We start from the raw sequence: 144179 nt of genomic DNA, 5'->3' as shown, positions 1-144179 counted from the left end.
GTCTCTTTTCTCTGTCTCTGTCTCTCTGCCACTCACGCTGGGGAAAGCCAATTGCCATAGAATGGGACATTGCTACATAGGAGCCCATGTGACCAAGAACTAAAGTTCTGGTCAACAACCAATGAGGATGGGAATCCAAGAATCGCAGAAGTGACTTTGGAAGCAGATTCTCCAGCCTCAGGACTGCCTGGCAATGACTATAGCCCTAGCCAACAGCTTACTGACCTGTCAGAACTGTGCAGCTTACCCAGACTCCTGACCCTCAGAAACTGTGTGAAATAATACGTATTTGATATTTTAGCTTTATGTTTAATGGATTAAGTTAGCTTTATTTTGAAGCAATTTATGACACAGCAATAGATCACAAATATATTTCCCCATTAGATTATGGCAAAAAGTCATTTTCAATAGGTGACTTTCAATTTCAAACTCAACGTTATGATTTTCATCAGTCATGCCCACTGTTAAGTGTGATGCAGCCCTGAGTGGAGGCATTATGAAGAGAAAGGAATGAAGTTGCTTGCTGCATGTTGGCCTCTGTGCAGGAGTCTAGGGTGGAAATGATGGCAGTGATGTCAGAGTTGGTGGGTGGGAGCCTGTGGAACAAAAATACTATAAAAAACTTCTGAAAGATCTCCTCAGAGTAATCTCTGCATTCACAGGATGTTCTAGACCCAGTGATTCTCAAAAATGGGAGCAGTCTTTCCCCCAAGGGATATTTGGCAACATCCAGTGACATATTACCAAAGGTTAATAGAGTTTTGCTAAGAGAATCACTGGTCATAATGAACATCCTCTTCCAACAGCACAAGAGAAGACTCTACACGTGGACATCACCAGATAGTCAACACCGAAATCAGATTGATTATATTTCTTGCAGCCAAAGATGGAAAAGCTCTATACAGTCAGAAAAAACAAGCCAGGGTACTGATTGTTGCTCAGATCATGAATTCCTTATTGCCAAATTCAGACTTAAATTGAAGAAAGTACAGGAAACCACTAGACCATTCAGGTATGACCTAAATCAAATCCCTTCTGGTTATACAGTAGAAGTGAGAAATCGATTCAGTGGATTAGATCTGATAAACAGACTGCCTGAACGACTATGGACAGAGGTTTCTGACATTGTACAGAAGGCAGGGATCAAGACCATCTGCAAGAAAAAGAAATGCAAAAAGGCAAAATGGTTGTCTGAGGAGGCCTTACAGATAGCTGTGAAAAGAAGAGAAATGAAAGGCAAAGGAGAAAAGGAAAGATATATCCACTTGAATGCAGAGTTCCAAAGAATAGCAAGGAGAGATAAGAAAGCCTTCCTCAGTGATCAATGAAAAGAAATAGAGGAAAACAATAGAATGGGAAAGACTAGAGATCTCTTCAAGAAAATTAGAGATACCAAGGGAAGATTTCATGCAAAGATGGGCACAATAAAGGATAGAAATGGCATGGACCTAACAGAAGCAGAAGTTAAAAGAAGAGGTGGCAAGAATACACAGAAGAACTATACAAAAACGATCTTCATGACCCAGATAATCACGATGGTATGATTGCTCACCTAGAGCCACACATCCTTGAATGGAAAGTCAAGTGGCCATTAGGAAGCATCACTATGAACAAAGCTAGTGGAGGTGATGGAATTCTAGTGGAGCTATTTCAGATCCTAAAAGATGATGCTATGAAAGTGCTGCACTCAATATACCAACAAATTTGGAAAACTTAGCAGTGGCCACAGGACTGGAAAATGTCAGTTTTCATTCCAGTCCCAAAGAAAGGCAATATCAAAGAATGGTCAAACTACTGCACAATTGCACTCATCTCACACGAGCAAAGTAATGCTCAAAATTTTTCAAGCCAGGCTTCAACAGTGAACCCTGAACTTTCAGATGTTCATGCTGGATTTAGAAAAGGCAGAGGAGCCAGAGATCAAATTGCCACCATCCACTGGATCATTGAAAAATCAAAAGAGTTCCAGAAAAAACATCTACTTCTGTTTTATTGACTATTCCAAAGCCTTTGACTGTGTGGATCACAACAAACTGTGTAAAATTCTGAAAAAGACGAGAATACCAGAGCACCTGACCTGCCTCTTGAGAAATCTGTATGCAGGTCAGGAAGCAACAGTTAGATCCGGACATGGAACAACAGACTGGTTCCAAATAGGAAAATGAGTACATCAAGGCTGTATATTGTCGCCCTGCTTATTTAACTTATATGCAGAGTACATCATGAGAAATGCTGGACTGGATGAAGCGCAAGCTGGAATCAAGATTGCCGGGAGAAATATCAATAACCTCAGCTATGCAGATGACACCACCCTTATGGGAGAAAGTGAAGAGGAACTAAAAAACCTCTTGATGAAAGTGAAAGAGGAGAGTGGAAAAATTAGCTTAAAATTCAACATTCAGAAAACTAAGATCATGTCATATGGTCCCATCACTTCATGGCAAATAGATGGGGAAACAGTGGAAACAGTGGCTGACTTCATTTTTCTGGGCTCCAAAATCACTGCAAATGGTGATTGCAGCCATGAAATTAAAAGACAGTTACTCCTTGGAAGGAAATTTATGAACAACCTAGATAGCATATTCAAAAGCAGAGACATTACTTTGCCAACAAAGGTCCATCTAGTCAAGTCTATGGTTTTTCCTGTGGTCATGTATGGATGAGAGAGTTGGACTACAAAGAAAGCTGAGCACCGAAGAATTGATGCTTTTGAACTGTGGTGTTGGAGAAGACTCTTGAGAGTCCCTTGGACTGCAAGGAGATCCAACCAGTCCATCCTAAAGGAGATCAGTCCTGGCTGTTCATTGGAAGGACTGATGTTGAAGCTGAAACTCCAGTTCTTTGGACCCCTGATGCAAAGAATTGACTCTTTGGAAAAGACCCTGATGCTGGGAAAGAAAGATTGAGGGCAGGAGGAGAAGGGGATGACAGAGGATGAGATGGTTGGATGGCATCACTGACTCAATGGACATGAGTTTGGGTGGACTCTGGGAGTTCATGATGGACAGGGAGGCCTGGTATGCTGCAGTTCATGGGATTGCAAACAGTCAGACACAACTGAGCAACTGAACTGAACTGAGACAGCATATTAAAAAGCAGAGACATTACTTGCAGAACAAAGGTCCATCTAGTCAAAGCTATGGTTTTTCCAGTAGTCACGTATGGATGTGAGAGTTGGACTCTAAAGAAAGCTGAGCACCGAAGAATTTATGATTTTGAACTGTGGTGCTGGAGAAGACTCTTGAGAGTCCCTTGGACTGCAAGGAGATCCAGCCAGTCCATCCTCAAGGAAATAAGTCCTGAATATTCATTGGAAGGACTGATACTGAAGCTGAACTCCAATACTTTGGCCACCTGATGCAAATAACTGACTCATTTAAAAAGACCCTGATCCTGGGAAAGATTGAGGGCAGGAGGAGAAGGGGATGACAGAGGATGAGATGATTTGATGGTATCACCAACTCAATGAACAAGAGTTTGAGTAAATTCTGGGAGTTGGTGATGGACAGGGAGGCCTGGCATGCTGCAGAACATGGGGTCGCAAAGAGCTGGACACTACTCAGTGACTGAACTGAACTGAACTGAACTGAACTGAACAGGGGCAGCAAGGGGGACCATGTGCTTCTGGTGAGGGAATGAGTAGAGGCCAGGGTGGTGATAAACATGAGCACAGGACAGCTCCCAACAAAGAACAGTTCTCCTAGAATACCAATAGCAATGCTGTTGAGAAAAGTTCTAGAGGAAGCTGATCCTTGACAGATGAGCAGGTACCTGACTCATCACCTCTGTGTCCTTTTAAAAAGGTTTTTTTTTTTTTTTTTTTTTTTTTTTTTACATTATGTAAGTTTTAGGGAGGAGGGAAGTGGGTTTACCGAGCTATAATATGATCTGCAGGTAAAACCTACACGTGTAGTCTTTATCTTTTTTTTTTTTTAACAGAAATGTGAAATCCTTATTTTGACTTCTTGCACTAAGTGTGTTTCTAAAGTAGAGGGAGCTGGAAGTTTCCTAACAGCCCAGTGGTTAAGAATCTACCTTCCAAAGCAGGGTACACGGGTTTGATCCATGGTCGGGGAACAAAGATCCCACATGCCACAGGGCAACTAAGCCTGCTCACCACGACTAGAGAAAGCCTGTATGCCACAACGAGGACTCAGTGAAGCCAAAAGTGAAAATAAAGTGGAGGGATACAAAACATTTTCATTAATGGAGAGAGCTCAGTTGTTCTTTACAATAGCAGTTACATTAAGGACACAAATCAAATTGCAGGGAAAAAAAACTCTTAGTTCTTAATAGTATCAGAGAACTATAATACATTCAGATAGCAATTGCCAGGCCACATTCCCCTCCTGGGCCATAGTTAACTCTGAAGAGTATGAGGCTTTGATGAAATGATTTGTGAGATCCTTATGAGATTTCAGATTCTTTCATTCAATGATTCTTTTATTTAGGGTCATACTATGGATGCTCAGAGAATGGCATATATATAGACAAAACTAATGGACAGGTTTGAACAATAATGCTTAAAGAAGAAAAGACACTTTAAATGAGGAATTAAGAGTAGCCCCTTTGGGTATCTGGTGATCCAGAACTGTACAGAAGTAGAAAGTTAGCAAAGTTAACACATAAAAAGTGGGATAATCCACACATCACTTGGCACATCTTCCTAACTCTTTGCTGGATGGACCCAGTAGATGGTTTACCCTGGGAAGAGTTGAGGTGTGATTGAGGCTGAAGTGTCCAGCATGGGAAGGGTCTAAGGTCAAAGCTAGGAGATTGGATCTCAATTGCAGCCTCAGCAGAACTCAGCTGACCTCTTGATCAACACACACCTCATGATATTCCCCCCAGTATCCCTGAAAACCTACAGATATGGATGTCATAGAATCTTTGCTATAATGTGGAGTTTTTGAAGGGGATCTGAGGACATGAAAACCAGGGTAAGTGCTTGTTTAAAACATTAATCTACATTTGCAATTCTGCCCAATTGTCCTGACAAGGTAAAAATGAGGGCCAAAAAACTCACCAATGAGCTTCCCACTGGAAAAAAGTTACCTCACCCAAGGAAATAATATTTCAAAGAATTAAATGGAAGAAGCACATTTAAAGGTCATAAGATAGAATTTAAGTCTAGATGATGACTTTTCCTTGGCCCTAATTTTCAACTCCATGGACCTAAACAAGTTACACCTAGAAGATATGTAAAGGGAAGGGCATTTGGCTGCCAGATTTCCATACCAATCTGTTGATTTTATTCAACTATCAGAACATGGTCAGGTTCCAGATCCACCCATTACTTCTCATGTCTACCATCTTCATTTTAACCCACACCTTTCTTGCTGGCCCTTCTGCCTTTCCTGTACTTTCCTCCAAACCCAGTTTAAAAAGTCACCGCCTAGTAAGCCTTTTTAAAATTCATTCTAGTCCATTCTGATTGTATCTGATTCCTCCTTTGCTCCATAGTCAATGACTGGCTTTATTTTTCCATCAACTGCATTGCTGAAGATCATTTTAGAGGTGTTTGTTAAGTTTTAGACAGATAGAATTGGAATAAGGTGCTCAACATCCAGGAACTGGAAATCAAGATGGGAAGACAAGGGACTTCCCACGTGGTCCAGTGGTTAAGACTTCACCTTCCAATGCAGGGGGTGCAGGTTCAATCCCCAGTCAGGGAGCTAAGAACCGACATGCCTCATGGCCAAGAAACAAAACATAAAACAGAAACAATATAGTAACAAATTCAATAAAGATGCTAAGAAAATGATGGGGAGGCAAGACCTTTATATAAAATTTATGCAGAATGACTCACTGCTACGTAAGAAATGCCAGTGGTATTGGAGTTCAGGGGAGGGAACGATCTCTGTAATCTGGTATGTTTAGGAAAGTAATTATGTAGGAAACACACATTTCTCTTCAAAGAAGAATGAGATTTAAATAAGCAGAGGCAGGGAGAGTATTACAGGCACAGGTGAGCAAGCGGGGGCGGCAGGACAGCCATGACCCATTTGGAAACAGAGCTCTTGAGTAAACAGATTTAGTGAAAGAGGGCTGCTCTATTGGAAACATGGGAATACTAGAGAGGGACAGATTTTAGAGGGAACTTGAAGGTAAAGAGGGCAATTTTTTGGTGGGCACTGGGTGCCACGTAAATATTCCAGCAAGGAAGTGACTGACTTCCTGCTGTACTTTGGAAAGATGGCCTTGGTGGATGCAGTAGAGCACGTGGAATTATGGATGGAGTGGTCCCAGTGCAGCTGTGAGTCCATAGGGGCTGGACCAGAGACGGGCGTCTTACATGTTGCTCCATACATATTGCGCCATATGTCTAAGTCCTATCAGCTTTACTAGACTATGAACTCCTTGTAAACCAGAAATGCATTTCCCTCATTTTAGAGCATGTCCCTTCTTGTCTATCTAGTGCTCAGAATTCATTGTCTGTTGATGTGTCAATGTCGGGGCTTCCCAGGTGGTGCTAGTGGTAAAGAACGCACCTGTCAATGCAGGAGACATAAGAGTCGTGGGTTTGATCCCTGGGTCAAGAAGATCCCCTGGAGGAGAGCATGGCAACCCACTCCAGTATTCTTGCCTGGAGAATCCCATGGACAGAAGAGCCTGACAGGTTACAGTCCATAGGGCTGCACAAGAGTTAGACACGACTGAAGAGACTTAGGGTGTATGCACGAGTCAATGTTATTGTTATAATTATTCTGTATTTTTATCAGATTTACCTGCTCCAAATAGGCTATAAACACAAAGCTTTGGAATGGGCAATTGTAAGAATTTGGAATCTCCAATATATTCTCTAGGGCCAAGGGTACAGAGCAATTAAATTAGATCAATCATATTCAAGCTGTCAATCCTGAGGGCTTGTTGAGCGATGGAGCCTTGAAAAACCACAGCCACACTTTCAGAGCTCTAGAAACTTACTACCTCCTCAAGCTTCAAGATCCAGCCTTCTCTGGAAGAAGATGTATTTATACAAAGTCATGGTTGTGGTTACAGTTAGTACATGGGAGACATGGACACAAAGTTTGAAAAACTCTGAGGCCATCTGTCTGCCTGCTCCGTGGAAAGTACCAGTCCCTATTACAGACTGAGGCCGAGCCCGTATGCCAATTTGCAAAATGGCACTGCAGTTAATTATGGAACTCTCCTTGGTCAGTTTAGTCATGGCCAATTAAAATGGCTCTAGCAGTCTCCTTGGACCCTAAATTCCAGGCTGCCTTCTTTTACTGTTTAACACTTGACTGTCCACACGCTTTCTTTCCCAAGAGAGACTAGACGTTTCTTAAGGACAGAGTTTGTGTCTTGTACCTCTTTTGGATTCTGGCGCAAAATAGCAAGATGAATTAGTGTTCAGTTTAAGCAGTAGTTGAACTGGTCTGTAGAGAAAGCTCACGCTCTCAGAAATCTGAAAGGCCAGCTATTCTGTCAAACTCACTCTTCAGTGGTAAAGATGCACTCCTGGTTTTAGTCTTAAAGGCTTGAAAACATAGTTCTATGTGTTCTAAAGGCTAAAAAGTGGCACAGAGGAAGAGTGCAAATGGACATGCCCAGCTGTTCAGTTCTACCCTTGGCATTGATGAAGCCATAGCTTGCACCCTTGGCTGATTCCTATATCTGACTCTTTTACTTCCCTTCCCTGGCATAGGTGAAGCCCCAGAATTTTTCTTAAGCACTACTTTAGACAACTACTGGAAATAAACCTGAAGTGACATAAAAAATAAAATCCATTTGCCACTTCAAGACCACTGAAGTAACAAACAGTTGCATCTTTGGAAAAATTTCCTATGGGGCAACATAATATGGACAATAATGCTAGCAGGAGGTAAACTTTACTGGGTATTTAAATGATCTTTCCCTACATCCATTTCTCCTCCAAAGATAACTATTCCAGTCATGGTGACCCTATTCTACTTACAAGGATAATTTTAGGATGGACTTGTGATGCAGTTCTCACTAATGGAATGAGAGAAATCTACTGGAAGCTCCTGGAAGGTTAACCTCATCCTTATCCTTTCTTACTGAATATGAACAAGAAATAATGTAGTCCTGGTTGCCATAGGAAGCCAAAATGTGACCAGGAGAGGAAGCAGCTTTGGGATGAACCAATGCCAAGAATAGCATACGGCAGAGGGAAAGAACCTAGGTTTTTGACAATCCATCAAGTTGTCAATCATTCTGTGCTGGAAGCCTGCTCTTCTGGATTCCAGCCTATATGAAACACACATTTAGTTATTGTTTTAGCCAGTTTGAGTTACTATTTCCGTTGTTTGCAGCCATAATACCTCTGGGCAGGGGAATTTTTAAACTTGATGAAGTTTTTCTCAATTAATCCTCATAGTAATTCTTTAAGGTTGGTACGACCTTCATCCCCATTTCTCGGGGGAGGAAACTGAGAATTAGATCCCTGAAGCAAATTTCCAAAAGTCATGGAGCATTTTTGCATTGGAGCTGTCATTTGTACTCAGGAACCCACTCTCTTAAACATTATGCTAGAGTCAAGCTGTCTGTCAATTTATTCCACAGGGGAAAAAGAAAAAAAAAATGAAAAATGTAAAGACTGGGCATGTTTGAATTTCTAGGAAGTCTTTTTTAACACATTAAAGGGAAAGAGATCATGTGTCTGTACCAAGTTGAAGACATAACGAAGCACCCAATGCCACCTGTGACTTAGAAGTCTGCATACAGAAAGTGTTTTATTTGGCTTCTTTCCTCCCAGCAGCCTGGAGCTCTATTTGAGAAGGAAGGAAAGCTTCACCACCATAAATCAGAGGTTCCTCTGCAAACTCCACATAGCGTGTCTCAGGCCTGTGGAAGGTGGAGTTTGTTTCCTGGGATAGTCAAAGTCCTTTGGGTTGGGTTATCGAATCATTGGGAGGGATGAATTTGTGAGCATGCGTCCCTCCCAGGGCTGCCACTCTTGACAAATGCTCACTCAGCACTCAGGTCCCCACTGTAAATAGACACTGTCTGTGCCACTCCTGGAGGGGCCTGTGCAGCCTGGAGCTGTTCCAATATTCCACATCATCAGCCTTCTAACTTCCCCGGGGTCAGCCATTCCTTTTTGGACAGTACCCTTTCCCAGAATTCATACATACAAAACCTTTCTCTTCTTCAATATATTACATGTTCTTCCCCCCTCCCTGCCCCACCCACTCCTTTTAATTAGACCCTGGATGGAGTTATAAAACATTTAAAATCAAGGGTTACTTGTGATATTTTTTTCAAGGAATATCTTTCTTTTATGTTATCAATCACTTTAGCCAGCTTGAAGCCTCTTCTGGCCAGAGGATGGTCTCAGATGAACAAAGTTTCTCTTGTGTTATGGCTTGTCATCAAAACTTGAAAGAGCCTTTAGATAAAATGGAATAAACAATTAAACAAAACTTCCGGACAATATCTTTTGTGTCATATCCATGTGTGCATATGTTGACTGGAAATCAGGTGCAGTCTCAAGGTTCATTATTGGGTGTTATCTCTCCAAACATTACCCAAAAGGCTCTAACACTTTGATAAGCATTTTTAGACAAAGCCTGTGTGGAAGCAATTTTGACATGTTCTGTGGATTTTCGATAACATACTGCAGGCACGAAGGTGTACTCCATGGTGGGGGGGGGGGGTTGTGAGTAAAGTTTTCCTCAATATATAACCTTTTTCTTTTTACAAAAATTTCAAGCATAACTCTCATCTAAAAATGGCAAACTTTAAAAACTAAGATCATAGAAATTTTTCTAGGGAATTGCCTTCACTGTAAGAGAATTTTAGTTGTTGTTTTTTTGTTGTTTTTTTTTTTTGCAACTTAACCTTTCTATACCAAGTGCTGACAATTAACACAGAGGCTAGACTTTGAGATTTTGGGGTCTGGAAATAAAAGCCTGGCTGAGTTATTAGATAGTCGAGGATTCACTTTTTATGATACTGACTTTTGTTTGATTTAACATTTCTACAATATGCTCATCATGTTAAATTGTTTCTACACATGTGTATGCCATATATTCTGAAAATGCATGGTGACAAACCAGATGTGATGAAAACGCTGAAGATCTAAACAAAGCTCTGGTGTCCTTTGTTCCTCCAGATAAATGGCTATTCCACCCTTCTCTGTTTGTTTAGTTTTATTCCTCTTTTTCTGTGTGCCCCTGTACTCCTTCACCTTCCCAGTGATGGAGAGTATCCTATTTCTCTCTCTCTCTCTCTCTCTTTTTTTTTTTTTCCTGGTAAAGCCTGCATTGTCTTCCTTTATCTTTTCTTCTTTGCTTGGATTGGACAGAGTGAGGGTTAGAATAGAATTTTAGTTTCTAACTACTTTCTTTGTCTCTGATTTTCCCTTTTTCATTGAAACCTCTTCTTGCTTTCTGGATGTCATTTTGTTTCAAATCTCTGAGACTGTTCACAAAAAGTTTTTCCTTCATTTGAAATAATTGTCTTCTGTTTCCTAATTTAGGTGCCTACTTCCTGTCACACTACCTCTGAAGCCACAATACAGTTGATAACCACTTGTACTAAGGGTAAATTTCACCAATGGCTCAGTTGGTGTCAGCCTGATCCTTCTGTTGAAAAGTTCCCCATCAGCATTCCCTCTTACGTTTTCAGCATCCATTTCCAATTATTGCCAAATCCATTGTTTCATTGGTGACTGTAAAATGGTGATTTTTTTCCCCTAATTAAATCCATTGTTATTAGGTAAGAATTTGTAGAAAGTTATGATCAAGTTTTTATTTTGAATTATAGCTTCTATATTTATTTTATATTTCCAAGTGTAAGTAAAATTTCATTTGAAAAAAATTTTTTTCTACTAAAAGCAATTTAGAAATCATTGAGCCAGGATCTCTAGGGCACCTTCTAGCTCCAAAGGCTTATGATTCACCAACCTGTGCTGAACCAATGTATCACGACAAGACAAAGAAGCCCAGCTGATAGAGGTTGTGTTGTGATGGCACAAAGGTAGCTGGCTAGATTCTCCTTCTGCTCTGGAGGAGACTGGATTTTGATGAGGCCATGGACAGTCCCTTTGGGCAACAGCCACGTGTTGACTCAAAGGAGAATGACCTTCAAGCCTTCAGTTCTTAGAAGTCATGCAGAATGATTTTTATGTCAAGTTGTACAAGTATGTAAGATATAAAATGGATTAAAAAGCATAACAAATATAACTTATACCTTTTTCTTCCCCTCATCATTCACTATGGGATCTTTAGTTTCTTCTAAAGTGTCCTGCGTCACTGACTCGATGGACATGAGTGAACTCCAGGAAGTTGAGTGAACTCCGGAAGTTGGTGATGGACAGGGAGGCCTGGCATGCTCCGATTCATGGGGTGGCAAAGAGTCGGACACGACTGAGCGACTGAACTGAACTGAACTGAACTGAAAGTGTCCTGCAACTACTCCCATGGTTTATGGGATAACAGGCTCTCCAGTGTTCTTAGAAACATGGCAGCATCCATCACTAACCTCTTCTCATGACCTATCGCCCAACGCCTTGGCTGCTCTGAAACCATAACCTGCAAGAATCACTCCTGAAGAATACAGTTCTGCTATATTCTCGGAACTCCCTGATGGGCTGCTCTGATCTCCTTCAAAGTGGGAAGAATTCCTTTCCTCCACACTGATGCTCCATTTCATTACCTGAATAGAAAGGCTATTCTCTTGTGCACACAATGATTTACGGAGAGTTGAGTGAACAGCCCTCTCCAGCTGAAGCCACTGCCTCCTATCTGGTGACTCAGGCACCTGTTTATGGTGCTTAGGAGACTGGGTCATCTGAATGACAGCTGACTTTATTGCCTGTCAAATGCTCCTTCTCTTGCTTTAGCTTGGACATGCAGGTGGCCCTGTGTCCTAACATGAAAGAGGATATTGTTGGACCCTTTTTCAACATGAGAGTTGCCATGACTCCAGTCATGCCAAGTAAAGCAACAGACTGGAAGATAACCTCAGACGTCTTTTCCAGACATCCTTTTCCATGTGGAAGTTGACACTGGCTTCTCCCACATAGGGTGGTCCTGGAGAGAACTGAGATGAAACCTTGTTAAAAAGATTGTGTTTATTCTGAAGTCCTTGCTCTCACTTCAGGGAAAACTGACTGCAGGAGGAACAGCAGGAAAAACTGAATTGGGAGGCCTTGGGAAGTGTCATAATCTAAGACAACATTTAAGAGCTAACATAGAAAAAAGTACATGCAAAGCCAACGAAGAAAGTGAGTCATTGGCTTGCCAAGTAAACCAACGTTGGCTCTTAATTATTGTCTAAATCCCCGAGAAAAGTTATTTTTCTCACACCTTTGCTTGATTCCAAGTTTTCTTTTAGACAACATCTTGGAGCTATGAAACATCCCTGTAGAGATTAAAGCAACTGACTAGACCTGCCCACCAATAGGAAGTTCTCCTGTTACTCTCCAGGCATCAGGGGATGATCCATCAGGTTGAAATTGTGGGGAAGTAGAACTCATTAATTTACGAAGATTATGAAATTGCAAACACTAAACTTTAAGTTCTTAAAGTCTGGTTAATAGAAACAATTTTACATAAAATTCTATTTACTCTTAATCCAAAGTAGTCAAAAAGACCCACTTATTCTGTGGAGTAGGGGACCCTGTATCTTTCATCAGTGGATGGGATTTCTTTATGGTTGTGTTATAGAGAGGATCGTCTTAACTCCTAAGCCACTTCCTCCAGTTCAAACTGCTCCTCTTTTTCCCTATGGAAGGCAATACCCAGTGATCAATGTAGAATGTCTACTATTTGTAGCACACATCAAGGATGTGTGTGTGTGTGTGTGTGTGTGTGTTGTGTGTGTGAGCTCTCAAGATCTCCAGGGCCATTAACAGAAGAAGAACATAGATGTGCTCAGTATTAGAACAAGCAATAACGCTCTTAGAGGGATGGTCACACCAAAATCTGCTTCCTGATGAATTTGGGTTAACATTAATTTAAAGATAATAAAGATGTTACAAGGGAACATTGACCTTTTTGAAAGTTGTATCCAGTTAGCTGCATAAACAGAACAATAAAATCACTGATTTCTTGGTCTAATTTTAACGAAGAGAAAAAGGAGTTATCAGAATTAGTATTTTAGCAAGTAAAACCAGTTTCATCTTATTTCATTTATCCTAGAAGCACTCATTTGCCCTCGTCTATTTCTTAGAAAGATTCCCCACCATTTAGGGCTGCGTGTCCCTGGCTGTTTTCCACTCTCCTAGGTTATGTGGATCATTTGATTTTCTCTTGCTTTGCAGAGATTTTTTACTGCCTAGCCCTTAGCTCTGACAACAGAGTGCCCGTTGAAAATTATCTTCACGGTTCACTCTCCAAGTCTCCTCCTCATGGCTCAGCTGTCCTGTCTAACTGCAAGCAAGAGATTACACCAAGGCAATCAGAACTTGGCGTCCCCAACTGGAGTTTGTGTGGTCAGTTCACTACCCTTTGTATGTTTGCTCGTTAATAGCACAGGCTTGTTAATTAGGTGTCCATCCAGCTCGTGAGATGCAAGAGGTGAAGACCTTTCCCATGTGTATTTGGAATCAAAGCAGTGTGCCTTGGTGGTTTGGGACTTTGGGCCCAATCACTCAGCTGCTTTTTATTCCTCGAATCAACCTCATGTGTGACTTGAGGACCTTGAGGATATGGGAGCAGCCATTCCACTGAATCAGTTTCTTTTATTTGATCCATAGGTAACATTGTTGTTTAGTCGTTTGTTCACGTCTGACTCTTTGCGACCCCATGGACTGTAGCCCACCAGGCTCCTCTGCCCATGGGATTTTCCAGGTAAGAATACTGGAGTGGGTAGCCGTTTCCTTTTCCAGCGGATCTTTCCAACACAAGGACTAAACCTGTGTCCCCTGCTTTGGCAGACAGATTCTTTACCACTGAGCTACCTAGGAAGCCCGTAGGTAACATTCACATGGAAGTTAATCATGTAAGCCCTGAAGTCCTGCTGCCTTAAGGGCACATCTTTGTTCTGACATATATTCTGTGTGATCTTAGAAAAGTTTCTTAACAGCTCTGTGTCAGTTTTGTCTATAAAAGAGAAATAATATGTCTGTTTACCTCATAGGATTGTCATGAGGTTTAAGTGAGATAATGGTGTAAATGCTTAGGACAGAGTAAGGTATTCTTAAAAATTAATTACAATAATTATTATAAATAGTCTAAGATTGACCTTCTAGAAGTTAAGGATGGGGCTTCCCCGATGTACTTTACTTGTTTCAGTACTTCAAAATGCTTGAAAAGTGAAAGTGTTAGTTACATAGTTGTATCCAACTGTGAGACCCCATGGACTGTAGCCTGCCAGGCTCCTCTGTCCATGGGATTCTCCAGGCAAGAATACTGGAGTGGGTAGCCATTCCCTTCTCCAGAGGATCTTCCTGACCCAGTGATTGAACCTAGGTCTCCTGTATTGCGGGCAGATGCTTTACCATCTGAGCCACCAGGGGATCGTAACACAAAGTACGACTTAATTTCCTGTATGTTTTCCTATAAAGCAGTTGATATATCAATAGCTCATCCTCAGACCTGAAGGTATGGACAAACCTTGCTTGCCTACTCCAGGGAGGGTCCTACTGACCCGGCACCCTACTGGGGCAGCAGGACACACATGCAACCACAGACATGGTCTCCAATCTGTTCAGTTTCCAGGAGCTTCAGTCACAGAAAAGTTCTGTGTTCCAGAAAGAGGAATACTATGATTATGGCTCATCAAATCAGACTGGGTTTTCTTTCACTTCATCTCTCTTGTAACTCTAGTGAAAAAAAAAAAAAAAAACCAGGTGACACACAGCCAACCTGTGGGGTAGTAAGTCAGAAAGGCAAGTGGAGAGACATGATGTTTGTCCAAATCACACTAGGAAATCAAACTGAGTGTCCAGCAGCCAAAGCATTCAGTGGCATTATAGGGTAGCTGGGCTTCCCTGGTGGCTCAGTGGTAAAGAATCCTCCTGCAATGTAGGAGACTCGGGTTCAATCCCTGGGTCAGGAAGATCTCCTAGAGGAGGGCTTGGCAACCCTCCTAGAAAATCCCATAGACAGAGGAGCCTGGTGGACTATAGTCCACGGGATCACAAAGAGTCAGACACAACTGAAGGGACTGAATCCACAGCACACAACAACATAGGGTAGCTAGTGGTAGTGATGGTGGTACTGGTGGTGTTGGAGGTGGTGGTGGTGATGGTGATAGTGGAAGAAGAGGCAGTAATGTAAGCTCTAGATTTTTCACCACATGATTCAATGGTGCCTCAAGGGTGCCGTAGCAGATATACTGGCTTGGAGAAGAACCAAAGTTTGCTGGACTCACTCCTCTACAGTCTTCTCCAAAGTATGCTTTTCCACCACTTCTGTCTCCTTTTTTTCATGGAACCATACCTACACATGGCAAAAAAATAAGGATCAATATTCCCACACCTGTCTCACCTGAGCTCCTTGGAGACGGCAGTGAAGGTTTCCTAAGAACCCTGTCTAAACACTTGTCTTTGAGTCTTCCTCTCTGGGGATTCCTATTTCCCTTCCTGGATCCCCAGCCAGACAAGGCCAGGTGGTTTTCCATGCCATCACACTGAGGTCAGATTCAACCTCAGTCCTCCAAGGGAAAGGTACCATTTCCTTTCTTCAATCCCCTGGAGCCAGCCTTCCTCCTGTGATGATTGGCCTTCTCCCAGGGTGACTCATCAGCCCAGAGCCTGGCCTGGTGCTGACCCCTGACGTCTTCCTGAGACAGGGTGAGAGCTTCTGGGAGGGAAGGCAATCATTATATCATTCCCGCGACGAGGCTACATAAACACTTCCCTTCTCTAATGAATGGGCTCCAAAGGGCAGGCTGACTAGTCTTGGTGTGGCGCACCTCAGCCAAGGGTGTGGATGAGAACTTAAACTAATGTCGGCGTTGGGAACATTTAGATATCAATTTCCCAACTTTTTCTCATTACCACAAAATGTTAATACTGGTGTGGAAGGACCATCACCTTTTCTTTTTTTTCCTTTTAAAAGACTTTATGGAAGCACAATAAGAAACCACCCTATTAACAGTGCACTGTCCAAAAAGTGTCAGTGTTATGCCTTGGAACCTAGATATGTGAAGATGAGTCTCAAAGGACATGGGAGAGACAGGCATGCTTGTAAATGAGGCAAAATAATGCAACAGCTAAGACAGTATGTGATAGCTTTGAGCAGAGGTAGGCTTGAATTGTGACCTTGAGGTAGGGAAAAGGACCACGGGAGATCAGGCATAATCAAGTGGTGGGAAGAGTGGTTTAGGGGTGAAGTTCAAGGGCAAGGAAAAGTTTGGATGCTATCGAGTATCACGAGTCCTGGAGAGTAATTTGAAATGAATTCCATGCAAAATGAGGAAGTGATCAGGGGACTGAACGACATGATCTGAGTTTTGCGTTGGAAAGACCCCATGTATTTGGAAGATGACTGGGGTGGAAACAGAACCAGAAGCTAGAAACCTGCTGGGAAGGTACTGTGATGGTTGGAACTAGAGGTGGTGATCAGCTCAATTGCTGTGAGGGGTGTTGGGGTGGGGTGATAGGGGCAGGATGTGGAGTCTAGATTCAAATTTATTTTAGGTATAGAACCACAGAGTTCAGTAATGGATTAGAAGAGTAGTGAAAACAGTGAGTTAAGACAATCTGTTAAGTTCCCAGCTGTAGCCATCAGGCTGTGAGGATTATAACTGACTGAAGTGGAGTATACAGGCCTGAGGATCTGCTTTGGCAGGAGAATCATGAGTTCTGTTTTTGAGACATTCCAACAGAGTTTCAAGGCGGCATTTGTTTATCCACGACCTTTTGGTGTCTCGTGAGCCTGTGGGCTGGAGACGCAAAAGTAGGAAGGCTGAGCTTCCACAGGGAGAGAAAAGTGACAGGACTAACTCCAAGGACCTCCAATATTTTTGTGTTTCAGAGGAGGAGGCAAAGGACACTGAAAAGAAGGAGGCAGAGAGTTTTGATGAGAAGCAGCAGAGTGTGGTACCCAGAAGTGGGAGGGGCCACATGATAGGTCAGCTCCCTGGGCCAGCTGCCCTAAAGGCTCACTGTGGCAAGCATGGCACTAAGCATTTGGTGCCAAACATCTTATTTGATCCCTGACGTGGCAGAGCTGGACTTGAACCTGGGGCTTCCCCTCTCCTAAACCCATGTTAACTGGCCCATAGCAGCCATCCTCCCCTACTCTGCCCCCAGTATGGACTGAGAAACTCCAGGAGGAGACGGACATGGCTTTCCATGAAGACTGAACTGCAAAGCAGAGAGAGGCCCAATGCGAGGGTTGCAGCAGTGTTTTTGGACGATCCAGAAAAGCTTGATTTTCATAGGAAGCAATAATGAATGACATTCTCAGCCTTGTGCTTTAAAGCAGGGACAGGTTTTTTGAAAAGCCGATCACAGAATGTTGAAGGCCAGGTCCCCTTTGAGGATGGCAGCCAGAGACATCCAAGCAGGGACCCGATGGATGGATGGATGGATGGGGTGACCTGTGCATTCTCAGACCTCGGAGGGGAGAAGGTACAGCCAGCACCACCGGGCCTGCTCGCTGCCGGGGTCGGGGAGGTTGAGGTCAGGGGAGGTACCTGGAGGAAGCTGGAGCAGAGCCTGGGTAGACAGCCTGTGTGTGTGTCCAGCTGGGGCAGGGTGGTGGCCCTCTGCTCCTAGACCCTGAGCCTCAGTGTTGCTCTGAGGGACGCTCTGCTGCTTTCCTCCCAGAGCTGTCAGAGTCAGTTAGGCTGAGACAAACAGCCTGTGGCCTGATGCTGCATGATTGTGTTTTATTTGACTGATTTTATTTTGGCACAAAGGCTCCAGGAAAACGCAGACGCGCTGGAGCTTGACTGTGGAGCCGGGGGGAGGTAGGGGGGGACGGGGGGGCGGGAATCGGGAGTTAAGCTGTGCCCTGAGGCAGGTCCACAGGCCTGGCTGCCAGTACAGAGCCTCGCGGGCGAGGATGTGGGCCCTGCCTGACCTATAGGTGGGTTGACTGCCAGCCATGTCTGCCAGGGGGACTTCTGGAAAGCAGGGGACAGCGACCTGTGGCTTCTGGCTGGGCTTGGTGGTCTGGAAGCACATGGTCTACAGGGCTCCCTGGGAGGACGGCTAGTTTCAGACTTGAAGTCTGTGTCTTCTGTGGGGCCACTGAGGGGAGTGGGCTGGTAAACGGGCCGTGGAGTGTTCATGCCTCATGTCTCATCTCTAAACACCCTCATCCCAACAAAGGGGTCCCCCAGGGGTCCTCACACTGTCTGACTATGAGCCTTCACTGTCCGCAGAAGCAGAAACAGAGTGATGGCCAGGCCTCACGTCCCCCTCCTCACACTCCCTGGGGGTGGGGAGTGAACTCTGTGCTCATAGATTCAGACCCCTCGCTGTGGAAGCCCACATGTCACATGGTAAATCCCACCATCACCAACATCTCCTGCAACCATGAAATAAGTGAATGGACCTCCTTTGACTCTGTGTTTGCCTGCTGGCCATCATCTTAGTTCACTGGGCCTTTTCTCAGCAAAACTTCAGAGAAGGTCTGTCTTCTCATTCTTATTTCCCATTCATTTCTGAGCCCAACCTCCTCTCATCCGAAATCACCAGTGGGCAGAGGTAGGAAGAAAGGTGGGCTCTGCAGGACCTTCCCATGTCACCTCCTGGGAGATGGCAGGTCCTTCCCCTGGGCACACAGACCTGGAACTGGGACTAGAAAGCCCCTCCCCCATCCTCCTCCATCACCGCAATCCACACTGCATCTTGGTGCGGGGAGGAGGGTATCTCTAAAAAATGACAATTAGGTCATACTCTCCACTTGTTTCCAAACCTCTCATCGTTGTTCAGTCACTAAGTTGTGTCTGACTTTTTGCCACCCCATGGCCTGCGGCATGCCAGGCTTCCCTGTCCTTCACTATCTCCCAGTTTGCTCAAATTAATGTTCATTAAGTCGATGATGCCATCCAACCATCTCATCCTCTGCTGCCCCCTTCTCCTCTTGCCCTTACTCTTGCCCAGCATCAGGGTCTTTTCCAATGAGTCAGCTCTCTGCATCAGATGGCCAAAGTATTGGAGCTCCAGCTTCAGCATCAGTCCTTCCAATGAATATTCAGGGTTGATTTCCTTTAGGATTGACTGGGTTGATCTCCTTGCTGTCCAAGGGATTCTCAAGCATCTTCTCCAGCACCACAGTTCGAACGCAAAATCTCCCATAGTTTCCTTTTACAGTCAGACAAAATCCTAACTGTCATCCTGGCTCTGACCCTGCCTACCTCTCTGGCTTCATCTCCTGCTTCTGGGCCCCCAGAACACCACCTCCTCAGACCCTGTCCTAGCTGCTCACCTGTCAGGTCTCTGCTCCCAGGTTACCTGCCCAGAGTCCTATTCTCACAACCTGTGCAAAGTGGCCCCACTTTTCTCCCTGAGCTTGCCTTCTGTGAAATACCTGCCAACCATATAATTTGTGTGGTTGCATTTCTACCCTTTCTCTCCTGTGGAAGCCCAGTTCCATGAGGGCAGGCATTTTTGCATTTCTCATTAAGCATAGACGGCATGCTTGGCATGTCAGGAGAATTGCTCAGTACATACTTATCAATCACTGAGTCAATAAAGGTTGCCATATGAGGGGTGATGGGGAGGCAGGAGAGTTACCGGAGAGGTGAGCAACTCAGAGAGTGCAGACCCTTGGGTCTGTGTTGAATCTGATTGGTCTTGACCTTCTAGGAAGTGAGTGAGCCACAGAAATGCTTTACCCAGTTTAGATCAAAGTTAGGTTGTCCAATGATCACTCCAGTCACTGGTGAGAGTGCCTGTGTGTCCTAGAAACAGAAATCCCATGTGCAACATTGCAGTGGGTCACCAAGAGTCTTCAGTAAGGGACAAAGCCTGGAGGAGTTCAAGTATGGGAAGGGCCAGAGAGCAAACTTGGCCCTAAGAGACCCCAAGATGGTTCATGTGTTATGAGAGGAGAGTTCCCATAGGTTAGGGACAAACTTTTTAGGTAAATGAAGAAGACACATGTGTACTGCCATGCTGCCATGTGTAAAATAGATAGCTAACAGAAAGCTGCTATATAGCGCAAGGAGCTCAGCTTGGTGCTCTGTGATGACTTAGATGGGTGGGATGGGAGGGAGAAACAAGAGGGAGGAGACATATGTATACATATGGCTGATCCACATTGTTGCACAGCAGAAGCTAAAACAACATTGTAAAGCTACTATACCCCAATTTAAAAGAAAAAAAAGAGCTTTCTTCAAACTCATATTCAGAACTCCCACAAAGAATCAGTAAAAGTGGAGTGGCTTTGCTGGGCCCTGCCCCTCCACTTGGTTTCCCTCTGCTCTTCCCCAGCAGTGACGTCCCAGTTACTCTGACACCACCCCAGGCCCCAAGGGGCTGGGCAGGAGAACCGGATGTTGTACCCCATTGTCCTTCCCTCTGCAGACAGACTGGTACCCTCCCAGCCTGATGGACAGGATAGGGGTTCTGTGTGGGGCCCCTCCCTACCAGTCCTGGAGGCAGGCCCTCCAGCCCCTCCACCCCTGTTTTGGCACCTTGGCTGCTATAAATACACCGTGTGAAGGTAATGACGTGATGGAACAGAAGTGGCTCCAAAGCCTGCTGGCTCGGGGCTATTGTGTCACAGCACACCTCGGAGAAGCACATAAAAAGACAAGCGACTCGGGAGGTAACTCACGCACAGACCGAAAAGGAGAGAAATAAATGAAGGCAAAAAATGCAACAACAAACAACTCTTTAAGACTCCATTCTGAGTGTTCCCGAGAGAATGAGCAGGCTCCAAAGAGGTAACCTCAGTCCCTGGAGCACAGAACATGGTTTTTATAAACTTCCACAATTCCCTGCTCCTTTTTTTTTTTTAACATTTCACCCCCACAATACACTTTTTTCTTAAGGAAATTAAACACAAAACACCTACTGTACATTTAATTTAAAGAGGGAGGGGGGAAAAAAACCCAAAACAGAAACCCTCTCAATGTTGAAATGTCATTAAACAGGGTGACGCAAAGTGGAGAAGCCAGGAAATTGAGTCTTTAACCTGCCACCCCGTCCCTGAGCCTGGCTGTGTGCACCTTCATTAAACATTGCTCTGCCCCAAAGCAGAAATGAAGCTTGATTCTGAAGACAAAGAGCAGAGAGTCAAGGAGGAACTTCCATCACAGCAGGGCAGGGCCTGTAGCTGCCCTCCAGGGCTGGGGATACAGGTAGCCTGAGGACCACAGCCTCTGTCACGTGGGAGCCACTGCTCGGCTTCCACAAGGAGGAAAGAGCCCACACAGGACAGTCTGTGCTTTCTAGGTCTGCAAACTTGGCTTTTGCATCTCCTTAAATCTCTTGCACTTTTTCTGCTCATCTCAAATCTTTCTGTTCTACAAGGCCCGGGGCATGCACCATGGTCTCTGTGAAGCCATCTCCAAGATGATCCCAGCCTTTTTCTTTTTTTCAGGCCCCTCTCTGCCCATGTGCAAACCAGTAGTTTACACCTTGAATTCTGAGTTCACGGCCACGAACCACCAGGTTGGACAAATCACTAGGCTTCTTTATGTGTCCTTGTCTATGTAGACTTAAAAAATATTCACAATGAAAAAGTTGAGAGTTATGTAATTTTTAGGACTTTGAGCCCAGGGGGCAATATCTCAAGTAACACTGAGAGAACTGCTCTAAGGAGACGAGGGGAGTAGGAGGTTATTTAGAAATTTAGTAGGGGATGTAGTCTGAACTTCGAAAGATTATTGTTAATTAAAGAAAAGTATCCCAAGTAAAGTATCCCAAGTAAAAGAATTTAGCACTTTTCTGTGTATGGGAAGATAACAAGAGTCTGGGCTCACTGAAATCATTCCTTTGATATGTATTTTGGTTAGCTGCGGCTAGCATCCTGTGTTCTCACATCCTGAGTTTCCTCAGGGCTCACCACGGGGAGTGGCTGCAGTCTGATGGCTGCTAGACAGCAGGTATTTTTTCCCTCCTGAGTGCCCTCAGGGCTCACCAGCTCAGTGGCTACAATTGCTGATGATTGTGATAGCCTTGTTTACTGATATGGCAGGACATATTTCACTTCTCATCTGTTGAGGTGAGCTAGTTGTGTGATGAGTGAGATTGTACCCATGAAACACTGAGCCTGGGGTGTGGCCCATGAGAGGCTCTAAGCCAGTGTCATCTGCCTGAGTGCCCTCCTTGCCAGGCATCCGTTCAAGCACCTGAGGACAGAAACACACACAATAGTCAGGGGCCCGGATTTCACAGGCCCCCAGCCTATGCATTTCTTTCCTGGTACCCATCACCTCTCTTTCTTATACTGGGATTGTATCTCCTGTCTCCTGCCAAGAGAATTCCCTTTATTTTTCCCACGTGGCAGGTGAGAAAATCAAGGCTCCTGAGAGGTGGACTTGTCAAGATTCCTGCAGTAAGGACAAGGGTAGTCTCTGTTCACCCCATATCCATCAGTTGCCAAAGCTTAGCCTCTGCTACCCACTCTTAGTGATTTGCAGACGGAATTTGGATCCTGCAAACATCAGGTGTACAGGGCTATTGAGCGTGCATTTGGTTAGCATCTTATCTGAAATTAGAGCAAGTAATGCTAGTTTGTATTTTCATCTTTCCCAGGTGTCAGTAGTGTGTTTTCACAGTAAAGGAGAGATTGGGGGTTTTATGAAGAAATCATTTAGTAAGTTGTTCTCCATGTCTGGTTATATGTGTGCCCTGCTGGGGATGAGTGTGGACAGCTGTTTTGTTCATCTAAAAACTGTGAAGAGGAAGTGAGGCACCCAAGCTCATCTGGGCATTGGTCATGGAGTTGGTTAGAGCGCCTGCCTCCTACTCAGCTCTGAGGGCATCGGGCATGGGGTGGAGATGTCATCTTCCTGGGAGGGTAGGATGGTCCAGGCTTCTCTTTATCTTTCACCAGTGTTGCTGGGAAAACCTGGCTTAGAATCAGGCAGGTGGCTTGCAAACCCTGCAGACTGCTGAACCCAGCAAGGGCCTTCTGCATCAGGCCCTGAGAGAAGCTGTGAATTCCCATACTTAATGAGTCCCTTGGTGGCCAAGGACCTTGCAAAGAACACTGTTTTCTCTGGGGGGAAGGTGGCCTTTGTGAAGCAGGCTGCCTAAACTGGTGCAGTGTCTGTCACTCATCACCACCTTCTTCAAAGATACTCACTTAGTCTCTCAATGACTATTACTTCCACCATGACCATGAGCCTAGTAGATGTGAGAAAAATCTAATCTTTGCTGCTATTGATCTCCAGAGGTCAGTCTACAAAGCTAGGTGGCTAAAACAACAGCCCTTGTTTGGTATGAAAGAAATATTCCTGGCCCAGGCCTGGGCTGGATGTGTGCCAATGGACACTGAGAAAAATGGAATAAAAACATACAAAGAGTTTCACCCAGGAAAAGCAGAAGTCCTCTCAGGAAACTACCTGTGTGCTTGAAACAATGGGCAACAGAGAAGCTGTGCTTCTAGAGGGAGCTGAAAGAACTCAGAACAAGGTGAGAAACACTGAGAGGGGTGAGGGTGGGCTTCATAAAAATGGCACCTCATTGACATTCATTTCTGAAGTGATTGATCTGTGCATGATTTTTTCTCAAAGAATTTTAGGCGGTTTACAAAAACACATGCAATTCAACATATAAGGTAAATGAGAGCAAATAGACATATAGTAATAAGTCCAGAGATTATATTTGGCCCATTGGGCATAAAGAAATAAATGCATTTGGCAGGGTGTGTGTATGTGTTTGTGCGTGTGTGTGTTGGATTGAAGAGGGTGTCTAACTCTGACCTTCCTGTTTTAGGTGTTTCATCTTGTGATTCATACTCTGTTTGGCCTTGGGAAGATTGAAGTACATTATAGAGTAGGTATTCCAAATGACTTCCAGCTCTGACATAAATTTAAGCAAAACTAGGTTACAAAGAATTGGGAAAGTCACTGAGAGACCTTAGTGACCAATGACTGGGAAGGTCACAAGTGAGAAATGGCTAGTGAGGGAGAAGGTGATGTCTTGGCTCATTCTGAGTCTCCTGCTTCCTCGCCAAGATCCTCTGGTCCCCTCTGGCCAGCAAAGCTCCCCTTCCTGTTTGTTTCTTCTTATTGGTGATTCTCCATAAGCCTAGCCCCTGAATCACTGTCTCAAGTTAGTGTAACCCTTTAATTCCATGAATCTCCACAATCCACACTGTTTAGAATTAAAATTGCTTTAGAATCCTAGACAGAACAGTTGGTGTGCGTCCGTCTAGAAGTCATCCCTGACGTGTCCTGGAAGTTTAGGACTTGCTGAATGGGGCTTCCAATTCCTGTGTCCTATTCTTCTCTGGCCTCATCTTCCTGAAATGGTAGCAAAACAATGGCTCCAAGAGATCTTCTCTGGCTCAAAAATAAACTATAAGAGCTAGAAAAGACCTCAGAAAAATGCATGTAATCCGCTCGTATTACCGAGGCAGAGCCAAGCCTAGACAGGTAAAATTATTTTCCAAAGTTCAGAGCTCCTGACTCTAAATCAAGGCCGTTTCTCTCATCCTGGGGCCTGGACCACTCGCTGGCAAAGCCAAGGTGAGGCAGCTTCTTTCTCTGGTCAAATCTCCTCCTTTGAAGTGCTGTGCAGCTGTATCTGGAGTGAGAAGTAAGTCTATCTAGGCCTCAGTCAGAACGAGGTCACCTGAAGAACAGCTCCCCATGCAGGGGACCTCAAGTCCACACTGTCCCCTGGATAAAGACGCACAGAAAGTGAGAGAGAGAGAGTTCTCAGGGAAGGAAGAGAGGTGGGTGGTCTTGGTGAGACTGTAGCTCTGATCAGACTTTGGTCTGTTGGGCCAGATGTTCCATATGAGAACTTTCTTGGACATCAGTTCCCCATGGCAGATACAGGCCCACTGTGACCAGGTCACTCTGGTCCTCAAGTCTCTTCCGACACAACCCATACTTAACCCCCCACCTCAGAGTGAATATAAATAACCTCCTTTCTTGGCTAAACCTTCCTCTATCAGTCCCCAGAGAAGGGAAAAGTGCTCTTTCATCAGACACAAAGTGAAGGATGATATCTAGACTTCCAACCAGAGCTGTTTGGGGGCATGAAAAGGCCTCCATCTCTTCATTTCCAGATGTTGCTCCTCTTCCTTTTGTCAAAAAGAGAAAGATCAGCATTGTTCAAAGGACCTGAGGGTCTTGAAGGGAGCCTCTGCCCATCCAACAGGGCTGGTGATGTTGACCCATCTGGCCAATGACCATCAACTCTTCATCACTTGATGTGTTTGGACATTGAAGATCACGGGAAAGGTGAACCTCTCTAAGGGCAATACTGGGTGTCTGTCACCCACAATTCACCCAGCTTCCAGCAGGCATATCTTGCTTCTTGGCCAGCCAACCATCCAGGGCCTCTCTGAGGGTGCTTGCACCAGCAATCATTATGACTTTATTATAGCTCCTTTCAGCAAGTCGTGAATTTTTACAGCCAAATTACAAGTCTGTTTACAGTTAAGTGGCAGCAAGTACTTTTAAAGCAAGTACTGTAGATATTTTTTACGACTGAGTTTGCACATCAGAAACACAAAGTATATAGGCAGAACCCAGAACGCCAGTCAGACTGCTTAGGGTTCAACTAAATAGGGTAAATAAAGGGGCTTTGTGTTTGCTTGATGAAGGCAGGTCCCCATCAGAGCAAGGCTTAGACTCCGTTGCCAAACCGTGAGGTCTTTGTATATATACCAAAGATGGGTTGATCCTATAGTTTAAAGCAAAGAATTTGCTTGATTAACTGCACCTTAAAACATCGTTTGCTATTGTATGATTCCACTTGAACAAGGTACATACAATAGTCAAATTCATAGCAACAGGAAGTAGATGGTGTTTGCCAGGATAAAGGGGAAGGATGAATGGGGAGTTACTGTTTAAAGGGTACAGTGTTTCAGTTTGAAAAGATAAAAAAAGTTTGATATGGTGGTGATGGTTGCACGACACTGTGAATACTGCTAAACTTAAAAATGGTTAAAATGATGGGATTTCCCTCATAGTTCAGTGGTTAAGACTGTGCTTCCAACACAAGGGGCATGTGTTTAATTCCTGATTCAGTTCAGTTCAGTAACTCAATCGTGTCCAACTCTTTGTGACCCCATGGACTGCACATGCCAGGCTTCTCTGTCTATCACCAACTCCCAGAGCTTACTCAAACTCATGCCCTTTAGGTCGGCGATGCCATCCAACCATCTCATCCTCTGTTATCCCCTTCTCCTGCTTTCAATCTTTCCCAGCATCAGGGTCTTTTCCAATGAGTCAGTTCTTCGCATGAGGTGGCCATAGTATTGGAGTTTCAGCTTCAGCATCGGTCCTTCCAATAAATATTCAGGATTGATTTCCTTTTTTAAAATTGTGATCCACAAGTCAAAGGCTTTGGCATAGTCAATAAAGCAGAAAAAGATGTTTTTTTGGAACTCTCTTGCTTTTTCGATGATCCAGTGAATGCTGGCAATTGATCTCTGATTCCTCTGCCTTTTCTAAAACCAGCTTAAACATCTGGAAGTTCACAGTTCATGTATTGCTGAAGCCTGGCTTGGAGAATTTTGACCATTACTTTACTAGCATGTGAGGTGAGTGCAATTGTGTGGTAGTCTGAGCATTCTTTGGCATTGCCTTTCTTTGGGATTGGAATGGAAACTGACTTTTTCCAGTCCTGTGGCCACTGTTGAGTTTTCCACATTTGCTGGCATATTGAGTGCAGCACTTTCACAGCATCATCTTTCAGGATTTGAAATAGCTCAACTGGAATTCCATCACCTCCGCTAGCTAGCCTTGTTCATAGTGATGCTTCCTAAGGCCCACTTAAATTCACATACCAGGATGTCTGGCTCTACGTGAGTGATCACACCATTGTGATTATCTGGGTCATGAAGATTTTTTTTTTGTACAGTTCCGTGTATTCTTGCCACGTCTTCTTAATATCTTCTGCTTCTGTTAGGTCCATGCCATTTCTGTCCTTTATCAAGCCCATCTTTGCATGAAATGTTCCCTTGGTATCTCTAATTTTCTTGAAGAGATCTCTAGTCTTTTCCTTTCTATTGTTTTCCTCTATTTCTTTGCATTGATCACTGAGGAAGGCTTTCTCTTCTTGCTATTCTTTGGAACTCTGCATTGAAATGGGTATATCTTTCCTTTTCTTCTTTGCCTTTCACTTCTCTTCTTTTCTCATCTATTTGTAAGACCTCCTCAGACAATCATTTTGCCCTCTTGCATTTCTTTTTCTTGGGGATGATCTTGATCACTGCCTCCTGTACAATGTCACAAACCTCTGTCCATAGTTCCTCAGGCATTCTGTCTATCAGATCTAATCCCTTGAATCTATGTGTTACTTCTACTGGTTAATCATAAAGGATTTGATTTAGGTCATACCTTAAATGATCTAGTGGTTTTCCTCAGTTTCTCCAATTTAAGTCTGAATTTGGCAATAAGGAGTTCATGATCTGAGCCACAGTCAGCTCCCAGTCTAGTTTTTGCTGACTGTATAGAGCTTCTCCATCTTTGGCTGCAAAAAATATAATCAATTTGATTTCGGTGTTGACCATCTGGTGATGTCCATGTGCGGAGTCTTCTCTTGTGTTGTTAGAAGAGGGTGTTTGCTACGACCAGTGTGTTCCCTTGGCAATACTCTATTAGCCTTTTTCCTGCTTCATTTTATGCCCCACGGCCAAATTTGCGTATTACTCCAGATATCTCTTGACTTCCTACTTTTGCATTCCAGTCCCCTATAATGAAAAAAACATCTTCTTTTGGGTGTTAGTTCTAGAAGGTCTTATAGGTCTTCATAGAACCATTCAATTTCAGTTTCTTCAGCTTTCCTGGTCATGGCAGAGACTTGGATTACTGTGGCATTGAATGATTTGCCTTGGAAACCAACAGAGAACATTCTGTCATTTTTGCAATTGCATCCGAGTACTGCATTGTGGACTTTTGTTGACTATCAGGGATACTCCATTTCTTCTAAGGGATTCTTGCTCACAGTCGTAGATATAATGGTCATCTGAGTTAAATTCACCCATTCTAGTCCATTTTAGTTCACTGATTCCTAAAATGTTGATGTTCACTCTTGCCATCTCCTGTTTGACCACTTTCAATTTGCCTTGATTCATGGACCTGACATTCTAGGTTCCTATGCGACATTGTTCTTTACAGTATTGGACTTTACTTCCATCACCCATCACATCCACAACTGGGTGTTGTTTTTGCTTTGGTTCTGTCTCTTTATTCTTTCTGGAGTTATTGCTCTACTCTTCTTCAGTAGCATATTGGACACCTGCTGACCTGGGGAATTCCCCTTTCAGTATCCTATCTTTTTGCCTTTTATACTGTTCATTGGGTTCTCAAGGCAGGAATACTGAAGTGGTTCGCCATTCCCTTCTCCAGTGGACCATGTTTTGTCAGACCTCTCCATCATGACCTATCCATCTTGGGTGGTACTACATGGCATAGCTCATGGTTTCATGGAGTTAGACAAGGCTGTGGTCCCTGCGATCAGTTTGATTAGTTTTCTGTGATTGTGGTTTTCATTCTGTCTGCCCTCTGATGGATAAGGATAAAAGGCTTATGGAAGATTCCTTATTGGGGAACTGTTAATAAGATTCCACATGCTGCATGGCATGGCCAAGAAAAAAAAAGTGAAAATGATCAGTTTCATGTGTATTCTACCACAATAAAAAATTATTTGGAAGCTAAAGACATATATTATTATCTTCAGGTACAGGATAGATATTTCGGATTGGAAGAAAATATATATATATATATATATATTGTGATCCCTTTCTTAAAACAAATATTTAGCTTCCTATTCTAGTCTTGGATAACACTGATATCTGGGGTTAGTATTGTTATTCTGTCACTCAGTCATGTCCGACTCTTTGCGACCCCGTGGACTGCAGCATGCCTGTCTTCCCTATCCTTCACCATCTCCCAGAGTTTGCTCACACTCTTGTCCATTGGGTCGGGGATGCCATCCAACCATCTCATCCTCTGTCATCCCCTTTTCCTCCTGCCTTCAATCTTTCCCAGCATCAGGGTCTTTTCTAGTAAGTCTGCTCTTTGCGTCAGGTGGCCAAAGTATTGGAGCTTCAGCTTCAGCATTAGTCTTTCCAATGAATATTCAAGGTTGATTTCAAAAATTTAGTTATGATTATTATTTTTATTTAGTAATAAGCATTGTTAAATGCTTATTATTTAATATACTAATCTTTTGATTAATATAAGGTATTAAAATATTTTAGGTTTATCATTTCAGCCAGATTTGCCTGAGTAACAATGGAAGATGGTATTTTTATTTTATATTTCAACCTTTAATAATGCTTGAAAGTGAAAGTTGCTCAGTTGTGTCTGACTCTTTGCAACCCCATGGACCATACAGTCCATGGAATTCTCCAGACCATGGTAGCCTTTCCTTTCCCCAGGGGATCTTCCCAACCCAGGTATCAAACCCAGATCTCCCACATTGCAGGCGGTTTCTCTACCAGCTGAGCCACTGGTATTAACGGAAGCCCATAATAATGGTTCTGGAGAAGGCAATGGCACCCCACTCCAGTAATTCTGCTTGGAAAATCCCATGGACGGAGGAGCCTGGTGGGCTGCCATCTATGGGGTGGCACAGAGTCGGACACGACTGAAGCGACTTCACTTTCACTTTTCATTTTCATGCATTGGAGAAAGAAATGGCAACCCACTCCAGTGTTCTTGCCTAGAGAATCCCAGGGATGGGGAGCCTGGTGGGCTGCCATCTATGGGGTTGCACAGAGTCGGACACGACTGAAGTGACTTAGCAGCAGCAGCATAATAATGGTTATTATTAAACAAAAAAACCCCATAACTAAATTTTAACTTTGTTTTAAAATTTATAATAAAATAAATGTAATTAAGTAGAATTGAGCAATGTTAAATGATATAGGTAGATAGATAACTGTTTAATATAAAATGGAATAAAAGTAGAATCACTAAATTTAAATGTTTTTAAGATTTTTTCCAGTGATTTTATTCAAAAAAGAAAGACGAAAACAAAATTATACATATTTAGAAGTACTAAACATTTTGACTATAAATAAAAACAATTTTACATGCTGTATTCCAAAGCCAGATAAGTGCTCAGATATTTCCTCTTAGGAACTCAGCCAGATATTTAGATGCTATGGTTTGTTGGCATTTTTTTTTTTTTTAAATTTTGGCTTCTAGCAAGAAAGGGGTAAGTTTCAGTCTAAGTGTACTCATTTGAAAGCAAAAATGAGACTTTGCTTTTGCTTTTTTTTTTGTTTGTTTTAAGGGAGTCCTTTCTGCCCATGGATTGCTATCTAAGAACAAAAATTTCCAAATAAAATTAATTAAACATAACTTCCTACCATGTGTTAAAAATAAAGCTCAACATAACAGAAAGGAAGAAAAAGGGTAGAAATAAGTTTTAGGTCTGTATGAGTTAGCTTTATTTTGGTGTTTTCCAGCTTTATTAAGATATAATGGACATATAAGTTTAAGGTGTAAACTTGATTTGTTGCACATATAAATTGTGAAATGATTGTCATAGTAAGTTTAGCTAGCACATCCATCAGTTCATGTAATTACAATTTTTTTTTCCTATGGTGAGAACATTTAAGATCTACTCTCTTAGCAACTTCCAAGCATATGATACAAATATTATTAACTGTAGTCACCTTGCTAGATATCAGATCCCCAAATCTTATTTGTCTTATAACTGGAAGTTTTTGTCCTTTTACCAACCTCTCCCCATTCTCCCTATGCCCCAGCCCCTGGCAATCTACTAATTTTCTATGAGATTAAAAAAAAATATATTCCACATAGAAATGAGATCATACAGTATTCGTTTTTCTATGCCTAACTTATTTCACTGAGCATTCTGTGCTTCAAATCATAGATCAGAGTCCTGTTCTGTGTGATAATTTCATCATTTTCAACTTCAGTCCTTTAAAATGGTAAATTCAGAAGTTCAGTTATAAAAGGAACTTCTAACAGGAATACAATTATTAAATATTCTTTTTGTTGGAAGTAAGGATTTATTCATCAGGAGAAATATTTGACCTAAGTGTGGGTGTGTGTGTGTGTGTGTGGGTGTGTGTGTGTGTGAGTGTAGACTTGTGAGAGGGGGACTTGTTTTTCTGATGTGTGACCGTGAATTTTCCTCGCTTCTGTGCTCCTTCCTGAGAACCCTGATGATTAGATTCTTTCTCAGCTCAGAACTGCAATCTCTGCAGTGTGTTCTGTGTTGCAGAAATCAACATCACTGAGGCAAAGTTCTATAGCAGGTAGTGCTTAAAATCTATCTCTTACCTCCCTGGGCTCAGAATTTCTCATTCTAGTTGTTACAGCCTGTGAAGAACAGGTGTAATAATCCTAATGTAATATAGCCACCACTTATTAAGCTGTCATTCCGTGTCAGGAGTTATGCCTGTAAAACAGTGCCTAAATGAAGCTGTCATGTAGCTTTTATTATTTTTATGTGTGTTGCCTCATCTAATGCTTGCAAAAGACCCTGTGAAGTTGGCGTTATTACTCTTCCCATTTCACAGCTGAAACAACTGAGACTGAGATGAAGCACATTATATCACCAGTGTCACAAATGGTTGCCCAAAGAGCTTGAGTCCAGATTTGTTTAACATCACAGCCCATTCACTTCACCACAGTGTTATTTCTGGATGGGATCTTTGACTCTGAAATATGTAGAGATGAGAGGGTGTGTGGACAATACCTGAGACACTCTGCATTTTATAGCTATAATCTGAGACAAAAGTCTAGCATTATCCTTACCACAAGTGAAAGAGTAAAGCAAGGAAAGTTCGCTAATTGATTTATCTTAGGAGGGAGAGTCAATTCTTACTTTTAATTCCTAACACTAGTAAATAGAAGTCTAGTTTCATTACTTTATATTTTCAAAATGCTCAAAAGTAACTTTGTTTTTTTTTGGTAAGGTACATATATAAATCAATAAGAAAAAAAAAATCACACTCAGCCTCAATCTAATAGAAAGATGGGAAAGTCATTTTAAAAATATGGACCAGAAGTTGGTTAGGTAAATGTTAGAAGATCCTTAACAATTAAATACCAAGTGACTGTTAAAACCCAGTGAATTCTTTGTAGCTGCAGAAACAACGAGTTACTAAGGAAGGGAGAATTTACAAGATAATACTGATTTTATTGAGGAGTACACTTTTCTGTAGATATGTTCTATTTCAGTTCAGTCGCTCAGTTACGTCCGACTTTTCGTGGCCCCATGAACTGTAGCACGCCAGGCCTCCCAGTCCGTCACCAACTCCTGGAGTCCACCCAAACCCATGTCCATTGAGTCAGTGATGCCATCCAACCATCTCATCCTCTGTCGTCCCCTTCTCCTCCTGCCCTCAATCTTTCCCAGCATCAGGGTCTTTTCAAATGAGTCAGCTCTTCTCATCAGGTGGGCAAAGTACCAGAGTTTCAGCTTCAACTTCAGTCCTGCCAATGAATACCCAGTACTAATTTCCTTTAAAAAAAATGACCCTGGATAGTATGGTTCCACTTTTGGAGAATAAACACTGGTATATCATATGCAGAAGAAAATCTTTGGAATGAGATAGCCTAAAATACCCAAAAACTATCTCCAGGTGGTCACTTGTTTTTAATTTTTCTTTATTCTCGCTGCTTTTTCTAAAATGAACATATACTGCAAGCAGAGTAATAAAATTTTTATTAAGTAAAAGAGAGTGGAGACCCAATCTTTTGTTGTGGCAGAAATATAGCCTCAGCCTTTTCCAAAATCAACAGTTCCTCCTTGGGTCACCTGGGCCAGAGGTCTGCCAAGGGTGGGCTGAGGTCTGGAAAGCCATAGATCACTTGGGAGAAAGGCCACTGGACACTTGGCTTGGTTTCCAAGTGTGACTTGGACAAACAGGGTGTCCCTCCACCTGCCTCTCTGACTTACTACCCCACAGGGCAGCTGTGTATCACCCCAGGTTCACTCAGCTTCTGCTCATGGGCCATGGGCCAATGTGCACTTGCTGAGTGTTGTTTTATTTTATGACAGTCAGAGCCGGTCACTAGGTGCAATGAAACATGAAGACGGCAGAGGTGTGAGCTGCTGATCTCTCCCACCATATCCCAGGGAAGGGAGTGCAGGAGGGAGAGTTATCCTGAAGCATCCAGTCCTCTGGCACATGGTTGCCTTTGCCTGGCTTGACTTTCTGCATAACTTCATCTGGAATTCTGTTTTCTCCTTTTTACCTGCTTCCAGATATTTCATGAAAGATTTTGATGAGCCCACTTGTCTGGTTATTTTGGCACCTTCCAGACAGGCTGGCTCCAAGGTTATGAGGTAGTTTGGACTCATCTAGTACCTTTATCAGGGAGGTTTTCAGAAGAGCAACTTCATCTGTATGAAATTCCTACGGAGTGGAGTGGCGGCTTTTAGAGCCAACATGTCTGAGTCTAAAAACAGCAACCTGGTTAGACGGGGTCCACCCCAGAATGTCTTCTGGGGACATGCTCACATTACCAACTGCCTCTTTAAGTCAGGTTTCAAAAGCCTAACTCACTTTTCGGTTTCCCTGTTGGAAATTGATGACAAGAGGGGGAGCCTCCAGAGTTGGAAAGTTTCAACCTATTCTGTCTGCTCCTGCATTAGCCTGGATTTAAGGTGTTTTGATTTTTGTTGGTTGTTGTTTCAGGGTTTTTGTGTATAGTCAACATGGAATATGCTCTTCCAAGGCCTGTGAAGGGCCCATTGAGTAGATGAAGTGTCTGAGACAGGAAGTAATCATAGGCTTAACCAGAAATATATATCTCAAGCTGTAGACAGAAGATTAAGACCACGGATGATGGATGTTAGGTCAAAATATGAGAAAGATGGCAAAGTGCCCAGTCTGAGAAGAATGAACTTTTACGGGAGGATAGCAAGAATTGTAAACTTAGGTTGGTGTTGTCTATCTACGGAAAAAGAGTTAACTTATCATGTGTTGGGTTTAACATTGAGTTGCCTGCTTATAGATGCCTGTAAAAATAGGGACCATTTTTATAATGAGATATGAACTTGACAGTTGATTCATGTTTTTAAAGTGTTGGAATGCAAACTAAGAGGGGATATAAGGGCATTTAGAAGGGATTGGAAGTAAGAATGCCTATCTGTGTGCCTAATATTGATCAAGAATTTTAGTGTTCTGTCTGACGAATGGCATTCTTTTGGTGAATTTGACCGATCTGATCAGCCTGTGCTGTATCTATCACCTTGTGATTTTGCTCATTTGCTCATCCAACTGTGGCTCAGTGCTTCATTATTTATGGTAATCCGTGTTCCCCTTCACAAGAAGAATCCTTTATCTTTCTGGGTCCAGTACCCAGTAGAGCAGATGGCACACAAAGTACATTCACCACTTTAGCCTTTATTTTATGATTGACTTTAACACATAGCAACTGTGGTAGACCCTGAACAAAGTCAAAATGCCTTTACAGAGAAACTTATAGGCTTTTGTTTATTAGCCTTTGGTTGTTTTCTTGTAATAGAGACCACGCTGACACAGGATTTTGATTTAGGGAAAGCAGAAAGAAAAAATTATGGTAATAGGTGTTAAAATAAGCCCAAGCTTTATTAATATATATCATTGTGCCTCCCTGCCCTTTCCAGCCCCTTCCCTGTGACCATGGCTGGCAGGCATAACTTTCCATTTTTCCTGTAGACATCCAGCAAAGTAGCCAGAGTAACGCTTTTGCCCTAAGATATTGCCTAGGGCTGGGGAGAGACCAGAAGCTTGAAGAAGACAACCAACAAACAAAGGAAAACAATGCAAAGCAACCTGCTATGAACTTGAACGAAGTCCTAGGTTTTTTTATTGCTCTTTTGAAAATAATCTAAGTTTTGAATACTGTTGAAAGTCAATGTCAATATTTAAAAATCTGATTTGTGAGTTGCTACAAGAACCAGTGGGTTCCTGGTGGCTCAGCGGTAAAGAATCTGCCTGCCAGTACTGGACACGGATTTGATCCCTGGTTCAGGAAGATCCCCTGGAGAAGGAAATGGCAATCCACTCCAGTATTCTTGCCTGAGAAATCCCATGGACAGAGAGGACTGGCGGGCTACAGTCCATGGGATTGCAAAGAGTCAGACATGACTTAACAACTAAACAACAACAATAAAAACCAGTGTATAGTGATTGTCAATAACAGATCTTTTATAACTATTAACACAATCGGTTAAATATGATAAGCCACTAATTGCAGTAATTAGTAAACAATAAATATTAGATTAACTTGTGCCTACTGATTTTCTGGAAAACAGTAAAGGAAAAGGAAGCAAGTTTACCAAGATCAAGCCAACTTTGGCCCTAACACCATCCACTTCCTTTTTTCCCCATTCTTCCTTTCTTCTCTGTCCATTTACTCCTTTACTTAACAAATATTCATTAAACCACCTTAATGTGCCAAGCTGAGATCACTAAGATGAATAAGATAATCAAGTTTCCTGCTTTCTTTGCAGGTTTACTGTGAGAAGGCTACTGATGAGTGGCACTTTCTGCTGAGCAATAAGATAGAAGGTCATGAATTATCCAAGTAAGCTGACTGGCTGAATCTACCTGTTTTCTACAATATGGATATTTGTAAAGCAGGGTTTTTCAACTTTGCCTATACTGACATTTAGAGCCAGATAAGTCCCTGTTGTACGGGACTGCCCTTATGTGGTGGGATATTTGGTAGTGTCCCTGGTCTCTACCAACTAGACACCCATAGAACCATCCAGTTTTGCCAACCAAAAATGTGTCCAGATACAGTCAACATCAAGAGAATTCATGTTAACTAAGAACTGCTAGTGTAAAGGAACCATGAAAATGAGCTTTCTTGATGTTGCTTCTCACATTTCAGTGTTTAGAGATGGACACTAAAGGAATTATGGAGGAGGGAGGGTGTGTGTGTGTGTGTGTGATCCTGTGGGGAGGGTACACACGCACATGCACACACTCATGCACTGCAGGAGTCAGCTAATTTTATATGGAGATAGATGGACGTATCAACAATTTAAATTTAAGATCTGTTGGTGTTTTGTCCTAAACAGTCTTCTCCAAGGTCTTGCATTTCAAGAAACAATATTGGCTTTTATCTGACATATTTACAGCAGCAGAATTTACTGAGGAATAAAGAATGCATCAGTTAAACTTGCTGTGACAGATTGCTTTTGTTTCCTAGAAGACCCAGGCCATACACATTATCCTACAAAAGTCTTAATTCAATGTTTACAATAGCTATCTTTCTATTAGTTTCAGATTGGCCAAATTTATGACACATTAGGCCTGTATTTTATGTTATTTGTAAATTCCTGCCCATTTTATGGGTCTGAGGTCATAATTTTACTAATTCAAATGATTCTGAAGGTTTCTGGTTGTTGTATCTTGCTCATATGACATATTGTTGGTCATATCTATGATTTATTTGCTGATGAGTCCTTGGTCAGGAACACAACTTCCAATTATCCAACTAATTATAACATTATTCTGTGGGAAAACTTCAGCAGCTGAAACTGTTGACTTAGCTAGAATCAAAAAGAGCAGCTTAATAGCAGATAAACTAAAATGAAAATTGTGTTTCGGTTGACAATCTCCGATGTTCAAGAGACAAGGACTAAGTAACTCTATCTATCATGGATGATACAGCGCAGTTTCCCATGCTGGATGGGGCCACGCTTATAGATTTTACTGTCAAGATGGCCAATTGGGAAGAATTGTTCTGAAAAATTTCCAAACTGAAAATATAATTGCTTTGTTACTACATGACTCAGTAACCCGGGTTCTGAAAGACTACACACTCGGGCCGTTAAGCATATACAAAAAAAGCTGAATTCACCATGCTTCAATGTGGCCTTTCGTCCTCACAACAGAATGCTCTTTGGCTTTCAGGTAACGTGTACTCTATGCAAGGTCCTACTGTATTGCACAGGGAGCTTGGCCCAATATTCCATAATAACCTAAATGGGAAAAGAACTTGAAAAAGAATCAACACATGTATATGTGTAACTGAATCACCTTGCTGTCCACCTGAAACTAACACAACATTGTTAATCGACTATACTCCAGTGTATAAAGTAAAGGTGAAAAGAAGTTGAGAACTGGATAGTCTGGATTTTTGTGGGGTTAGTAAAATTTATTCTCTGCCTGGATCAAAATGCAGTGCAAAGTAAACCAGAAAGGTAGAAAAGCCATATCAGAAATTATTAGAATATGGGGCAAAGTTATTTTCATATCATTGCCAAGCTCTTCCTGTTATGTGCTTCCTACACAACAAAGAGGATGGTTACTCATATTGTGTGGTTGCTATCTGGTGCCAGAGGAGCCTTCTTCCCTTGTCATTTTTTCAAATTGTTCTGGGACAGTGCAAAGATGCTCACTAAAGGAGGACTTCAGGGGTGGAAAGCATACCTGTCCTAATTCCTGAGAGACAGAAGTTCTCTAGCAGGGAACTTCCCTGGTGATCCACTGATTAAGACTCCATGCCTCCGATGCAGGCATCTTGGGTTCGATCTCTGATCGGAGAACTAAGGTCCCACATGCTGCATGGTATGGCCACAAAAAAAAAAAAAAAGAAAGAAAGAAAGAAAGGGAAAGAAATTCTTCTGCAGGATTCCCATTTAAAGGAATGACCCAATAAGAGTTCTGACTTTGAATACTAGCCTACACAGTTCTATTTGTATAAAACATAAAACATTTCTAAAGGAGGAACTATAACCATTGTTTATGAATATTTAGTTTCTAAGAAAGCCCTCAGATCTACAAAAAAGTGGGCTAATATGGGGCCATTTTCATTAATGCCATTCCAAAATATGGCCACAGAGGACAATAGATCAGGAAGATTCCATCAAAGAGCAGAGAAGTGGCCACAAAAGCAAAGGGTCAGAATGATTCTCAGAAAGAAGAGGGGCAGCTTGGCTAGCTGAGCAAGTCCTCATTCTACTGCTTGCTGTTTCTGTTCAGCTGCACATTCATTCACTTATTTAACCATTCATTCAACAAACACTGTCACTTATAGTGCCCCAATGTTACAAAATTACACGAGTGAATAAAACCAAAGTTTATATGTGCAATGATGTAGTGACTACAGATGTTTCCCACCCACTCTGGTTTTCTGTTCTTTCTCCCCTATCGGATTGTGTATGTTGGGTGTGTGGCTGTGAGGCATGCCCATCGCCTCATAACCCCAAACATGAAGTGGACTTCAACCTCCAAATAAGATTTTAGTTTCTCTTGCTGGGAACTGAGTGAGTATGTTCATGTAGAAATCAAAGAAGGAAAAAACATATACACATAGTAGAAATAAGACTCCATCTTCATGGTGGGGTCTGAGTGGCATCCATGCCCAAGCTCTACCTGTAAGGGGGAGGGGCAGGGCAGAAGAAGCCTGTCCATAGCCTAGATGGTCTGCGTGCAGGAGTGGCAGGCACTCTTTACTGGAGAGAGAGTAGCAGATGATCATTGCCCGGGGAAGTGGAAAGTGTTGCTTAACCATGAGCCTAAAGAGAAGAGAATGAAATTGGATGAAAAATAATAGCCTCTGCCACATAACCCCACTCTCCTGAAATCTTTAGTAAGAAGGAGAAAAATATAGAAACTGTATTAGCTTATTTTAGCAACAAGGCTGTGGTTATCAGAGGAGACTCCAATTAGCACAGGAATAATTTGAGTGCGTTAGAGACACTTCCCACTGATAGACCTTGCTGCCATTCTTCAGGGTGAAATGGGTAGCATCCACTGAATGAGACCAGAATCCTGGAAGAAGATGGTTGGAATAAAAGGATGGGGCAAGAATGGAGAGGAGAGGGAATGTACCCCTTGCTGCCCATCTTGGCTTCAAAAATCTCTGTTTAAACCTGACATTTTATTCTTAGTGGTTCATTCCATGGTGTTAAAATACTCGACAATCTATAGTCCCTTACAGTCTAAATTTCACAAGGAGGGTTAATGCTTTTAATCTCTTGCACCATTGATGCAAAAATATGTTTGCATTGTCAGAAAGATCTGGTGCTTGGAGAGTTCTGAATAGATGAAAGAGTCCCACTAAAACTGGTGATGGGAGGAAAGTGGCCCTGAGCACTCTGATTTCAGAGGAATGGAGAGCCATCTACTTCACTGAGGAGGCTTTCCAGAGATTTTTCTTTCCCCTCTCCTCATTCCTGTGTGAGTCATCGAATTGCACGCCCTTATTTATCCCCCTCTTAGGTATAGATGACTCACACATTTATTTTTGTAACTGTGACCTCCCTTCAAGCCCCACACTCATATCCCTGTGCTACCAGTCATGTCCACTGGGATGCTCCCTGGGAAATTCCAACACAACCTTATTTCCCTCAAAATCAGCTTCCATCTACCTTCTCTATGTTATTTCTTGGGCCATCATACACTCAGTCACACACCCAGGAGTTCCTTTTGTGTCCTCAGTCTCTTCCATTTTCCGTTTAATCACTTAAAAAGTCCTATTCATTTTACCTCATAAATAACCCCACCCCTAGGGGTTCTTAAATCACTTTTCATTCCCTCTTAGCCATAAATACTGTAATAACTGATTGACAAGTCTCCTTGTCCCAGTGTTCTTGACCACCAGCTGAACCCCCAGATTTATTTTCCAGATCCCTGCTCTAAGGATCTATTTGACCATCTCACTTCCTCACGCAAAACCTCTCAGTGACTCCTTGTGACCAAACTCACAAAATTCTGTCCTTCCAGAATCCTCTCCACAGTCTGGCTTTCCTTGAGTCTTTGACTTCATCTCCCTCAGTTCCTCTACCAGCGCCTCTGCGCCTTCTGTTCACCTCTGATTCCCTTGAACACACCTTGCTGGCCAATTGCTTTTGTTCCTGCTTCCTCTTCTCCCATAGTTTTTCTTATGATGTCCCCTACTTGTGCTATACAGCTCAGCCTAGGAGCCCCTTCTCTGGTGCTTGACTTTTGTTTTCAATTGCCTTCTCTTGACTCCTCTCCTGGGTTAAAGGTCCTTCTATGTGACCCTACAGTCTCCTAGGCATTCCAGGGTTCAGCAACTTATGGTTTGGCATTGAAATGATGTGTGTGTCTTGCTCAGCTGGTAGACTATTTTTTTCAGGGGAAGGAACGAAGTCTTGGTCACTCTTCATTCATAAGTGTCTGGACCTGGCACATCCCCTGCTGTGACAAATGCTTCTTCTTTGATGTGGCCTCACATGTGAGGAAAGCATGTCGTGGGCAGGACAAAGGGTGACTGTGAATGAGACAAGAAGATCATGAGAATCCTTAGAAAGTTCAACAATGGATGCCACTTGCCTTCAACCTGCTGATATTGTCCAAAGAAAAGGGCTGAGGAACTTCCCTGGTGGCCCAGTGGTTAAAACCTCACTTTCCAATGGGGATGTAGGTTTGATCCCTGGTTAGGGAAATAAGAGTCCATGTGCCTTGTGGCCAAAATATAAAAAAGAGAAGCAATATTATAACAAATTCAATAAAGACTTTAAATATGGTCTATGTTAAAATTAAAAAAAAAATCTTAAGAAAGAGAGAGTTAGCAACTTCTTGATAACAATGGGTAGTTTACTTTGCAGCAAAATGAACATGGGCGTGCTCAGTTTGGTGCTCAGTTTGGTCTGACTCTCTGCTACCCCATGGGCTGTAGCCCACCAGGCTCCTTTCCCCATGGAGTCTTCCAGGCAAGAAATACTGGAGTGGGTTGCCATTTCCTTCTCTGGGGATCTTCTCGACTCAGGGTTCAAACCCAGTTATAGCAGTTATAAACACATGTGCACATACAATCAGAGCCTTAGAATACATAAAACAAAAACTAACATAATGAAAGGGAAGAATATACCACTCCTCAGTAATGGTTGGAGACTTTGATACAACACTTGGGTCTCCTGCACTGCCAAGCAGATTCTCTACCACTTGCACTTAATCCAAAGAAGAAGAAAATGTTTGTTATAATTTCTAGCTTGAGAAAAAAGTCCAAAGGCTCCTCAATCTGCCCTTTTCCTAGACATGAGCACTGACCAGTCAAGATTCTTCTTTGGGACCATAAATGTCTTCGGTAAATCCACAGTTTTCTCTGGTCCAACACTGTTGTCTACATCCTTGACAACTTTTACATTTTTGTTTTCATTTATCTCAGAAGTATTTTCTAATTTCCCATGTGATGTCTTTTTTGCCCCATTGAATGTTTAAGATGCTGCTATTTTATGTCCATATATTTATATATTTTTCAAATGCATTTCTATTACTGATTTCTAACTTTATTTCATTGCATAGGATGTTATGTTTTATTTGATTTCAATCCTTTTAAATTTTCTATGACTCCTTTTATTGCCTAACATGATCTATCCTACAGAATTTTCTATGCACTCGAGTATAATATGTGTTCTGCTCATGTTGAGTGACATCTAGAGCTGTGTGTTAGATCTAGTCACTTTCTAGTGCTTTTGAAATCTTCTATATCCTCATTATTCTTTGCAATTGTTTTAACCATTATTGAAAGTGTTATATCAAAGTCTCCAACCATTACTGAGGAGTGATATATTCTTCCTTTCATTATGTTCGTTTTTGTTTTAGGTATTCTAAGGCTCTGATTGTATGTGCACATGTGTTTATAACTGCTATGTCTTCTTGCTTATGTAGAGCAACATGTTCTACAGAAGATTCTTGCTGGAATAAAGAATAGCAGCAGGAATGTGAACTTTTAGCCTAACCAGTATGCAGCAGGACAGCCTCTTGTCCTCTAGCCAGTGAAGCCTCCATTGCCATTTTGAAGACTGCAAAGAAATGACTAATGTTCTGATGTTCTGTGTTTGGCAAACTGCAGACATACCCTTAGGCTGGTTTGCTTCTACAAAGCAACCCCATGGATGTCTTGGAGGTCCTGTGACATTGCACAAGTCTGAATGCCAAACAGAAAATAATTTTTATAGTTGATCTATTTGTTATAGTCATGCCATTCCTTCTTCACAGGAAATTACCCAGGTGGCTATATCTTTAAAAAAATTGCCACCCATGATCGCCTTCCAAGGTAGTTGCAAGATGGGTCACTAATGCAACATTTAGCAGATAACTTTCTCCCTCAGTCTATGATTCATGTCACTCACACTGGAATGTACTCCACAAACAGATTTGGTGTCAAATCTGGCAATCACTCTGCTCCCCCAGAGACCTTTGATGCTCCATTGCCCAATCGATAGTGATGACCACTAGGTTCTAAGCCATTAGATTCATGAGGTAGGAAAAAACAACTACCCACAAAAGGGCATAGCTCCTCATCTGCACTCCTTTCTTCAAAGGTTGCTTCTCATAGTGACCTTGGCTATTTCTTTGGAAGCTGAGACTTGAGGTATGTAGATTTTGTGTTCATGTCAGTCTTTTGTTCCTGTATGAATTTATTCTTGCAGCAGTCATTGTATATTATGGCATCAGTATTTGGAAGGAGGATCCAATTAGTGCCATCAAAAGGATGCTCCATTTTGCTTCCAGGTCCAGACAATAATGTTTGAAACCAGAGAAAGTCTTGCACAATGCACAAGCATTCGAGATACTGCAAATACGTTTCAAGTGTCCATGAATCTAAGAGATGTTGGAAATTCAGAGGACTGAATTTTAATGGCACTAAAAAAAATTTTTTTAAGAGAAATATTGCAAATATATGGTGCATCAACTTGAAGAAATTTGGAGTGTCTTTTTCCACTTGTTCTTCCAATCTTCCTCATGCCTCTAGATATTTTCTCTTTTTTATTTTGTTTTAATTTGGGAGGCCAATGCTTCATGGCCTGCGGAATCTTAGTTCCAAGTCTAGGGATCAAACCTGTACCCTCTGCAGTGGAAGCATAGAGTCCTAACCACTGGACCACCAAGGAATTTCCTTATTTTTTCATGAAGGAAATTTTCAGTATTACATTTCATTCTGTGTGTGTATATATTCATCCTACCATACTAGCACATTGTTTCTCCTCCAGAGCTTTAATGCATCAGTTCACAAACACATATATGTATTTGAGTGAGTATTCACCAGTCATACGTATATCAACGGCAATATGACAAGTCATCTGAGCTGGCAGATCTAAAAAGTACTAACTTACTCTAAGGATTTTTGAAGTTGAATGTTTATTCTTGGAAGATTGGGATATTTCCTTAAGAAGGGAAAAATACTGTGTACTCAGATGGTATGAGGAAATAGCAATCTCATGGTTTACTGTAACTGAATATGAATTCTCCTCACACCCCCCATACTCAGGTCACTTTCAATTACCTAGTGAAAAAACACTTAGAAATACTTGAAAAATCTTGAATTGCAGAAGTTCCCTGGTGGACTAGTGGTTAGGATTTCAGGCTTTTACTGCTGTGGCCTGTGTTCAATCCCTGGGGTGAACTGAGATCCAACAAGCCATGTGGAGTGCCCCCCCCCAGCCCCACAAAAGAAAAGTTTCAAATGGCTTCAAACTAGAGTAAAGTTTACCAAGTCTGAGGTGACTTTTTTCAAAGGCTAAGCTTTTTGTCTACAAATTGACCATGAACTCCCTCACTGAGGACTCCATTATTCCTGTAGAACCTTGTCATCTGTCCCTTGCTTTTCTCCCTTGTTAGGTCATCCCCTTTCGTGGCCTTGTCTTCAGCTATGGTAACCTTCATTTCCACATTTTTATTGCTGAAGAGGCAGTGGGGGCCTCAGAAAGCCCTGGCTCTTCTATATTTGCTTCAAATGCAATCGAACCTAAGATAGAACTGAGTTGGGGGCTTGCTGTCCCCTTTCCTCCAGTGGACAGTTGGTGTCTCCAGATCTTTCAAGTTGAGTGACACCCAGTTCAATAGACTCCTCGTCAAGAATTCCCAGCTTGTACTTTGTGGACCCCTTCAAAGACATATCATACACATATGCACGCATACAGATATACACAGGCACACAGCAACACTAACAAACGAACTCAAGAAAATAGCAGGTTTTGCCTGGGTGGCAGCAACTTGCATGGCTGCTGAGGAGTTCCAAGTTGAAAAGTCCATCATCAGTGTCATGAAAACAGTATGCTCTTCAATGGGAAATAGGTGGATGACTTGGCCCTTCCTGGGCAGAGCACACAATGGCTCCAGGTTGACTTTTGATAAGGGACATGGCAGAGTTCAGTGTGCTTCTTAGATAGAAATGCCACAGATCAGCTCCTGGAAAGTTTTCTACCCTAATCAGCCTCAGTCTGTTTATTTTCAAATCTATGTGTCGCTCTTTTAGGCAGATTTCCAGAGGGATCATCTGGAGATAAGTGTATTTCCAGCTTCCTCCCCTCCTAATAATGGCCAAGAAGAAGCTGACCCAAGCAAAGGAGTTGTACTTTAAGCCTCCACGGCACCTTTGCTGGAATTTTCCACAAGTTCCTTATTCTAAATTATACTATTTCAAATTGTACCTAATTCTTAATTATTTGAATGATTTCCACATGTATGATCACACTTGTTTCATTTTCAAGTATTTTGGTTTATGCACCCAGAAGTAAGAGATGTTTTTAGCAGATATATATGAATATATTGTTGGCTGCCCAAGTGCAGGCTGTCACCAGGCTGCTCAGACCACTGAGCACAAATGTGTCCTTTCTCAAATCAGCTTCTGATTTATGAGACAGAGATGTTCCTCATTGACTTTTACTTTTCCAAATGCAAGTAATCCATGGTCTACTCCAATATTAGGCTCTAATTAGATAACTTTTTGACATCAATTTTTTTCTCCACTTTTAGGGATATGTCTCTGGAATATGTCTCCAGAAACCTGAACAGCAGGATATACTTTCATGCCTACCTGGAGCCAATTTGTGCTGGGGAAAATTGTTTGTGTTGTTCTCCTTAAGAAGGGCTGTGTTAAATTAAATGGAACACTCCTTTCCAAATGTATTTACATACAAAATTTAATAATGTTAAATGGCACTCTACAGGATAAGTATGGGGAGGTATTACTTGCATATATTGATAGCCTAGTACAGCTCCTCTGGTTCTATGTGACCCTTTGTGTATACTGGTTCTTTTCATTCTGGTAGGACATATGTATCCAGGTGATCTAGAAGGTATTCCAAATCATCAGGTTAGCAGTTTAAAATAAGCGAGGTCAAACCCAATAGCATTTTATGGTGTTCAATATTTTGACCCTTTGAAGAGATGTCAAGTATAAATTTAGTTCACAGTTACATGAAACTGACTTACTCACCTATCTTGGGTAGCACCAGGAGAGATTTCCTGGACTTGTTGAGAGCAACCTTGAAGTGATGTCTCCCAGCCCATTGAATGACAAATTGAACAAGGAGTGTTAGGAATTCTAAGCAAGGTTTTCATATTCTATGTAGTATTTCTCATTGTGAAGATATTGAAAAGTCTTTTTAAATTTCCTGTTTGCTTCCTATCGGTGAACCATCGAGAAATTGAAAAAGATTTGACTCACTATGTTTGAATGAATATGGATTATTCTTGGTTGGGAAGGTCTTTGAGCGTAAAAAGAAAGTTCCATTTAGGTCAAAAGAATAGTGAATGAAGGGAAACAGAAAGAAACTTGCTAAAATTTAAACAATTTTAAACATTGTATTGTATCCTAAAATCAGATGTATAGCCAATCTTTGTAGGGACTTCTAGGTTGAGTGTGCTGACCAGGGAGAGGGCAGGCTCTGAGACACAGATTCTGGAGAGGGGTTGAGAACGTCACCCGTTATCATAGGCACTAGTCTTCCTCTGCTTGGGACCCAGCCACCCCGCATGACAAATCTCACATTGTAAAACCTCATCAACAGTGAGCAGCACTGGGTGAGCATGCTTTGTCCCCCAGAGATATCCCAATCTCAGGCTCTGCAAGTCCACAGAGATGATCCCGACTCATAGGCCCCAAGAATATACTCTTCTGTGATTGCAGAAGGTGCATACTTAATCCTTTGTATACTAGAAATAACTTCCAGTGAGAAGTTGTGTACATATTTACCCCTGGGGCCTAACTTCATGGGGAGTGGGAAAGTCCATGGATGAGGAGTGGAACAGCTGCCCACCCACAGCTTGGTTGAGGTGGTTAAATTTTTGTGGTCTAGAACAGGAATCTGCTTTCAACTACTTCATCACACTGCTGGTCCTCCATGGCCCCCACTGAAAAGGCTACAGCAAACTACCTGTGATCTAGTCTCAGCAAGAGTGTCTAAAGAGTAAGCATTCCATTTGTGCTTCCACTAAAGCTGGGAAGACAGAAAGCTTCACACTTGAGTTTAAAAAATGTCCTAAATTAGATTTTGTTTTCATGCTGTGCCCTTGATTTTTAAGGGGACTCTGTGTGGCATCTTTCCCTGTAGCTCCTATCACTCAGTGTTCCCCAGAAGAGACCCTACCAGCAGGATTGCCTTGAGAAACTAATACAAGAAAAATACATTGGCTTCCCTGTAGAACCAGTACCTTTCTTCTTTGTTGTTCAGCCTCTCAGTCATGTTCAACCTTTGCAACCCCATGGACTGCATCATGCCAGGCTTCTCTGTCCTTCACCATCTTCCAGAGCTTGCTTAAACTCATGCCCATTGAGTCGCTGATGCCATTCAGCCTTCTCATCCTCTGTCATCCCCTTCTCCTCCTGCCTTCAATCTTTCCCAGCATCAGGGTCTTTTCTAATGAGTCAGTTCTTTGCATCAGGTGGCCAAAGTATTGGAGTTTCAGCTTCAACATCAGTCCTTCTAATGAATATTCAGGACTGATTTTCTTTAGGATTGACTGGTTGGATCTCCTTGCAGTCCAAGGGACTCTCAAGAGTCTCCTCCAACTCCACAGTTCAAAAGCATTAAGTCTTTGGCACTCAGCCTTCTTAATGGTCCAACTCTCACATCCATGCATGACTACTGGAAAAATCATAGCTTTGACTAGACAGACCTTTGTCGGCAAAGTACTGTCTCTGCTTTTTAATAAGCTGTCTGAGTTGGTCATACCCTTTCTTCCAAGGAGCAAGCGTCTTTTAATTTCATGGCTGCAGTCACCATCTGTAGTGATTTTGGAGCCCAAGAAAATAAAGTCTCTTACTGTTTCCTTTGTTTCCCCATATATTTACCATGAAATCGTGGGACTGGATGCCATGATCTTAGTTTTCTGAATGTTGAGTTTTAAGCCAACTTTTTCACTCTCCTCTTTCACTTTCATAAAGAGGTTCCTCAGTTCCTCTTCACTTTCTGCCATAAGGGTGGTATCATCTGCATATCTGAGATATGTTGATATTTCTCCTGGCAATCTTGATCCAGCTTGTGCTTCATCCAGCCTGGCATTTCACATGATGTACTCTGCATATAAGTTAAATAAGCAGGGTGACAATATATAGCCTTGATGTACTCCTTTCCCAATTTGGAACCAGTCTGTTGTTCCATGTCCGGTTCTAACTGCTTCTTGACCTGCATACAGATTTTTCAGGAGGCAGGTAACATGGTCTGGTATTTCCATCTCTTTTAAGAATTTTCCACACTTTGTTGTGATCTACACAGTCAAAGGCTTTGGTGTAATCAGTAAAGCATAAGTTGATTATCTGCATATCTAAGGATATTGATATTTATCCTGGCAATCTTGATTCCACCTTGTGATTCATCCAGCCTTTCTTCTTATGGGATGATAAAGCTGTACCTCCTGTTTTTTGCTTTGGCTACCTTGGGACTTAAAGCCTAATTTTTATGTGTGTAGCTGTATGAGTACATAAAGCCTGTGTATTTACATCCTTTTGTCATCTTTCCTTCTTTTCTTTCTCTTTTTCTATCACAAATTTGTTTTAGTCCTACTCTCATCAATTACTCTGAGAAAGAGATGGAGGCATATCAATAATGATTAAAAAATAGAACAGTGTTCAGCAATTTTCAAAGTAAAAATTGTTTCACTTCAACATGACTATTGCCCAATTTCTAATAACAACACTGTAAATCATATTTATTGGTTATTGAATTAATTATGAATTGAATTGCATATGGTGTTTCTTTTAAAGTATCATATATATGTATATATGATACATTAAAACACAGAAAACAAATTCAAAAATACTTTTGTGATTTGATTCATTTCAGGAATTTGTCAGTTCTACTTCTTAAAGATGGATTAGACCCTTTAGAAAGAACTGATGTTGGAAAGAGATCCATGGTTTGGTGAAAGAGTTTCTGAAAGAAACAATGAAGAGAAAATATATGAAACCATTCTAGAAACTGTTTCAGTCAGTCTAGAGATGTTTATCGTAGCTGCTTATCTATAGTCCAGAAAGGTGAACTTGTGCATCCAGCAGATCTGGTAGCTCTTCCCTTCTGCCATCTTTTGGAAAGTTTGATGTTTACTAGCCCATGATCCTGGACATGACCAAAAACTTGCTTCTCCAAGCTCAGTGTCTATAGCACACAACTTAGGAGTGACTCAGACAATCTATGTGTTGCCCAAATGGGGTAAGAAAGGACATGCCCTGGGCAATCTCTCCTGTTACTGCCAAGTCCTGTGCTCTTTTTCCCTGTAACCACTGCTTCTGCACAGGTCAGAGCACAGACTCATTGGCAGGGAAAATGTGCTGCCAGGCCTCCCAGAGGTGGGGATGTTATCCTTGTCACAGCTGGAAAAGAGCAAGTTGAGGTTGGATCACAAAGTGTTATTGTAAGCCACCAAGTTCATGAGTAAGAAATGAGAGAACTGCAGAATCTCCACTGAATGACTAAGACAAGCACAGAACCCCTGAGTGCAGAGTGCATCTCATAAGAAACTGATAACCAGATCTGCCCACACCCATGCAATTAAAATAAAATCACCTCTTCCCCACTTCCCAATCTCATATTAATACAATCCCACCCTCAATCAAAATGAAGTCAAGATATACATGTATAAATTCTGGCTTTGCAACTTTAACTATCCTTTCCCAAATGATGAGCATTGCTGGAAATAACAGTGATTTCTCAACTAGAAATACACCAAGTAACTATAAAATATCACTCCCCAACTATTTCTTCCCTAATATAGAGGCTAAGACAGAAATCAAATGAAGAAAAATAAATATGATGCTTACTTCTAATTTGTGGGGTGCAGTTTTAATAATTTCAGTAGACTTCTATATAGCCTACCCATTTTTTTTCCCTCTTTCATGGCCTAATGAAATTTCCAAGTGAAACACACACTATTCTGTGAACAATGGACATGATAAGAGCTGGAACAAATTCTTCTTTCTGTCCATATCTTTGAGTCTTATTTACCTATTTCTCTGAAACTAGAATGAATGAAATAGGATAAGGTAGATATCTCTGACATTTATGAAATAAATCCTTCTACAACAAACCATTTATAATACTCATAGACTAGGTCACGAACTGATCCATCTTCTTTATCTGCTCATGACTTTGGATCAAACAATGAAACTGAGTTTGCTGAGAAGTGCTTCAAGGTCAGCCTCCTGCTGTTGTCATGGCTGAGGTCAAAGCAGGATGGCAGTAAGTCACCATCAGGTAACTATGCTACTTCCATATGTGTGATCCGGCTGGTGGTCCTGGCTCAGGGTAGCTGAGGAACTGACCCAGTGTGGAGTCAAGACTTATTAGTTTCCAACCTTGACGAGACCACCTCAGAGGTGACGGGCAGATCCTGAGGCCAAAAGAGACATCAAGTAACAGAATAAAGTCCTCCAGGGCTTATGAAGATATAAAGTAGTGCTGATCATAAGACAAAGGCTGGGCTGGCTAAATGTAGCAAGAGGATGCGTGATTCAATGCTTGATAAGTCAAGATGAAGGAATACAAAGCAAGATGAGCAAGTGTTCTCAGAAGCAAAAGCTCAGGTAACAAGAAGGTTGCTGCTACTCCATCTTGGAGGGCTGTCTGCCATAGACCTGCTGCAGTGCGTGGGAAGATTCCCACTTTGAGAGCTGCCAATATCTGAAAGGCCTAAGGGAGTTTAAAGCCCTCCTCATGAGCCTCTCCAGTGGCCTGCTTGTGGTCCTCTGGGTCCTAAGTGACCCCTAGAGACCCAGTCCCTTCCAGCAGCACCCCGTTGTGTCTTCCTTCCTGCTCTAAACAGCTGAGAGGCCAGCTAAGGGCAATGCCGGTGTCAAGATGGCTTGTTCTGCTCCTGACTTAAGAGAAAGCCCTGTAAATGCCGCTGGTGCTGGGCTGTTGCAGAGCCTTTCTTGGCAGAAGTCCTTGTGCTAGAAATGGTTCATCAAGTCTTATCACAGGATCTGTCTCAATGCTTTAACATATGTATACCTATGGCTGATCATATAGATATTTAGCAGAAAATAACAAAATTCTATCAAGCAATTATTCTTCAATTTAAAAAATTTAAAAATACATAGCAACAAAAAACCTTAAAAAACACAAAACAACCTATTGGGAAACACTGTTATGCAACGCCCTGCTTCAGATAAGGGATCATCCCAAAGCGATAAACGAAAGTGCAAAGTGTTAGTCACTCAGTCATGTCCAACTCTTTGGGACTCCATGGACAGTAGCCCACCAGGCTCCTCTGTCCATGGAATTTTCCAGGCAAGAATACAGGAGTAGGTTGCCATTAGAAGATTCCATTCTCCAGGGGATCTTCCCTACTTAGGATCGAACCTGGGTCTCCTGAATTGCAGACAGATTCTTTACTGCCTGAGCCACCAGGGAAGCCCCTTTAGAATCCAATGCCAAGTAATAAATCTTCAGTAGAATCTAGAAACCTGTTGCCCAGTTTCAGGTCCACATCTTATTGGATCAGTCATTCTGCCTAAAGATTTTTGTATGCTTTATTTTCTTCATCTGCTTTGATTTGCCTGAGTTAACACTGATTTCTGTCTTTGATTGTGTTCATTAATAAATTACTGAAAAGGCTTAAAGCACTTTAGTATGCCCTGTTCCTAAGATAATGTTACAAAGCATAGTTATGCTGTTACAGGGTTAGTTATTCCCGATGGCTTTTGTCCCAGGGATATGGACTTAAAGGCTTTCTCCCTCCAATGGTGGCAGAAGGGTACTGCTCTGTGTCAGACAGAAACAAGTATTTCTGGAGCACGATCCTTTGTAGGTAAGAATCACCTGATTCATTCCTTTCTGGGCAACAAAGTATTGATGGCAACACACTGAGTCTGTCAGGTGGGGTTCTTAATTTAGAAATTTTCAGAATTAAGATTTGATAGTGGGATCTTCCCTGGTGGCTCAGTGGTAAAGAATCCACTTGCCAATGCAGGAGACACAGGTTCAATTCCTGATCTGGGAAGATCCCCCATGCTGCTGAGCAACTAAGCCTGTGGATGACAACGATTGAGCCTGTGCCCCAGAGCCTGGGTGTTGCAATTACTGAAGATCCTGTGCCCTAGAGCCCATGCTCTGCAACAAGAGAAGTCACCTCAATGGCAAGGCATAGCACTGCGACTAGAGAAAAGCCCACTCAGCAATGACAACCCAGCATAGCCCCAGATAATTAAATTTTAAAAATCATTTTTAAAAAAAGATTTGGCACATGGTGCACGGTGATGACCCAGAGAGATGTTATGGGGAGGGAGGTGGGAGGGGGGTTCATGTTTGGGAACGCATGTACATCCATGGTGGATTCATGTCAATGTATGGCAAAACCAATACAGTATTGTAAAGTAAAATAAATTAAAAAAAAAAAATTAAAAAAAAAAAGATTTGACAGTAGGAGTGAACTCAGGCACTGAAGTTTTAACTGTACTTTTTTTCTTTTATGTATAGGTATTCTTTTTGTGCCCAGTGTAGACTAGATGTGGATAATACAAATATAAAATGTGGTTTCTGCCCTCAGAGAACTCACAAGCTACTAAGGGAGAAATTCTCAGATAAAAGCACAGGATGGTAAGTATTTTGATGAATTTGCCTACGATGGCATTGGACTCTGAGGAAGCAGTTCTGACACACTTCCTGGAGGAGCTGAATCTTGAAATAAGCATTTGCCTGATGGGTGTAGGGTAGTGGATTCCATAAAGAAGGGCAAGGAATCAAGAGGAACAAATCAGGAAGGTTGGTTGAGGGGGACAACATCACAGAAGCTTGGTGACACTGCAGGAGCTGACGATGCTTCCTTTTGTCAGTATTTGAGAGGCTCTAAAGTTTTTGCAGCAAAAGAATGACATGCTCTGATTTGTGGGCTTTTTTTTTTTTAAGAAAAAAATAATGTGGCAACAGAGTTATATATGGGTTCAGAGATGTGGAAGGGAGACAGAGACCAGTTTAAAGATGAGTGCAATCTCCAGAAAGATGCTGAGGGGGACCAAGGTCAGGCCAAAGCAGGGAGACAAGCTGGAAGGGGGGGCGTCTGAGAGATTTAAAAAGGATTCATGCAGACATGAGTCAGTGAGACTGAAGGCTAACTCTCAGACTTTGTGGATGAATTATGGTACAACTTATAGTGGTGGCAGATCATTGTTTTAAATTTCAGCTTTATTGAGGTACAATTGACATATAAAATTATAAGATATTTAATGTGTACATTGGATTTGAATCATGTATACATTGTGCAAGGGCTCCCCTCATCTAGTTAATGCACACACCCATCACTTCCTTTTTTGTGTGAGAACATGATACAGTGATATCCACCAGATATCCTCAGACCTTATTCATCTATAACTCGTCTTAACAGCCTATCTCTATTTCTTGCAAACTCCTAGCCCCTGCAACCACTTTTCTCCTGTCTGTTTCCATGAGTCTGACTTTTTAAAAAACCCACATACAGGTGATATCATGCAGCATTTGCTTTTCCCTGTCTGGATTATTTCACTTAGCATAATGCGCTGAGGAATTGATGCTTTCAAATTGTGGTGCTGGAGAAGACTCTTGATAGTCCCTAGGACTGCAAGGAAATCAACCCTGAATGCTCATTAGAAGGACTGATGCTGAAGCTGAAGCTCCAATACTTTGGCCACTTGATGCAAAGAGCCGACTCATTGGAAAAGAACCTGTTGCTGGGAAAGATTGAAGGCAAAAGGAGAAGGGGGCAGCAGAAAATAAGATGGTTGGATGGCATCACTGACTCAATGGATATGAATCTGAGCAAACTCCGGGAGACAGTGAAGGACAGGGGAACCTGGTGTGCTGAAGTCCATGGGGTCGCAAAGAGATGGACACGACTTAGTGACTGAACAGCAACAACAAATGCTCTCAAGTGCTCTTTTCACTCAAAAATATACTGTTATATTACTTTCATGTCAATCAGTATGCACCCTGAAGTCATTTAAAATGCCTGCAGCATTCTTTGGGTACATATATACCATAATTAGTCTAATCATTTTCTACTTGGAGGTCATTTAGCTTCATAGCTTTTACTAAACAATGCTGTCTTAAGTGACAGGTTTGGAACTTGATTTTACTCACTTACCAGCTCAGAAGTAAACCCATTGCTGTGTTGTGGATGCTGGCAGAAGACACAAGAAGCCTGGATCAGAGACAAGGGACTTTATTACCTATATCACCAGAGACAGCAGAAGCATCAGCATGCCGCTGGTTCCACTGGCCCCCAGGAATGCTAAGAAAAGAAGCAATTCCATGGACCCAGATGGATGCCGTGAATGTGGTAGGTTGGCATTGCAGCTGAGGAATATCAGGCTTTGGGAATCTACTTCTGCTGTGTAAGCAGTAGGCAAGCCCTCTCTGTCCCAGGAGGAGACATTACCTCATCCTTCAAGGACACTTGCTTTAAGCACCATTCTGAGACATGGCCTGGGTAAAGAAATATGATGCTGCATTCTTGGCATATCCAACAAAGTGTGTAGGAATACAAGAGAACCATGAAGGACTATCTCTGAACAATAGCCATCCTTTCCTATACATTTGAAAATATCTTTAGGAGGGAATTCTCTGGAGCAAAGTGTTTATAACGGCGCTTTCACTGCTGAAGGCCCCGGGCTCGATCCTTCGTTGGAGAACTAAGATCCCACAAGCCGTATGGCCAGAAAGAAAAAAAAAAAAAAAAGAATGGAAAAATATCTTTAGGATAAATTCAAAGGAATGGAGTTACCCAACCAAAGAGTTTACACTGCCGTAGACATCACTGACTCAATGAACGTGAGTCTGAGTGAGCTCCAGGAGTTGGTGATGGACAGGGAGGCCTGGAGTGCTGTAATTCATGGGGTCGCAAAGAGTCGGACACAACTGAGCGACTGAACTGACTGACTGACTGAGACATTCTGTACCTGTTACTAGATGACCTTCTAGAAACTTCCTCTTGCAGGTTTGCTTTCTCAGTTATTTTCTAGAAAATGACTATTGTTGTTCCTTTGCTGGCTCAGGAATGACATTTCTCATGTTAGCTCACAGGTCCATGGTGGTGTTCTCTGCTTTTCTGGGGATATGTCTCATCTGAGCCAACAGGGTATTTTAGCGGAGCCATTTCCTGATTGGTGTCAAGCTGAAAAGAGATCGCTTGCCTCAGGTTGGTGGGAACAGGAATGCTAAGATAAGTAACAGCATGGCCTCCCCTTCCCGCTGGCCTCCCCACCCACCCTCCCAGCCTACAGCAGGTCATGTCTCTTCCTTTTCTGGAGGCCCATGTCCTTGTTTTCTCATTTGATCTCACACTACAGACAGGTGGTACGTTGTGTCTGTGTGCTTGTAGGTGAATTTTAATGACATTTCAAGGTATCCTGAAAAAACAAAATACTTCTTTGGATTGCTTTCGTCAAATAATAAAATTATTTGACATAAGTCTCATTGAAACCAGATGTGGAAATATGCAGTTCTTACTTTTTTACTATCCTTCCCTGGGGGCTCTTGGCTTATGCCAATCTGAATTTTGATGTTGAAAGCCTCAGGGCTCTCTTTTTTTCCAGGTGTGTTGTCTTTCATATATTGGGAAACTCTGGGAGAGGACCCTTGAGCAGTAGCTAACACTGTTAAAAGCAAGACTAAACCATCAGATATTTAAATCAGGAGGGGAGACTGGTTCTTGGATCAAGTCCTCTCCTGGACTAGGACTTGTGCAGGCATCTGGTAGTGGCAGGAGTCAGTGGTTCGGGGCTTGGAAAGCTCTGTTTTTTATTTTTTAATAGATTTGTTCATTCATTCATGGCTGTGCTATCTTCATTGCTATGTGAGGGCTTTCTCAAGTTGCAACAAGTAGGGGCTATTTTTGGTTGAAGCTCAGGGGCTTCTCACTGCAGTGGCTTCTCTTGTTGTGGAGCATGGGTGCTAGGGCACGTGGGCCTCAGTAGCTGTGGCCCATGGACTCAGTGACTGTGGGACATGGGCTGAGTTGCCCTGCGGCATGTGGGATCCTAGTTCCCAGGCCACGGATTGAACCTGTGTCCCCCTGCATTGGCAGTCCAAAACTTAATCACTGGTCCACCAGAAAAGTCCCTGAAACTGCTTTTATCACAGACTTTTCCTATGACTTTGGTCTATTCACTTCTTTTGGGTTTCCTCTTCTGTTAAACAATGCCCCGATGCCTCAGCAGTAAGGAATCCACCTGCGGTGCAAGAGACATGGGTTCAATGCCTAGATCAGGAAGATCCCCTGGAGGAGGAAATGGCAAACCCCTCCAGTATTCTTGCCTGGAAAATCCCAGGGACAGAGGAGTCTGGTGGGCTACATTCGATGGGGTCGCAAAGAGTCGGACAGGGCTCACACCCTTCTGTTAAACGAGAATGCAAATCTCTGATGCTGACCTCAGTTAGAGAACCACCTGAAAAGCCCTGGCTTTTACTTACTTGTGTGAGACCCAAGTAGATCCCCAGGCACATTTTATATCCCACGAGAGCCTCTCTCCTTTATCCACAACCCTTACCCCAACCAGTGGCTCTCCATTTTTCCCACGTGCATCCTTTGAAACACCCGTTGGCCAGATGTGGGATCCGCTTAATGTGGATAAGCTGGGTGCTCTGCAGGGGGAGACCCTGAGTGCTGTGCCCTCCAGGTGGTTTAATTTTGCTGCCTACCAGGGAAGCACATCTTTTTCTACTAGGACGTTTGAAGGAAAATCTGTAGTACCTAAAGAGCCGTGTTTGAAGAAGACTGGCCCTAATTTTCTTCTGATTTTGTGATGTCCGTAAGGAGTGTCCTGCAGGCAGGAAGATTCAGTCATTGTTATGGTCTCAGTGTTCAGGTCTCCCAGCCCCCCAGTACTCATGCATGAAAGCACCAACTCCCAATGTGACTGGATTTGGAAACAGGGCCTGAGAGGAGGTGGCAGAGGTTTAAATGAGTTCAAACAGCAGGGTCCTAATCTGACAAGGTTGGTGCCTTCATAAGAAGAAGAGGATATACCAGTCTTTTCTCTCTCCACCATGTGAGGCCACGGCAGAAAAGCGTTCATCACAAAGTTCTCAGCAGTGCTCTAACCTGCAGGACCTTGATCTTGGACTTCCAGCGTTCAGAACTGTGAGAAAAGACATTTCCGTTGTTGAAGCCACACAGGCTGTGGTATTTTGTTATGGCAACTGGAGCAGATAGACAAAGCTGTGTAAGCACTCCAGAAGCAGCCACCATGACTGGGCAGGAGGGAATCCAGTCACCTTCCAGGACTGGCATTTCCCCCTGACTGGTTTCAAACCAGTCTTCTCAGATCGCTTCTTGGGAGAAAACAAACGCTAGGAGAACCAAAAAAAAAAAAAAAAAAAGCTGAGGATGTGGGCTTGGATTTTTTATTCCTAGCTGTGCTGAGGTATTTTTCCATCTTTCTATGAAACGTGTGCAGATCCCAACAATCCAAATGCTCATCACATTTTATGGGCAGCACTTGCTGAATCATCTGCCTTGAGATCTCTACATTAAAGTTTTCTGAAAGCAAATAAATCATATTTATCATGAATCCATGCACCTGGCATGACTATTTGTGGCCAGTAAAAAGATTAGTTGCAAGATGAATAAATCCACAAATGAATGAATGAGTAGTAAGTGGAATGTTGCTGTTGTTCAGTTGCCCAGTCATGTCTGACTCTTTGTGACCCCATGGACTGTACCACGCCAGGCTTACCTTTCCTTCACTATTTCCCAGAGTTTGCTCAAACTCACATCTGTTGAGTCTGTGAAGTCATCCTGCCATCTCATCCGGTCACTCCTTTCTCCTCTTGCCCTCAATCTTCCCCAGCATCAGGGTCTTTTCCAATGACTCTTGACTATAACGTCTGGTCAGTTTTCCAGATCATTCCATGTTTCTTCTATGCTTGCAATAACCTTCTTCACCCAAGGTTTTCTATATGTTTATAACCTAAAGAAGCTGATCGGGATACTTTTATGGAATTCCAGTCTGTAAAGGAATGAAAATTTAGAAGTAGCAACTCAAGGACCATCCTTCTTAAATATAAAGTATATAGATGGCTTCCTTGGGCTCCATGCCAAAGTTGAGATGTTCAGATCATTTAAGTCTGTTTCACAGGCTTAAAAGAAGTCAAGTTCCCATTAGTTCTAAGCTCAAGAAGCTGCTTCTTCTGTCTGCAAATATCAGAATGCCCAACTCACAGGGTAGTGAACCAATAGTTGTATTTTCCTTTCTCTATATGTAACAAAGTCTAAAGTGGGATGTACAGGGCTGATATCCTAATCCAGTGATCTTCTAGCTCCGTAGCTTTTTTAAAAAATGTTTTCCAGATGGTTTCAGCCCCTCCAGGCATAACATCTGGTTTCCAGTCAGCGAGAAATTGGAAGAGCACATCTTTGCCTCTTTATTTTGGATCCCATAATCCAGCCCAGGGAGTGGTGCTTTCACCTCCTTGGCCAGAACTCCAGTGTACAGCTCGCCTTAGAGACCAGGCTGAGAGGCAGGCAAGGAAGGACTTGGTGGAGGAAGTGTGTTGACTGAGCCAACCTCCCCTGTATTCTACACCATCTCAAGCAAGAAGAGGGAGCTTTCAGAGAATCCCAGACAAGACTGAGAGATAGGGAAATAGGAGTGGCTTTTGAGAGTCATCAACCAAAGATTCTGGGCATTCACTTCTCAGCCTTAAATAAACTCCACGGAAGCCCAAGTCTGTGTCACCTTGTTCCAGTCTAAATAGCCAATCCAGGATGAGGCCTCCTTCCCAATGTAGGCCAATCGGCTGAGGGTCAGGTTTGAACAGTTCATTGGTGGGGGTGAGGAGTTATGCAATGAATTGATGACTATTTTCAGAGAAGGAAGGTCATGTTGAATCAGGAAGCCAGGAGGTCTACCTAACCTTGAGGGGCTGAATGGGAATGGCAAGCAGACTCTTCTAAGATTTCCTCCTGTCAGCCATCATTATCCTCAGATGGTTTTAGGGACCTTGAAGAACAGAGCTCTGGTCTTAGCACCCCAAAACATGTGCACTTCCTCTCTCTGGCCAATGACTTTGGGCAAATTATTCCTTAGACCTGTGTTACCTTCCCTGTGAAGTAAGTTGAGTAAGTTGTATCCTAGAAATAACCATGGATAGGAATGGCATAATCACACTCTGACAAGCCTAAAGCTTTGTGGACAGAGAAGGTGTTCTGATTTCTAGAACAGTACACTCCTCACCAGCCATGTCCTCTTTTAGGAATGGTTGGGGAGAGATACGTGTGTGTACAGAGCAGGCATCTGCTGGAACCGAGAGCCAGGTCTCATTGTTTGTAACATATGTGAATAGAGAAGGTAAAACCTCATGTCTCCCAGCTCACTGGAGCTCACACAGAACCCAAAGGGTTAAAGCAACTTTCCAAGGAGCTACACACAGAAGTCTCTAAGAGGCTGTCCAGTAAGATAGTCAGTCGACCACACCACATTCAATGAGGTCATGGTCCCACGTGCATCCTCTTCTCCTTGGGAGAAGGTATATAACATATAAATAAATGATCAGGTTACAGAATGAACTCTGAATGACCAATTTTGGTTCAAGTAAAGGCCTTCTCCTGCCTCACCATTCTCCGACGATAAATCTTTCAGCAGCAGGTTGATCCCTCTCAGAAACAGACCGTCTAGCAATGTTTCCACCTCCTGCCCCTCTTAGGAGGGAGTGAGTGCGAGGTGGGGGCCTGGATGCACACACGACCTGCTGCAGACTCACGCCTGGAACAGCTTTCCTCTTTCAAGGGCTGACTGGCTGATGCTCTGGCTGCTGCTGGGAGTGAGAGGAGAGAGAACAGGTTACAACATCACTAGTAACAGCAATTGCAAGAAACGTCTGCAGAAGGGAGCCGTGGATCTGACTTCCAGGGGATGAAGCTCTGAGGCTGGAGGGACCAGGCTGAGCTCTACTATCAGAGAGACTGGCAATGTCCCTGCTAAGGCTTCCATCCTCTTAGTTTTCCTTGAGGGTAGATGATTTAAAGGTTGTTTTGAGTCTTTGCAAATTTGTAACACAAGGTGAATGTGTTCGTTTCTCCCAGGTCTATCTGTGCCCACAGAAAAAGGAATACGAGGGAAGGAGGGCATCAGTGTTTCTCAAGGGATGCTGTGGTAACAAGATGCTCAGGGTTGAAGGGGAGGGCAGAGGAGGACCCAAATTTATAAAAGTGCTACTCTGACCAGACGTAGAGGCCACTCCTCCCAATGGGGATGCTGTTTTTGATCAAAAACTAGGAAAAGGTTATTCTCCTTTGTCTTGTCTCTCTGGTTCCCTTGGTGTATGCTTTTCCCTCTAAGTTACATAGGGCCAGATCATGTTAAAGTGACCAGTGCATCTCGACAAAGTGCCACGGACTCCCGCCTTTGTGGGAGGCTTCAGGGTTGGCTGATGCACTTCTTTGATACAGAGGCTGCCTCTGTGGCCTAATGAGCTGGCCACTTAACCTTTAAACCTCAGCCATCCATGTCAAGTTCTTTCATGTCCTTGCCCCTGTCCCTTGGCTTGCTGGTCTGCACCCCTTTGCATTATTGACAAGGTTCTGGATGGCCCCTACTGTGTCTTTGTATGAATTACCAAAGGCTCCCAGCTCTTGGCAGACCAACTAGAAAGCATCCCTGTTCAGACTGAGGCAGTTGAGCCAGGGCACGCGGCTGGCACATGGCGTGCAGGCTGGTCCTCGGCCCCAGGTGCATCCCTCCACTGCATGTGGATGCATGCTGGGACTCTGATTGGCAGCAACACCTCTCTGTTTGCCTCCAGCCAGAGGAGTGTCACAGAGGGGTTGCCCACGGGGCAAGCCAGGCCGCGCTCACTCTCCAGGCTCCTTTGACTCTGGCATCAGGGGATTGCTGGATCCTGGCATAAACAGGGATAGCTCAGCTCTTGCCACAGAGATTTTCATCTCATTTATTCACTTAACAAATTCTCAATGAACATCTTCTAAGAGCCAGACATGTGTAAGGTGCTGTGGGCATCAGGGAGACACCAGGACAAATGCGGTCCCTGTGCTCATGGACCTCAGAGTCTAGGTGGGTGACACGCAATGTGGTCTTACCATGCACCCATGCAGAGGAATTTATGGCTGCAGTGCTGAGAGAAGCAAGGAGTGAGACTTGGGTTGGGGTATTTGTAGTGAGACCAGAAGGATATGACTAAGCCAGGTCAAGGGGAGGAGCAGTCCAGCCTGGAAAAAAGAAAATTATATATATATATATCAAGGCTGTGAGGCAGGGTAAACACCCTCCAGGAACAAACGGGAGAGGGTGTGGAAGGAACGAAGCTAGAGAAGGAGAGAAGTCACGAGATGAGGGTATTGAAACACACATAAGACAGACGTGGCCGGCAGGCAGAGGCTTTCCACTCAGTCTTCATGTAGAGGCAAGGATTGAAAGGCTTTAAGCAGGAAACTGAGGCAACTCAGTTTGGCATTCATGAAGATGGTGTGACAGACATCTCTTGTTGCTGGAAGCCACGCTACCTGCCTGATTTGGCCCCATGATAAGCACCTGCCTCTTGACTGTTGGCGCACACCTCTCCTTCAGTGCCCCTCACCCTGCCACGCATTTTCCATAATGGTCCTTCACCCCTGTCTCCACAAAATGCTAAACTCCACATCTGCATGGGCACCTTCTTGGTTTCCCCCTCAGCATTTCCCATGTTCAACCTGTAAACATTCTTGGGACCCTTTTTCCTTGTTGTAAGAAGTGTGGTTCCAGTCACACCATCTTGTAACCCATATGCCAACTTCTTACCAAGATTCAAATCTGGCCTCCACATACCTGAGAACCTGATCTATTGTACCTGTTCATCTAAAGACCAGGAATGCTGCTGCAGATCCTTTAACTTACTGAAAAATATGTTGTTTGTGTTTTCTCCAAGTGCTCCATACTTAGCAGACCATAGAAGGTCAGAGTACGGTGGTCTGATGAGCTGCTTTGAATGTGCGTCATCAGTGGACCCTCCTGGATTTGCAGCAGCCATGTGGTCCCCTTGGGGGCCAGGCTGCATCTGGTGAAACCTCATTTCAGCCTAGGTGTTGGTGACATGGTCGAGTCCTGTAGTGAGAGATTCAGTTGCTCCTTCCCTTGGTGTCCTGTCTACACTGTGTCATGTGGGGAAAGGTGGGGGATTTCTGTCCAGCCACTTAGAGACAGAAGGAAGAATAAATTCTGGCACCTGGAACCTTTAATTGAGTCATACTTTTCTCTATCCCTTGGTATAAGTGAAAAGTTGGAGACAGAAATATACTTTAAGAAAGGAACAGGCTTGCTTCCTGGAGATCTTTTGGCAAAAAGGGCTATTGAACGTGTAGTATAGTTGGTCAAGGGAAAAATCCTCCAATCAGACTTCTGGGTTCAGATTCCAACCTTATCATTTCCTAGGTATGTGCCTTAGTCTGCTGGGGCAGCCTTATCAAAATAGCTGATTCATTTTGCTGTACAGTAGAAACTAATACAGCATTGTAAAGCAACTATACCCCAATAAAAATTTTTAAAGAGAAAAAATTCATAAAAAGAAAAAATAGATAGTAATGTATGGTAAACAGCAACAATGTATTTCTCACAGTTCTGAGATCAGGGTGTCAGTGTGGACAGGTTTGGTGAAGGTCTTCTTCCTGGCTTATAGGTGGCTGCTTTCTCTTTGTGTGCTCACAAGAAAGAGAAAGCAAGAGAGAGAACACATGCTGTGACATCTCTTCTTACAAGGGCACTAATTCCATCATTAGGGCCTTACCCTCATGACCTCATATAACCCTAACTGCCTACCAAAGACCTTATCTCCAAACACCATCACATTGGAGTAAAGGTTTTAACATGTGAATTTTAGGGGGACACAAACATTCAGTCTGTGATATTCTGTCCCAGCCCCTCAAAATAGCCCCCTTTACCTGCAAAATACATTGTTTCTGCGTCAATAGCCCCCTTAATTTGTTCCAGTGTCAACTTCAAGTCTTATATCCAAAGTCTCATCTAAATGTCAGTTAAACCAGATACAGGGGAGATGCCAGGCACGACTCAAATTGACACAAAATTCTGCCATGCGAACCTGTGAAACCAGACGAACTCTGTGCATCCACAATACAGGGTGGGACAGGAAAAAGCTAGACATTCCCACTTCAAAAGGAAGAAATCAGAATGAACAAAGGGGTCCCAAACAAGTTCAAAACCCAGCAAGCCCAGTCCATCAGATCTTAAAGCTCAAGAATAATCCTCTTTGGTTTGGTGCTTCACTCCCCAGCCCACTGCAGAAGCAGCATCTACGTGGATCAGGAGGGTAACCCCCTTCACGTGGCAGTCTGTGAGGGCATGGGTGGGTGGCCATCCTGATCTTTGAAACTGACACAGAGCCAGCCTTGCCCCCCACAGGACAATATGGTGTGACACTGTACCTGTTGAAATTAAGCAGCCTCATTGGGCTCATCTGCAACGGAGCAAGTAATGCTACCTGTATTAGAAGCACATTTGCAAACAGAAATAAAGAATTGGGATTGACATACATACACTGTTGATACTACGTATAAAAGACATAACTAATGAGAACATACTATATAGCTTAGGGAACCCAACGCAATGCTCTGTGATGACCTAAATGGAAAGGAAATCCAAAAAAGCGGGGATTTATATATATATGGACTCCCCAGGTGGCTCAGTGGTAAAGAAGCCACTGGCCAGTGGAGGAGACAGGAGACACAGGTTGGATCCCTGGGTCAGGAAGATCCCCTGGAGAAGGAAATAGCAACCCACTCCAGTGTTCTTGCCTGGAAACCTAGGTGGACAGAGGAGCCTGGAGGGTTACAGTTCATTGGGTTGCAGAGTCTGACTTGATTGAGCACCCCTGCGTGTGCACACACACACACACACACACACACACATATGTATGTATAGCTGATTCATTTTGCTGTACAGTAGAAACTAACACAACATTGTAAAGCAGCTATACCCCAATACAATTTTTTTAAAAGAAAAAAATGCGTATTACAGGCCCCCTCAAAAAGCACCAGAGCAGCTCCAATTGGGCAAGAGGCCCAGGGATCTGCATTTTAAACTAGAGCTTCAGATCATTCTGATGTACCCTGGATGCTGAGAATCACTGCCACCGGGGAACTCAGCACAGGATACTGAGTCATTACTTCCCTCCCTTTGTTTCATTAAATTTATTTGTATGTGCTTTAATGTTATTACCCTTTTGAGTTTCTGTTAGCATTTTATCCCTCCTGAGTTCCTCTAGTTGTATATCTTTTTCCTTCAGGGTGGGGTTCAGGACAGTTTTCTGCTTTGGCTGATGCTTGTGGTCCAAGACTTCCTCCCCCCCTCCAGCTTGTTTACTGCTACTGACCACATCATCCCCTCGCTACCCTCAATCATAACAGACAGTCCTGCCCACTCCCTCCTGATTTATCCTGTATTGTGTTACCTTCTTACCCTCCCTCACCTCACCCCCACCCCACCCCCTGCTTTTTGGCGATTTAAGGAGCTGTTTTTATTGTTTCTGGAGCCAACACATCTGTCATATATTTCGCTCAAACTTAAAAACATTGGAAAATCACTGGTTACTTGGCACAAAGTGAAGCCTGCGCTAGATGACTGGCTGTTCCTGTGCTACACAGTAGGTCCTTATTAGTTATCTCTTTTACATATAGTAGTGTGTATATGTCAATCCCAACCTCTCATTTTTGTAGACTAAGCTTTCTCCACAAACACAGAAAATTAAACTGTGATTATAATTGAGGAAACGAGGTAACACAAAGGGTGTTAAGGGCGGATGGTGAATAGATTGGAAAGAATTGGTCTGCTGTTATTGGAATTATAGTGATAATGAAAGTCTTACTATTTAGAAATAGAAATCAAGTTGATTTAACCTAAACAAGTGAAGGATTTGCTGGAAAAGGTCAGAGAGCTCCCAGAAACATCAAACTCAGAGCACATGCAGGAACCAAAGGGGCCTGGGCAACCAATCCTTCTGCAGAAAGTGGGCAGGGCAGGAGCCTGGTCGGGTGCTGGGTGGTGTCCCTGTAACTGGTCACTTCCAGATTCAGAGCCTAAGGCAGAGGTTCTGATTGACTGAGTTCTATCATGTGTCCTGTGTCCACTCCTCCCTTCCCCCAGCAGGGAGGGACCCTCCCTTAGAACCTCCATACTGGAAGGTGAGCCTTCCTCCTCTCCCTCATGGTTCCTCCAAAATACTAAGAAGATTTGGATGTTTTGTAGCTTTATGACAAAAGTCCACTCCAAATATGATTCATATTCCCCTATTTCCACTGCAACAGTCCATCAGTTATTGAGGACATCTGTTTTTTTCAGGCACTGAGCTAGAGGCTTCAGTTGTAGAATCTCTAGTCCTTACCACAACCCTCTAAAGAATCTAGCAAGATTTACTTTTTCCCAGGTGGTGCAGTGGGAAAGACTGCCTGCCAATGCAGGAGACGCCAGAGAGGCGGGTTCAATCCCTAGGTTCCGGAAGATCCCCGGGAATAGGAAATGGCAACCCACTCAGTATTCTTGCCTGGAAAATTCCACTGGGCAGAGAAGCCTGGCAGGCAGCAGTCCATGAGCTCACAAAGAGTTGGACACGACGGAGCATGCATGCACTTTATACAGTTGAAAAAACCGAGCCTTGAAGAGGCTAAGTAACTTTCTTATGGCCAGACAGGTGATGAGGGATGAACCTAGAATGGTCTGACCCCAGAACTGGTGGCCTGTCCACTCCAACACACTGCTGCCTCTATGTATTATTTTCACCCGAAAATTTTCTTTGTATCCCAAGTTGGTTATGCAAATAGAACTTGTTCTGTAGGAGCTATTACGTCCTCATTTGACTAATAAAGGGTATTAACAGAGTTCCTTCCATCTGTGTCATTCTATGTTTTTATAACTGTATTCTGATGGCTGCCATTTTGCAATGGCACGGAGTGTTTAACTGAAGAAAAGATTAGGATGATGTTGGCGAAACCAGCATCAAGTATGACACCATGTTCTTTGGTCTTGTGTAGCCATCCCCGGATGATTGTACCTCCCCTCCCAAATCAGATCCCTGGAATCTGTCTGGAAATTAACCACAGGCCTGGATCCTTGTGGAAGTGGCTGCAGAACATACAATCTCTGCTGTAGGGTTGGAGATATGCTAATCATCTTTTATTTTATAGAGAATCAAAAGGGCTTTTTCAAAGGAGAAAGTGTATTTGTTCACATCACTTTCATGTGGACAAAGTGAGGGGGGAGTCTTATTTAAGTAACCACTCCTGAAGCTATCTCAGGCATATGTGGTTTTATCTAGACACTAAAGCTCCTTGACCACTGTTCAGAGCCATATTCCTGACTTTTGTTTGGAGCTCCCATTTGAAATTACAACTAGCATCAGGGCATTAAAAGGCATCCACTTTGGGTATGTTCCTCTTTCATGAGGGGTTGTTTGTGATTCATTCAATTGTGCTGTAAATGAACATTTATGAAGCACCTGCTTGGGGCTAGAAATTATATCTGTATTGAGCTCTTACTTACAAAACAAGCTCCTCACCAAGGGGTGTGGAGGTGTGAGTGAGAGCAGGTAGACATTAAAACATAATGAAGTTGCTTGTTAAGTTGCTTCAGCCGTGTCTGATGCTTTGCAACCCTATGGACCATAGCCCGCCAGGCTCCTCTGTCCATGGGGATTCTCCAGGCAAGAATACTGGAATGGGTTGCCATGCCCTCCTCCAGGGGATCTTCCCGACCCAGGGATTGAACCCATGTCTCTTGTGTCTCCTGCATTGGCAGGCAGGTTCTTTACCACTGGAGCCACCAGGGAAGCCCAGGCTGATATAAATGTCATGTTTTGAATGCCTAGAGAGTATAGTAGAGGAACACAGAGAAGGGACTTGCTAGATGTTTGGGGGTAAATTAAAAAAAAAAAAATCATAGAAGTTGCATTTGAGTGAGGTTGTAATTAAAACAATTTAACCCTGAACATTAAATGAGAGGTTATTTGTAGGCTGAAGGGCAAAAGTCAGCATGTTTTAGAACATACAAAGTACAGGATGAGTGAATTATATAGGAGGGGAGTAATAACAGAATGAAAGGAGAATTTTAAAAGGAGCTAAAAGAGGCCATGATGTGAATAGTCATACAGGTCCTGCAAAGGGGTTTGCATTATGTTAATAGGAAACCATTGACTATTTTCACCCAGAGAGGGATATGATTAAACTGTATTTGTGTTTTATTGGAGTGTAATTGCTTTACAATGTTGTATTAGTTTTTACTGTACAATGGGGTGAATCAGTTATATCATTGTTCAGTCACTCAGTCATGTCTGACTCTTTGTGACCCCATGGACTGCAGCATGCCAGGCTTCTCTGTCCTTCACCATCTGCCAGAGCTTGCTCAAACTCATGTCTATTGAGTTGGTGATGCCACACAACCGTCTGGTCCTCTGCCAATCCCTTCTCTTCCTGCCTTCAGTTTTTACCAGCACCAGGGTCTTTTCCAGTGAGTCTGTTCTTAGCATCAGGTGGCCAAAGTATTGGAGCTTCAGCCTCAGTATCAGTCCTTCCAATGAATATTCAGGACTGATTTTCTTTAAAATTGACTGGTTTGATCTCTTTGCTGTCCAAGGGACTCTCAAGAGTCTTCCCCAATAACACAGGTCAAAAGCATCAATTCTTTGGCACTCAGCCTTCTTTGTGGTCCAACTCTCACGTCCATACATGACTACTGGAAAAACCATAGCTTTGACCATATGGACCTTTGTTGGCAAAGTAATGTCTCTGCTTTTTAATATGCTAAGTTTGTCATAGCTTTTCTTCCAAGGAGCAAGCATCTTTTAATTTCATGGCTATACATATACATATATCCACGCCCTTGGACCTCCCTCCTCCCCCACCCCACTGCTGACTATATTTTAGAAAGACCATTCTGTTGACAGAATGAAAGAGAACAAGATGGGGATTAGGAGACTTTAAAAGCCAGATTAAGGGTATGATTTTACCATTTGGTAAGGGTTTATGGAAGAACGAGAAGACTCATTGTCTTTCATAGTTTCTCTTAAAGTATAACAGCCAAAAGGCTCTGATAAGAAAATGTGTAGCATTTTCAGTAGGAAATAAGTGTGCTTATTTTCTTCTACAGGTCTGAAATCTTAAAAAAAAAAAAAGACAGTAGGTCAGTATAGTATATCTTGATTTTTTAGAATATAAATTGCATATAACATGTGTCAAATTTTATCCTCTGACCCATAAAATGATTAGCAACAGAATCCTCCATTATGGATAATTAATAAGATATGAAAGAATACTATTTGTTAATTGAAACTTTTACACTAGCCATTCACCTCCTCGAAGTACTTATTTCCCATTCATTGCTATACTTAAGGACCACTTTCAAACATCTATCATGTATCATTGAATGAGATGGGAAGATGTAGACTGCTTTAAGACACGTCAAAATGAATAAGTGTTTTAGTAAGCTGTTCTATTTCTAATAGAAGCCAGTGAAAAAAACAATGAGCTAGTCTCCAGTGTTAAGATGGGAAAATATGAAAACCATCCCAGCTTACTCCACTCATCACCATGGTTTCATCATCTATTACACAGTAAAACAAACATAGCCACTGACTACAACCCTTAATGAGCATATGTGACTCTGATAATATTTATCAGGTTTATTTGTTTGAGGCTAACTGAAATGAAAAGAAAACAGTACAGCGTTGGGTCATTAGTCTCTTCTGACGTGTGCTGTAACTCTAAGGAAAACATTAGTAACCTATTTTTAGCAAGTACCTTCATCCACTGAAACAATAATGGCCCACGGAATAATCCTTGGGATGGAAAACAGAAATTCCCAGAATTAAACGTTCTTGCTCATCTGTTCTATGGTCACAGGAAATCTATCAGCACCGTCATTTCTCATCAACACTGAGAAGTGTTTTACATCAGACCATTATGCAATCTTCCCCAACTAGACTGCCTTTCACCTTCATCTATGCTAAGCCAAGGTCCTCCCAGCCAAAAGAAATGAAAAACATCACCTCCTCCAGGAAGCCTTTCTTTCCTTGGTAAACGTTATCACTTGTACTTTACATTATTTTCACTTACATAATCTGTTTATTCTATGTTCTTTCCCTAACTCAAAAATGTTACTCAAAAAGCTCATACAGAAATAATAGGAATGAGACATTATTCTAGACGCCACAGGGGGATGTGTATGTGGGAGTTGGCAGACAGATGAAAAAGTTTCTTTCCTGCAGGGGTACAGACCCAGCAGGAGGGATGAGGCAGATGAATAGGATCAAAAAGTAGTCTTCAGTGTTGTTTCAGCTCAGTGTCTAAGAAGGAGGGAGCCCCCGGCCACCAAGCCCTGGTACTTACTGGTTGACAAGATTGTGTGAACATGGTGTGGTGGCCACAGTCCAGGTTCGTGGGGTGGAGGGAGAGGAGGCCTGGGAGGGGTTTGGAAACTAGCCAGGGGCATTGGTGATTCAAAGCAGGGCCTTTGGAATAAATCAAACAGATATGAATTAAACAGGGGATGCTCTCTCTGCACGATTTTGATAAGTTACCTAATCACTTTGAAGCATAGATGTTATAACTAAATGAGATACTGTGAAAAGACTCATTATATTACCCAGGCTATAAGTTCTCAACAAAGGGCATTTATTATCCTCATTGCTATAATTTTATGCTCCTCAGAGAGTGTGTTCCCCTTATTCTTCACCCAGTGAGGAATCACAGTAATAAATTATGAAATGTCTCCTAAGACAAATGCCATATATGAAACGGGTGGGGGAGTTGGTGGGGTTCAGAAGAAAAGAAACTCTATGATTTGTGAGGAAGAGATCAGAGAAGGCTTCATGGAAGAAAAGCCATTTCAGCTGATTTGTAAGGGTCAGGCATGATTTGAGGAAGCAGTGATCCAGGAGACAGACCATCCAACTGTGACCCCAGTGACAAATGGAGAATATTTCTGCACCTTTTCCTTGGGACTCCAATATGAATTCCAGGCATTTGTTGGATATTCCACCGGAAATGGTACGCTTCTTAGAGCAGGAATAATGATTTTACATTTTATTTTCTTATCCCCACAGAGATGCCAATAAAAATAGAATGAAAACTTTTGTTGATCACCTGGGCTTATGTGGATGCCATTCTTATAACTGAAAGCTTAATCATACACTTAAAAAACAGAAAAGGAAGCTTGGTGAAAGCTGGGGTGGATCCAGGGAGCAGGATGCAGCCCTGTTTTTCTAGATGGTTTAATTTGTGTGAGCTCCATCTCCACTCCCTGAAGAGCCTGGTATGTGTAATAGAATCATGGTGCCTTGGGTTTGTTCATTTTCTTATAATTTCTCATTCATTGGTAAATTATTTTATTTGTAAAATTTCCAACATGTTTTCAGCTATGCAAAGAGGCAACCTTATGAAGTTGTTTAGTTTGAACATGATCAGAAGTGTTAAAAGCCCAAGAGCACCATGGATCACATGGTTGGGCTTAGAGTGAGAGCAAGTCCCAGGGAAAGGAAGGGGGACTTACTGCCTCATTACCATTTCCCTTGAGAAGACTCTCCTTTTAGGGTTATCAGGTTTAGGGGTTCATTTTGCTAAAAGAAGTTGTGCTTTCCTTGAGGGGATCTTTTATAGAAGAGAATAAGCTACTGAGAGAATAATATCACAAAAAGGTATTTCAACAAAACTAATTGTATTTGTACAGCACCCTGTTTTTCATATTCCACATGTAAGTGATGTGATATTTGCCTTTCTTTGTCTAACATACTTCTCTCAGATGGACTCTCTAGGTCCATCCACATTGCTGCAAATGGACCTAGCAGCAAGAATTTTGTTCTTTTTTGCGACTGTGTAATATTCCCTTATATAAGTACTGCATCTTCTTTACTTATTCCTCTGTTGAAGGGCCTTTAGATTGCTTCCTGGCTATGGTAAACTGTGCTGCAGTGAACACTGTGGTGCATGTATCTTTTTGAATTATGATTTTCTCTGAATGTATGTCTCAAAACAGATATAGAGTCACAGATGTAGAAAACAAACTTATGGTAACTGTGGGAGGGATAAATTAGGAGATTAGGATTGACATAAATACACTGCTATATACAAAGTAGATAACTACTGAAGACCTACTGTATAGCACAGGGAACTCCACTCTGCAATGTTCTATATCAGAAAAGAATCTAAAAAAGGGTGCATGTACGTGTATGTATAACTGATTCACTTTACTGAACAGCTGAAACTTTGTAAGTCAATTATATTCCAATAAATAATTTTTTAAAAACTTGAAATAATAAATAAAATTATGCAACCCCCAAACTAATTTTATACTATACTATATAACTACCAGACCACCTGACCTGCCTCTTGAGAAACTTGTATGCAGGTCAGGAAGCAACAGTTAGAATTGGACATGGAACAACAGCCTGGTTCCAAATAGGAAAAGGAGTACGTCAAGGCTGTATATTGTCACACTGCTTATTTAACTTTTATGCAGAGTACATCATGAGAAACACTGGGCTGGAGGAAGCATAAGCTGGAATTAAGATTGCCAGGAGAAATATCAGTCACCTCAGATATGCAGATGACACCACCTTTATGGCAGAAAGTGAAGAAGAACTAAAGAGTCTCTTGATGAAAGTGAAAGAAGAGAGTGGAAAAGTTGGCTTCAAGCTCAACATTCAGAAAATGAAGATCATGGCATCTGGTCCCATCACTTCATGGGAAATAGATGGGGAAACAGTGGAAACAGTGTCAGACTTTATTTTTGGGGGCTCAAAAATCACTGCAGATGGTGATTGCAGCCATGAAATTAAAAGACGCTTACACCTTGGAAGGAATATTATGACCGACCTAGATAGCATATTAAAAAGCAGAGACATTACTTTGTCAACAAAGGTCCATCTAGTTAAGGCTATGGTTTTTCCAGTGGTCGTGTATGGATGTGAGAGCTGGACTGTAAAGAAAGCTGAGTGCTGAAGAATTGATGCTTTTGAACTGTGGTGTTGGATAAGATTCTTGAGAGTCCCTTGGACTACAAGGAGAGTCAACCAGTCCATCCTAAAGGAGATCAGTCCTGGGTGTTCATTGTTAGGATTGATGTTGAAGCTGAAACTCCAATACTTTGGCCACCTGACACAAAGAGCTGACTCATTTGAAAAGACCCTGATGCTGGGAGAGATTGAGGGCAGGAGGAGAAGGGGACGACAGGATGAGATGGTTGGATGGCATCACCGACTCAATGGACATGGGTTTGGGTGGACTCCAGGAGTTGGTGATAGACAGGGAGGGCTGCATGATGCAGTTCATGGGGTTGCAAAGAGTCGGACACAACTGAGTGACTGAATTGAACTGAACTGATATAACTAGATAGGTCCAAAAATATAGATACTAATGTTGAGGATAATAATGATGCTAAAGAAATAAATATGTGTTTAAAAATATGCTTTAAATATATATTCCACATGCTTTTTATAGAGAAAAGTGACTGAGTTTTTCTCTATAAAAGAATTTCTCTATTTCTCAAGAATAAATAAAAATCTCCCGTAAGTTTATCATTCTTAGCATTATTTTATGTGCCCTTATTTTATAGATAGATAGTTTTAAAAAGCAGAATGCTGAATATCCTGCTTTACAACCGAAATTTTTTTTCCAATTGATATGTGACCTTATCCGTAAGTATGTGTTTAGCACAGTTTTAAATTTTTTTAGATTTTAAGTTTCCTCCTCAATATACATTCTCACTTCACCTTCAGTATCTGATTGGTTTGGAGTATGGACTGAGGTTGGAGGGTTTACTTCCACTTCTTGAGTCCTGAGATTGGATGAAAAGAGCCACTTACCCTTAGTTGGTTTAAATCTGTCTGTGTTTCTACCTTCAGCCATATGATCAGTATAATAATGGGAATGAAACAATTTGAGCCGATAAGCAATAATAGATACCAAGACAAGCAGATATCAAAAGGGCCTTGCTTTCTTTGGATGGGGAGTAAAGTGGTGAAGCGTGAAGCTCCCTCAGTCATTCTGTGATCATGGAGGGAAATCCCTGACCTGCTGGAGAAAGGCTTCCTCCTATGGGCTGATGGGATGGGCAACAGCTGCTTTTCGTCTGTTCTGAGGAGGCATCCCAGGAAAGAGAGGGCCAGAGAGGCCTTGTATGGAAGAGTTCCCGTTATCGTGGGAAGGGCTTTGGCTCTGGAGCCAGCAGCACAGGCATAGTCACACTTATTGGCAGTTTTACCTAGAAAAGTGCTGTCTACCTACGACAGGGGAAAGACGGTACCCATAAGTTGCAAGAATTCCACAAGTGTATTCCAAAGCAAGAGTGTTGTAAGATGTGGGTGTTGTGAGATAAACAGATAGCAAGAATAAAGAGGAGTCAGGGGGACAGAGAGAAAGTGAGGGAGACAGGGGACAGAAAGAGGAGTCAGAGTCTGGGGATATTGTTAAAATGCAGATTCGAATTCCAGGGCTCTCAGATGAGGCCTGTGTTTTGGCCTTCCTAGCCCCTGCCTCCTGGTGATGTTCATCTGCTGGTTTGTGGACCACTTGGATAGCCAGGTTTTAGGTCCCAAATGAAGCTGGATCTCATCACCCTTACTTTCACTGCCTAGAAGCCCTCCTTACCACCCATGACATGGCACTCCTGGATGTGTTCAGTATTCTATGTGCTCTGCTTGCTCACAGCATAGAGGACAAAGCTGAATGAACCATGATAGGCAAAGGAGATGGCCCGTCACCTCTGCTTATCCTGTGTAGCTTAATTGGAAACTCCCTTGCCACTGGAGCTGAGCTGGATCAGAAAGCACTGGTGGAATCAGGGCCAAGGCCTGGGTGGAGGGCTTCTGGCGAGGGGAGGTGGGGAATGAAAGGCTCTTGGTGTCGCCACTTCTCATCATTATTGGATGTTCACGTCTCACTGCACAGGAAACAGCTTCATCTGCAGTTTCCTTCATGAGTTCAGGGAGATCAAATCACTCCCCGATAGAAGGCAGGTAAGAAGGTAACTTGTTTCCCATTGGCAAGAGTTTCACCTGTGGCCCGAATCCAATCGCACGATTCTGCACATTTGAGATCCAATTGAAGAGCAACAGATTTGGAGTCAGAAGAGCTAAATGTCACACAGAGTTTCCAAATGACCTGTTCATGTCCTTGAACTAGCAACCTAGCCTTCCTGAGACCAGAGTTTTCATCTATAAAAAAGAGACTATCAAATAGCATAAGCTTTCTAACAACCTCACTATGAAGTGAAAAAAATATAAGCGAGAACTTAGAAAAACAAAGAAATTATAAAGGATTATAGAGACAAGGCTTCTAAGGCAGCTCAGCTACCCAATTGCCGGGCTATAGAATTATGTCCTAGACTCTAAAATCCTATTAGGCGGGATGTAAGTAAACCCAAGGAAGGACAAAGCAGAGAGAAAGATGCATAAGCTCTCAGGAAATCTGTCCTGTGCCTACCTCTTTCACATGGTGTAGTCACTCCTGCTGCCAAGGTTGGGTTGTTAGTTAGGGACAGCCAAGGCCAGACTCCAAATGGTGTGAGTATGCATTTAGCTTAAAGGTAAAGACATCTACCTGCTTTAACAAGGCACATTCGAATAAGAGAATGGAGTCCTATTTCCTCCTTATCATTGATACTAAAATGAAAACACTCCCTCCTCCCAAATCCGATGTAAGGAGGGAAAAGAACAAAGAAAGTATTCACGGCCCAATTCTCCTGAAGAGTTACACCCACTCTGGAAACCTGCCAGCTTCCTACCATTATTCTTTTCAGCTCCTTGACTTGAATTAACAAACTCTATGCCCTTGTTTAGAAGAGATTCGTGCACAAGCCCTGTATAGGTTTCTTGATGTATTAGGAAGAAGCAGAAATAGCTCAGAAACTGTGGACCATGCTGAGCAGATCAGGGAGGGGCCCAGAGGAGGGCGCAGAAGGTAGGCACTGGTTGTGAGTGTTCCTGTGCTTCAGTCCACCAGGTCCCTCCATCAGAAGATGTTCCTATGAAACTGAGTATCCTGAAAGTGAAGGGCACACCCAATCAGCTGGGAAAAGAAACGATGAGAAAGTCAAAGAATTAGCTCCGTTTGCTCAAAGAAAGATTCTTCTCTTTAGCCATTGAAATCTGCCAAAATGTATTCTTTTGGTGTTTCTTTCTTCAACACTCAATAAGCAAATTAACACCCTATACACATATTGCCTTTCTCTTACCTCCTCCTCCATCACAGCCCTCAGCATTCTATGTTTTATTTTGTTTTCTTCAGTTTTCTCTTTTTCATCATCATAGTGAAAGTTTCATGAAAGTCTGCTTTCTTTGTTTCCTATTATATTCCCTCCACTTAGCATGGCCTGAAAATAATAGATACCCAATAAATATCCCTGAATGAATGATACCCTGGTACCAATGTCCATGAACACTGCCTTCACTTTCTCATTTTAGATTAGTCTTGTGCTTTTTCCTCATTCTTCTTACCTTCTTCAATATTTTCTTTAGCCTGTTCAGCCATCATCATCATCACCATCGCAGTAAGCATCACTTTCTGTTCGTGGAAAATTTGAAGACCTGTGGCTCTCCATGGCTAAGCCTCCTGGCGATTATTCATCGGGCACAGGGAGCGGAACTTACGCTTTAAGTTGAACATTTCCCAGCCTCCTTCAGGCAGGCTGCTTCCTTTGCGACACCCACTTTTCAGGGTGCGTTTCTCTCCAGGGCATTTAGAAGTGGCTAGGTTAGTTAGGTACAAGAAAAAGTCATAAAATCGCTTTCCTGGTGATGGCATAAATCAGAAGCAAATGGTATGCTGCTCTTCTAACTCCCTGAATTACATAGTGATTTCTAAGTGGCAAGAAACAAATTTCTCTAGTATAAGCAATTTCGCCACAGGCAGGAAAGTATCTTTGGAAAATGTCTGACATATAGTAAACATGCACATTTTTGGAATGAATGTGTGGATGAAATCCCCTGCCTGCTTCTTTTTTCCCTCCTATGTTGGTGGCTCAAACATGGGGATTTGTGGTAGAGTTAACTACATGTCCATACTTTTTTTCTCCAAAGCCCAGCTGTCCCCATATAGCCTCTGTCTTCCTATACATAAAGCATTCCCTGTGCATCTGGAGACTCAGAGAAAGGACCCCGCCAGTCTGCACATGAAATTTGCAGTGCTACATGGCTGCACCTGTGGGCTGTGTGATCTGGAATATGTTTGCGTTTCCCGGTCACACTTGGAGCAGTGAGATTTGACCTTTAGAATGCAGTGGTTTGTTGAGAGCCTGTCCTTCGTTCTTTTTAAATCATATACACATTGCAAGAGTCAGACACCTCTGCCTACTGAAAGCTGAAGGAATGTGCCTCGAAGCCAAGTCTAGACAGAATTCCAAGGCAGGGGAGTCAGTGGACAAGGAAATCACCACAGGGTCCATGCCAACTTTCTGTCCTGCAACTTTATACCATTTTTGTATTTCTGGATTTGAGCCAAAAAGGAGGCCTCTGGTGCCAAGAATGACCATAACAAGTGGGTTGGGGTTTCCACTGGAGGCTAATTTAAATGTTCTACCTTCCTTCAGCTCCTCTTTTAAAGTGCGTTATGTTTCCTGAGGCAACCTCAAGATTTTCCAGGCCTCTGGTTTGCTGAGGGAAGGAGCAAAGGGAGGCCAAGCAATGCTCCATCATTTCTTAGTTCATAGCCACCTGTAATCAATCATCAGATGAATGGGGATTTACAAAAACAATTGAATTAGGAAAAGACTAATCCCAACTGTCAAGGTGATGAGTAAACTGCAGAACCAAAGTGAAGGAGACAGGCGCAATCTTTCCGCCTTGCTCAGTGCAGATGCCCGATTCAGCGGAACCACTCAAGGCTGTGCCAGCCTGAGCCGCAAGGCTGGTACCCCATTAAAATCTGGCACCCCTAACCCTCATGTGGTTCAGAGCCTTTATCTTAGACTGTCCATCTCCACCCATTTCAAAATCCATGTCCTGAAGGCAATGTTCTCCCAGTGTCTGACTCTTCTTATTTACTCTCTCCCACTTTTCCCCTCAGCCCACACATCCAACCAGTCCTGCTGACTGGACTTAACTGTTCATTCACACCAACCTTCACTGCTAAAGCACTGGTCCAGTCCTGCTCTCACCATCTCTTACCTGGCCCATTGCATGCTCTGTGCTCACCTGCTTATAATCACATTCTCGACCCCAGCCCCACTCAACCCCATTCCCCATGTCGCACTGTGGGTCTACTGTGTGCATCTGGCCTTGCCCTTTTCAGCCCAACTTTCTAATTTTTGATCACACCAGAGAGTTTACGGTTTACTGACTCTCCTGGATCATGATGTGCCTTGATCCTTGCTTTGTCCACTTCCTGAACATGCCTAACTTGCTTCCCGTCATTTACTTCTCAGGGATTGCACAAGGTTGCATGTTCTAGAAGTCTACTCACAGGCATCACCTTGGGCCAAATATCCTTTCTCCCTCTGCTCATAACTTCCCATGTAATTTTGAGATTGTTTGATGACATTTCCTCCTACACTCTCAGCTCCTAGACAGTGGGACGGTACCTACAACGTCTGGCCCAACATCTAAAACACAGCAGGTCCTGGAGAATTCTTTATTGGGCTGAAATGATTAGCCTCACTTTCTGCTCAGGCCCATTTTCTTGGGACTGATCCCACGACTTGTTTTATTTCCTGCCCTGACAAGGGTGCAGACTGTCTTCTGGTGATGCTGTCGCTGGTGTTTGGTGTGTGATCTGACTCTGAGGGGACCTCTAGTTGCCCTGAGATCCAGCCCTCACCTCACAGTTGCCTTTCTGCAGTTCTAAGAAAGCTTTTCATTGAGGAATTAATTCCAGAAAGACTTTGAAACTAGGACTAGTGAGCTGAGTATATAATCACCTTAAATTAAAAAATCATACCAGAATAAAGATGGAGAAATGTAGGGCTACATGGAAGAGGTCACAGCTCCATAGATTCAAAGGGCTGGGACTCTAATCTGGAAATGTTAGTAGTCCTAGTACTCACTTGGTATGAAGCCAGTGGGTTTTTTAAATTCTTGCTTGTTTTTTGCCCTGTGCTATACAGTAGGTCCTCATTAGCTATCTGTTTTATATATAGCAGTGTATGTCAATGCAACCTCCAAATTTATTTTTTCCCCTTTTCCCCCTTGGTAACCTTAGGTTTGTTTTCTATGTCTATGACTCTATTTCTGTTTGGGGGCATATACTTGAAAAAAGCCATAATTCAAAAATATATGTGCACCCCAATATTCATTGCAACACTATTTACAAAAGCCAGGACATGGAAGCAACCTAAATGCCCACTGACAGATGAAGGGACAAAGAAGATGCGGTATACATACGCACACACATACACAAGGGAATATTAGTTAGCCACAAAAAATTAAATAATGCTATTTGCAGCAATATGGTTGGACTTAGAGATCACCATACTGAGTAAAGCAAATCAGAGGAAGAAAGACAAGTATCATGTGATATCACTTATATATGGAATACAAAAAAACAAGTACAAATGAACTTATTTACAAGATAGGAATCCGTGTTTTATTTTTCTAAATTCTGGCTGCGTATCAGCATAACATATGGAACTTTTAAAAAAACCAATACCCAGGTACAGTTCCGAAGATTCTGATTTAGTTCATCTGGGTAGAATCTTCTAGAAAGCCCCCTGGGTTTCTGAGTATCCACAATTGAGATGGGATGGTTTACAGAGAGTTTCTTCCCATCAGGTTCTTTAGCCAGAGCGAAACTGGTCTGTTGTGGATTTCACAAAAGTTCAGGCGATCTCTCTTTAGCACAACTTCAACTGATGCTCCAACTTGAAATTTCACCATGTGAGGAATTTATTGAGAGGAAAACACTGTGGAAGGATCATATTTATATTTTGTAACAGTTAATTTAAGCACTAATGGGCACTGGCACATGTAACTATATACCCAAAGCAAATATAACACGTTATGTGCATCCCTCCGCAGAATGCAGGGTGACAGGCATTATTGCGCTGTGACCCGCTGAAGTGACATCCCTTTAACTTGACTGCATATTTGGGGAAAGCCTGGAGACTGGCCTTCATCAAGTTAGGTTGGAAGACATCTTTAAGAGTGAGGGTGCTGTCTGAAAGACACAGGACACTCTGTCATGGCTCACAGCTCACCCTTCCTTTGTCCCTCCCCCCCTCCTTCCTTTCTCCTTTCTTTCTTTCTCTTTCTCCTTCTTCCTCGCTTTCTCCCTTGCCTTCTTTCATTTATCTGAAGCAAGATGAACATCATGTATATCAACCCTTGGCACTATAGCTTAAACTTAAAAATTTTTCTCCTTGCTGTTTTTCAGCTACTTCAAGCCTGCTAAGTTGCAGTTACAAGTTCAGAATTCTGTGCTGCATTCCCTTGGGTCCTAGAAGAACATCCACCCTGAGAAGGAAGTAGCCTAGCAGAGGGTAAGTGAAGGTGTTTGATACTTGGTATTCACCCAGGAGACAGCAGATTGCATGACTTAGTGATTGCAGAGCAATTAGAATAGTGCTTTGAATCCAGTGAGCTTTAGATAAATGTCTGTTAAACAGAGCAAAATAAATGTAGTGCAAAGCTGCTATTTTTGCTTCCCTATGTCACTCCATTTGGGTTTCATTTGGCCTTCCTTCCCCAATCAGTGAAATTCAAGTGGGACCAGAAATCCCAAAGCCTCCTTTTCCAGTCTTTCCTGCAGAGAGCAAGGCTTCCAGGACCAGGGCTGTAGTAAGACCTTTATGGGGGCCTTTTCAGCATTTTTGTTTTCAGTGACCCCTTCCTCCACAGAAAATGATAAAAATTACAGTTTATGACTGCTTTTGTATAAGTGAAGTGGAAGTTGCTCAGTTGTGTCTGACTCTTTGTGACCACCATCGACTGTACAGTCCATGGAGTTCTCCAGGCCAGAATAGTGCAGTGGGTAGCCATTCCCTTCTCCAGGGGATCTTCCCAACCCAGGGATCGAACCCAGGTCTCCCACATTGCAGGCGGATTATTTACCAGCTGAGCCATCAGGGAAGCTGTCAGGGAAGCTTTTGTATAAAGATGGATATAATACAAGTTGTATTCATTATTATTATATTATGTTTTTCTTCTGATTAAAAAAAAATGTAAAACACTTTTGTGGCTCCTAAAAGTATCAAGAGCCCTAAGCACTGTGCCTTGTAGATAAGTTGAACTTGTCCTCTGGTCTCATAGTAAAGGCCTTTACTTTGACAGTTCTTTTCCTCTCTAGGACAATATGGGAGTGTTTTGTTTTGTTTTTGAATTTTGGGAGAGGGCAGATTTCATGGAGAAATTATAAGTCAAATTCAAAGCAGCTCAAATTCTTAAGTATCATTATGTCTGTGTGTGCCTATGAATTTCTGATTATACTTCACACATACACACATGATTGGTCTCTGATGGAAGGAGTTTGCAATCTGGTTGATAGGTCCTTAACTTATCCACATCCCAAACATTTTCCTATGAAGATCCAGACAGTAATGCTATTATAATTATGGTCCTTTGACTGTAAGCAACTACCTTAAACTCTGCTTAACTTAGGTTTAAAAAAAGCAGTTTATTGGAAAGTTACTGGAGAATTCTCAGAATTAAGGAAAAACTTCATATCATTTTTTAAAAGATGTTATGCTACGTGGTATTTCAAAAGCCAGGGTGAGCAAACTGGGCTAAGTTAAAATGTGAAAGGAAGCCATTGGATGGATTTGGGGAGGGAAGTAGTGAAAGTGCTCTGAGTTACATTTTCATGCACGCCTGCAGCTGCTGTGCGGCCAGTGGATTGTAGACGTGTGCAGTGAGATTAGGAAAGTTTAGGAGACACATTTTGGTGGCCACATGAGGAATGATGGGGTTGTGCAATCATCAGTGGGAAATGTCCATGCAGAGAGCTAAGGATGGAGGCAGAGCAGATTTTCAAGACTGAGAAAGGAAAAGAGGTATCCAAATTCCTCCTAGAGGTTCCTATGCTTTTGACATGACAAACTGGTCAACAGTTATGCTACCTACCAATAAAAAAGACCAAAAAACAGATTAAAAAAAAAAAAAAAACACTGGACAAGAACCATATTTGAGAATGGTATCAAAATTATTGTGGTGGCAATTTGAGGTCCCAGTATATTCCCATATGGGAACGACAGGTCAAGAGGAGATACACGAATCTGGAGTTTCAGGAAAAGTCCAGGGAGGTCTCTTTTCAACTTGTATGCAGATGATATTTAAGGTGATGGATCTGAATGAATTTTCTAAGTTAAAGTTATAGATAGTAGAAGTAGGCCAAGACGGAGCTCTCAGGTGAGCCCACTCACATGTAAAGTTTCCTCAAGAGAGGCAGGTGGAAGGAAAGTTGAAGCAAGATAGCGGGCATGGTGTCCCAGCAACTCAGGGAAAATGCATCAAACCTGCAGAGAAGTAAAGCCAGGAGAGAGAGAGGCTGCCTAGCCTCATTTGGGTGACCTTGACCAAGGCAGACTGAAGACTGTGGTGGAAATAGAGCTCTTACTAGGATGAGCTGTTTCTGTCTTCATTCTACCTAGAACAATGGGGAGCAGAGAATGGGTGTTAACTGGAGGGGTGTTTGTATGCTGATGGCACTGATCCAGGAGAAAGGGAAATTGTGACGATTTAGCAAGACTGGAACCAAATCTTTGAAGAGACTAGAGGGCAGGAGATTCAAGTGTATTATCTGAACAATTGCCATTTAATGGGAAAGGGAACTTCACCCTTATCAGAGACAGAGGGTGGAGAATAGGTAGGTCAGCAGATACAGTTGGGAAGGGATGAAAAAGCTCCTGGCTAATTGCTTTTTCAATAATGAGGCAAGTTCATCAACCAAGGGTGGGCGTGATCATGATGTCAATGTATGAGGATAGACGGGTAGGAAGGAGTTGTTTGCGCAAATTTAAAAATGAACATGAAAAAGAAATACATGTAAGGTGGCCTGGCTCTACTGAGTGTCCATCTGATTTATCGACGTGAAATATATGAGATTAGTCATGATGCTGGAGTTTTGTCTAGCAATGTTTAGTTGCACTGAAATAGTAGCTGTGGCTGCTAGTATTAATAATAGTACTAGTTGATATATATTGAATGCTTAATATGTGTCAGACACTTTTTAAAAACACTTTACAAGTGCTTCCTTTACGATGTATGTACTATTACTATAGGCACAGAGAGGTTAAGTAAATTGTTCAAAGTCACACAGCAAGTAGGGGCTGGAGTCCATTACAGATCCAAGGAATTAGACTCCAAAGACCACATAATTCACACATCATGAAGCTGTTACTAGGAAAAATGGGGCATGGTGTATAAAGCAGCTAGCACAGTCCCCTGCCCATAGGAAAACCAGCATTAGCGAATATGATCTATTCCATAGAATTTTGGTAGTTTTTAAAAAGCTGAAATATGTGAATTCTGAGCCTAAATATATAAATGCTGGTGCCCAGCTGCTCTGCTCCCTCCCACCCCGGCTAATCTGATTCTGCTGCAGCTGCTGCTGCTAAGTCGCTTCAGTCGTGTCCGACTCTGTGCGACCCCACCAGGCTCCCCTGTCCCTGGGATTCTCCAGGCAAGAATACTAAATTCTGTCGTTTGATTGCTGAGACTGTGTCTCCATGGGAGGTCACCAGGTGGCGCCACCAAAGAACAAGTCTTTGACTTACCTTCAGATGCAGGTGGGCCCAGATGCAGGTGGTTACCTTGATAACCAAAAGAAGTGTTGTTGTGAGTAAAGGAATAGATAGATAGAGGGATGGAGTTGCATATATTTGGGCCAGCAAATAAAACAGAGTGTGTGTATCCACAGAAACTGTTATGGGATAGACAGGCAACAGGGCCAATGCAAATTTCTTGGGCTTGCAAGCTAAATAATGAGACAGAAATCTTGCCTATTCTTTCAAAGCCAAGCTACACTCCAAAACTGTTTAATTCACAGGTCAGACAACATTTCAAACAGTGGCATGGATGCGTCCTTATTTCCTTTACATGCCGCCAGCACGGGTAACTGACCCGCAGAGTTGTAACTCAGGAAGTCCTGCACTCCTGCCCCCACCTTCAGTCCCGCCCAGCCTCTCATTTGATAGCCATCTCTGGAGCTGCCAATTCCTTCCAAGGTCAACAAATGAAAACATCTAGTGTTCCAAGGAGTGTTGCCTCATCAGCAGATTATTCTGGGCATCTTCCTTTGTGCAGTACCTGCATTCCAGTCATTTCTCTCTGAATGGCGACAGCCAGCCACAGAAACAGCCCTGCATGCTTTTCTTATCTCTATTTCCCTCCAAACAGTGATGTAATGAGATTGAAATCTCTGCATGTTTACTGTATCATCACCAATAGCTCAATGACTCTATGATGTTCTGGAAAAAGGTATACATACAATTAAAATATAAGTAAAAAAAAAAATTTTTTTAACCCAGAAAACTCCCACCCTGCCACATTATCATGGTCTGTGGGTACATTTTCCAAGTTCACCCTCCCCCAACCCTGGCCATCTTCATGCCTTCCTATTGTTTCCTGGATCACCCCACTAGGACCATATGTATCTGCTTGTAGCCAGTGCAACTGAACTCCCCAAACACAGATTCCCATGAAAACTGAACAAAAGAGGAGGGAGAGGCAGAGCATGTTAAATGTCTCATTAGGCCTTCTGTCTGATTCTCATTAGATTCGCTGACTGCTTCTCATTAGGCCCATTGCCTCAACTTCTTTCAGGCTCTGACTATGTAGGCCAGTGCTTATTGTCATGGTTGGTCGAGAAGATCCATTTCATTTATTCATAAATTGAATGTGGCTTCTGAAAAGTCCCAGACAATGTCTTTTGGCAAATTTAAGACAGGCTTACTGTTCTTTGCTCTTTTTTTTTTTTTTTTTTTTTTTTGAGCAATCCGAAGCAGGGTGGGCAGAAGAAATAATTTAAAAGACCCAGCGCGAAAACTTCAAACCCTGCTGCAGAACTGGGGCACACGGAGGTAATTCTTGCAGCCAAGAGGCTGGCCTGATGTGCAGACATCAGTAACGGGTGACATCATGGGCAAAGTCACAAATACCACTGGGTTCAGAAAGTAACCATTGTGGATATAACGAGATGCCCAGCGGGCAGGCTGTGGAAGAGGGTAGCTGTCAGAGCACATCAGTGAGCTGCAAGTTAGTCTTCCCTGACCTCTGGGGATGTTTGCCCATTGTGTTGAATTAAGAGCCGGATAATAACACAGAAAGTCACCACGCAGTTGAGTATTTCACAAGTTATGTGTGTAGTGCATTGCCCTTGTGAAAAGAAATCACTTGCATCTCAATGTGCTTCTGAATATAAATCAAGTGCTTGATCTTGAAACTGAGCAGGACCCAGTAGGGGCTCCTGGACTTGGAGAACCTTTCTGCTCAGCCTCCATGACCTTCCCTGAGTTCCAAAAGGAGGATTAGAACAGTTGCTAATCCAGGAAGGGAAGACTCTGCAGAGTCCTGGGAGGAGTAGCAAAGAAACAATAGTACAGCCCTGGGGCAGGGTCCTGGTTCCACCTCAAGGATTACTCATAACAAGACCTTTAAGCCCTTTTATTGAATTAAAAACCCAACAAATGGGACTTCCCCAGTGGCACAGTGGCGCAGTGGATAAGAATCCACCTGCCGAGGCAGGAGACATGGGTTCAGTTCCTGGTCCAGGAAGATTCCACATGCTGCAGAGGAACTAAGCCCGAGAGCTGCAAATCCTGATGCCCATACGGGTGCCTAGAGCCTGAGCACCACAACAAAGGGTAGCCCCTGCTCACCTTAACTAGAGAAAGCTCTTGAAAAAGCAATGAAGACTCAGCCGAAGGAAAAAAAAAAAAGAATCTGTCTTCCAGTGCAGGGGACACAGGTTCAATCCCTGGTTAGGGAACTAAGGAAAAAAATCGAACAAATGGAAGCTGTCAGCATTCTCCACCAGAGAAGAACTCCTGAGGCCAGACTAGAGGAATCAGAGAAGCTCACCAGAAGATTACAGAGTCAAGCGAGTCAAGTCAAGCGAAGTCGCTCAATCATGTCCAACTCTTTGTGACCCCTGTGGGCTGGAGCCCACCAGGCTCCTCTGTCCATGGGATTCTCCAGGCAAGAATACTGGAGTGGGTTGCCATTTCCTTCTCCAGGGGATCTTCCCGACCCAGGGATCAAACCTGGGTCTCCTGCATTGCAGGCAGACGCGTTATCCTCTGAGCCACCAAAGATGAAAGGTTACAGAGGTGAAATTAAAGGAGGGCAGGCCCTGCACATACTCTAGTCTTATCAGCAACCCCACCTTGAACCTTGCCATAAAACTCCTCCCCAGACTCCACTGGGTTGGGACAAGAGTTTTGGGGAGTGGGAGACCACTGTGTCCTTCTTTGCCTGGCAAAGCAATAATAATAATTCTTTTATAAAGAATAATATTAACTAATAATAAAATAGAGTTAATTTTATTGGAGTTCCCTGGTGGCTCAGATGGTAAAGAATCTGCCCGCAATTCAGGAGACTTGGATTCAATCCCTGGGTCTGGAAGGTTCCCTGGAGGAGGAAATGGCAACCCACTCCAATATTCTTGCCTGGAAAAATTCCGCAGAGGAGCCTGGTGTGCTACAGTCCGTGGAGTCACAGAGTCTGACACGAATGAGTGACTTTCACTTCACTTCACTAATAAAATGAATAATAATTCTTTTCTACTTCACCCAAAACTCTGTCTCCAGGATTTGATTTGGCAACAGGGTACAGAGGCTGAGCTGTCTTCCACTGGAAAGAAAGCTCCCAAGATATGGCAAGCTGGGAATACAACTTACAGATGACAAGATGTGTGTGATATCAGCGGACTTGGCCTTGATGGCCCCATAAAACTCATGTCTCCAGTGGGAGAGACAGAAATTGATGAACATTTTCTCCAAAAGTGGTAAACAAATGCGTTTGTTCTCTGTGTTCTCTCTGATCTTGTTTTCTGTCTCGATGTTTGAATTTCTCATTCGGTGAGCATGATATGGTCCCAAGATGGTTTTGAGTCATCTGGCACCTCAAATCAGAGAAATGATATTCCTAAGGAATTACTTAAAAATTTTTTTTTTCTATTGGAGTATAGTTGATTTACAATGTTGTGTTAGTTTCTGCTGTACCACAAAGTAGATCAGTTATACGTATACATATCCATTCTTTTAGATTCTTTTCCCATATAGGTCATTACAGAGTATTGAGTAGAGTTCCCTGTGCTATACAGTAGTTTTTTATTATTTATCTATTTTACATACTGAAGGGTGTATATGTCTGTCCCATTCTCCCAACTTATTCTTCCCACTCTATATCCCCTGGTAACTGTGAGTTTATTTTCCACATCTGTAACTCTATTGACTCTACTTCTTTTCAAAGTTCATTGGTACCTTTTTTTTTTTTTTTTTCCAGTCTAGGAATTACCTTTTCCCCTCTGGACAGTCAAGTTCAAAGGAGGTAACCTTTAGAAAGTAAACACTTCCCCCTTAACTGAATGTGTGATGTGAATGTTAGCTAGAGATCTCTAGAGGAAAGTCAGACTACCCAAGAGAGACATTAATGAAATTAATTATCACCCTAAAATTGGACACCTTTTTCCTGCCCCGTGCCTCCACGTAGAGGGCAGAGCAGAGGGCAGAGAAGAGGTGCCTCTGTATGAAACCTTCTCCCAGTCAGGAAGTGAAGCGGGTATTCCCTAAGGAGGGAGGCGGGCGATGACTCAGTGAGGAGGCAGCGGGTGTGGTTCCTTCCAGACAAGCTCCAGCTGCTCCATAAGCCGGAAAGACATGGTCACTTCTCCTTTGTGGGTTTTGCCCGAATTTGCAATGTCCCATTTTTGAGATAAAACTGGAATCCTGTTTTTATCCTATGCCATATGAAGAATTTCCATCTCAGGACATGGCCATATCAATGAAGTTACATAGTTTTAAGGTTATTTATTGCCTTTGTATCAAAGTATGTGGCCAGTTGTAGAGGACCTACATGGAGTTTAGAGAATAGAAATTTCTGCTATGAAAGGGCATGGCCATTCCAAAGATGCTTCTTTGAAAGTTTTTCTTTTTTCCTCCTCCTCCAACATTGACTTCTAAATGAGTATCAGCATCCTCAGTGAGCCAATCTCATCTTGCTATAAGCACTCTTGCTTTGGAGGATTTGACTTCTGAGCAGATTTCTTTTAGGGAATCTGTATCCCAGACTGTGCTCATTCACAACATTCCCAAACAAAAAACTGTTTTTCTCTCAACTGGCTCAATGTATCACGAAGTCCTTCTAAGATGGCAGGTCTCTGTGCATTAATGTCTGAAAGAGAGATTCTTATTGGTGTCATGATTGTGGGGGTGACGTAAAAATTTTGGCTCCAAAGCTCTTTAGCAAAAATCCCAGTTCAGAGACTGGCTAGAACAATGGGCTGAAAATGATCTTGGCCTTTCAAAGTGCTTTATCCTATCCAAAGTTCCAGTTTGAGAACATGATCTCCCAGAAAGTATTTCTTTTATTGCCAACCACAGAGAATCACTGACAAAACTAATTAAAGAATTTGAACCTCATTCTGTCTTTCGTTAGCTGACCCTCAACCAGGGGCTGGACTTAAAACAAAGACACTCTGAACCAACAAGATATAGAATGTGAGGCTCTCACCAGGGTAAAGAGGGCTGCACGCTCTCATTCTCTGCTTAGAAAGAGCTACTTGAGTGCAAAATACCTCATCTTTCCACCCTGCCCACTTTTTTTACAATGGAAAACGCATTGAGTTGCCATCAGAAACAATAAAGTTTGAAGTTCCTAAAAGTCATTCACTTATTGGACTGGACTTTCCACCACTTTCTTGAATTCCAGGAGCCAGGTCAAGACAGTGAGTTCTCATGGAAAATTAAGCACTTTTACAAAGGTGCTTAAAGAATATGCTTGTTTCAGGTTTCAGATTCTCAAGGGGATCATAGTGGGTCTTTGATTCCAGGCTTAAGTCAATGAATAGACTTCTAGATATGAATGGACTTAGACTGATGCTGAAGCTGAAACTCCAATACTTTGGCCACCTCATGTGAAGAGTTGACTCATTGGAAAAGACCGTGATGCTGGGAGGGATTCGGGGCAGGAGGAGAAGGGGACGACAGAGGATAAGATGGCTGGATGGCATCACCGACTCGATGGACATGAGTTTGAGTAGACTCTGGGAGTTGGTGATGGACAGGGAGGCCTGGCGTGCTGTAATTCATGGGGTTGCAAAGAGTTGGACATGACTGAGTGGCTGAACTGAACTGACTGATGTAGAATCTGACCAGTCTACTGAAAATCTCCTGCTTCCAAATTTCTGGTCTTATCCTGGATATTTACCTTTCCTGCTCTTTAATTTTTTTTTTCCCCTAGATATTAAGATTTCATAGTTTGGCAGTCATAGGAATGATCACATGGAATGGCATTTATTGATTATCTTGGCTGTTTGAAGAATGACTACTTTAAGATTGTGGAATGATTTCTGAAAGTTACATAGTCATCCACTGAGGTGAAGGGATCCATTCTAAATTGCGTCTTTATGAATTTGTTAGACTGTTGCCATAAATTTAAAGAAGAGGGGCCTCAGGTAGCTTCTGGAAAAAAAAATATTTTACTGATCTGGAAAAATATTAGGCTTAGAGATTCATAATTTAGGCTTGCTGCTGCTAAGTCGCTTCAGTCGTGTCCGACTCTGTGTGATCCCATAGACGGCGGCCCACCAGGCTCCTCCATCCCTGGGATTCTCCAGGCAAGAATACTGGAGTGGGTTGCCATTTCCTTCTCCAATGCATGAAAGTGAAAAGTGAAAGTGAAATCGCTCAGTTGTGTCCGACTCCTAGTGACCCCACGGACTGCAGCCCACTGGGCTCCTCTGTCCATGGGATTCTCCAGGCAAGAGTACTGGAGTGGGGGTGCCATTGCCCTCTCCAATTTAGGCTTAAAGAGCAGAAAAACAAATATTATTTCATTTTCAAATGTATTTACTTTTCCATTTTAACTTTGGTGACAATAAAACAAAGATTTTGGTGCAAGAGCCATCACATAAAAATAAACGCGGGGAGGCTCCTGTCTCGAGTTGTGCACTAACCAGACTTACTGTTATTCTACCGTTTGTAGAATAACATACTGTATTCTACCGTCTGTGCAATCTGGTTTGATCACTAGAGATTGCTCTCATTGAAAAAGGCTTTTCTAAAAGTATTTTACATCAAGTGAAGGCCTCCTTAATCCAGAATAAAGCTGAGTATATACAAGAGTGACTAAATATAAACAGAGGTCAACTCAAGCATGTGCTCAGAATGGAGGCTCTTGCGCTGCTTTAAGTCTGGCTGAAGCATCCTTCCTGCTGTGTGCACGCCTTAGGCTGTCACCCAGAGAACCAGATGCAATGCTTTGGCATGTCATCTAATCCCTTCACTCTGGAGACCTAGCCTTCAATGCCAGATAGATTCTCTTGCAAATGGCCAAGTACTTGACTTTAAACTTTTAGGGAAAGATTTAATATGGGGGTGATCAATGAGTGAAACTACATTATGCAATCCCAGAAGTATGCAAAAAGTAAGGAAAAGAAAAGGGAAATTAACATTCTTGGGTTATTTGACCAAGAGAGCATGAAAATTGCTTTCAATAAAAAACTCTATGACAAGGGGGTCTTGAAGGAACTACAACTGAAAAGCCAAAGAAAACTGAAATAGCTGTATGTATTTTTTTTTTTAAATCTGTGTTCAATTGTGCTATGTAGAAGCCACTATTTTCTCCTCCCTTAACAAAATCTTGGGTGTATTCCATAACTTCCTGGTCACATTTGGTAATTAAAACTTAGTGTGGCTTAATTTAAACCCTTAATTGCATATCCAATTTACAGCTAGAGCTGTGACTCTGACTGTTTAGAAAGAGGATCGGGGCCAGGATCTGGCTTTGGATCAATGCTGTCCTGTTCCTCCTCTAGACCCCACTACTTGGAGCCTGGAGGAGAGCTGGGGGACTTAAGAAGCCTTCCTTAACTGTCTGCTTGTTTCTGGAAGGGAGGTACCGCTGGACTTTGTTCTGATTTTTCCTGATTCCACCTACTACTTGGTGTTTCCCCATAGGTGTTCTATGGGGATTTTTAAGTTTCCCACACCCTCCCCAATTCAGCCTCATCTGCCATTAGTTTTCTGTGCACATCCAAGACCCTGACTTGGTGGCTCCTGAAGGAAACCCCTGGCTCCAGCATCCAGCTCCTCCACTAATATCTGGCTCCCATAGGTGGAGCCAGTGAAAGGCTAGGGTCCTCTTTCACATCATTCAAGCATGGAAGAAAACTAGGTAGGCTAGAGATCGTCCTGCCCTTCCTAGATATTTCTATCATAGTCCCTCCAAGTGCTGATACTCATGCCTTCAGAAATTTCTAGACTGAATGAAGGTCACAGGTTGCATATTCCTACAAGCTTTGCCACATCTCAGGGCTCACGCATCAAGCTCTCCTAAGAACTCTGGCATTCACCCCTCTAGGGAAACGTCCTAGGGAGGGTCTGACAGCTTCGGGAGTTCAGAAGACCTCCAATTAAAGAATGAGATGCCAACTGCCCTTTAATGCAAGTATCCCAGTCATTACAAATGATTCTTCTGGAGCCCCCTCACTTTGTTTTGGAAGAGGAAACACACTCTTCTCGGCTCCTTGAGAGCAGACTGGTACCAGGGTACTGAATTTCCCACATGGCCCTGCCTAAGCTCTCTTCTCTAGCAGGGGAGGGAGGGCCTGGTAGGATAGTGCTTGATGGCAGCGGGACCATCTTGCTGCTTCTCAGACACCCTAAAGGGTAGTGTCTGGTCCTCATGTATGATGACGTCTTATGGGTCTTGTTAAAATAGAAAGATACCTCTGATTCCAATGGTATTAAATATCTTGTTATACTGGCAAAATTGGACATGACTTACAAGTTACTTTTATGAGAGGAAATGCGGTTCCCAAAAAATGCAAGTTCTGCAGTAAGTGAGGGACAATTGAATGAGAGATTATATTTCATACAGCCCGTTTTCACCAGTCTTGAAATAACTTTTATACGTAGGGCTCAAAGAATGAGCATTTTCTTCATGAAAATTAGAGGAAGGAGACCGAGCTGAGCTCAGTTTCCCAGATCACAGGCAATGAGCCACGGGACAGATCAAGATCGAGTCATGGAGTATATGTTGTATCGCACACCACTTGTTTAGAATCCCTTTGGGAATTCAGCTACTAACTTAAAGCCTGAAGACCTCTGGGTCATCTGTGTATCCATTCTTCATCCTTCTGCCCATCCATCAGTCCATCTCAGTGCTGATGGTCCATCTTGCTGCTGCTGCTGCTAAGTCACTTCAGTCGTGTCCGACTCTGTGTGACCCCATAGACGGCAGCCCACCAGGCTCCCCATCCCTGGGATTCTCCAGGCAAGACAGTGTCTTGCTAGTTATCAATTAAACTGTTATAGCACAGTGTTTAATTATGTGGTCCTAGAAGGTCAATTGCAGCAGAATCATCTGGAGTATTAACAAGTACCCCAGATAAATCCAATTAAAGTTTGGGAAACTAATGAGAAATTCAAGTTTGTGAAACTCTGGGCTACACTGAAAACTATGGTATTCTCACCAATGAAATCAGTGGTGAGTCTTCTTAGTGACATTTCCCAGGCCTGAATAACCTCATGAAGAACTCTCCCTTGAGACCTAGTCCAACATGTTTTATTCACATACAAACTTTAATGTGTATATCTAACTAAAGTGAGTCTGCAAGTGTTTGCTCAGTATGTGAAAGGCTTTTTTTTTTTTTTAAGTTCAGAGAGTTCAAATCAAAAGTAAGCTAACTTCCTGTCTGATCTCCTTATAGCACCTAATAGCAAGGACTTCTCACCATCTGAAATTATCGTTTACTTATTTGTTTTCAGTTCATTCTCCACCTTTGCACTGAAGGTAAATTCTTTGATATTAAGAATCTTGCCTGTTTGTTCACTATGATCCCAATACCTGGATTAGAACCCAGCATATAAGAAGCCTGCAGTTAGCTTTTGTTACTGACTCAAAAAGCTATGTAAATATACATGAGTAAAAGTGGAAACAGTGGCTGACTTTATTTTACTGGGCTCCAAAATCACTGCAGATGGTGATTGCAGCCATGAAATTAAAAGACGTTTACTCCTTGGAAGGAAAGTTATGACCAACCTAGACAGCATATTCAAAAGCAGAGACATTACTTTGCCAACAAAGGTCCATCTAGTCAAGGCTATGGTTTTTCCAGTAGTCATGTATGGATGTCAGAGATGGACTATAAAGAAAGCTGAGTGCCGAAGAATTGATGCTTTTGAACTGTCGTGTTGGAGAAGACTCTTGAGAGTCCCTTGAACTGCATGGAGATCCAACCAGTCCATCCTAAAGGAGATTAGTCCTGGGTGTTCATTAGAAGGACTGATGTTGAAGCTGAAACTTCAATACTTTGGCTGACTCATTTGAAAAGACCCTGATGCTGGGAAAGATTGAGGGCAGGAGGAGAAGGGGACAACAGAGGATGAGATGGTTGGATGGCATCACCAATTCAATGGACATGAGTTTGGGTGAACTCCAGGAGTTGGTGATGGACAGGGAGGCCTGGCATGCTGCAGTTCATGGGGTTGCAAAGAGTTAGACACAATGGAGCAACTGAACTGACTGAAAACACACATTTTGCTAAAATAATCAGAATGCACTGAAGTGGACTAGGAGGTCACAGAGGACTAATGAGTGGATGGGGTTAATTTTGGAAATATTTCTAGAGGTACCAATCTTGAGCTGAAATCTGAAAATACTTCTGAAAGGTGTCAAGAATGGAAAGTAGAAACTCTCTCCTCATCTATGTTCAGACAGAGGCCTTGAGGCAGAAATTGAGAAATGGGTTCTGAAAAATCAGAAGCCCAGCTTCACTGGAGCAGAGAAACCCTGGAGAGAAAGAACACGTGAGAGGGGCACTGAGGTGGGGCAGGTGGAGGGGAGTTGAAATCAATGGTCAGAAGTTTCTATTTAGTCCAGATGGTAATAGAAGGCCACTGGAGGGCCATGTTTACACATTTTCAAAATCCAATTAGGATACCACATGTTTTTATGGTCTAATCACCCATTTTGGACCCATTAAATAAATTAGTTGAAAGAGAAAAACAAAGGGAAAAATAAAACGATGTGTCATTCAAGAGCATTAGGAAATCATGGGATAAAAGTGCGAAGTTGGAATGTTTGACCTGGAACCAAATTAATCCAAATGTGATCTTGATGACTGAGTCTCCAAATGAACCAGGTGCATGCTGATGTTTGAAAATATGAATGGATAAGAAGAAGAGGAAAAAGAAAAAAGATGGTGGTTTGGGGGTGAAAAATAGGCATCTCTCTTTCTTTGGATGGTTTAGACATCCCCCAGCTGAGGGTGGAAGGTTGGGCTCAGCTGATTTCTCATGCTCCATTCCAAGCTCTAGAGTCTAACTGTTCTGTAAGAGCACTGGTTGAGATGCAGGAGGAGGAAGCAGCTGTTGGGGAGGAATTCCCTCTGGAGATTAAGGAAAGCCAGCCATCCAGATGGGCTCAGACAGAGAGAGGAGGATGGAGAGAAAGCAGCCTCAGGAAGAGCCTAGGACTGTGGTACCTACTGTCCATCCTTTCCTCTGCCTTCGCCACAAATTAGAACCTACAGAAAACAGTGTGTAATGACCCAACAAGAATGGGAAGACAGAGAGAAGGCTGTTTTCTTGAGACAGTTACCATCCTTGTTTTCCTGTGCTAAGACAACTTTATGGTTTAGAACCCCATGACTCAAAGTGTGGTTCCCCCGTGGGGGCACCCATAACCCCCAGGGCCTTGTGAGAAATATGGAGACTTAGACCTCACCCCGGGGTTACTAAGGAAGAATCTGCGCTTTCACAATCTTCCCCATGTGATTCATAAGCATGTTAAAGTTTGAAAAGCACTGTGTTAGAGGATCTGGAGCAAACTAGATAAGATAAAATGAGAGGTGAGGAAAGTGAGTGAATTGTAATCCTGTGGGACAGGAAGCAAAGTAAGTGGTCCCACCACCGCCTCCCTGTCCCAATTAAACTTGGACAGGTTACGGGAACTGCTCCAGACCCACCCACATATATCCAACCACGGAGACTCGGACTCACAGATGTACGCTTGTGTACACAAACACAAGTCGCTGGGAATTGCATCGGTGGGAGAATTTCTGCTCTTTCCAACCTCAGATCAGCTAGTTTTGTTCTTTACAACGTGACTTCAGAGCTACTGTCTCTTCCCTGCATTACACCCAGCTCCTTTCATCAATTATATTTTATGTTCTTTCCCTGTTTTCCTTCATACTTCACTCTGGTCTCTTTCTTGAGTGCAGCCCCAGGTCAACCAATAACCGGCAAGGCCAAATCAAGACAGTTAGAACCGTAGTTATTTGCCATTCAGCTGGAAAAATAATGATTCCCCAGCTTCTCAAGTGTGGAAATTTCCCGGAACCAGCCTCTTTCCAGGGCCTAGGGACCCTCCCGCATTAGCTCCAGTGAACTTTCCCTCACTCGTAAGTGTTTACTTACACTCCTCTTGAGGGTCCAGACTTGCTGAGCTCACACTCCAGCGTGTTTCTTCCCATCACCTCAAAAGTTCCTTATTGCCTTTCTGTCTCTGTAAAGGGGAGGGCATTAGCCTGACTTAGGGCAGCAGTTTGACACTGTTCCATGACTCTGTGGCCCTGGTCAAGCTCGTCAGTCTTCAGGAGCTGCAAATCCCTTACCTGTGAATGGGAATAATAATATATGCACAGCTGCTGTTATTATTTGAAATTTGTCATTATCAAAGAGGCCATGTAACCTAATGTTCTCAGCATGGTACCTGCACGTAGCAAGTACTTAAAAAGTGATAAATGACATCAATCCAGGGACTTTGATGATAAATTCATTAGATAATCATTACTTGTAAGAAGCATGAGTCTATCCAAATGCCTCATTTACACTGCGATTACTTCAATTCTCTCTAGGCAGGGTTATGCTGAGATTTATGCAGGTTTTAGGTAAGAAGATTGTCTATTCAATTACACTAATCTTATACCCAGAGAAATTAAAATAAAAATGAAATAAGGCAAAAGTATTCAAAATCAGGAAACATATCCTGATTAAGCTATAGGTGTACTTTTGGACTCTCAGGATCTATGACAAAAATTCTAAATAAAAGGCAAAAGAACTTGACCTTGTTTAAGTATTTCCACATTCAGAAAGCTTGTATATATCTGTATGAATTGCGTGGCTGCCAGCACACTAAGGCCATCTGCAAGCCAGCATCAGTAGTCCAAGTAAAGAATGTCTGATAAAATCTTATACTGAGATTTTTTTTTTTAACTAAAAGTCACTTCTGTGATTGCAGAAAGTTTTGTCCCACGCAATCGACTGTGCTGTTTTAGAACAATGATAAACACAAATGGCATTTCACTTCAAACTGCGGAAATACTGCATGATTTCTGCTCCTTTGGCTGACCAGCCATTTATCACAGGTCATTTACATAGGGCCGGACGGCTTGGTAAACTAATCACTCAGCTCCTTCATGTGGTACTGTGTTCTTCTTAGTACATGATGTGAAATTAGTTTGATGATTTCAGTTCCTCCTCTTGGGATCCACAATCCTGTTCATAGACAAACCAAAAACAATTTGGCTGAACCTACCAGTCTGGGCTTCCATCAGGGGATGATAGTGTCTCTATGCTGGATTCACGGAGAGTTACTCAACTTTGACTTCTGAGAGGATGCTTTGGCTGAGGACAGAGATAAAAATACAGTAATTTATAAAGAAAAAGGTGATGTCTATGTGTGCATAGGTGTACATATGCATGTATTATTTTAGAACTTTGAGACAAGTTTTTATTTTTGTAATTTATTTTTCATTGTAGTATAATTGCTTTACAATATTGTGTTTGTTTCTGTTGTACAACAGCATGAGTCAGCTGTAAGGATACACATGTCTCCTCCCTCTTGAACCTCCCTCCCACTCCCATCTCAACCTTCTAGGTGATCAAAGTTTTTATTTTTGCTTTATATCTATCACAGTGTTTGAAACTTAAAGAAATGAATTTTTTCTTCAAATTTGGATGTGTATATAAATATCATTTGTCTGGACTGAGCACACTCACTGCCGTGGCTTCTTGGTCTCCATCTGCTCTGAAATCATTGGACTTTGTCTGTCTGTACACATGTGTAGATGTGTGACTTCACGAGTGTGTGTGTGTGTGTGTGTGTGTGGCTGTGGTGGTGTGCTAATGCAGGAGGGCAAACATTTTAAAGAGCTACTTAATAAAATTTTGATCATGATGTATTTTAGCAGTTTTGAAAAAAAGAGAACCATTCCTTCAGTTTTTATCCACTGGTTTATCTTCCTAATCTTCACCGCAGTATTTCTTGTCTCACACATTCTTCCCAAACTTTGCAACTTTTCCACAAAATGTGGGGTTTAAATCCACTGTCTTTGAAACTGTGCCTTTTGGTAACTACCCTGATAAATAAAATATTGTGGACTTGAGGCTACGTGCCTTCTGAGGCTGGGCCATAAAGAGGCTGTAGTGTCTCTCTCTCTCTTAGCCTCTCCCACATGTGTTGGGAGCTCTGAGCTGATAGGTAAGAAGTATACCTTCCCTGAAGCAGCCATGATGGAGGCAACCTGAGGAGAGAGCACATCACAGAGGGAGTTGTGCCTGAGAAGCTCAGGGGTCCAGCTCCCAGTTCTCTGAGTCTTCTTGGCTGAGGCTGTGAACTTGTGTGGGGTCAAGGGAGCTTTCAGAAGACCCCACACCCCACCCTCATGCTCCCCTCACCTGAGCCAAGTACAGCCAGGTTTGAGACCCCATAGTTGAGATGGAGTGATCCAGATGGGCAGTGATAAATTGTCCCCTCAAACCATATCCAAATCGCTGATCTGTAAAATATGTGGAACCAAATTTTAAATCAACTCAAAGACAAACCAAGACATCTGACTGAATCCACTAACCTGGGCTTACACAGGAGGGCTGGTGTGACTTGATGTTGATTTGGTGAAAGTCAGTGGCTTCTGAGAAGGAGGCTTGGCCTAGAGAAGCAGATTTTTTTTTTTTTAAACTGTGCATAATAACATTGTGCTAATTCAGTTTCCTGGTTTTAATAGTGAAATTGAGTTACATAAAATGAAGACACTGAGGCAAACTGCATGAAGGGTACACGGGATTGCTCTATGAATTTTTCCAACTGCATGTGAATCTAATTATTTAAAAAAAATCTTAAGTGGTAAATATGAGTACATTTGTGTGTGTGTGTTGGGGTGGGGTGGAGGATGTGGTGAATGGATTGATTTGGAATGGTAAACATTCTGGTGGAACTTCTGGTGACTCAATAAAAGTTTGATCATCATGTATAGTAGCTGCTTGAAAACAAAAAAGAAACACCAAATTTAGATATTTTTATTAATTCATTCATTGCCACCCCCTCAGTCTCATGTCAAATTTAAGAAGTGAGAAAGGACATTTTACTTTTCGATTAACTCATGTGAGGTCCATACGGGAAAACCATTAAATGTGTTAGTAAAATGGATCTGAAGACTGGAAAAGAATCCCCACCTCTCAGGGTGGGTTCCAGGTTCTTCCAGGCTACTGAGAGGACTTGGAGATGTGACTGCCAGGCTGGAGCTGATGATCTCTGAAGAGAAAAGCTACCAAAGTTGGCCTTCATCCCAGGAATCAGTTTGAACCAATGACTGAAGAGATGATTTTTTCAACAAGGGAAAAGGAAATAAGGCAGAGTTGCACAGCCGCACAGCCTCCCTAAGAAAACTGTTCCTCACCTTTCTGAATTCCCTTTCTGGTTTAATTATTAGATTGATTTTACTGGTAGTTGGAGGAAGGTGGCAGACATAATGCATTAGAGGTCTGACACAGAATTCACAGGACCCATAGAGCAGGTGGGAGAAATTGGGAAAGCAAATGAAAATGTATAATATACAATTAGTCACTGTATGGAGTGTACTGGAAATCTATTCATTTCCCAATAACATACCTAAGAATTGTGCTTTTATAAAATAAAAAAAAAATTGTTTTCATTTTTGGCCTCACGGTTTGCAGGATCTTTGTTGCCCGACCAGGGGTTGAACCAGGGCCAGCTGCAGTAGAAGCATGGAGTCCTAACCACTGGACTGTCAGGGAATTCCCAGAATTGTTGCTTTAAAAAACAAAAAGGTATCATTGCAGGCAGAGCCTTTTAATTGAAGGAGAGAGAATTACAGGCAGGAGATACTGCTATGGATCCTAAACATTGAGAAGACTTATTCTCCGCAACAGTCTGATGGTCATTGAAGGAGTCAGGAGTGAAAAGATGGACTATAAATTCGAGATGGAGTTCAAATAATAGGCTCTTGTCTCAGAAAGAAGACCGATTAATTGATAGTGGCGTGAATGGAGGGTTTTTAGTTTGCATGGGTCGATGGCGTGTACACACTTGTGTGTGTGTGTGTGTGTGTGTGTATGGGTCTGTGTGTGTGCAGGTGTACATGCTGATTTTAAGCGACTGATGCAGTGAAATAAATTAGTGTAGATTGCTGGAAATGGTTGTGACCAGACACTTTCAAACTTTGCTGATCATTAGAGCCTGTAGTGTTTTTTAAAGTGTAGATTCCCAGGCCTGACTCCAGACCTCATGAGTCAGAATCTTTGAAAGCAGAGCCCTAAATTCTAGATTTTTAAGTTCTCCCCAGGTGATTCTTTATATCACTCAGCTTTGGAGAACTAGGTAGGAATGAATGGATGTTTCAGTTTCCCATCCTTCAGGTGACACTGGCATTTAGCCATTTCTATTCAACCACGCTGAGGTAACAAGACTGTCCATGGGCAGTTCCTGATGGAGCCTTCCAGACAATGAACTCCGGAGACAACAGCAGACCTGGTGTGAACTCTCCACCATGTGGGAAACATAGTCACAGAGACTTTGTTACCAGATTTGTCTATTTTAACTCAAGAATCCGTTTACACATATCCCCCTAAATCTCTTTCCTGCTTCCTTCCTTGGCACAAAAGGTCCCCAGGCTCTGTGTGGCAGTAGGGGTTGGGGTGTGCCAGGAGGGATGTCCTCAGGAAAGACCCCCTTCTCTGCCCGATGTCTGCATCCAGTTAGATTGGCTTCAAAGATCTGGTGTCTTAGGGAGTCCTCCAGACCAGGAGCGCTTGTTGTTAAAAGGAATGGGTGCTCGTAAAATTAGTTCTTTATGAAAACACCCTGCCTGGCCCAAATGACAAAGAGAAAAGGGCTTTACTCAAAAATGGATTCTTCTCAGTCTTGTGATCAGCAGAGAGTTTTATCTTGATTGTCTCCTTCTCATTCAGGGAGGGTTAACTTCTATTCCTTATAAGCCCCAAACCTGAATGGTTTGACAAGGTTAACTTTTTCTTCCCACCCATCTCAGTGTACTGGAGCCCACTTGGGTTTGTGTTCTGCAGGGTTACTCAAAGACATCCTTCCTTCTTGTTGTTTTGCCACTTTCCAGGGTCTCAGACTACTCCACTCAAGTCTTTGCATTAGGCCAGCATGTGAGGAATGAGGAAATAATATGGAAAATCCAAGGGAGGTTTGTTGTGGTTACAGAATAGGAATTTTGTGAGCTAGAACTCAGGTTAATGGCCTCACTAACTGCAAGGGAGACTATTAAATGTGGGCTAGCTATATCCTTAGGTAAAAGTAGAAACAGGCTTTGGTGAACACACAGTCTTTGCCACCATCTCTTTGACAGCTTTGAAAATATGATGTGATGAGAATATATTTATCTGTGTGGTTTCCCTCCCCCACACCCATAAGCCCCAGCTACTCATGAGAAAAACATCACACCAATCCCCACTGAGGAATAGTCTACAGAATGCCTGAGGACACTCCTCAAAGCTGCCACAGTCAGTCATCAGACACAAAGTCTGAGGAACTGTCACGACCCAGAGGAGCCCAAAAAAACCTGTAAGTAAATATAATGTGGTGTCCTGGGAAAGGAAAAAAGGTTTTAAATAGAAAGGAAGGGAATTTGAGTACACTAGGGACTCTGATGAATAACAAGGTATCAATACTTGTTCATTAGTTGTGAAAAGTGTGTCATAGTAGTGCAAGATGATAGTAATAGTGGAATATGGGTTTGGGGCACGTGGGGACTCTCTGTACCACTTTCACAACTTTTCTATAAAACTAAAACTGTTTCAAACTTTTTGAAAGGTTAAAATTTTTTTTAAGTGAAGTGCCCTGAAATCCTACTATAGCTGTTTTCCTGCCAGAGCCATGAAAAACCACTTTGTCTACTGAGAAATGATTACTCTGGTCTCTCCATTAAACTCATTTATTTAACTTATACCTGTTCCTTCTGCCTTTCCTAACCTCCAGGTGGTCATTTCTCAAGAACAATTCTTAATACCATGCTTCATGCTCCTCTAAGACCATGGACCAAAACAATAAATAATGTAAAAAATTAAAAGCTCTAATATTTCTGTTTTAAAACACACAGATACATCCTTGGACACACTGTGTACACACACACACACACGATTCAGGAAACCTCTTACCTGGTCTTCACTGGGATCACTACTTTTAGACTTTTCCTATCACAAACTCTGTTATTAACAATAACTTACAAAGAGACTTATTTTCATCATATTTTGCCCCTTTTCCATGTCATCTCAAAATGTTTTGTACAGAGTTTATCAAATATATTTAAAAATTTCACCAAAAGTTAGTAGAGTAGAACTTCAGAATAATATTAATACAGAAATATTTCTCATTAAAAAAAGATTTCTTATTGAAAAGTTCTCCCAGATTAATTTGGAAAATGCAGTATTCCATAATACAATCCTGCATATCTACATAGGCCCGTAGAAAAGTCTGAGAACTCCCATGATAAATAGATTTATCTCGTCTGGTTTAATCCAACATTTCTCAAACTGTTTTGACCTGAAAATTTGCTTTGTTTTCATTTTGCTTTTTCCCTGTGTTATCTCTTATGCACTAACCTCTTATGGAACTAGTGACTCTTTAACTGCATTTAGATAATGTTATGTTCAAAAGTGATGTTAAATAATCTTTGACTTCTTTCGCACATTCAGAAAGAAGGGAAAAGAAGCTGTCTTTTTCCAGTCATAGGCTAATACTAAACCGTGTTTGGGGAGCTTATTGGGTGGATTAAAGGACAAACTTAGCCTACATAATTATCCTTCTTCTTGGCTGGTGAAGACCAGGGCAAAATGTCTGGGTGATCTGGCAGCTTAGTGTTGATGAAACAGGCAAATTCTGATGACTTTCATTAAATCAAGAACTCCAATCTCAGACAAGAGGTAGGAAGACTGGTGCCTGGTTGTTAATAAGGGGGGCCCTAGGAAGGAAAGTCAGTTAGGAATTAGGATAAAGGGGTGGGGGCCGTGACAGCCCAGCCACAAGCCTTAATACCTGCCCTTAGAGCTGACATCTATCAATCATTTATTGTGTGGTAAGCACTTTACCCAAGAAAGTTTATTTAATGTTCACAATAACCTCTGAGACAGGCTCCCAGTGATCCTTACTTCACATATAAGGATGATTAAGAAACATGTTCTTGGTCAGTAAGTTGTGAGGTCATGACTTAGATTCAAACAATCAGGCTGTAGAGCCCAAGCTTGTACCACTGTGTTATCTGGTGTCACTTCTATCCACTTTTTTTTTTTTAAATTATTAGACTGAACTGGTGACAGCTCTTCACTGTTCTCCTCCTGCCCTCTCTCTCTCTTCCCTTTCTTTTTCTCTCCATCTATTAGCATGCCCTACTTGTCTGACCCACAACTCTTTTCTGGAAGGAGTCAGGGCACTGGTATGTCCCCTCCAAAATCTATATTTCTGATAGAGGTGGAGGGTATGGGCTTTCCTCACACTGGGCAAGATGTACCTCTTCTCTCCAAGTGTGGTTTCTTGGTAATCACTCTCATTGACAAGTGACAGTAGCTTTGCAAACAACTCCATCCATTAGCACCTACAGCCTTGGCTACCAGCTGCAATGATCATCGGAAGACCTGCCTTCTAAGCAATCACCCTCCCCCACTGCCACTGTACCACTGAGGAAATGCTAGACATTTGAGGAAGATTCTGTGAAAATCAAAGAACAGTTAACAGGATGGAACCTGAGGATAAGCCCCATCACGATGCCTAGTGTTGTTCTTAGGGGCCAAAATATTCCCACCTTCCCAATACCCACCAAGATATGTCTTAGGAAAGGTGGTGTTTTGCTATCCAGTGGCCCCATAAGGGAACATTTTCCTTATTGAAGTCACTACAGTTTGATGTTTGTTCCTTAGCTTTCTTGGCTCTTAAGGGAAATACATTTTTGAAAATTATTGTTTTCATTTTTTATTATTTGATCAGGGTGGATGCCAGTTACCTAATCTCAGAAAGCAATGCACATATCAAACAAAATAGAAATATACTGTTTTCCATTTAAAAGTGTAATGGCCTACAGGTCATTACATTGAGGATGGACTCGCCAGTGTAGGGCCCATGGATTCCTGTCGCCTTGACTCACCTGGTTCTGATTCATATTTTTTCTTTTCTTTGCCCTTTAAACTCCAATTTGCTTTTTTTCTAATTACAAAAACATGGTAGAAGAATCTAAAAAACATATATTAGTGGGGGAAAATGAAGAAGAAAATAATGATCTTTTATAATCCCACCATTCTGCAATAACCACGGTTAACATCTTCCAGACATTTTAATATGTATACTTGCATGCATAAGCCAGATGTCAACTGGGTCTCTCTGCTCTTTATTATCTAGATAAGATGCCTTGGTCCTTCATTTCATTGCTTTTCTTGGGATTTTGGCAACTTCCCAGGATCTCGCATTCTAATGATCACCTGTGACTCTAACTTCCTGCTTCTTCTGAATTCCATTCTCTACTCTTCAGCTTACAGCTGTTCCTTTATTTTGCTTTGGCCATAGATCCAAATGTGGAAATAAGGCTCTTTCCTTGATTGGATAGTAACAACAAATCATCCAAACAAGGAGTTTTTGATGCGTAGCCGACTTCAAGTTCAGGATGTGAAGGCCATTACACTTGAATATTAGATGTATTTTTCCTTAGAGATCTTGGTCTTTAAGCTATGTTAGTCAGCCATGCACTTTCTCCCCTATTTCCAATCTGTGTTTGCTTTCTCCCTCTCACAAGCAGAAATCATATTCTTCACTCCCCACCTCACCATCCCCCAACAAAGCATTCAGTTGTCTAAAGAATTTGCTCACAAACTTAACTTTGGGAATTCCTTTTCTATAGTCTTCCCCAAAACTTCTATACAGACATTATCGAGAGGGCTGGAGTTATTGGATAAGGACCGTTCACATCCCCAGGTGTGGCGTGAAATTTCCACTGAGATACAGAGATGCAGTGCATGGCGAAGTCAGGGAAGGGAAACTAAGACATTCCACATGGTGGGGATTCCAAAGGAAATGCTAAAAAACTGAGTCTCATAGTTCTTAGGCCCCTCCCTCACATCATAAAAAGACAAGAATTAAGACAGAAAAACTTTAGAAAAACTTCGCTGGGACTTCCCTGGGGGTCCAGTGGTTAAGAATCCACCTTCCAATGCAGGGGACCAGGATTCGATCCCTGGTCAGGGAACTAGGAGGCCACGCACTGCAGGGCAACTAAGCCTGAGAGTGACAGCTAGAATCCTGAGTCCACATGCCTCAGCTAGAGAAGCCCGTGAGCGGCACCGAGAGATCCTGCACGCTGCAATGAAGATCACATGTGCCACAACCAAGACGGATGCAGCCAAAGAAATCAGTAAAGATTAAAAAACGAAAGAAAGACTTTACTGAGCAGAGCAGTGAGAATTCCCATCTCAGTATGGGGACTGGGTGCTTTCCATTCCACATCAAGTGCTTGGTTAGAAGAGCAAAGCTTCAAGGACCACTCAGAATTGATGCGCTATGTGTTCTCCTCCATCAGAGAGATACAACAGGCTGATGTCTGACTTGTGCTTATAAAACTTCAAAGTGGAGCTGGGCTAGGTGCCCTAGGCTGAGACTGCCTGCCCTCAGAGCAGAGGAAGGCACATATTTCTTATGGACCAGAGGTGGCTCACAGTTAGGGAGAGCTGGTCAGACCATCTTAAATGCAGCCTGAGAGGATTTCCTGGGGGCCCGGGGACTTACAGAGTCCCTGTCTGATGGGCTGCTGTGAGGAGGGTGACTGGTTGGCAGGAATACACGACAAAGTCTTGGGAGATGCATTCAAATGAGTCCAGTGAAGTAGGGGGCTTGGGAGAGGTCAGCAGGGGGCTAGCCAGAGAAAGAGAGCTTCGGCCTCCAAACAAACTTCAAGATCAAGGCTCCTCTCATTACAAAACCAGTCAAAATTTTCCTGCCCCGCTGCCTTCTACCTCACCCCCAAGAAGCCTGATCAGGTCAGAAACCACAGTTCACAAGGCAGGACAATGGGGGAACAGTGAGGGAACAGAGTAGAGAACGAGGAGGAATCAGTAACCCTTCCAGACACTGTGCCTGCGAAGGGTCTGAGTTAGAGAAGCTTTATCTTAAAACCGGGTTCTAAGATTTGAGAATTAAGTGCTAAAATGGATGTGTGCATGTGTGCTAAGTCGCTTCAGTCGTGTCTGACTCTTCACAACCCCGTGGACTGTAGCCTGCCAGGCTCCTCTGTCCGTGAGATTCCCCAAGCAAGAATACTGGAGAGGGTTACCACACCCTCCTCCGGGGGATTTTCTCAACCTAGGGATTGAACCCACATCTCTTATATGCCTCCTGCATTTGCAGGTGGGTTCTTTACCGTTAGTGCCACCTGGGAAGCCTGCTAAAATGGTTAAAGCAAAGCAAAACATGGGGCTCCCTAAGTTTCCATCTGGAGAATTCACCCTGCCTGATAAAGTTGAAAGAAGTGGTAAAAAACAAAGATGCTAACTGATGAATTTCCCTGGATTGTGTGAACTATATCATAACATGATTTTGAAATTATTAACAATTACAAATAATTGTTAGCAAGTATTAACAATTCAGTAACTGAAGAATTTTGGTTATTCTGGTGAACTTCCCTGGTTATTCAGTGGTTAAGACTCTGTGCTTCCAATGCAGAGGTTGTGGGTTCAATCCCTGGACAAGGAACTAAGATCCTACATGCCTCACTGCATGGCCATTAAAAAAAAAAAAAAAACACCTCAAAACATTGGTTACTTCTTACTTTTCTCTATAAGCAACACTGATATGATCCCTTTGTGTAAGTTAAGAATCTATTTAGAACAACTTGTAAGGTTGCTCGATCAAGGCTTAGATTATGATGAAAACAATCAATAAATTGCCAAATCATAATAATTTACATTTCATTCATGCATACACTTGTCATAGAACATTAGAACCTTCAAGTTTTGCCATCTTTAAAAAGTTTTTATTTATTAGTTAGTTGCAGTATGCAGGATCTGTTAGTTGTGGCATGTGGGATCTACTTCCTTGACCAGGGATTGAACTTAGGCCCTCTGCACTGGGAGCATGGAGTCTTAGCTATTGGGCCACCAGGGAAGTTCCAAGTTCTGCCATCTTAAGGTGACTTTGCTCTGCTGACTGATCCTTTGTGGGTTGATTTATCATGTGACTGTCAAAGGACTAAATTGTTACCTAGTTTTTGAGCTGGCATTTTCCTTCATTCTCGCTTCTATATTTATGAACGCATTTTAGAAATACAACCTGTTCATATATTAGAAGCTGCCTTAATGTTGTTTTTGTAGTTCTTAGGATTACGATAGAGAACCAAAAATGCACCATTATTTGTACGTCTTGGATAAATCACCTATACTTAGGGTGGGGAAACAAATTCAGCAGATCAAAATTTCTAGTCTCATACTTTTCTTTCTTTAAATTTTTTAAAGATGAATTTATTTATTTTGATTGGAGGATAATTGCTTTACAACATTGCGTTGGTTTTTGCCGTATACATCAACATGAATTGACCACAGGAATATATGTGTCCCCCTAATCTTGAACCCACCTCCCTTGTCCCAGAGCCCTGGCTTTGGATGCCCCGCTTCGTGCATCAAACTTGCACTGGTCATCTATTTTATGTATGGTAATGTACACCTTTCAGTGCTATTCTGTCATATTTTTCTTCTGAGAAAGATGTGACCTCACAGCCTCAGCTTCTGGCTGAGAGGGTATAGTTGGGAAATGTTCTGGTCTTGAACTGTGCAAGGAATACAAGTGCTATGGGGTTTGGGAGGTCTTTGGCTATAGGAAAACAAACACATCTCTTAACCATCTTAAGAAATATTTGAAAATAGGATTTCAATGAGCAGCAATCCCCTCTGTCTATATTTGGCTATAAAGTACCTTCCCATGAAATATAATTCCTAGCTGGCTGTCACTTGTCGCTCTCCCTGTGTTCAATATTCACCAACATAAAGGTCCTATTTTGCCAACTCCCAGCACTTAATTTTCATCCTCATTCATGTTACGTTTCTCTTAGAGGGAAAATAACACTCAATTGTCAAGGGGATTGAATGAATTGTAAATAGCAAATGTTATCTTACTCCCTGGAACTTATCTCAGGATATATTATGGATTTACCAGGTCCCACATGATATCAAAGATATGAGTCTTAAAGGGGAAAAGTCTCCATACTAGTATATGAAAAAATTCCTAAATTCCAGAAGGGTGAATGAACAGATGGATACTTTTGGGACATGTGTGTGTGTCATTTTTGTTTTACATTTCTTTGGCTCTGCAAGAGAACGCGTTTTCTACAAAGTATGGTAGCTGAAGTGAAGGATAATATTAAACTAAACCTGGAAACAAGAAATGAGAAGTAAATAGTTTAGCAAAAGTGTGGTTCCATATGTTAATTTTGAAGAGTTTCGTTATCGAAACACAGATTTAAAACAATGTGGCCATGGACTAAGACACACAAAAAAGTAAACAGTGATTGATGTGCTGGAGAGCACTTCTCTTACCTAGAGGGGAGGATGCCACCTGACACACTCACATATGTATTCCAGGTTTTACTCATTACAAAAATCTAATGTTTTAATAAACTTCTATAAATGTAAAGATAGGTTGATTTTTTTTTTCCTGAATGGTGATTTCTTACATAGAAAATAGAACACCAGGTGGTTCTAGTAATGTGGAGCACTTAACTAGTGCACCTTTTGCAGCAACATAAGACTTCCAGATAATCCTGGTGGCTCAGAGGATAAAGAATCTGCCTGCAATGCAGGAGACTCAACCCAGGATCCCTGGGTCAGGAAGATCCCCTGGAGAAGGGAATGGCCACCCACTCCAGTATTCTTGCCTGGAGAATTCCATGGATAGAGGAGCCTGGTGGGCTACAGTCCATGGGGTTGCAAAGAGTCAGACACAACTGAGCGACTAACACTATTACTATTTATAACAACATAGCAGTTTCTAAAACCTACCAAAGGGAATAAATAAATAAAAGGAATCTCTAGCTGCCAAAACTGAAAAGAGAAGTCCTAGAGTTACCATAGAGGCAGCCTGATCTGAGGGTGGTAATTAGATTTAGGAAGGTTTCCTACAATTCTTGGGGAGAAGTACTGATGCTCACATGTAGAGAGGAAATGTGGAGTTTGACCCCATGAGGCATGGTGCTTGAACTGAGACTAGCATTGAACCATAGAAGGTTACTCACTCTGTGAAAGACTTTCATAGATAAGCCACCAGGACCAACTTGAAAAGTGGCACTACGCTTGCTCTGCCCAGGGCTCAGGGAAGAGCAGAAAAAGAAACAAATAAGCCTCCAGCCTGCCACATGGGCAGTGACAGTCAAATTAACACTTCTAGTTAGTGCAGAATCTCAGCTCAGAAATTAACACGAACACAGCTCTCACACAGGTAAAATGCTTGGGTATTTTGGAAAAACAAAACCATTAAGGATTCAGAGCTAAAGGGACTTACAGAGAATAAAAGAGAGACCCTTTTTTCTTTCCTTTCAGATAGGTTTTTAAAACTGTGCTGTTGTTATAGTTTATCCAACATGTTCATTTGTTTGTAGTTGACGATGAGTCTGTGATAGTTTTGGTTTACATATAACTAGAATTGAACAATGAGTAACCTTCTATGTGAGAAATCACCATTTGGCAAAAAAAAAAAAAAAAAAAAAAGCCAACCTGAAAAATGTTAAGATGTTCTTGCAAGAAAAGCATTGTACATATGATAAATAATTATTCACCACAGGAAAGTCAACAGGCACAGTTAATAATGTACATCAATGTCTCCATTCCCTCCAAGAACTAGAAGTGATAGAGCAATCTGAAAGATGCTAGAAAGCAAGATTATCCATGATCATTAGGTATTTTACTTAAAAGAAATATAAAACATGATGGAAGATGTGATGCTGTGTAATAGAATAATTTAATTAAACAAAATACCTAAACTTAGTTTCTTTTTACAAATGAAAAAATTGTAATTAAAAATTCAAAGGATAAAGATCACACTAAGCAACTCATGCGAAGAGTTGACTCATTGGAAAAGACTCTGATGCTGGGAGGGATTGGGGACAGGAGGAGAAGGGGCTGACAGAGGATGAGATGGCTGGATGGCATCACTGACTCGATGGATGTGAGTTTGAGTGAACTCCGGGAACTGGTGATGGACAGGGAGGCCTGGTGTGCTGCAACTCATGGGGTCGCAAAGAGTCGGACACGACTGAGCGATTGAACTGAAGTGAACTGAAGCATGGTAGAAGGGAGAATCAATAAACAAAAAATATAACATCTGGGAAATTACCTGCAGTGTAGCACCTGGAATTACCTGAAAGGTAAAAGAGAATTTAATCAAGAAACACGATAGATTTAGGCAGTCTAAAATGCATCAGAGTAAAATTTCAGAAAGGAAAAGTAGAGTGAAAAGAGGCAATGTTAAAAGCATAATGGCAGAGAATTTTCCAGAATTGGTTATGCATGTCAATTCTCAGAGGTAGGAATCCCACTGATCCTTCGTATATATTAGTCACTTAGTTGTGTTCAACTCTTTGAGACCCCATGGACATGGTAAGACCCCATGGACAGGGTAGCCTGCTGGGCTCCTCTGTGCATGGGATTCTTCAGGCAAGAATAGTGGCATGGGTTGCAATTCCCTTCCCTAGGGTATCTTGCCTACCCAGGGATTGAACCCAGGTCTCCCTTATTGCAGGAAGGTTCTTTACCATCTGAGCTAACAGGGAAGCCCATAGATTAAAACAGAATCCTCACTTAGAGACATGACAGTGGAGTGCAGTTCAGTTCAGTCGCTCAGTCGTGTCCGACTCTTTGCAACCCCATGAATCGCAGCACGCCAGGCCTCCCTGTCCATCACCAACTCCCAGAGTTCACTCAGACTCACGTCCATCGAGTCAGTGATGCCATCCAGCCATCTCATCCTCTGTCATCCCTTTCTCCTCCTGCCCCCAATCCCTCCCAGCATCAGAGTCTTCTCCAATGAGTCAACTCTTCGCATGAGGTGCCCAAAGTACTGGAGTTTCAGCTTTAGCATCATTCCTTCCAAAGAAATCCCAGGGCTGATCTCCTTGAGAATGGACTGGTTGGATCTCCTTGCAGTCCAAGGGACTCTCAAGAGTCTTCTCCAACACCACAGTTCAAAAGCATCAAGGTGTTATTAATATTATCTAGGAAATAAAAAAAGATATTTTAAATAAAAAAATGATAATTCAACTGAACATGAACTTCTTCTTACCAAAAATAAAGATCTGAAGACCATGGGATAATATCTTCAAAGTCCTGGATCACTTTTTGTTGCAAACAGCTGTCAGGATGGGATTCTACAAGTAGCTAAACTTCTGTTCAAGAGAAAAGGCAAAGCAAAGATATTTTTATTTCTCTAATAGCTGGTGATGTTGAGCATCTTTTAATGTACCTCTTGCCTATCTGTATGTCTTTCTTGGAGAAATGACTGTTTAGGTCTTCCACCCATTTTTTCTTTTTTTGATTGAGCTTTACTTTATATATATATATATAGTACTACATGAGCTATTAGCATATTTTGGAGGTTAATCCCTTGTCAGTTGCTTCATTCCCAAATATTTTCTCCCATTCTGAGGCTTGTCTTTTGTCTTGTTTATGGTTTCTGTGAAACTAAAACAGTATTGTAAAGCAAATATACCCTAATAAACAAAAATGACATTTTCAGACAAACAATGAGTGGGAGTTATTTCTTTAACATGTTTGATGAGGTAACTACCTAAGTGTGTGGTCAAATTAGAAGAAAGTTAACCTTAGAAGGAAGAGTAGATACAAAAAGCTGTGGTGAGCAATGATTGTTAATACAAGAGGAAAATCGAAGAGTATTGACCATTAAAAATATTTTTTAAACTATTTTGAGAGAGATTTGAAAGCCAGATAGAACTAAAATGCTAGAAAATAACACCATAGAGAATGGGAGATGCTCCATACAACTACTGTATTTTGAGTTCCTTATAATGTTTGGGACAAAAGTAAAAATATGAATTTGCTGCATTAAATATACTTACTAAAATTTTAAGATGAATTTGTGAAAATGAAATAGAATATGCAGGTTTTTTTTATTCCAATAGATGAGAGGAAAGGAAATGTATAAGAAAAAAATAAAGGCAAGGGAAATAAATAGAAAACACAAATTAGCCCATATACTAGCATTCATAGTATCAATATAAATAAACTTATCAATGCATACAGCCTCTCACATTGAATTTTATTTTAACGATTCTAATACTAGTTATGATACTTATTAATGCTGTTCACTAAATATTTCTTTTTTATATTTATTTTTTATTGATTTACATTGGATTGGCCATAAAGTTCATTCTAATTTTTCCATAACATCTTATGGAAAAACCCAAATGAAGTTTTTGGCCAACCCAATAGAAACATATACATTATGTACATACATATGTAAATATAGAGAGATTGATTCCAGAATTCCAGATATAATATAAATCTAAAGTGGATTTCACCTGCCTGCCCCCTAAGAATGAGAGGTAGCCGTTGGTTATGACTAGTAACTCATAAGCTGGAGTAATGCGTGCCACACAGGGTTGGAAACCTTCACATTCAGGGCAAGATCTATCAACTTTCCCCCTTCTGCTGCAGAGAGTGATTGCTCTAAACCACAGGGTAAGGACAAACTGGAACAGAGCTCCCCATGCTGCCTTGAGAGACTTGCAGCTTGAAAGAGAGAGAGAAATCTTCCTTGTTTTAAGCTATTGAAATGTTAGAACTATTTATTATCACAGTATGACATAGCCCATCCTCTCTGATATATATGAGAGAAATATATGAAATGTAAAGTAGAAGAGCTGAAAGTAGGGAGATGAGAAAAGAGATATAGGAAAACATTAATCAAAAGAAACCAGCATATTAATATTAATGTTAGGTAAAATATTCCTTAAGACAACAATGAATTATTAAGGGAAAAAAATGAAGAGAAAATGTAAAATATATTGGTGTATCAGACTAAAAGGAAAAATCTGCCAGGAAGATAACCATCCTGAATCTTTAAACATCTAATGGCATAGTCTCAAGATATATGGAGTCAAAAAGGGCAACAGAATTACAAGGAGAGATGGACAAGTCCACAGTAATATGCCAGTTCTTGCAGTCCTATTTCCCTTTGCCAGGCAATGGTGGATGACTCTCAGCATCACTTAGAGCTGAGCAATGGCATGTAAAAACCAATCCTTATTAGGGCTCCTGGGAAAGGATAATTTTTTTTCTAATGAAAATCAAGGGATGCCTTTTAAGCCTCCACCCCCTATCCTGTCTTTGAACAGGACTTCATGAGAAAGTCATGGCTGGAAGTAGCACTAGCCTTCAGGTGCATTAATTATATTTGTTGCTCTTGTTTAGCCACTAAGTTGTTTCTGACTCTTTGTGATCCCGTGGACTCTAGTCCACTAGGCTGCTCTGTCCATGGGATTTCCCAGGCAAGAATACTGGAGTGGGTTGCCATTTCCTTCTCCAGGGGATCTCCCTGACCCAGGGATCAAAACCACATTTCCTGGTTGGCAGGTGGATTCTTTACCACTGAGCCACCTGAGAAATCTCCTCAAATGAAACTTGCTCAGTCGTGTCTGACTCTTTGTGACCCCATGGACTATATAGTCCATGGAATTCTCCAGGCCAGAATACTGGACTGGGTAGCCATTCCCTTCTCCAGGGAATCTTCCCAACCCAGGGATTGAATCCAGGTTTCCCACATTGCAGGTGGATTCTTTACCAGCTGAGCCACAAGGGAAGCCCAAGAATACTGGTGGGTAGCCTATCCCTTCTCCAGCGGATTTTCCTGACTCAGGAATTGAACTGGGGTCTCCTGCATTGCAGGCAGATTCTTTTTTTTTTTTTTTTCACTTTATTTTACTTTACAATACTGTATTGGTTTTGCCATACATTGACATGAATCCACCGCGGGTGTATATGCCTTCCCAAACATGAACCCCCCTCCCACCTCCCTCCCCATAACATCTCTCTGGGTCATCCCCGTGCACCAGCCCCAAGCATGCTGTATCCTGCATCGGACATAGACTGGCGATTCGTTTCTTACATGATAGTATACATGCTTCAATGCCATTCTCCCAAATCATCCCACCCTCTCCCTCTCCCTCTGAGTCCAAAAGTCCGCTATACACATTTGTGTCTCTTTTGCTGTCTTGCATACAGGGTCATCGTTGTGCAGGCAGATTCTTTATTAACTGAGCTATCAGGAAAGCCCCATTATTATATGGTATTTTATAAAGCTCCATTTCTTTGGCCAGTGTCAGTGCAGCCCAAAGTATCCTAACAATACAAAGATGGACTTGCCTTATTTGCTATCAATAATTATGATCAAGTTATGACAATTAAAACAACAAGGTATTAGTGAAGAAACACAAGTTGACCAATGAAAGACAACATACAGAGGTGTGCACTTGATGTATGAAGTAGCCTTACAAGTAAGTGAAGACAGAACGTGCTGTTAAATAGATAATCCTGAGATAACTCCATTTTGAAAAATAAATGTTAAAAATAGGACCTCAGAAATACTACATCTTACCAAGTAGAAGTATTATCTATTTCTGCAATGCAGAAAATTACATTCCAGAAGGATTTTTAAAGATACAAATATGGAGAGCAAAATTTTTTAATATTTCAAAGAATATATTGGAGAGATGTTAAGTTTTCTATTGTGTGTACTTTACCACACGTTTTGAGAAAATACATGCTTATAGATAAAGACTTAATAATCCATATAAAATTATAAAGTTAAGTTTTAAAAAGGAATACATTATATTCTTTATAAATATTCCTTATCTTTATAAATTTGAATTAGAAAAGAATTCCTTAAACAAGACACATAAACCACAAATGGTAAAAACAAAGAACGATAAATTTAGTGACATTAAAATTAAAATCTTTTGTATAACACAAGGCAATTCAAAGTGAAAAAGCAAATCACAGTCCAGGAAAAGATATTTGCAACCAACAAAGAATCCATATTCAGAATATTACTTCCTCACAGTAATAAAAGAAAAAAAATCAATGTACTTTTTAAGAAAATGTCTAAGGATATAAATAAGTGGTGACCAGAGGAGAAAACCCTAGTGACCAATAAACATATGGAAATACACATTGGTCCCAACAGTGACAGGGAAATGGAGATTCAGTCAGCAATGAAAGGTTTCTTCACACCCACCAGTTGGGCAAAAATAGTCTCATCATAATCAGTGCAGATGAGGATGTGGGGTTTGGGGACTCTCAGATCTACTGAGGGGTGTAAATTGGAACAGCCCCGGGTTGGATATCACCAAGCTGATCCCAACTTGCACACTCTCAGACTCTATAACCAGGTACAGATCCTTGAGAAATGTACTTGCTTCCACAGGACCCAGAGAGCAAGACCTTCGCTTCACCCTGTTTACAACAACAGAAGATCAGAGAGAAACAGAAAGACTCATACATGAGGCATGAACAAATTATCCTTCTTATAGGGGCTTGTGTGCATGCTGGCTTAGTTGCTCAGTCTTGTCTGATTCTTGTAACCCCATGGACTGTAGCTGGCCTGGCTCTTCTGTCCATGGGATTTTCCTGGCAAGAAAACTGGAGTGGGTTGCCTTTGCCTCCAGGGGATCTTCCTGACCCAGAGATCAAACCTGTATCTCCTGCGTCTCCTGCATTGCAGGCAGAACCACTGGGGAAGCTCCTAACTAAATTTATTTATTTATTTATTTTTTCTAACTAAATTTAATATGAAGTGAAGTCGCTCAGTCATGTCCGACTCTTTGCGACCCCATGGGCTGTAGCCTACCAGGCTCTTCTGTCCATGGGATTTTCCAGGCAATAGTACTGGAGTGGATTGCCATTTCCTTCTCCAGGGGATCTTCCCAACCCAGGGATCGAACCTGGGTCTCCCGCATTGTAGACAGGCGCTTTACCGTTGAGCCACCAGGGAAGAAGTAGCTTACTAAACAGCAGTTAAAGTGAATATTCCTTGATCAATGATATCAACATAGATCTATGTTGAGGGAATAAAAAGACAAGTTGCAAGTGTATTATATAATTTTGGTAAATTTAAAAGAAAAAACAAATAATACTACATATTTACTTAAGTGTCACAGCATGAAATAATGGATCAGGAAGTTATAAAAACTTCAAGACCGGTGAATTCTGTGTGAAAGAGAAAGAAGTATATGCAGCATTTCAAACATATCTGCCAGATTTCTTTCTGTAAATGAAAAAAGGATCTGAAAGGAATATGTTAAATACTGCGTGTGTGTTTGCTAAATTGCTTCAGTCGTGTCTGACGCTTTTCGACGCGATGGACCGTAACCCACCAGGCTCCTCTGTCCATGAGATTCTCCAGGTAAGAATACTGGAATGGGTTGCCATGCCCTGCTCCAGGGGATCTTCTACACCCAGGAGTCAAAACCATGTCTCCTGCAGCTCCTGCATTGCAGGTAGATTCTTCACTGCTGAACCAGTGGGGAAGCCAAAGTTAAATGCTAATATTCATTAAATCTTAGGTATACTTGGATGTCTGTACAATCTACTTGAAATGTAATTAATTATTTTGCATGTTTAAAATAGAATCAGGATACAAAAAGTTAAAAATGAAAAATAAGTAATAAATTATAACATAAAGAAAAAATTAAATAAAATTAGTTATAAAAGAAGGTGACAAAATTTAATAATATAGTTGGAGATGGAAGACATCCATTCTGTTTCTTGTAAAGTAATTAGCCTCCAATTAAAATAAATGAATTATATTAAAAAAAAGAATGCAAGGGTGAGAAACGAAGATGTGTTAGGTGTCTACCATGAGTCTATCTATGTGCTTGTAGCTTTTGGAAAAGCTCTGGGCCAGGTTATCAGGGACTCAGGTGCAGCTGAGCTCAGGAGCTCTGAACAGGTTTGAATCTGTAAGTCTGGAAGCAGGTGGAGATGGTGGAGGGGTGGACCCCAGGAAAGGAAGCAGAAAGTGAGGTCCTTGAACCTTGACCCCTCAGCAGGACAAGCCACCTCCCACAACATCCCTGCTGGGCCTTGCTCTCGTTTAAAGGCCTCAAGAAGTGAGCACACTCTGGTCTCTAAGCTGCTGTTGTCAACTTGGCCCGACATCCTCTCCTGCCCGGGGCTGGTTTCATGGGCCCCGGACGCACATGGCCATACACTGTTGCACACTCAGAAGGACCCCGTGCTTGGTTTCATGCTCCATTGGTGCTTCCTTGACAAAGGCCTTGCCTTTTCACCAGCCCCTGGGCCCTCCATATCATGTAGCCGGTCCTGCTTGTGGCACCGACAGTGGCGTCAGCCCTTGTTGAAAGGCCTTCGTATCTCTCCTGGTCAGCACTGCTCCCAACGTGCACATGGCATCTCCCATTTATATTACTTGCCAGGCCTCTGCAGGCATCTACCCTGGCTGCCTCGGGTTTACAGCTTTGGTCTTGTGGATCCATCTCTGTAGCACTAAAAAATGTCCAAAGTGGGGTTGCCCTTCAGCCAAGGAACTCTGGGAAACTTTAGTGTCTGATGCCAAAGGTCACATTCAACTTGATTTTGACATACAAATTCTATTTATTGTCAGTGAAACTAATGACAAGAATATAAAGGAAAAGTGGAATAAGAAATGAATGTATGTTACTTCAGAAGTGATCATTTGGGGTGTATTTAGGTAAACACAGTCTGATTGTACACAGCAGAGAGTCTTACATATCCATGTCAAAGTCACCTGCCTAATGCTGGCTTTCACAGATACTAATTATCTGATTCTTAGGTTATATACTTAAAAAATGTGTTTAAAAATAAAAGATCAATAGTATTTCTAAAACCCAGACAGATAATTAACGGAGACATCTACTTTTGGAATGGCAGTTCTGGAAAAAGAAGTTCAGGCCCTCCACCTAGGACCTTAAAGGCTGGGTCCTAAAATCTCCAGGCCTCATACTGAGCTGTTACCTAAGTTCCATAGACTTCTCAGGGAGTTTTAAGGCAAGAATCCCAGAAAAGGAGGAAAGGATAGCTCTGAGCTCCATGAGTGGAGGAACCAGTTCTGGAAGGAAGACCTCTCCCAAGGCAGGGCTGAGGATGGGCCCAGCGCTGCGGTTGCTCCTGCTCCTGGTGGCTCCGTCATGTCTGTGAGCAGAAAAATGTTAGCTGTGCCTTGTGGTTGACTAGGTTTGGGGCTTATATTATACTGGGGGAGGGGGAATTCCCTTCTGTAGACTCATTAATTCCTGGATATGCATAACATTCTGTGGCATAAGAAGCATGCCTGGAATGGAGGGGACAAATATACAGGAAGTTTGTCCGTGCATTTTATACATACTGTGCTCTGTGGTTAGGAGGCAATAGCACACTCACTCATGACGTGTCACTAGGCTCCTGGGGAATATAAACCAGTTGTCTCCAGTGGTGAAGACTCAAGCTTTACTGGGAAAACAGTAGAAGAAAATAGACATAACAGGGACATATTTGATTTTTTTTAATGCCACGTGAAGACCACAGGGGCTTCCCTGGGAGCTCATTTGGTAAACAATCTGCCTGCAATGCGGGAGACCTGGGTTCGGTCCCTGGGTTGGGAAGATCCCCTGGAGGAGGGCATGGCAACCCACTCCAGTATTCTGGCCTGGAGTACCCCCATGGACAGAGGAGCCTGGTGGGCTATAGTCCATAGGGTAACAAAGAGTTGGACATGACTGAAGTGACTTAGCATGCACGCTTGAAGATGACAGAGAGTCTGTGATACGAAAGACTGGAATTCCTCCTTGGTCTGCTTATGCTGAGTAGATAGATAGCATCATATCAGGCACAGCTCAAGAGTCTGGAACAGAGCAGCTGTCGTCTCAGTGCTGCCACAACTCCTGCCCCATGCAAGGCAATTCACCTCTGTAAGCCTCACTTTGCACAGCTGCAAAATGGGGGTAATGTTGGGCTCTTCATTTTAAGGCTTTGGGGATTAGACAGGATCCTGTATGAAAAATGCTTAGTGTAGAATCCCACACTCAGGAAGCCTTTGGTGGATGGTTACAAGCACAGGCTGCAAGGTGGTCAGGTGGGGCCTCCAGTGCCCGAACCCTACCTCCTGTCCTTAGATTCATTGTGGGGGTGCCCACGTTTCAGTGGATCTAGAAGCCAAGAGAAAGGAGATATGCTTTAGTTCTTCTGAGGCTGAGAGTCTGGATGTGTGGCGGGAACTAGCATGCAGTGAAGGAGGCAGAGGAGGTCTGGGACAGGCCTCCAGGAAAAGAAAAGCATTAGGATTTCCTATTTCCACTGAACACTAAATGACCCCTTGGAGAATTAGTCATCCCTAGCCACTCTGGGTTACTAATTTGAAAATCAGTGTATCTAGTCCACTCAGTTGAACTCCAACTCTGGAGACAAGCACCTACAGCAGGCTCTGGCTGGTGCTGGAGACTGTCCCTTCACTTCTGGGAGTCCAGGTGGGCACCTCAGACCTGTCCCTTCACTTCTCTGAGCCCAGGTTGGAAACTTGGAGATGTTCTTCACCTTTCTGAGCCCAGGTAGGTGTTTTAGGAATATGGCTTCACCTCCTGTATGGCCAGATCTCCTCACCTATAAAATTGGGTTATCACTCATGCCTGTCTTGTGGACTAATTGAAGTGCTGAATGTTCAGTCCTCAGTAGGGTTAGCCTGCATTCTGTTTAATATGTCCCCAGAGAAGAGCTATGTTTAGAGGATGCAGTGACATCACAAATCACATTTTTTTTGGCATGTCTCTCAGATGATGGATCAAAGAGTTCACTTTTCTGACTGTTTGCAGCCTGGTTCCATCAGCTTTTCCTCCTCCTCTCCTCCCCCGGCGTCCCCAGAGACTTGGGAGCCCTCGTGAGGACTCCTCAGCCAGCCGGCCTACATGCTGTGTGATGACCTGAAAAGCCAGTCATCTGAAGACTCTGACGTGAGCATGAGTCACCTCACTCAAAATGTTATACTTAGGAGGATAGTGCTACGTGTTTGCGCAGACAATGGGATCATGTCTCCTTGAGACTTTCCAGTCACATGTTAGTCAGAAGAGCCCCAAGTCAGAGGGGAGAGCTTACCTCCACATTCTGCAGGACTTATTGACGCTCCTGAGAAGGAGTGTTAGTAACATATGTATGTCAGTCCCGATCTCCCAGTTCGTCCTGCCTTCCCTTCCCCCCGGGGTGTCCATACGTTTGTCTCTACGTCTGTGTCTCTGTTTCCTTTTTGCACATAGGTTCACCTGTACCATTTTGTACAGATTCCACATAAAAGTGTTAATATACAATATTTGTTTTTCTCTCCCTTCATTTTTTCTCCTGCTGAGAAATTCAGAAAAGTAGGTTTCCAGATGCTCTTCTGCTTGAATTTTCATTCAGTATCTGAGGGTTTTCAATGCCACCCCAATTTCCACCCTAGATAAATTACACATTATAACTTCTGAGTATCACACCAGCTTTTCTGTTTGGGCCTTGCATTTATGATGAAAAGAGAAGCAGGGTTAATTCCAAGGTAAGTCTTCACTGGCCTGAAGTAGCTAGTTGCTTATTGATTTGAGGGAGGGGCTTGGGAGTTGGGGGTGAGGGGACAGGAAGGAGGAGTGGGAGAGTGCTGTAGTGACGTCTTGCAGGAGAGGCTGCTTAGTGCAATAGTAGGTTCTATGCCAACAGTTTATGCTAAGTCTTGATGGCTCAGTGATGTGGCCTTAGATGTCACAGGCCAGTGGGCACACTAGCAGTGTGACCTAGTCTGTCTGATTCACAAATTTTAGAAGCTGTGTCTACATGGACCTTCCATAAAAGACTGAAAAATAAAGTAGGCTGTTCTCTACCCAGTTGCTTTACTAAATAAGAGGAAAACCATTAAGAATGGAGTTATCTGAACTGACTGATTAAAGGCAATGATAGCAGTCCTCCCCAGACTGGCTATCAGAATTGAGAGTGATTTCAGTGTGACCTTCTGTGACCATCTGCGACTTCTGCTTCAAGCCCTTCATCAGATCCCTGGGCTGCCCTGACAAGGTCATCATGATCTGATCCTTAACTACCTCTCCCCTGATTGCCTGCCCTTGTTTTTACAGGCTCTATTTCAGATGTTCTGAACTTAAAAAGTTCCCAGAAGGCCAATATTCACCCCCCCCCCCCACATCCTTTAGAAGATGCTGGCTAGCCCACCTAGAATAATCCAGCCTCTTGTCTCCATCACCCTCTATACTACTCTCTGAGCAGCTCCCTCACTCCCACAGGCTGGATGCCCTGAGATGTAGTGTGTACTCACCGCATCACTTACTTCCCTTGCCATGGTGCCACTCTCTCTGTGTTGTTCACACCTGACCTTGTGTCTCCCTCCCTCTGTTGCAATGTAAGCTCCATGAGAACGGAAGTCAGCTTCAGTCCATCATGCCCACAGGATGAGGCCTTAATCCTGACACCAAGTAGGTTTCCAACAAAAGAACAAACTCAGTGAACCTAAGATTAGACTAGAGAAGACTGAGGCACCTGTTAAAAGCTGGAAGACTATGTAAAGAGGAAAGGAGTTTAATACCCTGCCACTCAGGTCACAGCCATGAGGACAAGTAAGTACACATCCCAGGAGAATCATTTTCCCTAGATAAGCCACGTCTCTAGGCCCGAGGGACACACTGCTGCTTACCTACCCTTCCTTATGAAAGCATCCCAATGTTGTTCAAGGAGACAGCATTCCAGATTTTTAAAATAAAAGCTAACTTTACCACGTTCCCTTGCAACCAAGATAGCCATTGCAGGCAGTTCTCATCAGTAAGAAGCAGAAATTCCCAGGGATTCAGGGAAAGTGCAGTTTTCCTGATGCAAGTGTCACTTTTCCTCCGTAAGTCATCCACTTTCCTCTTTTTGCCTGGAAAACAGAGGGGAGGTGAGGGTGTGATCACCATAAAGAAGGTGCTGCAGTCTAAAGAAGGCAGGTCGGAAAGACAAGGAGTCTTGGACTTTGAAAATGTGGCAGTGCCTCCCTGCAGCTGTATTATCGAACGAAGAAAAGAATCTGGTTAAGCCACAGCAGACTGATTTGTTTCATGAAGAACCTAATTTCTAAATGACTCAGGCCTTCATCTCCAGGCTCCTGGAGTGAATGTATCTGAATGGAGGTGGGGAAAGGAGGAAGCCCTAGGTTTGAGTTCCTATTTTACATGGCTTATTGCACAAGGGGCAAAGGAAAGTAGGAGGGTCCAAAAGTTTGGACATTCCAATGCTCAACCTTCAGGCTCCATTAGTCCCACCACTGTGGGGACATCTTATTAATACATGTTCAGGAATCGTAGGAAATCAGATCAACAAGGACAAACCTTCCCCCCACCCCCACCCTTCCTGTGACATCTCCCTTGCCAGTGTCCCTTCCACCTCCCACCCTTAGTACACAAGCTGCCTTTTCTGGCCTTTGTGTGATGACGTATGGCCACTTGAACTTCTTCGCTCCTCTGTTGGTCTTTTGTGGAAAACCGGACGTGAGAAGCTCATGTACACAGCAGGATCTCTATTATCCAGGTATGTTTATATTATCCAGACATGTCTCCCAGCTGAGATCAACTCTGAGAGTGTTGTCCTTGAACATCCACGTCTTCAATGGTTTACAAACTTCTATAGCCCTGGGAGGCCAAATACTAGATCTTAGTGATTGTGAGTGTGTGCCTGTGTGTCTGTGTGTATATGCTATAGAAATAACCTGGGGAATATTTAAAATACTTATTTCAGTTTCCCCCTCCTGGAAATTACTATTCAGTGGGTGGAACCCAGGATTTGAACTGTTAAGGAGCATAGCGTGTTTCAGTGGCAGATGGTCCTGGATCACACCTGAGGAAATTGTGACTTATGATGGGCGTAAGGTGGGCCTGTGTGGGTGAGCTGCTCCCCACCTGAGAACAAGATTTGAGGAAGACAAAACAGATTGGGTAGGGGTGAAAGTGGGGTTTGGTGATAACAGATAAGGCAACAGAAAACTGGCAGGAGGACAGGGAATGATCCCAAATGAAAGGATGAAGTTGTCACAAGACAAGTCCATCTCCACAGAGGTCTGGACCTGTCAATGCTTTCCTTGTCCCTTCCAGCAAAAGGATGTTAGTACTAAATTGTTTGCTTGGCTTAATGACTGCCAACTTCTTACTGTAGGTGTTAAACCAATAGAACACAGGAGGCGTAGGCAATTTAGTGATACTATTCATTTTGCTTAAAGCATTTAAATTCAGCTATGTTGACTTGGTCAAACTTCTCGCTCACAGTTAGATTATTTGTACTCAGGAGACTGAGTATGTAAACGTATGCAAGGGAGAGGGGAGTGTGGCGTATCTCAATTCATGACACATCTGTGCAGTTGAGAGAATTCTTATTTTAGAGAGAAATGAGACAGATTTAGAAAGAAAAGTTCATTACCTCTGGGCTATGGGCTCTTTTTTTTTTTTTTTTTTGGGTCAAACCAGCAAGAGTTTTAAAGCCAAATGTGTACTTTGTGAGAAAACAAGGTTCACAGTGGGGCGTTTGGACCCAGGACCACAACCTGAGGTGGAGCTGGCCAGAAGGAGTGCTTAGAGCCCCGCCGAATTTGAGCTAATGAGGATTAATTGGGCCTTCCTGTGCACCAGGAGGAGGGTAATTGGGCCCCTGGACTCGCTGACCTTTTCCATTCACTCCGCATGTAGCAGGGGCTCTTGGTTACCATGTTTGGAACTTCAAGAGTGCCACATTTAAAGCAGCAGCCACATTCTTCTGCCTGTCCGTCCATGCTTCTATGCTGCTTTTCTTTCTTCCTCCTTCCTTCCATCTGTCCTTCTTCCTGCCTTTTAAGGGGGGCAGAGTGGCCCGTGAATGGACTTGTTCTGCCAGTGGAAGACAAATATCACTTGTTGTCTGGCTCTCTCTCTGGGGATGCTGAAGGCATCACTTAATGAGGCTCTAGGCTCAGCAGCGGAGCTGGGAGTCTGAATAGCAGGGCTCTGCTCCTGGTTGATAGTGGCAGCAGCCCCCTCCCGACCTCTCATCTCTGGCCAGCTAAGTCCCTGCCTCCCGGCTTCTGCCTAGGGGCAGTGGCCCTGTCTCTGCACCTTGGTGACTTGCTTCTTTTTTTTTTCGCCACTAGCTCCCTGCTGGGTTGACTCAGTCTTTGCTTCAGCCAGCAGAGGGCTGAAGTCCTCATAGACACAGGCCAAGGTTGATTTTGCATTTGGCCTGGACCTTTATGGCTGCTGTTTTCCTGTAGCTAAGATGACAAGATTTCTGAAATGATACCTCTGAGTGCAACCAGATGGCCTCCTGGGATTCAAATAAGACAAATAGCAGGTGGATTCACCTTTATTCTGTTACGATTGAACAAGATCATTCACATTGCATCCCGACTACACCTATAGCAGGGCACCCTGTCCTCTCATCCAGGAACCTCTGCCCTCTCCTTTCTTTTTGTTTTTAATTTTTTTTTTTTCTGATGTGGACCATTTTTAAAATTCTCTACTGAATTTGTTACAATATTGCTTCTGTTTTATGTTTTGGTTTCTTGGCTGTAAGGCACGTGGGATCTTAGTTCCCCAATCAGGGATTGAACCAGCACTCCCCATTGGAAGGCAGTCTTAACCACTGAGAGGTCTGGGAAGTGCTTCGAACCCCTGCCTCTTTTTTTAGATAACACATAAAATACCACAAGTGAGGATGTAAGCCAGTGCCCACAGGGCTACCTAGAGAAGTTCCCTAGTTCCCATTCTTCTCCAAATGCTGTCTGAGCCCTGAGAGTTTAAGACTCCCCAATCTGGACTCTCACTTCTATGCTCTCAAAGGGGGTTCACACTTTGTTATGCATATGACAGATGATTTGTAAGATATACCAATGGATATTTTTTATTTTCATGTCTCAGGAAAAAATAACCACTGATCAAAACAGCAATTTTGTGGATTTTTAAATTGGAAGCTAGATGATTTTTAAATAGTTGGTATAGATAAATATATCCCTCAAATAATTGCGCAGGTGCATCCTGGTATATTAAAAATAAGGAAGGAGGCAACCTCTTGATACTCCAGAACTCACTTTAGCCACCTGGGCTTTTTGTAGTTCCACATGCTGCACTGTTCATGGCCTTGAGCCTTGCCTCCAGGTCTGCCCCACCTGCCCTGCTCTCGGCCCCAGCCCCATGGGGAGCCCACACAATTCCCATTCACCTCCTAGATCCAGCTCCTTCCTTTTCGAATCTTTTATGACCATCAGGAAGAGCAAACCTTGGCCCTTGGTGCCCCTGGGTGTCTGCATGTTGTTCCCTTGCACTGCCTTGCACAGAGTAGTACAGGTCTTGTCAGCGCCTGTTTGTTCTGGGGCTAAAAGATCCTTTAGGGAGGAGTCAGGTCTCCTTCACACGGGGATCTTTGCTGACTTGTCTGCTGCCAGGCTCATCATAATGCTCAAAAAAATACATGTCTGTGGAATGAGTGGATGAATGAGTGAGTGGATGAATGGACAAGTGATGGAGGAAGAGCTCCTGTCCATCTCAGCAGAAGGGTAATCACAGCAAGACCCCTTTCTAGAAAGTTTTCATAAATATCAAAGCTTTGGGGACAATTTATGTCAGAAATCTCTCTACACCAGGAAAAACATATTTAAGAGGATGCTGTAATAAGACAGACAGACCTGCATTCTAAATCTGGTTCTGACAAACTAGTTTGATGATCTTAGACAAGTTTCTTAACTAATCCTCAGTTTCCTCATTTGTAAATTGGAGGTAACACCAACAACAATTCATACTGAGAAAATGAAAATAGCCCATATATACATAGATGGGTTTCTCTGAGGGCTCAGCAGGTAAAAATTTGCCTGCAACGCAGGAGATGTAGGAGATGAGGGTTCAATCCCTAGGTTGGGAAGATACCCTGGAGTAGGGCATGGAAACTGACTCCAGTATTCTTGCCTGGAGAATTCCCATGGACAGAGAAGCCTGGTGGGCTATAGTCCTTAGGGTCTCAGAGTTAGACACGACTGTGCTCACGACTGAGTACATATATGTACATGCATAACTACTAGCATGGTTTGGGGCACATAGAAAGTGTTTGAAAAAATTATCTACTTAAATGTTTTCTTTTCTTAGCATGTATAGTCCTGTCTTCATCCACAGAGGACACTAGGTATAATGTAAAATATACTTAATTACTTGATATTTTCATTGGGAGCATCCCATACTGACCGGCACATCCCATACTGAACTGACTTCTCTGTGTTGGCATCCGCTGTCTTCCCCACTGCTATCAGGACAACAGATGTTATTCTTCCTAGGTCCCTCTACCTCTGACAGCCTCCTACATTTCTTCACTCCTGTAAGTCCCCTTCTGCTGGTTTTCCATCTTGTTCTGTAGCTTCATGCCTCGTGGATCCTATAAGACTCTTTACAGACTCCCAACACCTGCTTCACAGAGGAAGTTAAGGACAAAAAGCAGGGCTGCTCCCATGCCCCCGAGTGCCCCTTTGCAGTTGCTTGCATCATCTCATATCTAAGTCTGACTTCTATGGCATTCTCTTTGGGGTTCTGTTCCTTCTCAAACCTTCTGCCTCTACCTTATCCCAGAACCTTTTCTTTACTGATATCCTCCCTTCTGCATGCCAACTTTCTTACAAATCCTCTCCCTTGAAACAGACTCACAGATAAAGCAGAACCTTCCTTTCTTGGATCCCTTAAAAGTTCAAGGACTGGTAACTCTCTCCCTGCTTTCACAGTTGGCTTTCTGGATGAGTGCTGCTTTCTTGTCCCCACTTTCCTTCTTGCCAGGCCCTCACCTGTCATCTTCCTTCCCTTGGTAATCTACTGAAAGTCCTGCCTCTAAAGTCTTCGGGATTTCCCTGGTGGTCCAGTGCCTAAGACACCATACTCGCAATGCAGGGGACGCAGGTTCAATCCCTGGTCAGAGAACTAGATCACACAGGCCACAGCTAAGACCTGACACAGTCAAATAAAGAAATAAATAATAAAGAAACATTTTAAAAAACTTATTTAAAAAATTAAGTAGCCGACAAACTTGCAGTTGCCAGGTTGAATGGCTGCTCTTCTCTGGTGTAAGCTCTCAGCAGCATTCATGGCATTTACTGGCCCTGCTCATTCCTTAAGACTCTCCTTTGTCTTGGTGTCCATGGCTTTGCCTCTCTTTTGACTGTTTCAGCCGCTCCCCCACTTTCCCTGTCCATCCTCTGACTCTTCCTGTTACTCTAGAGTTCTATCTTCAGCTGCTTTTCTCACCACATGCCTGCCCTGCACACACCCCAACTGTCACCAATGTTCCCAGGCCCCCAGTTTTTATCCCTACCTCTCTTCTAATCCCAGACCTTATTTCTGGCTAATCTACTCCCGCATGTACCTAGAGCTTGACACATTCAGAGCATAATTCATTGTTCCCAGTTCCGTTCAATTGCTGCTGTGTCCGACTCTTTGCAACCCCGTGGACTGTAGCATGCCAGGCCTCCCTATCCATCACCAACTCCCAGAGGATGCTCACACTCATGTCCGTCGAGTCAATGATGCCATCCAACTATCTCATCCTCTGTCATCCCCTTATCCTCCCACCTTCAATCTTCCCAGCATCAGGAGCTTTTCTAATGAGTCAGCTCTTCACATCAGGTGGCCAAAGTATTGGAGTTTCAGCTTCAGCATCAGTCCTTCTAATGAATATTCAGGACTGATTTCCTTTAGGATTGACTGATTTGATCTCCTTGCAGTCCAAGGGACTCCCAAGAGTCTTCTCCAACACCACAGTTCAAAAGCATCAGTTCTTTGGCAGTCATTACTCTCAACCCTGACCAAAGCCCATTGGCCTCCATTTGGATCTAAATCACAGACTGTGATTTGGGTGCCTGACCAAGCCATGGTTTACCAGTTTGTCATATTGGACAAGTAACTTTGACTCTTGTTGCCTCGGTTTCCTCACTCGTAATATAGAAAGACTAATTCTGCAAGACCTGAAGCCCACCAGTAAATATATGGATGAATTGAAGTGAAGTATGTAAAACTGGGAGCACAAAGGAAGTCTTTTTGCTAAGAGCCTTCTTCTTCTTGCCAGCCATCGGCTTTCATCTTTATCCTTCTTCTCCAGTCAATCCTGACCCTCAGAAGCAGACTCATTTTTTCCCACATAGATAATCCCTTCCTTGAAGCATGAATTTCATACATCCACAGATCTCTATTTGAAGCTTGTTTTCCCCTCTCAATTGCAAGCTCCTGAATCTGCACTGAATTTCTGAATTTTCACATCAGGCAGCCAACAAACCAGGAACACTTTGACATTCAATAAACATTAGGTGAATTGCATTAAGTCGAACAAAGCTTTTTAAAAATGACACTATACAGGGACTTCCCTGGTGGCCCAGTGGTTAAGAATCTGCCTTCCAATGCAGGGGAAGTGGGTTCAAACCCTGGTCCAGGAACTAAAATACCATATGCCTCGGGGCAACTAAGCCCACGTGTCACAACTAGAGAAACCTGTGCTGCAATGGACATCCAGCACAGGCAAAGAAAAATGTAAGTAAATAAAAATGACACAGTACACATTTTCAATAAGATTCTAGAAAGAAGAAAATGAAGTCCACAACCTTAGGTCTTTTTTTGTTGTTGTTGCTTCAAAGTGTTGAAGTCCAGAAAATTGAGTTTACTGACAGGAGAACTGTGCAAACTCCAACCAACCTGGAAAAGTTCACTAATCAAATTGGCTATTTCTACTGCAATCCCAGGAAACTTTCTGGAGTCAGCTTCGGTGTTCTTGGCAAATCCCTAGCCAGGCCCTCCCATCCAACGCGTAATTGGTGGAAATGCCTTCGTTATCAGTTCACTGCCGTGTGTGCACTTTTTTTATTTTTGGAAAGGTAGGTTGGAGTCTCTCTCCAACTTTTCTTGAGAAAAGCTGAAAAGATGGAAACTTCTTAAGTAATCGATTTAGCTTCCCTGAAGCTGCTGGTTCTTGGCAGGCCAGATATTGGAAACTGCAGTAAGATTCCTTTTTCTGTTGTGTTTTCAACATTTAATTCTTAATCCACATAAAAGTGCAGTTGCTATGAAAGAGTGTTGTCGGGTCACTCAGAACACAGGAAAAGAAAAGGACGATCTCCTAAGACACACACACTCTGCAAAGGAGGTTGGCAGTTCTCCTTATCCTTGCATTTTTCTTCCCGAGAAATCCTGAACTAGGGGCCCAGGGAAGGGCTGGAAGAAGACTTTGGGAATTAAACAGCCCAGGTCACTAGGATGCCTGCCCGTTGCTGGGACAGGAGGAAAGAGAGGCATCCCTCTTCCATCCCTGCCTCCTCTTCTGTTGGTCTGGAGTGCAAGCAGAAGGATGCTGCAGGACTGTGTGTGGTGTGTGTGTGTGTGTGTGTGTGTGTGTGTGTTGGAGAGAGACTCTCTGCAGACTTCCCTTTGATGCCTCCTGGATGTTGCTTTTCCCTTTCTCTTCTTTTCTCTCTACCATGCTTCAGGGTCTCAGCAAACCCTGAGAAGTTAGCCTTCAAAAATGACATCTTGGCCAAAAGCCTGGGTGAGGCTTTTTTCTCGGACCCCTCAGGGTACACCCTCATGCCTATTCAAACCTGGGATATGAAGGACACCACTCTGAACAGACCAAGCTGGCACATTTCACTCACTCGGTGTGGACCCACCCCTTCTGTGATCAGTGAAGGTTTCAGAGAGAGGAGGGTGAGGAGTCGCCTCTCTCAACAGTGGCAGAGCACTATGCAATGTGACTGTGCAACATTAACCAGACTGAGCTCCCCCAAAGCTGGTTCTTTCCACAGAAGGAGAACAGATTAATCAGGGGAGGTCAGATCTCCACTGCTTAGACCCAACTTCAGAGTTTCCATAAAAGAGAGCTTATAGGAGTCTCTCCTCTCTCTTCTCTTCAGTTTCATCCTCAACAAACTGAAGATGGTAGCATTTGCCTTGCAGTGCAGATAATCAGAATTAACCTACATAGCACATGGGGCCCACGTAAGGAAGAGCCAGGGAAATACAAAGCATGCTTTCTTTTGCATATGTTTTTTAATTTTGTTTTACTTCTATTGTTTTGCTCACTTCTCTGTGGGCAACTCTTTCTCTGCCAAAGACTCCTATTCTAATTCAAAGCCTCCAGCACCTCTCAGGCTTGTCCAAGTGAAGGCATCATGAGGCCACCTCTCTACCGAGTGTTTGCCGTTGACAGCCAGTCTCTCAGCATCCTCTAAGTGAGGGACAGCTGTAGGGCAGGTGCTTGTGAGACCCAGGCTCAAGGCAGGAAAAGAGGAGGGTCCTGTGTGTGTGTGGTGTGTGTGTTTATACGTTATGTTTTGCACACACTCTAGGCTTTGTTAAGGGTTGAGGTACAGGGCTTCTCAGCTGGTGCTAGTGGTAAAGAACCAGTCTGCCAACACAGGAGACATAAGAGACATGAGACTCCGGTTCGATCCCTGGGTTGGGAGATGATCCCCTGGAGGAGGAAGTGGTGACCCGCTCCAGTGTTTTTGCCAGGAGAACCCCATGGACAGAGGAACCTGGTGGGCTACAGTCCATGAGGTTGCAAGAGTGAAAGAGTCGGACATGACTGAAGCGACTTAGCATATACGAATGAGATATGGGGAGCTGGGGTTGGACAGAGAAGGCTCATTTAGAAAACAAGGACATTTTGGAAGGAGAGACCACAGTGATGATGACCAGGAAATACTAGAGAAGGAGAGAGCTTCACGGGGTATATGAGCTACAGAGAGCAGTGAGGGGAGAAGGACTCTGTTCCTCCCCCACCATTCGCCTCAGACTGCCTCCGGAAGCCTGCTGGTGCCTCACGACAGTCCTTAGGGCTAGCTTTGGGACCCTGAAAACATCTCTGTAGTCACCACCTGGGTTTCTTTTATTCTCATCACTGGTGTTCTTGTCTTTTTGCTCATGTTTCCTCAGCTCTGGCATTACGACTGGTCTCCAGACTCCCATGGACCTCTCATCACTCTCTTCCAATACACTAACAATATTGTCTTTTCTCATATTTCTTGTTGACTGTATTTTTCTTTTCAAGGAAGGAAAAATGGTTTCCATCTCCTCTCGATATATCCAGCAACAATGCCTTGGACAGAAAGAGCTATTTCCTACAGAATTTGGTGTTTTTGTTCTGCCAGACTTTAACTCTTTGCCACTAAACTGAAAACTTGAGAGGGAACACACTTTTTTGCATGACTTCAACCGTCTTTGGAGCTTTCATAAATCTCATTCTGTTCACTACTGTTCTCCTTTGCTACTACTGCTCTTGGACTCTTGATTTTGAGGCTGGGAAGATAGTATAACTTTCTATCCAGAGAAGCTCAACTAACAGGAGATTCAGTCAGGACCCTTAATGACTAGGAGGGTGGGGATAAGACAGGGCACAATACAGGGCAAATTCCACAATCAGTTGGCCTAACTTATGAAAGAGGGCTCAAACCCATGCCCCCTGAAGGGGAAGCTTGGAGTCCTAACTCTGAGGAATTCCCGCAATTTTTAATTCATATAAAGCATGGAAAACTGTTCCGACATCTATATTCATTGTTCCTAAGCAGCCTCAAAAGTTTATATGTTTAAGAACTCTGTTTCTTTTCTGTACTTTTAACAGTCATTATTATTATCTCTTCAAAACAGGTCTTTTGATAGACAAAGCAATCTTGACCTCGAACAAAATTGGAGGTCTCACACTTCCTGACTTCAAAACGTATTACAAAGTTACAGTGATCAAAATAGTGTGGTACTGGAATAAAGACAGACATGTTGACCAGTGGAATAGAATAGAGACCCTAGAAATAAACCCTTGCATATATGTCAGATAACTTTCTATATGAATGCCAAGATCATCCAATAGGGAAAGGACGGGTATTTCAACAACTTGTGCTGGGAAAATTGGATGGGCACATGAAAAAGAATGAAGCAGGACCCTTTACACCATATGTAAAAATTAACTCAAAAATGGATCAAAGACTTAAACATAAGACCTAAAGCTATAAAATATAGGGGAAGAGCTGTTTGACATTGGATTTGACAATGATTTCTTGGATACAACTTTAAAAGCACAATAGGAAGAAAAAATTGGTTAAATGGACTACATAGGTAAAAACATCAAAATTAAAAATTTCTGTGCACCAAAGACACAATCAACAGGTGAAAATAGCCTGTGGAATGAGAGAAAATATTTCCAAATCATGTATTTGATAAGGGATTGATATCCAGAATATATTAATATAAATAACTTCTGCAATGAAACAACAAAAAAACACATAACCTGATTTATAATACAAAGAATGTGAAAAGACGTTTAGCATCACTACTTATTAGGGAAATGCAAATCAAAACCACAACAAGACAACACCTCATGCCATTAGAAAATAGCAAGCATTGTCAAAGACATGGGTAAATTGGAAACTTCTGCACATTATGAGAATGTGAAATGTTGTAGCTTCTATGAGAAACAGTACTTTAGTTCCTTAAAAAAATTAAAGACAGAATCATCAAATGATCCAGAAATTCCACTTTTGGGTATATATCCCCAAAACATTTAGATCTGGATCTGGAAGAGCTTTTTGCTTGTAAACGCTTCAACCTCTGAGGCACCAGGGAAGCCCGTGTAAATGTTTACAATAGCTTTATTCATGATAATCAAAAGAAGGAAGAAACATGAATGCCCATTGATAGATGAATTGATAAATGCAATGTAATATGTACATACGATAGAACATCATTCAGCATTAAGAAGGAAAGAAATCCTGATACATGTTAACATGTGGATGAAATTTGTGGACGTTATACTAAGTAGAATAAGCCTGTCACAAAAGACAATGATTATGTGATTTCACTTATAAAAATTTCCTAGAGTAGCCAAAAATCGCAGAGATAAAGAGTAGAATGGTGGATGCCAGGGGGTCAAGGAGGGAGAATGGGGAGTTGTTTATGGGAGGAAAGTTGTAGTTTTGCAAGATGAAATAGTTCTGGAGATTGATTGCCAACCATGTGAATGTATTTAATACCACTGGACGCTTAAACATGGTAGAGATGGTAAATTTTATGTTATGTGTATTTTAATCACAATTTTAAGAAACAAATGGAAAATCGAGGCTTTGGCTGAAAGCAATGATTGGATGCCATTTTTCTATAGCAGGTCCGGGACTGAATCCTATCTATGACATCATTAATGTTAAGCAGGTGGCTGGACCTTGGTTAAGCCTCTGTTTCTTCATGTATGAACATCGGACACACATTTCCTTACAAGGCTGGAGTGAGAATTGAATAAGAAATCACTATGTGTAAGGTACCTAAGACAAAGTCTAGTACACAGAATGTGCTCAATAAATACTGGTTCCTTCACCTAATATTCATAAACACACATCAGTGAGGACCCGTTGGAAATGAGATCTATGAGCACAGGTCAGGATCCATTGGAAATGAGGACGGTGGAGGAAATGTGAAAGGTCTCTTGCTAGCAAGCAACGACATGCATGTACCTTGCAGACAGTTCCTCGCAACTGTTCTACTTGAGAGAAAGGATTGGTGCATCGTTCACTCCAGATGCTAAAACCAGCGATGTGTTGAAGCTGTGTTTCTAGTGTTTCTGTGGGGCTCTCCTAACTGCCTTGGCTCCTGACCAGTGCTCACGAGGAGACACTGCCCCACACAGATATGCATATTTTCCACTGGAGATGAAGCTTGGGTGAAGAAGTGGAGTGAAGTGAAAAGTCACTCAGTCAGACTCTTTGTGATCCTATGGACTGTAGTCCCCTCAGGCTCCTCTGTCCGTGGAGATTCTCCAAGCAAGGATACTGGAATGGGTTGTCATGCCCTCCTCCAGGGGATTTTCCAAATCTAGGGATTGAACCCAGGGGTCCCGCATTGCAGGTAGATTCTTTACCAACTGAGCCACCATGGAAGCCCAAGAATACTGAGTGAAGAGCCTGTCCCTTCTCCAGGAGATTTTCCCCACCCAGGAACAGAACTGGGGTCTGCCGCATTGCAGGCAGACTCTTTACCAACTAAGCTACAAGACTAATGAAGGTTGGGTGGGGGCAGGAAATTGTTTACATATATATGGTCAGCACACACGGGCTTCCCTGATGGCTCAGCTGGTAAAGAATCCGCCTGCGGTGTTGGAGACCTGGATTCAATCCCTGGGTTGGAAAGATCCCCTGGAGAAGGGAACTGCTACCCACTCCACTATTCTGGCCTGGAGAATTCCATGGACTGTATAGTCGATAGGGTCACAAAGAGTTGGACACGACTGAGCAGCTTTCAGTTTCACTTTTCATGGTCAACATACTGTCATTTTTCTTTCCATAACTGGTATTTCCCAGTTTTACTCAGAAATTCTCACTATGCTGTGGCTTTTGCTGGAATACTAGTGGTTTCCCAGAAAACTCTCTGCTTCTTTTTTAAACCTCCTCTAGGCAATCTCATGATCCTCGAGTGGCAGACTGGGGTTAGGGTTTTCTGTTCTTGAAATCTTCAAGAGGAAGGCTCAGAGTTTGAGGAATGTGTTTGACCTACCATGAGTGATAGCTTGTCCATCCTGGGTTGAATGTCATAATATCTGATATTTTGTCTATTGCAAACACGTCAGTCGAAGCTGTTTCTGGGTGCTCAGGGAAGCACTGTCTTAGGTAATAGGGTGGGGAGGGAGAAAGGAGAACAGATGAAAAAAGAACTTGAATTCTGCACTGTTCATGGCCCATTTGGCGGCAGTGACCTTTTTGCTATGTAGGAGTCTAACTTCATCTTATTAGTCAAGAAATCCTCAGACGTCCAAAGTCACATCACCTATAGGAGGGGTATAATTTCAAAAGCATTATCAACCCTTTCTTCCTCCAAATCTTTTCCCCCTCATGACCTAAAGTGTCTGAAATAATTTCTAAATTCCATGGGATTTTCCTCATTTATAGTAAGGAAAGAAAGTGTGAAAGTGTCCAATTCTGGTGGTGGTCGCTTAGTCGCTAAGTCCTGCTGTTGTGACCCCAAGGTCTGGAGCCTGCTAAGCTCCTCTGTCTTTGGGATTTTCCAGGTGAGAATACTGGAGTGGGTTGCCATTTCCTTCTCCAGGGGATATTCCCAACCCAGGAATCGAACTTGGGTCTCTTGCACTGCAGGCAGATTCTCTACCATCTGAGCCACCAGGGAAGCTCATATATTAAGGAACAGGTAGTAAATTAATGGCTTGTCTAAAACTTTTCCCTGGATGAGTTTATCAAGTCTATCACTCTGAGTCTGAAGTTGCTGAGAGGTCCCTGGCAGGAGGAGAAAAAGGCTCAGAGTGTGTGTGTCACGTCACATAACATAGAAAGGCAGATTGGTCCACTGAGGGTCCTTGAACCAGCAGCATCACCCAAGGATGCCAATGCCCTGGCCCTCTCCAGACCTCTTCAATCAGAAACTCTGGATGTTGGCCTGCAACCTGTTTTAAGAAGCCTCCAGGTAAACCAGATGCACCAACAAAGTTCAAAACACTCCTTTACTGTCCACTGGAGAAGGAAGTGGCAATCCACTCCTGGAGAAATCCATGGACAGAGAAGCTTGTCAGGCTACAGTTCATGGGGTCACAAAGAGTCGGACATGACAGGGTGACTAACACTATCCACAATCCACAATTCCTGTGTTCTGAGTACAGGCTGGGCTCCTAGGTTTTGCACTTAATTTTATCATATATTTTGCTCTATTAATCACAGCAGTCCTTTGAGGTTGGGAGGTCTGGTCTACTCTTCCTGTCCAGGGATGGAAGAACAGCCTTGTGATGAACCAGTGATTCAGGCTTTTTACCTAGGATCAAATAGATGTGTAATGAGGAAACTCTTTTGGGCCATGACTCTTATAACCTCTGTTTCCTAAAAATGTCATTTATTTTTCCTTAAGGTCTTAAAGTATGAAGATAGGAGCATACTGTCTGCTGAGTCTTCTGCTGATTGATACCACATGTGATTAAGAGACCATTCAGTGAATAAGTGCCCAGGATGCACTCAGCATAGAGCATATTCTGGACACTCTAAAATCTTCCTTGTAATACCCCTCCCTTCAAATTTTTATTTCTAGCCCCTTTTTATCTGGTTGCTTTCCCCCCTGTCATTTCTCTACCAATTCCTTCCTGTGTAAACGTTTCCCATGTTTTCAAGCGCAGCTCAGTTTTGCACCCTCTGGAGCTGTCTTCCACGCTCACGTCAGAAGGCTCACACCCTTCCCTCTGCATTCCTGTTGTCCTTCTTCCTCACAACTCCACCAATCTCTCCTCACTCTCAGAGAGCCCAGCACCTTACAGACAGTCCAAATCATTTGTTCAGTGGGGAAACGAACACACACTGAAAAAAAGTACAGTCATTCTAGAACTCTATGTCTCTTATTTCTGTCATCATCTATAAGATGTGACTGCATGGAGACATTCTATCTCATAGTCTTTCTCCAGGTACATTCAAAGATGCTGTATGGAGAAAATATTCTCATCTCTAATAGTTATTTTTTTAATTTATTTTACTCTTCACTCTCAAGTCTCTGATTTTTAATAGCTTTTTAATTTAGTCAATTTATGTATTCATTTTTGACAGCATCGAGTCTTTGTTGCTGTGTGCAGGCTTTATCTTGTGGTTAAGAGAGTGGAGCATATGTGGGCTTCTCACTGGGGTGGTTTCTCTTGTTTCGAAGCACAAGCTCTACACTGCATGGGCTCAGTAGTTTTGGTTCATGGGCTTAGATGCCCCATGGCATGTGGGATCTTCCTGGACGAGGGATGGAACCCATGTCCCCTGCATTGGAAAGCAGATTCTTAACCACTGGATCACCAGGGAAGTCCCCACTGTCAAGTTCCCCGTATAAATAGTCCACAAAGATAAATGGCAAATAGGTTCAGTTTGAGTGCCCATCAAGCACTCTGCTGTGTAGAACTGAGTCTTTTGCCACCTAAACCCAACTAGGAAACTCCTGTACTCCTTGATGTCCATCAAAGACAAGCACTCCAGGGACAACTATTTACACACCATGTGTTCACTGAGCTTATCTTTAGTTGCCTCCACTTTCTTTGATTTACTGCATCTTCACCAGCTTCTTTCCTTTAACTACTCATTTGCATTAATTTATTCATAACTTCCTCAGTGGGCCTGTAGTAGCTGCCTACTCTGGGCCAGAAGTTTCCTTAATGCTGGGTTCAGGGATTCTAGGCAGAAAAAACCCAGGAGTAAAGGCAGAGGCACAAGGCAGCTCCAGGGGCTCCTGCTGCCTGCTTTGCCTTTGCTCACACAGGTGCCCAGAAATTCCTGCTCATCCAGTCTTGGGAACCTCCCTACGCCTGCAGGTGGCACTGACCATCTGCACTATGTCCCTGCCCTGTGTTTCAGAAGACCCAGATCATGGTGCCAACATATCTGTGCATGTTTGCTTGCCCATCTCTCTCTACCACCCATCAGCAACTGGGACTGTCTTCATGTCTGTGCCCTGGGTCTCACCGTGTCCCCCACATCCTGCACTTAGCGTATCTTCGAATGAATGAACAGATTGTTGGAGAGAGGAGTAAAGACATCTTAGTTCTGGCCAGTGAAGGCTAATATTACATCTATACAATTTCAACTTAATCTGCCCATTTACTTGAAAACAATAGAGCTGAAGCATTATGAGTTGGGGAAAATACATGCTTTTCATTTGCTACGGATTTACTAATACTGAATCTATCTTATTTCAACAACAGACGTTCTAAGGGTTATCAGAAACATGAGTGTCTGGGGAAGCTATTTCTGTCCACTGGTCATACAGTCCAAGAATGGCCCAGAGTAGGGGCTTCCTGTGCCAGGTGGTGGGCACGGATGCAGCTAGAAGCAGGATTTGACTTCAAGTAGCAGCCGAACCTCAGCAATGGCCCCTGGCTCTCTGTGCCGGGAGGGAGTCTAAGGGCTTACAGCGAGCCATGGGCTCAGAGAGTGAGTCATTTCCTCCTTCTGGCCCTCTGCGGGGTTGGCCTGCAAGACTGATTTGGAATGGATTTGGAGTGACCCCCTGATGCATTCTTACCCCCCACCAAGTAGCCTTAAAAAATATCTTTGTGCCTAACCGGATGTGAGTGAAACTAAAACATGACTCTGCGCTTGCCAGTATCGTAGGTCATCTAGCGGAGGGGTGGGGGTGCAGCTGGTGAGAGATGTTTGTGTTGTCTCACCAGAAGTGTCTCCTGGGGCGGAGGGGGATGTCAGGGGCGGGGGGGACATCCTCGGAAGAGGGACAAGCTTAGCCTTTGGCCGGAGTTTCATAGAGCAGCTACTGCACAAGGCCACGTCACTTCAACTCCTGCCCTAGCAGGACCCACGGGAAACAGCGGAATCTTGCAGGAGAGTGGGACACACAGGCACAAGCACACACACTCACACGCTCGGACACCGTGGGGTGGGTGCATTCTGTGAAGGGATTCCTTCGCTGTCAGCACCTGACAAGTGCTGAACCTGAAGATTAGCAGGTCAGCAGGGCTGGAGTTGGGGGGGTGATGGGTAGAAAGCACCTGCCCCAACACATTTCCTTGGTGACAACAGGCCTTGGTGACAAGGCACAGGCTTCCTAATCAGCTGAGCGTATCAATAGACACTGAGAGCGCCCTGGGGAGAAAAAGCCAGAGGAAGTGAGGGAGTCAGCTCCAGTTTGCTAAAAGAGAGATTAAATTTCAGCCCCTGGAGGAAAACAAAAAGTGAAAATGAAAAGTGAGAAATGCTAAATGCCGGGGTTGATTTTTCGTGCATATTTTGTCTTTTTAAATGCATTCCCATCTTCTGATTGCTCGCGAATGACAGGCATCCTATTTCGACCAATGCTGCCGAGATGCTGCCTGGTGTGGCGGGCATCTCCCTGACTTCTCTCTTCTGGATGGCGTGGTGAAGGGAGAAGGAAGCCTGACCTTGCACCTTCTGTCTGATCCAGCGCAGCTGCATTTTCTCATTCCTGAGAACCGGACGAGCTCGCTGAGCCCTGGGCTGATATTCTGTACCATCTTTGGTGCAGCTGTGATTTTAACTGGGGGAGCCGACTTGAACCTCTCTAATCCTTACTCCAGACACCTCGAACCCCTGAGACTGGTGTGCATGCGTGCGTGAGTTTTTAAGGGTTTTTCAGCTGTGCTGCTGAGAAAGTAGTTCCAAACTTTAAAAAATAGAAAAGGAAAAGCCGGGTTGGAGTTAGTGACACAACTGTCTGATTCTGGTCACAAACTATTTCTGTCACTTTAACATTTACAACAGCAAGAATAATATTATCCTATGCTCACCTACATACGTCTTTGAATTCTCTTTCCTTTTTGGTGCTTGAATGATGGATACCATGTGTCTCTGTCTTCTATGAACTGTGGAACAATTAACCCAGAATTAAAAGTATAAGACACTTGCAGGGTCAGGAGTAAGGCGGGGGTGAGGTTTGGAAATCAATTGCAACCTGTCTCAGAAATACACATCCAACTTTGAATTTTTTTTTTTTTCTCAAGACTTGAATTTGGGGAGTGGAGGGAGTTGTTTTATGAATGGATATAGGCCTGGCACATGAAACTCGTGGGATCCATCTGAGGGCCTCCTTTGGGTCAGCTGTGACATCTGGCTCTGACAAATCTGGCATATTGTGACTCACCGATAAGCAAATAGTAATCCTTGATAGTGACCACTTGTGATGCCGACAAACAGTGTCAAATGCCAGGGAATCGCTGTGGCCGCCCCAGCTGCTGTCAGAGTCACCAGGCTTCAGGGCTTGTGTCCACTAGGACCTCAGCCGCCACGTCATTGGCTAGACAGTTCACAAACTGGCAGACTCTGAGCTCTCCTCTCAGGAGAGCCGAGTTGAGGGCATGTGACTCTGATGGCAGATGGTCTGAATTTGAACCTGGCTCAGCCACACCTCAGCTGAGAATGTGACCAGTTATTTAACTTCTCTGGGTCTCAGTTTCTTAACCCATTTAAAAAATAGATACAGTTAAGGTAAAACTTCTAGTTATTAAAGTAGTTAAGGTGTATTGAAACTTCCTATGGGGCAGTCACTGTTCTAAGCATGACACAGAAATTACTGCAGCAAATTTTAAAACACATGATGTGATGGGTACATTTGCCCATAGGAAACTAGCACACAGCCATAGCAATTGGAGGAGTTGGATCTAGAATTCTCTGTACTTTTTCCCGAAACTCTAGAGCTGTGATTCTCCACCAGTGGTAAATTTACTCCCCCGGGGACCTTGGACAACGTCTAGAGACATTTTTGTTTGTCACGACTGGGACAGGGGAGGGTTGTTACTGGTATTTACAGGGTTGAGTAAGGGATATTGCTTAACATCCTACAATGTGCAGGATGCCCCCCCACCAACCAAGAATTACCCAGCTCTAAATGTCAACAGTGTGAAGGTTGAGAAATCCTGCCCTAGAACCTGTCTTCTTAGCCACCACACTAACTCGCTGGATAACATCTACCAGGAGGAGTTTAGGAGGATAAAGTGGAATGAAGCATATAAAGCACTAAATGTAATGCCTGGTACATAGTAGGTGTTTAATAAATCAAGCAGTTTCATTCAAGAATGGGTTATGCCAGTCATTGGAGGGGTTAGGAAACTGGCTTCATAAATGAAGAAAGTTTCATAAATGAAGACTCATACATGAAGGACATTGTCCTCTTGCCATGTGTCTTACTCTTGCTCAATTCTAGAACATCTCTGAATTTTTTTCCTCTGGAAGTTGGGTGGGTCAGGAGATGGTAATTAAAAAACTCAAAGGTCAGCCAACACTGTACAGTAAAAGGTAATTTGAGGGGAAGAATGATTTGAATTTTCTCTTCTTTGTACCTTCTTTCAGTCAGGAGAGCCATTCTGAGCCCCAAGCAAACATGTGTCTTTACTGAAAGTTGTCTGAGAACCTGTGGCTAAAAGGGTGTGTTGTCCTGTCAGGGATGTCAGAGAGGCCAGCTAATGCTCAGTCCCAGCCTCAGAGCTCTTCCGCTGGCCACTCCATGGGGTCAGAAATGGGGAACAGAAGATGCTTAAGCCAGTAGGTAATCGCAATCATAACTCTGCAACTAGCGCATCTCGTGTCTGCCGCATGCTTGACACTCTTCCAGCCTCATAACAAATATTAACTAATTTAATCTTCATAATAATTAGATGAAAGTTTCTATTTTTAGCCCCACTTTATATCTGGGGAAATCAAGGCACAGAGAGGTTATACAAATTGCCAGAAGCACTAAGGCAGAAAGTGGCAGAGCTCAGAAGCTAACCCATGCAGTGAGGTGCCAGAGGCTACATTCTTGTCCACTAGGTTGAGTGGCCTCTGCCTAGAAGGGTTCAGAAGTCATCTTGCAAAGGTAGGCAAAGGTTCTGAAGCTCAACAAATCAAGGTCAAGAGACAACATTAGTAACTGAAATAAGCAATTAAGTCACCTGTAGTTTTATCAGCGTTTAAATATTTCCTGTGAGGGTCAGAAATTGGTGAGTACTGCTAGTCATTGGTGGGCTTCCTTGGTGGCTCAGATGGCAAAGAGTCTGCCTACAGTGCAGGAGACCCGGGTTTGATCCATGGGTTGGGAATATCCCCTGGAGAAGGAAATGGCACCCCACTCCAGTATTCTTGCTTGGAAAATCCCATGGACGGAGGAGCCTGGCAGGCTACGGTCCATGGGGTCACAAAGAGTCGGACACGGCTTCACTTTCTTCTTTCTTCTAGTCATCGGTGGAGGAGACTTACCCAGGTATGGTTTCAGGTAGGAGGAGAACTAATCAGAAGCTGTCATCCTCACTAGGGTATGGAGAGGGAATCTGGGGTTACAGAGAAAGTCTGAAGTATTGATCTACAGCTGTGTAGATCTATCCCTCACCCTAGCCAGGGATTCACAGATGCACACCTTCTGTGAACCACTAGACACATTTTCTCAGTGTCTGCCATGTGTCCAGGGAACCGGCCAGTGCACGTGGGTGTATCAACACAGAGGCATCACCACTGCTACAGGAAGAACTAGCCATACACTCTCTGAATATAAAGGTCAGCCTATTCAGAGAGATGCTTTTAAATACAGAGTTGCTCTATGATTCTATCATGTGTTAGAACTGTTTAGTCTACATTTTAAAAGGATTCAAGGATCCAGAGTGACTGAGTTTGGTAGAGAAACCGAGTTGAATCCCTGACAAGTCCCTTGCACACACATGAGGCTCTGGAGTTCTGCCGTCTCTGAACATCACTTGTGATGCCTCTTAACTGTAAATAACAGATATCTGACCATTCAGTTACATCATCTGTCAGCTGAAAATGCTGGCATTAGTTATCTACCCACCTGCTACCCAATAGGCAGGAATGGTGGTGAGAAAGGTTTGTAAATGCATTGATGTTTGTAGGATCATTAATGCATATTGATCTTTAAAGTTCTCACTTTTTTATGTTGAAAAGAATCTGAGTTCTTTCATGTGCTCGGGGCAGCACACATATCTGGCCATGTATGTGCTGCTTGGGCTGAGACTTAGGATGAGGCCAGAGACTAGGATGATGCTCTGTACTCTGTGTGCTTCTGAGGAATTCATATGGATTTGTCCCTACACAACCTCCCAGGCTTTTCTAATCCCCTTGTAACTAAAGGCCATGCAGTTGCAGAACAAATACCAAGATTACTGTGACAATCTGTGTGGCTACAGTCACTGCCATTTGCTTAGCAGCCTTCTACCAACCCCCAAGCCCTCCTCTGCTGTCCCCTTCCCCAAAGGCTTGCTGCACCTGCCTGGTGAGAACCACCATTTTGCCACATCTGGTGGCTGCGTCCCCATGCCTGTGTCCCTTTATAGGACACCCACCCTGGTCTGCATAGTCGTCCACTCACCCTCCCTTCTTCCGCACGCTGAATTTGACTGGCATGATTTTAGCTACCTCTCTGACTGGTCCTTCTTTGGCTTTGCAGCAATGATTCCTTCTTTCAGTTTCAGACTCCTCTACATATACCAGGACAAGCTGGATCTGTATACTTGGAGTTCTCAAAGTGATCTCAAATGTAATTTGTCCCACAATTCTTTCATTCTATTTCCATGTCATACCTGTTCCATTCCATGAGTTCTGTATCTCCGTGAATATCAATACCATCTTTCTAACAATCCTGTCAGATAAAAGAGAGTGAATAGAGACTCAAAACTGTCCTTCTTCTCCCCAGTCCAGGGAACTACCAAGTCCCACCAATTTACCTTTGAATATATCTTGACTCCATTTCCTTCCCACAGTCATTTTCTTGTTTAGCTCATGGTCCTTTCACCCTTGCACAACTGCAAGCGTCCTTTGCTGCTCTTCCTGCCTCCAGTATCTCTCCCTTTGGAAACTATCTCTGCCATGGTCAGTTACACCTGGGCTACATATGGTCTTTAGGTCAAAGGCTCTTTCATTTTAGATTCCAAAAAATGTTCTTATTGTTGAAAGTAAAGCATGATTACAACATAGACTGGTATTAGCATAGATGCCACAGCAGTAGACACATGAATCAATGGGACAGAACAAGAGCCCAGAAATAAACCCATGAATATATGGCCAATGAATTTACAGCAAAGGAGCCAAGTATATAACGGGAAAAAGAAATTCTTTTCAATAAATGGTCTTTGAGAAACTGGCCAGTCACATGCAAAAAAATAAAATGGGACCACTATCTTACACCATACTCCACAATTAACTCAAAATGTATTAAAAACTTGAATATAAGACTTAAAATCATAGAACCCTAGGAAAAAAAAGAGGCAATAAGCACCCTGACATAAGTCTCGGCAATGATTTTTTAATATGACACCAGAAGTGAAAGCGACAAAAGCAAAAATAAATAAGTGGGCCACATCATACTAAAAAGCTTCTGCACGGCAAAGGTAACCATCAACAAAATGAACATGCAGCATAATGAGTGGGGAAAAAAATGTTTTCAAATCATTTATATGTTAAGGGTCTAATATCTAATATACAAAGAATTCATACAACTCAGTAGCAAAATGATGAAAAAAAATCCAATAAAAAATAGAAGATATGGATAGATATTTTCTCCAAAGAAGACATATACAAGGCTAACAGGTACGTGAAAAGATGCTCAGCAAAAATCACAATGAGCTGCTACCTTGTACTGTCTAGAATGGGTATTATAAAAGAGACAAGAATTAACTAATGTTGGTTAGGATGTAGAGAAAAGGAAACCATTATGTACTGTTGGTGAGAATGTAAAACAGGACAATCATTATCAAAAACAGTATGAAGGTGCCTCCAAAAATTGAAAATAGGTCTACTATATGATTTAGCAATTCCACTTTTGGCTATTTATCCAAAGAAAATGAAAACACTAAGTTGAAATGGTAATATACACTCCCATGTTTATTGCAGCATTATTTACAATAGCTAAGGTATAGAAACAACTTAAGTTTCCACTGATGAATGAATGGATAAACAAAATATGGTGTGTGTGTGTACGTATACACATATACATATATTATTGTTGTTCAGTCATTAAGTTGTCTCCGACTCTCTTTGAGCCCGTGGACTGCAGCATGCCAGGCACCTCTGTCTTCCACTATCTTCCAGTAAGTGAAGTTGCTCAGCTGTGTTCGACTCTTTGCAGTCCCATGGATTGTAGCCTACCAGGCTCCTCTGTCCATGGAATTTTCCAGGCAAGAGTACTGGAGTGAGTTGCCATTTCCTTCTCCAGAAAATCTTCCCAACCCAGGGATCAGACCTGGGTCTCCTGCACTGTAGGCAGACATGCTACCATCTGAGCCACCAGGGAAGCCTGTCTTTCAGAGCTTGCCCAAATTCATGTCCATTGAGCCAGTGATGCTATCTAACCATCTCAGTTCTCTGCTGCACCCTTCTCCATGTGTGCATGCTAAATTGCCTCAGTTGGACTTTCTGATACTTTTCAACCCCATGGACTGTAGCCTTCTACATTCCTCCATCCATGGGGATTTTCCAGGCAAGAATACTGGAGTGGGTTGCCCTGCCCTCCTCCAGGGGATCTTCCCAACCCAGGGATAGAACCTATGTCTCTATGTCTCCTGCTTTGGCAGGTGGGTTCTTTACCAGTAGTGCCACTTGGGAAGCCCCAGCAGTCTTCTCTAGCACCACAATTTGAAAGCACCAATTCTTTATCATTCAGCCTTCTTTATGGTCCAACTCACACATCCGTATATGACTACTGGGAAAACTATAGCTTTGGTTATACAGACTTTTTTTGGCAAAGTGATATCTCTGTTTTTTGATATGCAGTCTAGGTTTGTCATAGCTTTCCTTCAAAGGAGCAAACATCTTATAATTTCCGGGCTGCAGTCACTGTTCATAGTAATATATATATATATATATATATATATATATATATATATATACACACACACACACACACACACACATACATATGTGATAGAATATTATTCAGCCATAAAAAAGAAAAAAATCTTGCCATTTGTGGTAATGTGGATGTACTTGGTGTACATTATGCTGAGTGAAATAAGTCAGACAGAGAAAGACAAGTACCATTCGATCTCTGTTACTTCTGGAATCTTAAAAAAAAAAGCAAACCTTAAAAAACATAGACACAAAAAATGCACACAAAAGTCAAGCTCATAGGTACAGAAAACAGAGGTCAGGGGTTTGCTTGATGTGTGTTCAGAGAAATAGGAGAAGGGAGTATTAGGAAAAAAAGGATACAACCTATTCATTCACTCAGTTAACTGCAAAGTACTATTTCAAGGAAAGTGCTGCTCAGCATTTCCTAGCTAAAAATTTTGTGATTACAACATAAAATCTGAGGTTATTTTGAATGTCTTAGTATCTTTGTGTGTGTGTTTGTGTGTGCACATAGACACATGTATTCCCCACATCAACTTCACAAGAGCTAAAGTGTCAGTTTGCAAGTTTCTAGAAGCATTTGGGTTTTTTTTTTTTTTTGGAGTGGGTAATCTACAGTAGAAATTGAGAAAATCAGACAGGCAGTTACATGGAAATTAAATTAAAGTTAAATTACATTAAATTAAAATGTAAGCTCCTTTAAGACAGCTGTTCATGATCCCCTGTTACGCCTCAAAACACTTAGCAAAGTACTCTGTATAATGTGATTGGGTTCAAACCCAGGAAAGAAGGAACTTGCATTAATCAAAAGCAGAGGAGGGCAGTCGAACCTCTACAGGTTAACATATGCCAGTTGTTGAGAAGAAAATGGAATGGATGTCAGAAGCAAACTATTTGTGTGTGATGAGTTGGAGTTTGAGAGTTTTTATTTCCTGATTTTTTTTTTTTTTTTTACTGGAAGGAAAGGAAGCTCAAAGAAGCCAAGAAGATACTCATGGATGAAATGCTTTGCACATATGGGATGGAAAATTGTGCTGTATTAAGTCAAAAAGCAGCTTCTGAAGAATGTATTATGGCTGCAGCTTCACAGGTGCCTGGCCCACTGGCCCCTCTGTATCACTGCACCATGTGTGTGACCCTGGTCCTCCACTCCAGCCACCGTGTGGGTAGATCATATTCAGGGAGGCAGAAGCTTCTAGAACTGCTGGGGCCACTGCTCAGGCCAAGGACAGTCCCCTCCTTCTCATCCTTTTATCCACACACAGGAGCATTAAAGAACTAAACAGCTCTCATCTCAACTTCCTCCCAACCTCATTTTTTTGGCTCATCCTCCTCTGAGAAGCAG

At 42.7% G+C, this 144179-nt stretch overlaps 1 non-coding gene across 1 annotated transcript; it reads right to left on the bottom strand.

Moving 5' to 3' along the window:
• Window positions 1-113462: 113462 nt before the first annotated feature.
• TRNAC-ACA (transfer RNA cysteine (anticodon ACA)) lies at window positions 113463-113533 on the bottom strand. The gene has a single exon. It is a non-coding gene; the product is annotated as a tRNA-Cys (tRNA).
• Window positions 113534-144179: the final 30646 nt, after the last annotated feature.

The sequence above is a fragment of the Ovis canadensis genome, chromosome 4 (assembly GCF_042477335.2).
Source record: "Ovis canadensis isolate MfBH-ARS-UI-01 breed Bighorn chromosome 4, ARS-UI_OviCan_v2, whole genome shotgun sequence".
NCBI classification, from domain to species: Eukaryota; Metazoa; Chordata; class Mammalia; order Artiodactyla; family Bovidae; genus Ovis; species Ovis canadensis.
The sequence above is the reverse complement of the archived record's forward strand: the minus strand, read 5'-3'. Positions and strand labels throughout refer to the sequence as shown.